At 40.4% G+C, this 144,179-nt stretch overlaps 3 protein-coding genes and 1 non-coding gene across 4 annotated transcripts; 2 read left to right on the top strand and 2 right to left on the bottom strand.

Annotated features, from left to right (window-relative positions):
* The first annotated feature begins 40,207 nt into the window (after positions 1 to 40,207).
* On the top strand, positions 40,208 to 57,663 carry LOC134532104 (cdc42 homolog). Its single transcript, XM_063368412.1, has 7 exons — positions 40,208 to 40,327; positions 46,988 to 47,116; positions 50,987 to 51,059; positions 51,638 to 51,747; positions 52,595 to 52,792; positions 53,616 to 53,736; positions 54,589 to 57,663. Exons 2-6 carry the CDS (start codon positions 47,012 to 47,014, stop codon positions 53,703 to 53,705), a joined length of 576 nt encoding a protein of 191 aa, XP_063224482.1. The 5' UTR covers positions 40,208 to 40,327; positions 46,988 to 47,011; the 3' UTR covers positions 53,706 to 53,736; positions 54,589 to 57,663.
* A 6,682-nt stretch (positions 57,664 to 64,345) lies between these two features.
* Positions 64,346 to 71,806, bottom strand: LOC134532103 (transmembrane emp24 domain-containing protein eca). Its single transcript, XM_063368411.1, has 3 exons — positions 71,546 to 71,806; positions 68,942 to 69,262; positions 64,346 to 65,213 (listed from the first exon to the last, which is right to left on the bottom strand). Exons 1-3 carry the CDS (start codon positions 71,690 to 71,692, stop codon positions 65,028 to 65,030), a joined length of 654 nt encoding a protein of 217 aa, XP_063224481.1. The 5' UTR covers positions 71,693 to 71,806; the 3' UTR covers positions 64,346 to 65,027.
* Positions 71,807 to 76,440: 4,634 nt separating this feature from the next.
* Positions 76,441 to 143,924, bottom strand: LOC134532102 (CD151 antigen-like). The gene is made up of 6 exons (XM_063368410.1): positions 143,544 to 143,924; positions 97,221 to 97,323; positions 96,288 to 96,479; positions 87,274 to 87,447; positions 82,511 to 82,666; positions 76,441 to 80,293 (listed from the first exon to the last, which is right to left on the bottom strand). The coding sequence occupies exons 2-6, from the start codon at positions 97,305 to 97,307 to the stop codon at positions 80,147 to 80,149; spliced, it is 756 nt and encodes a 251-aa protein (XP_063224480.1). The 5' UTR covers positions 97,308 to 97,323; positions 143,544 to 143,924; the 3' UTR covers positions 76,441 to 80,146.
* Positions 103,789 to 103,861, top strand: Trnav-cac (transfer RNA valine (anticodon CAC)). Its single transcript has one exon. It is a non-coding gene; the product is annotated as a tRNA-Val (tRNA).
* Positions 143,925 to 144,179: the final 255 nt, after the last annotated feature.

Raw genomic sequence — 144,179 nt, 5'->3', positions numbered from 1 at the left:
AACCACAAGAATGGACAAAAAAATTACTACACAAACTCATAGAAAAACATTTTTGTTTTGTCCGTAATGTCTGTGTTGTATCTCAGATGGGTTCTTCTGCTTGTTGTTAGTTGTCTATATTTTCTGTCCTGGTTACAACTGCCTCGTCATTATCAGCCCACTATATTTATCTGTGCTGTGATGTTTGTTTCCGACTGATTCCTACCATTGAATTCTCTTTGCTATCTATGCATTCATAGATTTTACATCGGATGATTTTGGATCGTTGTTATGTGTATTTATGTGCTTATTTTTCTAGTCCATTATTCTGGCTTAGACAAATGCCTAATTAGAAGCTTCCAACTTAGGTGCACTTTTCTTCTCTTTAGAATAGAGTCAAAATTTGTGTAGGTACATCGTTTTGCCTCTTGTCACTCATCATTGATTCTTCGACGCACCCTGAAGAATCTTCATTTGCCTGATAGTTCGAACACGGTTGGAATTTATTTATTTTGTAGGATTTTAGGCACCCGGAATATCAACAAACTTCAAGTTGTATTATGCGAAATTCACTTCTGTTGGGATATTGCCCGGGTTCTACTCTAACGAGGTTGTGAAAATTGTATGGTCTCGGGAAAGATACGTATGCAGAATAAAGACTTTTAAAAATGTCCTCAGACTTTCCTGGCGACTTCTGGAGACTGCGCTCTTCAGTGCTGGTATTAGCGAGAATCTGGGATGGAGATCAAGTATTTACTTATTTAATTTGTTTCGGGATTGTTTTTTTATAAAAATTATACGTATAATTTCATGCCGAATAACAAAGTTTGGTTTCCCTACAATAATTATTAATCAGAGAAATCTGTATTAGTTTGCGCATACGTGCGTAGTTATGTTAAATATGGTATAATTAGAGCCACGGAATTTTCGCGCATTCATTTAGTCGCAAGCTAGAACGAAAACCTCCACACTGTCGCACTGTGTTCATGATTGGACCGAAGTTATCTGGACACGCCCCTCTACGACCGTGAGCCAATGATGCCCAGCTAGGAGAGAAGTAAGCGAATCAGGTAGTGCCAAATAACAAGGATAAAAATGTTCTCGCTAAGAAATCAACCAATGGGAAAGTAAACATGGGTCGAGCACACCTATAACTTTGAATTCTATCCTGAGGCCAGAGGAATTCGCGAAATTTCCGGGACTCTAGATTATTTTTTTTAAAGTTCCATATCACACACTCAAGTACATCCCTTGATCCTTATCAATAAACCAATAATCAAACGCAACATCCCTGCTGTTTCTTTAAGGGTGAAGTAACCGAGTGATTACACAGACGAATATAACTTGTTTGGAAATTCTTGTTCTGAGGAAATAAAGAGCTTAAAAATAAGATCGATCCTTAGCTGGAGATTGAGCTCCTTCAAGGGAGTTTCTGCCGAGTCCGAGAGGACCCGGCTAGAGACGATGCCAGGATCTGGGGATTTGTTATTCAGCAGCAGACCCGAGTCCCGGGGTCCTGTTAACAAGGAGCAGTTTCCTGGCGGGACAAGAGTGCTGTTGGAGGGGGGAGAGGGGGGTGCGGTTGAAAGGGCTGAAAGAATAAATTGAGCAGTTTCGCAGCGAGCCAACACAAACAGCGCCTGCGAGGTTGCAGAATAGGCATGGCCGGAGGCAGAAGAAGGTGCAGAGTGCTGATACCACGGCCCCGGTGAGGCAGTACATCGGCTCGGTCCTACAAGAGAGGGGGAGAGGGGGTTCAGGTTTGGACAGGAACGGTTCCTTTACTTAATTGTCGACGGTAGTTTATTGTTCATTAAGAACAAGAGTTTCCGCAGGCAGCTCGGAGCGGTCCGGGAGTGCTTGCTTCGACTTGGCTTCCCGGGCTTCTTTTCCTTTAACCCCCCTACCCTCCCCCCCTAGGGACCCCCCACCACCCTTGTTGGCTCGTAATACGACCCCGGGGGGCCTCAGGGAAAATTCCGAACACCCCCACCCCCTTCCCGAAAAGTGGAGAATTCTTCGCAAAGTCCGCGGGAGTGAGACGTTTCAAGCGCAGTCAACTTTTCCCCGGGAGTTGTTAATTTGAAGTGGAGTAATTTTCTCGTCTAATAAATTCCTCTCTCTCCCTTGGAGTGAGACAGGGGGGTTGGTTAGGGGGGAGGAGGGAGGGGCGCGCGTCGGGGTGGTGCTGGGTTTCGCCCGCGGGCGCAATCACGGCTCACCCGTTCAGTCTTCCCTCGCCTTGTCTTCCCTCCCGTCAGCTGTGACTGGGACTCCGTCTTCGGCTGTCAGTGACCGGCGTGTATCCTGGCCCGCTGCTGTGTGGGCCGGTGTGACCGCTCTCGGAACAACATACATCTCATTTCACTCGCACTTTGAAAAGGGGGGGTTGTCTGTAAAGTCGGTTTACGGACGATCATTTTTACGTGATAACGTCATTAGTAGGGACCGGAAAAATTCTCGGGTTCAAGGACCTCCAGGATGAACTCCATAGTTCCGCGTACACTCGGTCAATTGTCACCCACTCATTTGGCTGCTGTCTTGTGAGACGTCCCAACGTAGCGGCCTGTGATTCGATAAAGCTCTTTGGTCGGGTGTTTCTCATTGGCCCAGCGTCATCCAGGTGAGTTGTGAGCCAATAGCAGAGGCAGCACTGTGGTATAACTATTTGTATTTTAGCCCATCGCGAAATGATTTCGCGAATTTATCCGGTCTCTAACCATCAGTAGGTAACTGCTCCCTGATGATGGCGACTGCAGTGTCGACCGAAACGTCGGTGAATTATTCACCAAGGACCCGGCTACAAATCAGAAGCCAAACAACTTTGCTAATTAAAATTTCGTGGGGCTAGGCTTTTTTTTCTTTCATTGATGATGGTTGATGGTGTTGCGGGTTTGTTTTTTTTTTATTTGTTTTTTTAGTCGGTCCTGGACGGTGAGATAAATCGACACTCGCAAACAACGCGGCTCCATCCAGCGCTGAGCTGCCCTCGACAGCCACCCCTGTGGTCGAGGGCTTGTCGGGGTTCACCGGCCCCGCTTTTTGTGCGTGACTTGTTGATCGCGCGGGGGTTTCCGAGAGCGATCTGTTGCTCTCTGGTCATCTCCGACTCGCGGCCGCTGTGTTTCGTGCAGATCATAGCCAGTTGACGGTGACTTTGCGGGTTTGCACACAGCTTGTCGCAGGTGACATGGGTAGAGACCGGAAAAAATTCGCGGATTCATTTCGTGACAGGCTAAACTTCAAACATGTGAGCAATTCTGCTGGTTCTGCTATTGGCTCGCAGTTTAACTGGAGCTCTCTGGGCCAATGGCAGACTATTGACCAAAGAAGCGTCGTATCACAAGCTACTCAGTGGAAACGCCTCACAATTTAACACCCAATGAACACGCGTGTTTGCTTAAGAAATGCAGAGGATAATGGAAGCTATACTAGAGGTCAATTAATCCGCGAATATTTCAGGTCTATAGACATGGGTAACCACATTGTAACATAAAGTGCATGCAAGCTGCGCAATGATAAAAATTTATGAGTGCAAAATTGTATGGATTATTGACCAAAAATAATGGTCGGTTGAACTGTTTAAAACCACACAGCAAACGCTTACGTAGCTGGTGCATTGCAAAGTGTGTGTCGAGAGAAGCGAAATCAAATCGCGGAATAGTGCAAACAGTGTGTAGTTAAAGCTATAAAAATCCAGGTAGATTTCCGATCTCTAAAGATGCAGAAGCAGGTGGTCCCGTAATGTTCAAATTTGATGGCTCTAATATGAAAAAATTTGGAAACGTAAAAAAAAATTGCCGACTGACTTGGTAAACTTCAAAGGCTTGCGCATTCATACAGCTTCTGTGATTGGACATGTGCGCTTTTGAAACTCACCGGTAGAGACCTGAAAAATTCGCGGGTTCATTTCGTGTTATGCTAAATTCAAATAATTATACCGTAGTGCTGCTTCCGACATTGGTTCACTGTTAATCTGGAGTAATGAGGGCCAATTAGAGACCCTCACTCATAGAAGTGTCGAATCACAGGCCACCCAGTCGAGACGACTCACAAGTCAGCAGCCAATGAACAGTTGGCATTTTCCCGAGTGTGTAGAGGATATTGAAGTCTATCCTGGAGGTCATTGAACCCGCGAATTTTTCCGGTCTCTACTCACCGGAAGTTTCTAATCCAACTTGGTAAATTGCTCAAAGATTTCAACTGACAGGCCTATCCAGTAGCGGATCCAGAGGGGGGCTAAGGGGCTGAAGCCCCCTCCAAAATCATCTGGGTCCACTATTGTTTTAGTGTTTGCCTTTATAAAGCCTAGCCTCAGCTGTGTCAAGCTCCTCCCAAAGTGGGCCGCCAATGAAGGGACGATGACAGGTGAAGCGTGCATAGGAATGTAAACTATCAGTAGAGACCTGAAAAATTCTCGGATTCATTTCGTGAAATGCTACAATTGAAATAATTATACCTTAGTGCTGCTTCTGCCGTTATTTCACTGTTAATCTGGAGTAATGAGGGCCAATTAGAGACCCTCACTCATAGAAGTGTCGAATCACAGGCCACCCAGTCGAGACGACTCACAAGTCAACAGCCAATGAACAGTTGGCATTTGCCCGAGTGTGTAGAGGATAGTGGAGTCTATCCTGTAGGTCATTGAACCCGCGAATTTTTCCGGTCTCTAACAATCAGTTACAGTCTAGTCTCTTGTGTTGAAACCTACTGGAGTGTGGAGATTCCGTGAACGGCGCGGGTCTCCAGTCCTGGTAGCAAGTTTGTTCGAGGTCGGAGAGGACAGCTCTCTGCACTGTGTTCTCTCGGGGTGTGTCTGCCCCGGCTGACTAGTGGGGGGGGCAGTAGCCCTGACGCGAACACAACACTCGGCGCAAATTAAACAACAATCACTTTAACGATTGGGTTGGCTCTCTTGTTTGCAAGCGCTGCAAATTCACGGCCCGCACTGTTTTATATATTTTTATTTCCCTCTCTCCCCCCCCCCCCTCCCCCCCCCCCCAAACTCGGCCAGCATTTGCGTTTTGCGTATTTCCACGTCATTTCTGCTGCTCCTTCGCGTTCGCGCGGAGAGAGGAGTTTCGGCCCCGACCATGCAGAGTTCTGCTTTATCGAAAACCACTTCGAGCAGAACTGTCAGGATGGTTCCTGACCACAGGCAACAGCTTGTTTCTACCCTGAGGTTTGTGTACGCCTGCCTCGTTCCTAGCAACATGCTGTTGCCTGGACGTGAATCCAAAAATCATTTGTTGCTAGTGGCCGGAAGAATTAAACTAGCGTATTCACAGAGACCGGAAAAATTCGCTGATTCAATGACCTCCACTATTCTCTACACACTCAGGCAAATGACAACTGTTCATTGGCTGTTGACTTGTGAGTCGTCTCGACTGGGTAGCCTGTGATTCGACACTTCTATGAGTGAGGGTCTCTAATTGGCCCTCAGTTCTCCAGATTAACAGTGAACCAATGTCGGAAGCAGCACTAAGGTATAATTATTTGAATTGTAGCGTTTCACGAAATGAATCAGTGAATTTTTCAGGTCTCTACGTATTCATCTATTACAGCTCCTGGCTCGCGCATCTGGAGTACTCGGGGTCGATGAGAAACTCTTAACCAAAGTGGTATTCAATCCCAAGTGAACTATTCGAAACTTTCAAAGAGTCAGCAGTCACTGAACACGTGATATTTACCCAGGCATGGCTGATGACTGTGGAGTCCATCCTAGAGCAAACACTGTATTATTTTATTTTTGTAAATGGAACAGAAATATTAATGTAAAATTAAAGATATTTGTAAATTTGTACTTTACCTGAAAACATCTGTCACACTACAAAATAGTGCTCGCAGTTATACTGGGTTCGGATTCCACCCGAGAATTTATGATTTGTGCACCTACCTACAATAGTTAAAGTAAGTTGTAAAACGTTCCCTGAATAGCTTTCGAGTATTAACTGCGCTCATAATAAGCAATTATTGAATATTCCATTATCTTTTCTATTGTTGAAAAATAAATATGCTTAAATGAAACATTAACTAAATTATAAAAATATGGGACAATTTTTGTAAGATATGCCCAGTATTTCATCGCAAAGTGGGCCATACCTCTGTGTTGTACAAAGTTACAACATATGTCTTGTAGGTTTACGAACCATTTCTTGGCGAGTGTTTTCCAAAGGAAACTTTTGTAAAAGAACAGAGCATTTTTTTTTCTGTCCGCTGACCACGAAGTTCTACGACTGTTGTGTGTGGCGCCACCGCCGCTGTAAGCGCTGTGTCCTCCGTGGGGTCGTTACCACAACGCCGAATTACCACAACGCCGAATGTCAAAATTGACCACAACGCCGACAGCTAGAAAACTGCTGTGTACCACAACGCCGAAATAACAACTGAATGAATTTGTGTGTGTTTCTTAAATGTACCTTAACGCCGAAATACCACAATCAAACTTAACATTACCTAACCTAACCTAACCTAGCGTAATATAACCTAACCTAACTTAACCTAGCCTATCCTAGCCTAGTCTAACCTAACCTAGCCTAACCTAACCTAGTCTAACCTAAATTATTCTAACCTAACCTAGTCTAACCTAACCTAGTCTAACCTAACCTAGCCTAACCTAACCTAGTCTAATCTAACCTAGTCTAACCTAACCTAGTCTAACCTAACCTAGTCTAACATAACTTAGTCTAACCTAACCTAGTCTAACCTAACCTTTGTGGCAGTCCTGAAATGACATTTTTCGGCGTTAGTGTATTTCGGCGTTGTGGTAATTCGGCGTTTTGGTACACAGCAGTTTTCTAGCTGTCGGCGTTGTGGTCAATTTGGCATTCGGCGTTATGGTTTTCGGCTGTTATTGTACGTTCGGCGTTGTGGTGCGTCCCCGCCAGAGGTCGCCCCGAGCTGCCCCCCCCCCCCCCCCCCCCCCCACTGACCAATCCTGCGCCGCTGACTAACCGCGACGGTCTCGCCACGACTGCTCGTCGCCCGGGAAGAAAGTATGAATAGATGATCGCGTCCAGGGCTCAGCCTTGCTCCGAGCTCCGGGCTTGTGAATACTGGAGCAAGGCCACTTCCCGGGCAGAATTAAATATACTTAATAAAGTCCGTTTGACGTGGCTTACCCAAAGGTTTTGGAAAAAAGAGGTGGGTTGGTTGCACGACGTGATGGGCGCGAGACGAGACGAGAGACGAAGGAAAAACTCCTGGGTAACTTTGGGCGCGGAGAAAAATGAGCGGTTGAAATATTAATGAAGAGTTGGGGGGGGGAGAGATATGAAGAGTGGCGATACAAACCCCTTCTTCCTCTTCTTTCCCCCTGCTTTCCCGAAGGGCTGGAGATCTTATTACTGTTTCATCAACCCTCCAGAGAGACACTTGGGGGAGGGGTGGAGGGAGCTGCAGACTGTGCCACCAACTGCAGGAAAATATAAATTTGAAGAGGGTTTGTTGGAAAGGGGTGGCAAGAGAATCGGTATCAACTTGGCACCATTAAAATGGAAATCAATTCAGAAGGAGGAGGACGCGAGGGTGGTAAAACCTCTCCGCCGCATCCCCTAGTTTCAGCCTCTCTTTTCTTTGTCTTTTCCTTCAGCCACGTAGTTCTGGCTGTCTGCAGCCCGCCGCCGCAATCCGAACTGTTGATTAAATTTTTACTCTCTGTTTGTCTGGCTGTCACCTATGTTTCCCCTACCCCGACCCACCGGTTATCTTTTGTTTTCCTCCTTCTTATTCCTTCGCCCCCTCGCCACGTAGCCAGAGCCATTTCAGATGCGAGAGCTGGGAGAGTTCTTTCTTTTTTTTCTTTTTAATACGCGATGAAAATGGAGCGAAAGAAAATAAAACGTTTAAATTTCGGAGTAACGAAATCTTCGAGCTGGAACTAACATTAGGATATAGATTAAAGCCCCGTTTTACTTCTAGACATTTATTTTCTTGTCGCCGCGTTTTTTTTTTTTTTTTTTTTTTTTTTTTAAGTGTGTGGGTGAATTTTCTTCCGTCACGTGTAAACAAATAAACCGTCATTTTTTCAGACTCTCGGACTCAGTGAAGTGATGCGAGACTTTTAGTAACCAACGTTTCAGGAATCGGAACGTGAAATCTGTGCTGTGATTATAATTCATTCGTTTATTTTTCAATGTTTTAGTATTTTTTAACTATTGAAATTGAGTTTTTTTTATATAATTTCACCACGATTTAAAAAAATGTTACTAAATTCTAACTTAAAATTTCGGGGGTAGTAGAGCATAACAAAACAAATGTGTTCTGTCAAATATCCTTGTGCGTGAAAAAAATACATTCCATGCTAATGCGGATAGATAAATGTCATTACTTAATCTGCGGTTTTTTTACATATCTTATTTCATTATTTAATTCGATTTTGTAGTCTTTGTTGGCATTTGTTTATATTCAATTTTTATGTATGTGGATTTTTTTATTATTAGATTCTTCACTACGTTTATAATTTACGTATATTACTTGTAGATTTTTAATTATTTTTATTTATAAAATTTAAATAAATTTTGCTTCATCATCTGTGCCTGCCATGAATATACCTTGATTTTGTTTTATTCTGATCAATTATACTTCTTTACCAGTGATGTTTGTCTTACATGCTCTCTATTACTTTATAGTTCTGTTTTTCATTACTTTCCCTGTAATTTTCGTTAGTTTTTATTGTCCTGTGTTTGTCTTATTTTTTTGTCTCATATTTAGAAGATAAAATGTTCATTCTCGATTCTCGTAATAATAAAAAAAAAGTCTGTACATAGAAAACTTGAAATATTCATTGTTGGAAAGTATGTGTTGAACCACAAGTGTAATAAACTTTTAAAGCATTATTTTTGTTTTAACTGAAAGTAACAAGGAATATAAATTTATTTTTATTCACTTTACCAACTTCTAGTACATTCTCCTTAGGCTTGTAGGAGTACAAAATTGAAATTTGGAAACAGTCTGTATAAAACTATGCATAAATGGTTGTGGATGCAGATTTTTTAAACATACTTGTTCCATTATCTACAGACGGGTCCGCGAGTCTTTGGGTGTGTTGACTACATAGCTATTTTTTTCAAAATACGTGCCTGAAAAATGTTTGAGACCCTTACTTTAGAAATTTGAAAAAAAAAATAGAGTTCTTTTCCAAGTTTTATTTTAGTTCTTTCAATTGATTCTTCCTTTTCTTTTTCTCGAACCGTACATGTTATTTGAAAAATAAATACAGTATTATTCTTATATTACGTTTTTTATAATTTTAGCAAAAGTACTGTTTGTCTAGTCTTTAATGTTTTGGTCTCAGAATATGTTCCAGTAAATACATTGTGTAATTAAACATTTTGTACTTAAAACGTTATTTTATACTCGTCTGAAAACATCCACTTTCCAGAATTGTAAATCAGAATTATTTTTTAACTGTATGAGTTCAAATACTATCTAACGTTGCACATATTGTCTTTGCCTTATCATGTGCTTAGACAAGTTAGTCATCAATGTCCTGTGTGAGTTAAAATCTTGAATTTAATCTAATTTTTGGATTGGCAAGTCATTACTTTCACTAGTGTTTACAGAATAAGACACGTGATACATTTACTTTGGCAATGATTTTTATAAATTCTGTATTTTTTAACACTTTTTTCTGACTCTTATTATTTATTTATATATTCGCTTCGTGTAATTGACACTTGCAGAAGAATGATATATGGTTAGAGACCGGAAAAATTCGTGGGTTCAATGACCTCTAGGATGGACTCCACTATCCTCTACACACTCGGGCAAATGCCAACTGTTCAATGGCTGCTGACTTGTGAGTCGTCTCAACTGGGTAGCCTGTGATTCGACACTTCTATGAGTGAGGGTCTCTAATTGGCCCTCATTACTCCAGATTAACAGTGAAACAATGTCGGAAGCAGCACTAAGGTATAATTATTTGAATTGTAGCATTTCACGGAATTAATCCGCGAATTTTTCAGGTCCCTACGTATGATCAGTTTGGGTCTGAGTCACTGCAGTCAGTGACTGGTAAAATCTGTTATCAAAGTAGCTCAGTTAAAACTGCAGACGTTCCCACAGTGCAGTGAAGTTAAGCCAAAGCTACATATTGTTCACGATGAATCCCCCTATTTTATCGCGACGCCAGAAACTTGTAAACAAAACGAATGACAGCTGGTAAGTGGCGGAACAGGACATTCATTGGCTGACAGCCACAGTAAATACCTCAGTAATTTCCGCCGTGTTGGGAGACGGAAGAGTGAATTGGCAGAAGATAAAATTTGCCAGAGAGAGAGCTTGGAAGTAGCGCGTAAGCAGGTTCGATGGAGATTTGCAGGCATTAAATCTCCTCGAGGAGATATTAAATGCGTCAGCGTGGAACAATCTGGCCAGGTAGACGTGTGTGGGGGGGAGGGGGGTGAAGCTGAAATGCTCGGGAGTTGGCGAGGGTTGCGATTGGCCGCCGTGAGAATGGAGAGAGGGGAGAAGGCAAACACGAAATGAATAGATGAGGGATGGATGAGGTGAAGTTTTCATTCTGGAGCGCAAAGAGAGGGTTGGAAATGAGGGTGGTTTTCAGAGGAGAGGGGAGGTAGGAATGCGTGAGCGATGACACAGTAAAAAAAAAGAACTTTTTCGTTTCATACATGGATGAAAATTACTTAAAGCTAGTTAGGAAACCACTGCAATTTTACAGACAAATTTCTGTGGCGGTGCGTTTATCGTTTCAAATGAAAATGGTAGGAGAAACCTTTGTAGGTTTCTTACGAAACTTTTAGTTAAAACATTCGTCATGACAACGCTAATTAACGATTGCAAAATTTTCTGGGGAAAAAAAATCAAAAAATTAGTTATGTCTTTTTATGTGAATGATAAGTTTGGTGGGTGTAGTGCTTTATAGTTGGTATGAAGTACGTGCTCCGCATATTTCACTTCAAGACACTGTAAGAAGTATGTATGCGAGCGCGCTGTGGAACAGGGAGGGGATGTGTCTGTCGGCGAGCCAAGTGGAGTCGTCCGCCACGCTTCCCACGGGAAGGCGGGTGTCTGACTGCGACAACCTTTCAGCCCTTTGTCCCGAAAAGAGTCCGAGTTAAGAAAAAAAATTGGTTGTCTGTAAAGTCGGTTTACGGACGATAGTTTAACGCGACAACGTCATAACAAAATATTGATGAAAAAATTGCATATTTTTATGAATAAAATTGAATCATTTTTATTGAATTATCACTATTTTGTATGGATACAAAGGAGTGAAATGAAATCTACAATTTAATTGATAAATTTACTTTTATTTGCACTCATTAGTTCAAATATGTTTATTACTTTAACTAAGAGATTATTTTAACTATAACTTTTATACATGTTTGCTATTTAACTTCTTCCAATCTGTGATATTCTGTTAAGGATAGGACGATGATATGAAAAGTAGAAAACGAATGGGAGTGTTTCAAGTTTAATGTGCCTCGAAAAAGTCAAATCGATGGTTGTTTTAATAGAGTGGAAGAGAGATAGATGCGGCGCAAGCGTACAATGAGCTTAACGGGACACAGCGTAACGGGACAATGTGCGTAACGGGACACTTTTTCGTGAGTTCATCCGGCGTTCATCGATTTATTAGACGTTGTCACGTCAAAAACGGATATGTTGTTTTGATAACTGTTAATGGTAACAACACAGCTCCGGTGCTAGCCTGGACAGCTGGCAGAGGTTGGATAGGCCTCCACCGGACCACGGGGTCCCGGTGTGATGTGGGAGATCGGGGAAGGCGCCAGCAGTGCTGATAGTCTCAGGGCTCAGGACACAGCCAACTGTCTGGTCAGCTGAGTGCGGTAGAAGGGCTGAGGCGGTGGCTATGCTGGGTTGGTGGCCCCAGCCGCTGGTCATTGCCGAAGCCCTAATACCTTCCCGATCAAAATATATAGCTCTGGAATTTATAAACGAACTGGAAATTTCTCATACCCCACCCTGATAGGGCGCACATTTGGGAAGCGACCGTGAGAATTGCCGGCCGTAGGTCGGAACAAATTTGTTGATGGTAATTTTTATTTCAATTGCCTTAAGAACCCAGCCTAACCTATATGCGATGTGCAGAGCTTTAGGAAAAAAAAATATACCACGCGATTTAAAAACTGCCCAAGACATCCGAGTGGTGTGTGTGTGTCTTTACGAAAATCAGTTAATAATACGGCAAGGACGAATGGGTTGATCTGCTTCCGTGTTTCGTTTTTTAACTATATTTTTTTTACATTCTTGAAAGCACTCAAGGGACTTGCGTTACACATTACACATTACTAGAGACCGGAAAAATTCGCGAATTCATTAAGCGATAGGCTTAAATACAAATAGTTATACCTCAGTGCTGCCTCTGCTATTGGCTTACAACTCACCTGAATGACCAATGAGAAACACCCGACCAAAGCTTTATCAAATCACAGGCTGTTACGTTGGGATGTCTCACAAGATAGCATCCAATGAGTGGGTGGCATTTGACCGAGTGTATGTAGAACTATGGAGTTCATCCTGCAGGTCATTGAACCCGCGAATTTTTCCTGTCCCTACACATTACCATCCTTTCTAATCCATTTAATTTTATAGTTACCGCTCGAATCTCATAATGTTCTCATGCACGACGTGGAAGAATGTACGCCTATACGCGATGGCGCGGTAGAAGCACATATCATCCTGCCTAGCTGACTCAGACACACCCCTGACGAGGCGGGTGTATGTGTGTGAGTGAGGCGGCCTGATAAGCGCGACGCTCGCTGGTGCTTCTAGCGCGGTGTCTCCTCTGGACTGGCGCGCAGTCTTCTCGTAGTCACAGGATAACTGTGAAATTTGACCGGAGACCGTAACATTATATGGTGGATAAATGAAGATACATGTGTAATGCAAGTCCCTTAAGTGCTTTCAAGAATCCGTACCGGTTTTTTACGCCTGAAATTACTCTGAAAACACGTGTTTTAGCCATTTTGACTCTTCTAAAAATACAGTTAAAAAACTTAATCGGAAGTCAAAAGTACTTTTCGGCCCTCAGCGAACTCTTAAATGCTTTTCGTAAGCAGACCCCACTCGGATATCTTGAGTGGTTTTGAAATCGCGTTGTTTTCCCTGAAGCTCTGCGCACCGCGTGTGTGCCCGGGTGGGCGGGGGCCTTAAAGGTCGAAGCAATAAGGGTTTTTTTTTTTTGCAGTGTGCGGTGGGGAAGGTTTCGGGTAGGAACGCCTTCTCCGGTTCACGTGCTCGCCGCCAGGGGCGCCTGTGCAAACAGAGATTTCATCCCGCCAAGGAGATGCAGCCCCTTCCCCGGGATAGACCCCCTGCGGCGATAAGGCCCACCCTCTAGCGGGCTCCTGCCGCGCCTTCGCCCTTACGACCGCCGCGCCTATCTACTCCCCGCCGGAGGCTGTCAGAAACAATCACTGCACTTGCAGCAGTCAAGTATTATAGGTAGAGACCCGGACATTTCGCGCATTCATTTAGTCGCACGCTAGAATGCAAACCAACACACTGTCGCACTGTGTTCTTGATTGGCCCGCATTTACTTGGACACGCCCCTCCGAGACCGTGAGCCATCGATGTCCAGCTAGGAGAGAAGTAAGCGAATCAGGTAGTGCCAAATAACAAGGATAAAAATGTTCTCGCTAAGAAATCAACCAATGGGAAAGTAAACATGGGTCGAGCACACCTATACCTTTGAATTCTATCCTGAGACCAGAAGTATCCGCGAAATTTCCGGGTCTCTAATTATAGGCGAGCTGAATGCTGCCTTTACACCAAATACTTTTTGCCTGACCGTTCAAGCTACATGTTAAAAACAATTAATTATATCCAGAGACCGGAAAAATTCGCGGGTTCAACGACCTTTACGATAAACTCCAATATCCTCTACACACTCGGGCAAATGCCAACTGTTCATTGGCTGCTGACTTGTGAGTCGTCTCGACTGGGTGGCCTGTGATTCGACACTTCTATGAGTGAGGGTCTATAATTGGCCCTCAGTCCTCCAGATTGACAGTGGACCAATGGCAGAAGCAGCACTAAGGTATAATTATTTGAATTTTAGCATTTCACGAAATGAACCCGCGAATTTTTCAGGTCTCTAATTATATCCATACGTACGTGAATCCGTCGATGGTGAATAGACCATTTGTTTTGACGTGAACACGTCTTTGAAATTGCTTCCACAGTGGGAGGCAATTAAAAAAAACGACAATAAAATCAGGGTATACAATTTGGTGTTGCAGCTACATATCTATCGTCTCCACCAAAAATTTAATTTAAACTTTACTGGATAGCTTAAAGATCAAAGAATTCGTTACGCTAAGTCAGGACTGTGACGCATCGCGCGCGGTGGAGGGGGGAAGCGCCGCCATTTTGAGGTCATTTTGCTGCGTTTCGAGGATGTCCATTTTGTGTAACTTTTGACTCGGAGAAGCTACGACGTTCGTCTGTGTTTCAATCGTCATCTCTCGTCAAAATATATCGATTGCATGTATAAAACATTCGTGTAAAATAGTTACAGTGAATATATATGGTGTTAAAATAAAAATATATAATGTCGGCCTATACGCGACTTCTTAGTGTTCAAACATGATTATAACATAGCTACATAAAATAGCGTATTTTATATTTTGTATAGAAAATATTACCTGTTACATACACGTATTCACGTAAAACACACGGTCGTGTCCATGACACAGCCATACCCCATTTTTATTTTTCAATAAAAGCTGGAAAGTGATCGGGTGTGAAAAGCAAACTTTTGTTTCTTGTTCGTCCGATTCCATTCATTCTCGACGACTGTGTTTGTACGTACCTACTTACTAAGTATGGACATTTTAATCCACGTCGTTTTGTTAGTGTTTCCTCTTCTGTTTTCTCTTTTTTGCCTGCTGTAAACTTCGACCATGTGAAATATACGGCAATAGATTTGCATTATTATTTTACTTCTTTTACAGAGCTTTCACACCGATGTGTAGGAAAATTTCCCTGACATTCAATGTTTTTCCAGGGCGATATATCACACGTCCCTTTCAAATTTTTTGACGTGACAACGTCTAATAAATCGATGAACGCCGGCTGCACGCACGAAAAAGTGTCACGTTACGCACATTGTTCCGTTACGCTGTTTCCCGTTACGCTCATTGTTCCGTTACGCTGTGTCTCGTTACGCTGTCGGCGAATGCAGTAATAATAGGTTATGTTACAATGGACTAAAAAATTATGGTGATTCATATAATTGATGATAGATATATGATAACAGTTTATTTATATGAAAACTTGTTCATAATTATATTTAAAATTTATAGCTAAACCACAGTTTTTAAAATTAATTACAAGTCATCTACACATGAACTGTTACGTCGACTGTTTTTAAAGTGAAGTGAAAAGTTAATGTGGTTTTCATTGTTTATTACAACAACAATTTCGGTAATAAAAGTTAATTATTCTTGCATTTTAAAAAACTGATTACTAGTATAATTTAAAGTATTTATTCTTTTATTATTAAAATAAAAATGATTCAATTTTATTCATAAAAGTATGCAATCATTTCATCAATGTTTTGTTATGACGTTGTCACGTTAAACTATCGTCCGTAAACCGACTTTACAGACAACCAATTTTTTTTTATTTCTATTATATATTCGACATTTGGTGCATTTAAGGCGTTTATGTACCAAACCATGAGACATAAACAACGTATAAGTTATATATAGAAATCAAACGTGAAATTACATTCTAACAAATCACAAATTACAGAAATTACTGATTTATCATTTACCAGTTTAACATCCAAATCTATTACTGACATCAAATACCATATAAAGTATTGAATCAAATATAAACATATTATATAGTAAAATACCAACTTAAATCTAAGTTTCTGAAAAAAATTACAGACAATCCAGCCTACGCGAACCCTATAGCTGTACTAGCACAGACAGAACCTTGAGTACGCCATTTCACAATATATATGACTATGCAACTGAAGCACCATCTGGGGAAAAATAATGTGTTCAAATATGTGCGATGGCATTCCGAAGCATTACATTTGCCATTAAATTGCTATCACTGAGGAATTTCCATGAATTTGCCCGGTTTTAAAGTAAATTCCCTGACTATGACTCTCTGTGACGCGGACATCCTGTTAAAGAGCGATAGATAGTCTCTCCCTGACTGGTCTCCCAGATGCCCGCAGATGCATGCCTGAGGCACGCCACAGCTGCAGATGTGTTCACCTGGAGGGGGCGCGAGTCAAAGGCGCCGCCAGAAGAAAGAGGGGGGAACAGCATCTGAAGTGTTTCTGGGTTTTTTTTCCGCTTGATTAATGTGGTCGGCCGTGTTTTTAATATTCACGGCATGTAAAATGGTTTCCCGCCGAGGCGACCCTGCTGGTAACTGAGTGGGTTCCGCCCGAAAAGGGAGAGCAAAGCGAACAGCCGAGAGCAGAAGGGGAAGGAAGGAAAGGAAAGGAGAAGAAGGAAGGAGAGAAGAGGAGAGAGGAAAATCGTTCGGTTTCCGAACGCTCGTCGAGCGGCGAGAAAGAAAAAAAAATCCTTGCCGGCCGCATGGGTTCTTTTCCATTTTCCACGGCGGATCCTGGCGGCTGAGGAGTTCTCCAATGAGTTTCTCCTTCTTTGTCGCATCCCCCTCCCCCCACCACCAAACCCCCGCAGGTAGACCTGTGTCGGACCCTTCAGGGCGTACAGACTCTATACGAGGTGTGAAAATACAGTAATTAAAATTTTTACTACGAACAAAGTAATAAGCTTACATCAAATCCAAACTACTCTCTCCTTGTCTAGCGATGCCCACTTATCCCAGTAATAAAATTAGAGTGAATTTTGACGATGCGCGCGCACCATGCAAAGAAAGTGTCACAGGATGAAAAAAAAAGCTACACAAAAAAAAGGCTACATACAAATTATATAGGTATGTGTTTTTAAATCTTATACATTAGTGACTGGTATTGAATACTCGTCCATATCAACAAAAACATTTTTTTTTATTCTGAATATTAGTGATAGAAATGGTGTTTATAAACTTTTTAAGTGTATCTATATAACAGGCATAGTTGTCTACTTGCTCACTCGCATACTTGTTCATTGGCATACTTTCTGATTGCCATACTTGCTGATTGGCATACTTGCTCACTGCATACTTGCACACAATTTTATACACGCTCATTAATGTACACTCTCCTGTACGATTGTATAATAGCGCACTTGTACATGAGTTTCTTATATTTTTGTCCCCTTTAAATTTCCTATCCCTCTATGTGTGAAGTTTCACTTGTAACAAGCGTAGCCACCACACATACATTTTTATTATTTATATAATTTTAATACACTACATTGACACGAAATATAGCTTCAATAAAGCTTACGTGTGTGTGTGTGAGTGCTACTATTGTACTTTTTTTTGCCTTTGTGTGTTTGGTTATGCTATTTTTTTTTTCGAGATGAGAAGAAAATATCACTCAAAATTTTAATATAATTATTATAATTTTTTTAAAATGAAAGTGTATAATATTAAATTAAATTGAAAAATCGAAAACAAAACACACATACGTGTTTCGCTCCTGAAGCTCTGGTGCCGCCCGGTGCGCATGGTGCAGGTAACGGAACACAGCTGGCGCGGGCTTTGACCAGCTCGCGAGAGTAATTCCAAGCTCGTTATTGGCCGCTGGCCCGGCGCCCTCCGCTAATTAAAACACAGCTTGGATCTCCAGGCACCCGGCATCGCCGCCGGATGAATCATATCTTCGTTAAAAAAAAAGCTGCCGCCACGTGGTTTTTTCTCTCTTACTCCTTGTTTTATTTCGACAAGAAAATATTACAAAATGAGTGTGCGCCTCGCCAGATTCTCAGCTCAGCCCACGACACAGACTCAGACACCTGATCTGGGGCCTAATTATCTCGCGGTTACGGACAGAGACAAGAAAACTATCACGTAACTATTATCTTTGAAAGATTTGTGCATTGGGAGTGCATGACTTGATGTAAGTTTTTGGACATACGACATTGCTAAGCACTTTTTCTGTATAAGAAAACTAAAAAATAATAATAAATAAATAAAAATACCCAAAAGACAAAAAAAACACAAATTAAGCAAAATAAATTGCTGTTGTCAATAGGATATAAACACCACAAAATATTCCGTAACAGGAATATGGTCAACAAACAAAGAAAAACAAAGAAAAATGTACTAAGAGAACGAAAAAAACCACAGATGATGACGACACAAAAATATTGAACCCAAAATAATTCAGCACAACGGTTGAAACGAGACAAAAACACGACAAAACGAAAGCACGTAACTGATTACCGTTTACAAATTACCGATAAGATGCGAACTTCGATGTTCCTAGAAATTATTTTTTTCTTTTCATGTTAACGAAGACAACATTTTGGCTCAAGTGTATTTTCAAACGCTGTGGAGTCCCTGCCAATGTTTTGCGAATATTCAGAACAAAGGTTGCAGGGCGTTTAACATGTTCCATAGACAATCAAGCTATGGTATTGTTAGAATTAGTTTTTTCTGCTAATTTATGTTTGTTTTTTAAGTATTCCGGAAAAACCAACAGCTGATTTATGTTCGTGTGAAAATGTAATGCAACTAACATATTTTCAAATTTAAAAATCTTACTCCCGCCTTCTAAGATATCGTACGAACAATCTCAGAATTCTTTTAAATAATCAAATGTAGATTTTTAAAACAGAATATGCATTAAATAGTTTGACTTAAAAGAGCATTTGAATAATTTTTTTGGGATCTTTTTAAGTCAGTGTTCGCATATTAGGGTAGTTATTATTATTTTTAACCAGCTTCACATCAAAATTAATTTCCTCTGTGATGAGCAGGGTAGTGACGTTAACGTCCCGGCTCCAAAATGCTTGACTGCGGTCGACGAGATATGAAATAATGTAACAGATGAAAGGAAAAGAGAGTTAGCTGCGGTAAGTCCTCAAGTGGCGACCACGTGACAGTGCTGGTTCGTGGCAAGGGGTGGGGGAGGGTAAGGTGAAGAGATAACATCCCAGGGAATCTTCATCCCATCACAAAGAGGGAGGATTAAATTAAAAGCTGGGTTTTGGGGAGAGGAGATGAGAGAGAGAGAAGGGGGGGGGTGTTTGACACGCCCGACACGGAGCGTTAGTCGGCCGTCCTGTGTCGTCGGCAGCGTAACGGTGGAGCGATAAAGGAGAGAGGATCAACCCCTTACCCCCCCCCCCCCCCCCCCCGTTTGACTGGGGCAGTTAAGGGGGTGATCTCTACCCCCACCACCCCTGCAGTCAAGAGGCGCGCGGCCCCTCCGGCCCGGGAATGGACAGTTAAGGCTGTTAGCCGCACGGGTGAAGGGCCGGACGTCAAATGGGCCGTCGCAGTCGTCTAACGGCGCGGCGAACCGCCATCGCCAGTGGAGATGAGCGCCTGGTCGTTATGCTAGCCCGCGTCGCGCACGAGCCGCGTGTGGCCGGCCTACCTCCCAGGGGCCGGAAGCACGCAATTGAAACTGTTGACTGCGGAATGCCGAGGATTGGAGTCCAGACAACTGAGCGCGGGTGTGTGTGTGTCTGCGCCGCTGGAAGCGTCCTCCGGGTTCACTGCGTTCTTTCGAAACATTTCTCAGCCCGTAATATCCTCGTCCCAGGGCACACGTGGCGACTAGGGAACCACAGGAGTGGCTCCGGCCTGTACGAACCACGACTTCGGCGCTTGCATCAGTGTCAAGTCCTGTTGGGCTTCGAGCAGAATTCAAACCAGTGACAAAACAAGGAAACAGTTACACATTACTAGTAGGGACCGGAAAAATTCGCGGGTTCAACGACCTCCAGGATGAAATCCATAGTTCTGCGTTCACTCGGTTAAATGCCACCCACTCATTGGCTGCTGTCTTGTGAGACGTCCCAACGTAGCAGCCTGTGATTCGATAAAGCTTTGGTTGGGTGTTTCTCATTGTCCCAGCGTCATCCAGGTGAGTTGTGAGCCAATAGCAGAGGCAGCACTGAGGTATAACTATTTGTATTTTAGCCTATCGCGAAATGAATTCGCAAAGGAATTTTTCGGGTCTCTAATTATTAGAGACCCGGAAATTTCGCCGAATTGGTTTTCCGTCAGGCTACAATTCAACGCCTTATACGTTTGCTCTGTCAGCAATGGTTAATTTCTAAGCGAGAACTTTTTTTTTCTTTTTATAAATTGGCACTAGCTGATTCGCTTACATCTCTCCTAGCTGGGCTCCGTTGTAGAGTCCAAATATCTGCGGTCCGATAATTAGCGCAGTGCAAAATTATGCACGTTTGCATTCCATCTTTCGACCAAATTAATCCACCAAATTTTCGCACCTCTACAAAAAAAATATCAAGACCATCACAGACAGCCGCCAACGAAACAAATGCCTGTTCTGGCTTGGACGTACAGGACTGTGGAGTCTAGCCTGAAGCTTTCCCTGGAGTCTGCTCGTGACGGCATGAGGTCAAGTCCCGCCCCCCAGCATGGACAGATGTTTCAAACCTATTGCAGGCGTTATTTCTTCAATTGTTCACCTCCTAGAACCATTCACAACACTAATGTTTAAATTTTATCTTATTAATTCATCTTAATTAATTCTTTACTGTCACTTTATACCTTTTTATTTTGTTTTCTATTGACGTTCAGTTTTATTTATCCTGCTATAATGCAAAAGTCATTGTAATAAAATTATATTATAATTTTATAAACGAAAAATTCTTGGAACCAATAAATATAAAAAAAATGGGTGCATATACTTATGTACGCTCGTTAAAAGTTTTACTTACTTGGCGTAATAAAATACTAACTTTCATTTTGCATCCAAATTATTAATAGAAAAAAATTAAAAAAGTACTGGAGTAATATTATAATTATTGTTTGTAAAATATTAATTGAATCAAATAAAAAAATTTTATGAACACTCAGTATTCAATATTTATAAAAAACACGTGTATAAAATTAATAGTTTAATTCAGTAAAATAATATAAATTCATTTTAATTAAAATGAAAATAAATAAATATGCTACAGGTATATTATATTTTTAATTTTAATTATTTATTAAATAAAAATATAATTATAATTTTAAAATTCTAATGCAAATAAATGATACAAGAACATAACATCACTTTTATAAATACACCTGAAAATACACTAAAAAAATGTTTAAAACACATTTTCTATCACTAATATTCACAATAAATAAATGTTTTTAATGGTATGGACCAGTATTCAATATCAATTACTAAAGTATGTCATTTATAATGAGCATATATACATATAAAATTTATTTGTATTTAGCATACATATATTTTTCTTCCTGTGAACATTTCGTTGCATTGTGCACGCGCGTCGTAATAAAATTCACTCTCATAATATTTTTCAAAGCGCGCCTAGACTTAAAAAATTGCTAGCTAAAATTTTTCTTCGTGTGAAATATTTGATACGTTATTTCCTAGTAAATTGGACATTGCGTTAGCGTAATCACGTCTCTGCCACTGTTTTCTCCTAACATTCAGTAGATCTCGGAAGGGCAGAGGGGGAGAGAGGGGGATACGGCTGCTCTTCAGTCTCGCTCATGAGAGTTGTGCTCCATTTACCCCCTTTCCCCCCTTCCACCCCCTGCGTGGCTTGTCCGGGGCCGTAAGAAGGTCCATATTCTCCATTCGTAAGTTCTCCTCAAGTGTAGTGTAATTTTTAAAAGAATATTTATTTTCACTCCAAAATCCTACGAGTATACTAACCTCCTAGAACTCCAAGGTTCACACATAGAAATGTAATTCGTTGATTTTGCCTAAGAGAAAAAAAATCTGAACATTTATCAGTTTAATAATTTTTTTTTTTTTAATACTTTACTTTTGATGATTTTCGTTTGAAAACGGTTATAAATGCATACGTGTGCAAACTGGCAAAAATAAAAAATTAAAACAACTCGTGCCGCTTCTGTTAATGATTCACGGCGGGCTGTGGTGGGGAGGAAATGCATGACTGTAGCCATTTAATCGATACAGGTATCGTTGTTAAGTCACGTGGTAGGATTGTTCGTTTGTGATCCTGGAAGGGAGGGGACCTGCCCTAGCGACCGACGACCTTTACCCAGAGCCAGCCGTCGCTACGACGCGAACACGATTCAGGCGCGGGGACACGTGCCACGGCGGAGCACTTTGCACCCGGCTGACTCCTGACGGCGCGGCGTCGCGAACAAACGCCTCGAGCTCTCCGAGCACCGGGGTCGCTCGCGTCCTCTGAACTCTCAATTAACGAGGGGGGAGCTTAGAGCATGGACCCCCCCCCTCCTGGTTCATTCTGGATCGCAAGTGGCGAGGGCCAGCTGGTTCCTACTTAAGAGGCCACTCCAGTGTTTCAGGGGCACTACGCAACCCGCGTTAACCTCATAAGATTCAATGCTATTTTCATTTTGCTTATAACTAATTAACTAATATAGATTTAGAAATGACGCTTGCTTGATATGTAAGACAACGATTCTCTTATCAAAGCCCCTTTCTTCGAAAACGTGCATAAATTATGGTTTTATACTAATATGCATAAGTGTATTGTCTAGGTTTGAACCACAATTTATGTACGTTTTTGAAGAAAGGGGCTTTGATAAGAGCATCGTTGTCTTACATATCAAGCAAGCATCATTTCTAAATCTATATTAGTTAATTAGTTATAAGAAAAATGAAAATAGCATTGAATCTTATGAGGTTAACGCGGGTTGCGTAGTGCCCCTGAAACACTGGAGTGGCCTCTTAAGTGCCGTGACAGTTGCTGTTCGCATCCATCCCTAAAGGCCCTGCCACACGATGGGAGGTCTTCCTTGCCAGCAGTTGTGGTTTGTTCTGTGTGAAGAGTTACAAAACCGCTGGCTGTTTTTGTGCAAGTTTCTACAACCGGTCGTGTTCGCATTTCTGTGGAAGGTTTCGTAGAAGGTGAAAAATTTTATCCAATCGGAATGAAGTAGTGGTAGAGGCAGGCATTTTTTGCGAATAAATCTGAACGCATATTAGACTGCAATAAAGTATACCCGCACATGGGGTTTCTTCCTCGTGATTGGTGGCCGTCTGCGAGATAAGTCGTTGCCTTGTTTGACCGAGCCACCCAGGACGCGTTTGCTTCCGTACTAAATTACTGTGATTGGTATTGTAACAATCAACATGCGCCTGAAAAAAATTCTCCCAATCACGAAACACAGACGATGCTACAGTGTTTTAAATCATAACTAATCTTGGAATCTTTTCGCGAAATATGCATGGCCCTAAGTAGTGGTGTTGGAAAAAGGTTATTTATTCTGGAAGAAATGAAATTTGAAACTGGGTGAACGTGTAGTCTGTTTGAAGCATTTACAACATTTATGTTTAAACAATACAAAAAAAATTAACTATTATAATAAAACCGTTTGCATAAGCTAGGCCCACGCCAGTCACGAATCTATGTGTGATATTTGCTTCCATAGAAACATCCACACCTGCTTCCATGGAGGCTTGGCTAGCGGTTTTGCTGGAAGCTTCTAGCGGAGCCTGTACGGAACCTTCCACCGTGTGACACGGGGTTAACTGTTGATGCCGTAACCGTGGACTAAATACCGTTAAAAAGAAAGTTATGAATCTGTAGAATTTCTTCCTTGTGCCATACCCCCACTGTGCCTTCCCGAAAAGGTGTTTTCAAAATAAATCCCTGAATTAAAATCAGGTCCGAATGTGGGTCACCCAGTGTTGGAGCGACCTCGGCTTCAGGAATTACGCCTGCAAGTTTACTCACAATGACAAGCTTTCACTGACAGAAATTTAAATGAAAGAAGAGAAAAAAAAGCTTTTGAAAGGGGCAGCTGAAGGAAACAACCTCGGACATTTGAGACATTCGTGTTAATTAATTTCTTTTAGAGGCGAGTTAAAAAGAGGATGACGATTAATGTTTAAGTAAAAAAAAATGTTTTTTTTTTTCAGTTAGAGTGTTGGTTAAAAACGTTTTACGCCAAGTTAAAGCACACCAAAAGCCTACTTGGCGGTTGTTAGTGCTGGAGGCAGTCGCTACAAGAGGAGGTGGGAAATGCTAAATGCTATGCAGAGTTTGGAGCGTGTTGAAATTTTTTTGACGTGACAACGTCTAACAAATCGATGAACGCCGGCTGCACGCACGAAAAAGTGTCTTGTAACGCACATTATCCAGTTACGCTGTGTCCCGTTACGCTCATTGTACGCTTGCGCCGCATATATCTCTCTTCCACTCGATTGGAACAACCATCGATTTTACTTTTTCGAGGCACATTAAACTTGAAACACTTCCATTCGTTTCCTGCTTTTCCTATCATCGTCCTATCCTTAAAAGAATAACACAGATTGGAAGAAGTTAAATAGCAAACATGTGTAAAAGTTACAGTTAAAATAATATCTTCGTTAAAGTAATAAACATATTTGAATTAACGAGTGCAAATAAAAGTAAAATTTATCAATTAAATTTTAGATTTCATTTCACTCCTTCTTTGTATCCATACAAAATAGTGATAATTCAATAAAAATGATTCAAATTTATTCATAAAAGTATGCAATCATTTCATCAATGTTTTGTCATGACGTTGTCACGTTGAACTATCGTCCGTAAACCGACTTTACAGACAACCATTTTTTTTTTTCCTTTCCCGCTCCTCGTTCGCCGAAAAAAAAAGGCGTCGTTTCATTGCTTCGCCCCGTGGAGCGGGGCGTGGCCTAAGACGCCGCCCGGGGACGGGACTCGGTGCGCCGCCTCCGGGGGCAGAGAGGCGGCGCTAGGCGGCGGTCATCTGCTCAGGCAGCGCGGAGTGCTGGGGGCGGTCGCGTCACACCTTCGTACCTGTACTTTACTTAAATACTCATTTTTATTTAATTATATTTCCATTTAGTCGTGTAACAATGTTATAATTTATAATAATTCATACGTTTTTTGTTTATACATAATATTGAATTTTATTAAATTTCTCTTTTTGATAACTTTCATCTTTATATAACTAATGTATAGTTTCTTAGGTTATATTTTATACATTTATTTCTCGGCTATTATACATTTACAAATGTTTGCAATCGTCAAAATACCGCATGTATTTTGAAGTGACTAGATGCACTCACGTGCAAGCTTGCTTTCGTGAGTGCTAAATTTCCTGGTTAATTAAGTGAATGTTGTTAACAAAGTGTAAAAAAATGGGAAATAAATTGTTATTATTATTATTATTATTATATTTATACCACGTGCCACGTCCAGCCTGGTTCCAACAGCTTGGCGGTGTGTGGCGAGTCGCAGCGTCGGGGCGTAACTGCTGTCTTCCTCGTCGGGCGACTGCGCTGAGGCCTTGTGTACTCCTCTGGTCCAGCCTGGAACATTCCTCCACGGTCTCCGACCAGCTGCCAGCGATGGCCGCGCTTTCAGTGACGTAACACGCGGTGTGGAGGCTTTTTTCTAAATATATATAGCACACTGCCAGTTGCCTACTCCACAGGGGTTGTCACCCGCAGTCAACTGCGGGCTGCGTGTTGCCTACTGCACAGGCGCCAAGCACCAAGGCGTCGGCTGATAGGAAAAGTACACGACAAAGAAAATTGTCGGGGTGGAAAGGAAGGGAAAGGCCACAACACCTGTACAAATACTATGGAGAGTTGCGCAGCGTTACCGCGTGATAGACTTTGTGCTGGATGAGGAAATTCATATTGTTAGGTGTGTTTGATTCCATTTTTCAATAGTCTATGGAAAAAAACGCTTTTCTTTTCCAACACAGGAAGACATTTCCAGGAACTAACTCTCAGTCGGAGCTACCAGTGGTTAGGACAAGCCTGCCTTCGCGAGCCACCGTGACTAGGGACCGGAAAAATTCGCGGGTTCAATGACCTCCAGGATGAACTCCATAGTTCTGCGTACACTCGGTAAAATGCCACCCACTCATTGGCTGCTGTCTTGTGAGACGTCCCAACGTAGCAGCCTGTGATTCGATAAAGCTTCGGTTGGGTGTTTCTCACTGGCCCAGCGTCATCTAGGTGAGTTGAGAGCCAATAGCTAGAGACCGGAAAAATTCTCGGATTCATTTCACGACAGCCTAAAATTCATGTAGTTACACCTCATAGCTGCCTCTGCTATTGGCTCACAACTCACCTGGATGACCCTGGGACAGTGAGAAACACTCAACCGAAGCTGTGTCGAATCACAGGCCGCTACATTGGGACACCTTCACAAGACAGCAGCCAATGAGAGGGTGACATTTGACCGAGTGTACGTAGAACTATAAAGTTCATCCCAGAGGTAATTTGAACCAGCGAATTTTTCCGGTCCCTACCAATGACAGAGGCAGCACTGAGGTATAACTATTTGTATTTTAGCCTGTCGCGAAATGATTTCGCGAATATGGTTCCTGTCTCTGACCGCGAGCCGCGGCGAGTGAAGGGCTGGGAGAACACTGTGGGCTGACTCGCGCTCTTCTGACGCTAGGCCCTGGAGTGCCACCCGGGTCACCTCGCCTTACCACTCGCCGACCACGGGGCTGTTCTTCGGCCGGGGGTCGATACTGATTAGCCCTCCCCTCCCCCAGGGGTGGGGGATGAATAATTAACACGGCAAGTTCGCGACAGTCCCCGAGCCGCCCCCAGGAGCCTCGCGGCGCTTATTGAAAATTGATGGTCATCTTGTGGTCGAGGGGGGGTGGGGTGTTGGAGGGGTGCAAGGGGTGTTTAGCGACCCCAGCTGCGGGCGGTCAGGTGAGCGGTCTCCCCCTCGGCCCTGAATTATTCACCCCCGCAAGTTGGCGGACCTGTGCTGCTTCGAGCCGCGTCACGGGACAGTTCGGCAACTGCTGATCCAGGGGGGGCAACTGCGCCGGTGGAACTGCGCCGCCAAGAAACGCCAACATCGAGATAATTAGTTCTTAAATGAAAGAAAATTATATAGGAATTATTTAAAAATAGTAACAAAAAAGGGGGGATTGTCTGTAAAGTCGGTTTACGGACGATAATTTTACATGATAACGTCATGAGAAAACATTGATGAAAAATTTTTAATTTTCTAATAGTATTTACATTTTTTGTAGAAATTAATATAAATAATTTGTTTAAATGTAATCACGAACAATTAGTTAAAAAGCCCCACTCAACCTGTTTGATGTTATAGAAGATTTTCTCGCACTGTGGTTGGCCGGTTCTTGCACGCTCGGCTCAGGTGGAAAGTGACAACGAGTCATGCTTTTTTGTGCGTGCAGCCGGCGTTCAACGATTTAAAAGACGTTATAACGTCAAAAAATTAACCTTAATTTCACAAAAATTCTTAGCTCATAATTTACGCGATGGAGTATTAACGGAGTTGCGTATTGAGTGTTTGGTAGCAATGAAATAAGCATGGCTGTGAAAACAAAATCTTTTGTGTGTTATTTTTAGACACGAAATACGCGTTAATGATGCTTCAAATTAAATATATGTGCAACCTTTTTTTTATTTTAATGTTGTTTCTTTTTTAAATATTAATTCTGTTTTAGGGTAAGGTTAGGAGACGTGTGTTGCAAAAAAAGTTTAGCAGACGTGTGTATTACTTTTGTAAAAGAAACTGAGGTTATTATCTAAGCACTTATATTTTGCGGTCGTGCAGTTGTTAATTTTTGAAACAGGATATTTTACATGGGGTTTTGACTGTTCCGTACTAACAAAATAAATAATATTAAACATAACGTGGTTAGAATTCCCAGCAAAGAACGAACACAGAAAAAAATTCGTGGTTACCAACATTTACTTTTGAAAAGTTAACAACTTTCGTGTTGTTAGGTTGCCTCTAAATCCCTCACAGTCCGCTTATTTCCAAAGAACATAATAGCGTTAGTCACAGCACCGAGTCGCCGCTCTTCATCGTCCTTGCTCTATGGGCGACTCGGCTGAGCCTGTCTCGGCCGGGCTGGAGAACCGGGAACTCGACGTGGTTTTCCTGTACCCACGTACAATCAACGGCCACAACGCCACATATTGATATACAAGTAAAACCATGTGATCAAAGAGTGCGTGACGTAACAAACGTATCGAAAAAATAATAATGGTCAAGGCGTTTCAAACTCGCACGGATAAAGTCGACCACGTGGTTCCGTGAGTCAGGAAGAATGTCATACAAAGCAGGTACAGTTATCGTCAAATAACTTCCTTTGAAGGAGTTCGGGTTTCGCCTAAAGTAAAGTCAACCATAGGGTCCCCTGGCTGAAAATTCAGGAACAGTAGAAACAATTTTTTCCTTATCTCAGATTTTCTGATAATATACTTAGCACTTCACCAATTACTATTTTCAGTATTTCAATGGACTCTTATATGTAATTCCGTAAGAGTTTTAGTTGGCTGGAATTATATCAAGTAATTTTGACTTACAAGGCGTCACTAGATTTTATGCTCACAGGTCAATACAGCATAAAAGATTGCCTACTCAGAACTATAGGCTGACGCAAAAAAGTTTAAACATTGAAATAAAATAGTTTGTATTTTCTCATATCATTGACTATTTCCACACTTTGTCAATTATATCTTAAATAATCATTGAGTTATGACTACTGTCGCCGATTACTCAGTTTTATTGAGATGAATGCCTTTCAAATGACCGCCTCGCATAGAAGTCGCTTTTCTTACAACTTTCTAATAGAACTTTATTTTAAATAATTATCCAATTCAATAGGTAATAAATCAAAAGTTTAAAAACTTCTAATTCGAAGCTTAGCTGAAAGTATGAATAACACAATTAAACTTTAGCATGATTAAAAACATTTGAATTATTAAATATATAAGTGAATAAAATCAATAATTGCTTGACATAAGCATAAACAGTATTTTGAAAACAAAACAATAATTATATCATAGCAAACGTTTGTAGCGAAATTCGATATTAAGGGTTTTTCACTTTGTCCATCATGCTTCGATATCTTTATGGCTATAGTGTGAGGTTGCCAAATATTTTTGGAGATACGTTTTTACGTAGTGTTTTATTCTTTTTTCATTAGTCTGTATTTTTATACTGTATTCCCTACCCTACTCTCTACCCTTAATATCTGTAAGCCTTTTTAGTAGATGGCAGGTGGTAGGAAAGTGATATAGAACGAAACAACTGTCGTGCCAATGTGACCTTTGTGCTTACGTCACGCAACGCCAGGCAGTCAGGCAAGCTTCCAGAAGACTGTGTGTTAGCGAGTCATATAGTGAACTTGTGGAACCCAGTTCTTATTTAGAAAGTCTTTTTAACACAATCTGGAACATTTTTAAATACTTCTTCATTTTTGGTCGCACAGCACACTGTGACGAACTTTCAAAAAAATCGTTATTGCCCACCTTTTATGACTACCAGTTCAAAATTATTGTACTTGTTATTTCGTCAAAATTAACATAAAACCTTTCATAAACTATATTAATAGCATATACTACTATTACTTTTGGCATACACAGGTAATGTGTGGTCTTGCTTTACTTGTGACACAGGTGCTAGTTATGTTCCTCTTTAAATATATGTTAAATGCAATTTGTTACTTAAGTATCAACAATATTTGTTTTTAGAATAACTTTTTGTTGTAATGCAGTATTAAAGTTACTGGTTACGTTTTACACCCAATTAACATTAAATAATTTTGCTATGAAAGTTTGAATGTGTTTGCGATTTTGGTGCTTACAAATCAAAAAATAATGATAGCACTTATGACTTTAGTTTACACCCTGATGCAGTGCTGGTTGTATTTAATCTCAAGCTATTTCTGTTCTTTTGCTCGACACCGCAGATCTGGGGTGGGTTGCGATAAGTTCCGGGTAGCATTTCGTTTGCATTAAATTCGTCTTTGATCTGGATCGAACCCGCCGCCGGGCGAGTTATCGGAGGGAAGCGGACCCTCGTTAAGCCTGCAAACTCCGTGAGTTGAATGCACGTGTAAAGGTTCGAGATCTGTGTTCCTCCTCCTCGTAGCGGCGGATAGGCCAGCCGTGAAACGGGCGATCCACACACGCCGCGTACCCCGTGTTCGCCGCAGCTGAGGACTTGCCCGCGGCTGTGGGGACTGCCCTCCCCCCACCATCCCCCCCCCCCCAAGGTCGGCGGCTGACCAATGGCGGCGCAGCCGGCCTTCTTTTATTTGTAGAGACCGGAAAATTCGCGAATTCATTTCGCGATAGGCTAAATTACAAATATTTATACCTCAGTGCTGCCTCTGCTATTGGCTCAAAAACTCACCTGGATGACGCTGGGCCAATGAGAAACAACGCGACCAAAGCTTTTATCGAATCACAGGCTGCTACGTTGGGACGCCTCACAAGACAGCAGCCAATTAGTGGGTGGCATTTGACCGAGTGTACGTAGAACTATGGAGTTCATCCTGGAGGTCATTGAACCCGCGAATTTTTCCGGTCCCTATTTATTTGCAATGCAGATGGAGCACCGACTCGCTGGCCCGCGGCTGTCATAGCTTAGAAACACACGACTGAGAAACACATAACTTAGACACACAAGGCTGAGAAACAAATAACTTAGACACACACGACTGAGAAACACATAACTTAGACACACACGACTGAGAAACACATAACTTAGACGCACACGACTGAGAAACACATAGCTTAGAAACACACGACTGAGAAACACATAACTTAGACACACACGGCTGAGAAACACATAACTTAGACACACACGACTGAGAAACACCTAACTTCGACATACACGGCTGAGAAACACAACTTAAAGACATACGACTGAGAAACACATAACTTAGCTACACACAATATAGTATTTCCTAAGTTATGGCCGTTCTATTTTTTGTGTTTCTAAGGTATAAGTTCTTGCTGTCTTGTGTTTCTAATTTGTGATATTTCTAAGTTATGACTTTATATGTTATGACAGTTCTAATTGTGATAATTACAAGTTATAACTTTCTAAGTTATGATGTTTTTTTAAGTTGTTTGTTTCAGCGTTGTGTTTTTTAAATTATGTGGTTTTTTTATGTTATGGCAGTTATAAGTAGTTATGTGGTTTTTTTCAATAATTCTAAGTAATGACTGTTCTAAGTTATGTCGGAGATCCCTCCCAGGAGGACGTCTCGGGCGCGCACCGGGGTGTGCCCCTCCAGTCCCCCTGCTCGGCGAGGGTGGGCCAGTGCTGGGCGCACCACGTCTGCACGACTGCATGGCCACCTGGGCGAGCAGTCTGCCCGGAGCCGCCCCTGGCCCTGGAGAAGATAGACCAGAGAATATGCTGCCCGCCTCCTCCTTGGATATCTGAGGCCGTTGTATATAACCTTTGAAAATAAGTAGTACCGTACTTATATTCATATATTTACATTCAATGGTCTAACTTAAACGTGTGCTCATCGATGTGCAGTTTAAGTTTTTAGTTAAGTTGGTCAATCGAAATCCATCTCTATCGGTATGTTCGTGACTGTGACATCATAAAATTCTCGGGGTTTTAATTCCATAAAAATCTAATACGATTTTAAGTATTGAATTTCCCTAGACAGACATTCCAGGTGACTATAAATCTATTTTTTTTTTTAATTCATTCGTGGGTTGGTTAGAAATATTGACAAAGAATAATAATACAAACCAAACGAAAAATGTTACAAAATATTCATCAAATTGTTAATAGGCCTACGCTGTGTGCCTATCCTGGAAAAACTTTAACAGTGTTTATTTTATGTGTGCATCAAATCTGTAGCACTTTTAACTGTATTTCATTCTTTAATAAATGCAAACAATGTCGCGTTAAAAATGGGGTAAAATAATTGGCTCTTGACGTAGGTTGATGTGTTGAAATATTAAACATAATGAAAGGGAGGTATTCTTTTTGGAACAGGATACAATTTAAAATGTAAGAAGACTCTAATAATTGGGCTCGTGGGACTTCTTTAGCCACTGATGTAAAAAACTGGCAGAAATAAAAGAAATGAAAGAAATGAAGTCTTTAAAATTGGCCTATTGTGTTACATTCGTGTGACGATGGGAGTTACTTAAAGTGTTCCATCGCAAACCGCGAACAAAAATCTAGGACAGCGTGGCTACAGTTAATGAAATAGTATTGTTGTTGGGACTTCATAAAGCTCATGTGCAAGGTCTAACTCCGCTCCTTATGAACAGTTCACAGTCAAGACACGAGAAGTGCGTTTGATCGCTTCAAAATGGTAATCTGGGTTCTTTCTGTTGTGATTCAGTCTCGCCCGAACGCTTCAATATGGCGTACTGTATTCATCAAAAGTCGCATAGGTACTTTATTCGTCCATGGTATCCCAACACGAAGTTTGTTTCTTGAATCATATTCTTCACTTGTACTGCTACTGTGCACAAAGTTAAGTATAACATGATCTGTATTATTTACCGAAGATTTTGTTAAATTCATTATTTTACAATAACGGCCATGTAATCTGCAGATTGCTTTCAACTACCATCTGACAAGCATTACTCAACATGATTTTATATTCACCTTTGTGGTTCTTTTTCCAAGAAATAATTTTACTACAGGTTTAGCAACTGAGGAATATATTTGTATGTATATTATTTTGTCAATATCTCGCAGCGATGCTTCGAAACCACACACAAACACACGTGTACTGCCATGAGAATCTTTGTAGCGCGCCATGCCATGGCTGGCTCACCACAAATCTGTAGGCTCCTTGTGGCAACCTTGCTGTAAGCTTGTCATTGTGTGAACTAGTTAGCTTGAATAAAGCTTGCTGCAAGCTAACATACTTGCTATGGCAAACTTTATTCCAGCTTATATCGAGCATATTTTGCTATTTCGGTTCTCGCTCAAAGTGTTTGGTAACCTTGCTCCAAGGTGTGTCCCCTGCCCGCATTAGAGCCCGTCTACAATAGTCCGAACCTGTGCGTGGTCCGTGTCCTTATCCGAATTTGAGTGACGTCACATTGTCTCGCCGAAAACTGCCCTGTCCACAATTGCGATGTCCAATGTCCGAATGTATTGATTTCAAAAGTTGTCACCAGAGCGCAGTAAATGTGCCAAACCAAATGTTTTTGTTTATTGTTTTAATGCTTTGTAGTTTGAGATTGAACTTATGAAAGTTATGTAAGTTATAAGTGACTTACAACACTTTCCATTTCCTTCAATAACAAAAACAAACACCACGTTTTCAAACGGGAACCGGAAATTCAAATATCGTGAGTGTTCTGTTCTTTTTCTGTGTCCGAAGTACACAGGTTGGGACAAAAAGTTCAAATTGACGAATGTCTTCGGACCAGGTAGGTTCGGACCTTCGCCCACTTGACGCATGACGTCAGAGGGTCACGTGGACCAATCAGCGACGAGTGTCCTTCGGACACAGTTTAGGACATTGCTATTGTAGACGGGCCATTATGGCAATATATTGAATTATTCATTGGAACCAGTGGGAACTGCCTTAGGAGATTGAGTGTCGTCGGAATGAAAAGTAGTGTCATCCGCTCTTAAATAAAGGGGAGAGATAAGACTTGAAAGACTCCATATTGATTTCATCAATTTGTTTATCTTAATGAGATAATAACCCAACAACCTTGGAAATAAACAAGGGTTCAAAGATATGAAGACACCTTCTCATTCAAACATTTTTATTCGTACCAAAATATGAATGAATATCACAGAATAACTCCTGTGCCGATTTATACTTTGATGAAGAGTGCTACCTATTTCCACAGCAGTCTGCAGCAATCTTACACATACCAATGTTTAACGACTGCAAACTGGAAGTAAAGAATTTTACATGATTTAACCGTGACATAAATAACTGAACAAAATCTGTATTACAATACTGAGCCCCGAGTGTATGAAACTCGCTCGACTTCAGGTCAGAAAACGTATTAAACTGCCTTTACACTTAATATTCTGCACACTTAATATTCTGCAGTTCAAAAGTAAACAGTGATCTTTAAAATTGTTACTACTCTCCATTATTTACTACCGCATGGAAAAGCTACGATTTTGCAAAATATTTGTTTCAAATCTCATAGACAACTATTTAAAACATTATTCTTGAAGAAAATCTCAACAATTGCTGGTACTTGCATCATTCCTTCCGTTTAAGCAACGAGTTTCGCACTCGCTGTCCAACCACCGTGATGGTACGAGTCTCCAACCCACTCAGCAACCGATGACTCTGCAGTACTCTATCTTGATGTAAGCTTTTGGACATACGCCATTGCTAAGCACACGTATGTCTGTAGAAGAAAACTACAAAAACACAAAAGACAAAAACACAAAATAAGCAAAAAAAATTGCTGTTGTCAACAGGATATAAACACCACATAATATCCCATAACCGGAATATGGTCAAAAAAAAAAACAAAAAAAAATGGACTAACAGAACGGAAAAAAAACATAAATGATGACAGCACAAAACTATATTGAACCAAAGAAGAGAACGAAAAAAATCCACACAAATGATGACACAAAAATATTGAACCCAAAAAAAATTCAGCACAACAGTTGAAACGAGACAAAAACACGACAAAACGAAAAGACGAAACAAACACAATAGTTTTCTAAAACAGAAACAAGCGACGTTTCGGGGACTGCTATCTGCTCCCGTCCTCAGGCAGAGACGCACAAGGTACGAAAACACAGGTGCGACTCTCTCTGCGACCGACGTTCTTCAGTATCGAGTTTTCACTCGTTCAGCGCCTCCCCCAGCTAAAAGCATAACGAACCCGGTACTCGCTCAGGCAGAGCTACCGCTCGCTCGTTCCTCGTCACCAGAAGCAGATGTTGTCGTCCTTATAGCCGCTTGTCTGTCTGCTGTGAGACTGCCAACTGCTCGGGTTTATATACCGGTCAGCTGCGATTACATCAGATGTTTGTCTTCTTCTCGTCGCTGCGCCCCTGCCTGCTGCTGATTCCTGGGATGACTTACACTGTGTGGCACTTACACTAGGTGAGCAATTTGCGCATTTCGCACGAACCATATCTTTTTCTGAGTAAGCAGAGTACAAGGATTGGAAAATAAATATTAATGCTGTATATACCGTAACAAAGTCATTACAATTATTTTATAATTTATTCCAATACTAAATGCCAATGATTTCGCAGGGAAGTATTTGTAGTAGTCTCTGTACTAACATTAGGATTTTCATTGTGGATAAAAAATTTCTCTGTGAGTGGGTGTGCATGTATAATATTCTGTGTTATAATTACAAAATAAAAATATAAAAAAATTACTTATAGGCTAATCCTCAATACTGGAATACAGATTATACACAATAAATAAAGATCGAACAATATGGCTAGCTTGAATACTTGATGGTATATGGAAAATTATAATTAAGTATGTAAAACTATGAACAAATAAACCATTTGTGTCAGCTCAAATGTTTGTTAAATGACTGGAAGTTAGGTTGGGCACATCATTTAAAAAAAAAAAAGTTATTGTCAATATTATAATTGGGTTCCAACATATAAATCCCGGCCAACTGTTGTCAATGGTAGAGAACAAAATTCATACCTTAGGACTTCTGAAATTCCGACGAGTACCTACTTAGTACCTATTAGTCAACAGACTCGATTGTATTTAATTAATTTCTTCACTCATAAAATATAACCTCATACGATTATCACTTCAAAAGGAAAAACACGGCCTTCGTATTTCTTTTTAATTATTTCCTTTTCGAGGATCTCAATTCTTCCATTCATTTTAAAACTCCTCCTTAAGCATAGAGTAATGTACATACAATATGACAATTCCAATACCATGGCACATACTTCAATATAGCAAACAAACATGGCACTGAAAACAAAATATATATCCGATTCACAAAACCAATACAAAAAGTTAATCTGTAACAATGTTTCGTTACAAGTCAATATTTTTTTATTAAGGAATTTCACGAAATTATAAAATAAGGTTTAAAAAAGCCAAAATTAGGAAATTCAAAAAATAAAAATGTTATGAGTAAATATTTGATGGAAACAAATTTGCATATTTCAGTTCCTACCTCCCTCCCTATTAAGATGATTCTTACCAGTGCACCCGAGTATTATTCGTATGCTAATAGCATATCGGGGGACTGACGACCCAGAGTCTCGTGTTTGTAGTGCATTACTGCCTCATGTGCCGAGTGATGGTGTCATTCCCTGAGTAACCTGAACCTCTATGCTCTGAGAGTTAGCAAATGAGTTATATAGCATTCCAACTGAAACTCTGGCTATTCCCACTCTTCTTCACCATCACCAGAAATACAGGAGGCGACAACATAATTAACCTTGACAAACTGGTTGACCATCAAAATAACACGCCATTGCCATTGGATTTAAGGTCGTGTAAAGCTGTAATTAGTAGTTAAACATTATTCATTCCAGAAAACATTATTCAAGCTGGAGACCTGTCTCTGCTATTTCTATGTGTGTAAATAATTGCACTTTTAATTAAATATTCGTAATGGCTATGATACATGTTGTGCTTACATACTACTGACGCCAACCATTAGTGCTCCTCGAATCCGCACAGACCACTATGGCGCATCGCCGCCTCGCCCCGAGCGTGTGCGACGTGAAGTACCTGGGTGCAGGATGGTGCAACGCCTCGAACATAAGCTGCCCTGCCTAATCGACTGTCGCCCGCGCGAAAGTCGACCATGGGGGTACTGTTAGGTGACCTGATTACCTGGACTTTGAAATTAACATTCAGCACTCTTAAAACCAATATTAATTGAGTAATGGCTATGTTTAAATATTATTTGTAATTCAGGACTTTTGCGCGATCAGGCGGCGTGCATGACCCGGGATTACTTTTGCACACGACACGTTTTCGCGGGAGCGAGGCTGGGGAGTCGTGCGGACGTCACAGCCATCGCCAGTTAATCACCGCCCTCCAAGGAGACTAGTCGCGAGTCGCCCGCGGAGCCTCTCGACCTCCGCCCTTGACATCTCTACCGGAATTGCGTGAGTTTTCAGCCCATCAGAAACGTGTCCTGTAGAGCGCGGCTCCCAGTAAACGGGTCATGCACGAGGCAGCGCATGTATAGCGTGCCTGACAATAAATCACTTTAAATTGAGCCTCCGCGTTGTAATTTATACTAATATTATAGGGTAACCTCTTATGTGTTTCGAAGCAAAATGAAACCCCTTGAGTTGTCACTCTATAATTGTATTTACTTATATGATATGAATTATAGTTACTATATTAAGTTTATATGGGCGCCACGTACGGTCGACAGTCTGTAATTTATACTAATATTATAGGGTAACCTCTTATGTGTTTCGAAGCAAAATGAAACCCCTTGAGTTGTCACTCTATAATTGTATTTACTTATATGATATGAATTATAGTTACTATATTAAGTTTATATGGGCGCCACACTTTAACATTACTATATTAATCATAAATGTTTACTATGCTATAAGTAATTTTCCATTGCGGCTTATGACCAAGGTTACCTATTTCGACACTGAGAAACTAGGTTGCTTACCCATAACTCATTAGAAATCACATAAAATATAATTTATCTATAAAGTTATGTTGGGCACAACCAAAATCAAAAGTTCATTTGTGATAAATAATAGTATTTAAAGTGAATTAAAAAATTAACTAACTCAGTTACTTCGGAGTACACAAGAATCTTTAAATCGGGACCACTAGGCGAAATTCAAAATAATTATGTTGTGCCATAATGAAAACCAGAGAAATAAATTACTATGCCGAAACAGTTAATAGGAGGGGCTCACCGAACACAAAACTTCAGTACTGAATACATTAGACTTTTGGTACCTACCTGATATTTCAGCAGATAAAAGTAGCCCCGGTAATTAAATATTACCATAGCATTCGCCCTGGCTCAGGGGCACAACAGTTCACTTATTCAGTGAACTATCAGCTGAGAATATAGCTGATACCAACCACTAAAACTTCCTTCTTCATTTTATTCTCTCAAACTTATATCGTTAACAATCCACACTCCTTTCCATTTTTTAAAAGATCCGCCGATCCATAGACAAAATCACCTTCTCTTAGTCACATATCTTTGCACAACATTAAACATAGAGAAATAAATAAACCCTAAAGATAATTACACTTAAAAGACATATAAATAAACACTGAAAAATAGTTAAACTAAAGTTTCAGTGTTCTGAGATAATTAGTATTATCACAGCGTATTTGTTACAACGCCCGTAGCATAGCATCCCTGGTGGCTAAAACAGCCAGGGGTAACTCTGATGGAACGACCCTTACTGCCTGCCGGCCACGTGGCGACGTCACGCCCTGAGTCAAGAGTCTCGGCTACGCACTAGCACATAGCTATTATTGCTAGTTGGCACCCAGAAGCAACTCCACACCCTCAACATCACCTCGGCAGAAGGCAGAAGGTGTTTTTACAGTGTGACCAAACAAATTATTAAATACAGGGGTGGGGGCCACACTTCACTTATTTTGATTGGTTAGCAGTTTCATTCTACAAACAGGGGCAGCTGCTGGTTGGGTTGGTATCAGGCTTCCAGTACTCATAGCAGGTACATCCTCAGATTAGTACCATCCTGGGGAGCTGTAACACAATGGGAAAACTTTGTATGGATCACATCCTAGAGTTAACGTAAGTGTCTCATTGATCTGTGATTTGGCACGTGAGCCAGCCCCACTAACTGGCGCCCGGCATTATCATCCTTATAACATCACCAATACAGTATGTGTCAGCCAATGTCTTGTCGACGTTAGGGCCGTTCCCGTGGTTCGGAGTCGCTGCCCAACTGCTCTGGCAGAGAAGGTTCGTGCCACGTGGCAAGGGAACTAGCCTAACTCAGGTGAAATAAAAGAGTTTATGACATTAAGTAGTGTTTACTGCACTCGACACACACTGCACTGTCACGGCCCCCATCTGTGACAGTCCATCAGGGCGAGGCCCGGCTCCACGCACTTTGAGCGCGACACGACACTAGCAGGGACCTGACTGGCGGTGACACGACAGTGATGCGACTGACAGTGGTGTGAATGACGGTGACATGACTAGCAGTAATGTGAATGATGATGACATGAAAGACTGTGACGTGACTGCCGATGCGAACGACGGTGACGTGACTGACGGTGACGTGACTGACAAAGACATGAATGACTGTGACGTGACAACGGTGACGCGACTGACAGTGTCCGTTCTGCTGTCACTCACAACACCGCGACCGCACTCTCTCATCCCACTCAGGCGACTGACTCGACCCACGCTCCGCGACGTCTCAGCGGCCTCCCCCCTTGCCGCACGCACATGAATCCACTCCTTCCCTTCGTGTGCGAGTGTGTGGAGCCCAACATGGTCACAGGCAGGGAGACGCGACTCGGTCGCCCGGGAAACACATCTACAGCTACACGACAACACAAATAGATATTTACACACTCACATAATTAAATATACAAAACCCTTATGAAAAGACACATCACTGTTATGGTGGCGTTTCTGCAGGGCGTTCCCCTCTCGGCCAAGGCCGTTTGTTACACTTTCGCGCACAGGCACATTTGGCGCACACGCAAGCCTGAAGCAGCAATGGGCAAAAATGGCCTCAGCCAGTCGGAGGAGCACTTGGGACGACGTCAGTCTATTTTAAAATTACTACAAATATTCACAAAACTATTAATAATATTTCACTAATATTTACATTACAATTTATAACACAAAATAATTCTCCCAATATAAAACTTGGTAAACCATTTAATAAAATCATATTGAAAATATAATTTTAGGCATATTAAAAATGAGACTATTTCTTTGTCAAATGATAATAATAAAGTAAAAAATATACATTAAAACTAAAGAATAACCATTATGATATTGCAAAGCAAAAGAAAATATGCTTGCAATGAAAAATAATTAGGATTCATACTAACAAAAAATGGGATTACAAAATAAGACTTTAAACAAATACAATCTTCTTAATGTATGAATAATTCTCCTCGCATTATTAATTAATTTTTAAAAATATGCCAAGGGATTGCTATACTCTCTTATTATTCATTATGACCCATTTGACCCCAGATTTAATCTTCTAAGTGTCTTTTTTCTTTTATTTTTTAGATGTGTTGCTACCAACGACCTAAAATATAATCATTTCCGCTTTAGTTATATAATCAATTTTATTTAGTAATGTTGAATGGATAGTCAAGTAATGCAATATGTCAAACCAACAAGACTACACTAGGGCCTTTTCAATGTCGTCATAGTTATTTAATTTATTTGACCAACTTAATTGGATAAGAGTTGGAAGGAAAAATTTGGCGGTATTTTGACTGAATCTTTAGCATTTCTATTGTTATGGTCGCATGATAGAATCGAAGCCAAGCAATGAGCAGTGCATTCATTAATTCAAAAAATTCTCTGTAGGTAGCGCTATAATACGTAGAAGAAGGCGAAAGAATCTGTTGGGTTCCCGTTGACGCCCAGTATTTTGTAAGTATTGAATTGTATTTGACAAATGATATTTATACCTTACTTTGTACGTATCAAGTAATGTTATGAAATCAGTGTCATTTATTTGCGTGAATAACTTGTCTGAATTAAGCAGCTTATTCGTGTTATTGTAATTGGTTAGTATCAAAATGGCTTCTTTTGTGAACTATTTATTAGTTATTTGCCATTAATTAATACTCATTACAAGTTTACAGTATTAAAGGGTGTTGTGAATTGCAGTTATTTGAATGAACCATAAAGTAATGGCAATTCTGTGCTATTTTTAGTATAATTATTACCTTGCCACTCACTATTCTGACGCATCAAAATATCCAGGTACAAGTGGTGTCAACGCATATTTTAACCTGAGTTGTCAACTTCTTTAGTAATCGATGTGTTCGACACACGATTCATTTCTACAATGAAGTCTCCACCCTTAATTACGAAAGTTGCAGCAATATTCATAAAGCATTAATAAAAACTGCCGGATGTAGTCTACTATACGATAAAAAAAATCTGAATGCGATGATGTTAGAAATCGTGTAAAAATTTGTGTGAACCAACCACGTTTGAAACAATTACTACAGAATGTCAATAGTATTACTTTTATTTTACTTGTGTGTGGCAAGCATTCCAGTTTCAGCTTTCAGTGAATATTAAACTGTTAACTTGTTCTTTTCATTCTCGGACTTAAACTAGCCTTGTAGTGTAGATCGGAACGTTATTTCCCATTTAATACTAGTATCGCAATATGTGTTAGACGGTATGTACTTTTGTCTACATTTCGATAGCCTACCCACAAACTATTATTTTGTAAAGTAAATTACATAAAAAATTTTTGCGTTTAATATTCTCTACCCAAAACGTTCCTATTACCCTTGCTTTACGCATATGAACATAAGTGTTGTAATGTTGTAACCAACTCTTAACACACAATATCACGTGTATCAAACGTAATGAGAATTCCTTTTTCACGTCAGGTTACCTGCTACTGCATATTACAAATTGGTGCTCCTTGCCTCAATACCGCAAAGAAAACATACCTGTCGATGATTGGTTCTTAGGTTTGGATGCACATTAGGGACTCGAGTACTCGTACAATCCACCCTTTTATTTAACACATAGCCTATGCTTATTTCTTTCATACACATTATTCTACATATTGACAATATGAACCAATTGTCAAACTCTTTTAACTGTCATCTTTACTTTTACGTCGCCCATAAAAATGTTACGTAGTTCATTTACAATTTCTACTTGTTCGTTGCCTAATTTTTCTTTTTATTACTTAAGTTTTCTTATTAACTCCACTTACGTTTAACATAATTAACTATCTTAACCTTTATACTTGCTACTTGCACCGCTGATATTAAACCAACTTGATTTCATTCACAATATTTACTATTGACAACTGCATTAAAACACTCTTCAGTACATATATATAGTTTTTCAGTGCAAAATATTACCAGGTTTCAAGGCCTGGCCACCATTATCAATTAAATCATAAAGCATTTTAAGATATATTGAAAAAAATAATAAAGAAAATATGTATAACAAAACATAAACACTTGTCTTGGCTCATACATTGAGAAAAACAATAACACTTGCAAACTCACTTATATAACAGTACTAGCAGATCCGGCCACGCGTTGCTGTGGCTGAGTGAGATTCGATTTTTTTGGTGGCATTTTACTGAAAATAATAATTAAGTTAGTTAGTAAAAATTCAAATAAAAGAAAATAGAAAGAAAAAAAGGAAAAAAAGCAGGTAAATATGTAGTTGGGCAGTATTTGCGGAAAAAAATGTTAGAAATCCGAAAATACTTTTATTATATGCTCTTTATCTTTCTCTTTTCATTAAACCCGGCGGAGATAAGAAATTATATATATATATATATATATATATATATATATATATAACAGTATTGAATTTTGTAGTAAATAAGCAAGAAAAAACAGTTTTTAAGTCTTTTCTAGTTTTATCCTGATAAAATAAGGTATTGGCTGAAAAAATGTCTATCTAGAGATGTCAATATGATGGCTGTGATTAGAGACTAAAGTCCATAGACTCATCAAAAATAATGGTTTTCACTTAAATAAAATGAACTTGACAAGTTCTGTTAAAAATGTTTACAAATTTAAGTTTACAGCAAGTTTATTTTGCGGTGGGCCAGTATAGCTAGACCATTGGAATGTAAACCTTAGTTGTGATTTTAGGATGGCAGTAAAATAAATATACTACATACAAATCTCATATAATAACACTGCCAATATATAGTTCATAGGCACACCTATTAACAAGTTTCGACTTCCAAAACACACAGGAAGTTTCTTAGAACGAGACAGCGTTTTTGTACCTAAGACACTTGTATGTACCGATATGGCCTACCTGGTTGATGCTTCTGTCTGGAACGTAGGTAAAAACGCTCTTAAAGCCATGGCATTTAATGCACACATCACACAAACCCGCACAACTATCACTCGGAAGTTTGTGTGTCGCACAAACACAAAAGTTTTTACTTTTCTGCAGACTTTTAGCGTGAAATGGTCCAGATGTTGGCCAGGTGATGCCAGTTACTTCTATCCTGGACTATCTGACTTTTTACAGTATTTGAATTCCCATGATCCAACGGGCCAGACGTTCAGAGGATTCATACAATCAAATCTTTGAACGTTGTGTTGCGGAAGTAGCGGCCTATCACATCATGCCAAATACAAAATGCTGTAAAAAAAAGTACCAGTCCAAAATAAAATAATGTGTGTTAAATAAACATGCAAATTGTTATAAAAATGTAAATAAAACAGTTTCATAACAGAACAAAACAAATACTCGAAATAATTAGGATCTAAATAACACACACATAATGCGGCAAAATGGTTATTAGGTAGCGGAAAAACAATAATAAAGTTTCTGTATACTGTACTGATGTTGTGTACAGTATTTAAGTTAATCCCTTGATCCTTTGTGGCATGATCCTGTGGTACATGATGCTTGCGGTTTTAATTTAGTACGTTGAAAAATCCTGGACAACAAAAACTTGTGATATAAAATGAACTATGATCCAAAAATTTATATGCAAGAAAATATTTCCACAATGCCTGTGACATATGTTTGTACGTCTATTGTGATATTCAAGTTTTTGTTATGTCCAGCATTCTTAATGCACCACAGGATCAATATATTTACAATCATGCCATTAGGATCAAAGGGATGAACTTGAATGTGTGATGTGGAATAGTTATAAAAAATATTTTTATTAGGTACATTGTAAAGTTGTATCTAAAACTGTGATGCTCAATGACACACATCTGGCAACAGAGTACACTGAAAACGGAACAGCGCTAATGGTAGGTATCGTGCATTGGAAATAGAGAGTAAATGCACACTGCAAACTTACGGATGAGACACGACCCTGAGCGCGACATATCTTTCCTCCCTCGGTGTCTCTGGACCTGCTCTCAGTCAACGAAATACAAGCAAAGGCATTTTGCCTCATCCGATTACACCCGAACCATTTACCTTCGGCCAACCTCGGTTTTATTTATTAATATTTATATTTCTCTGTTTATTTTAATGTAGCTATACTAACCTAACTAACTACCCATAGTGTTTTAAAGTTTTTTAATGTAGCTAACCTAACATAACATAACTATAATAAAAGTATTTTCAGATGTTAATAGATACTCCTAAACAAGCAACAATGTAGTCGTTCACCTACGTCGCGGAAAAAAAAATCATACTCATCTCGTAAACAAGAAACAATGGTGGTCGCCTGAATTCACAGGTATTGTGATGAAAATTTAAAAATTCGATATCTCCTAAAGTATTTGGAATTTCTTATCTCCGCCAGTTGATTTGAAAAGAGGAAGTGAAAGAGCACAGAATAAAAGTATTTTCAGATTTTTAGCATTTTTTTTGGCATCTACCGCGACTCTACATATGATGAAATTAAAAAATTCGATATCTCCTAAAGTATTTGGAATTTCTTACCTCCGCCGGTTGTTTTGAAAAGAGGAAGTGAAAGGGCACAGAATAAAAGTATTTTCAGATTTTTAGCATTTTTTTTGGCATCTACCGCGATTGTAAATATTTACCGTTTTAAGTACACTCGGTCAAATGTCACCCTCTCATTGGCTGCTGTCTTGTGAAGGTGCCCCAATGTATCGGCCTGTGGTTTGACACACCTTCGGTTGAGTGTTTCTCACTGGCCCAGAGTCGTCCAGGTGAGTTGTGAGCCAATAGCAGAGGCAGCACCGAGGTGTAACTAAATGAATTTTAGGCTGTCGTGAAATGAATCCGCGAATTTTTCCGGTCTCTACTCATCCGAAGTTACAGTAACACTCTAAAAGGGCTGTAGGGCCTACATAATGTAATGCCACAACAGTAGACTAGCACATCTCACATACAATTGCAAGAAACATTATCTTGCTATAATTTTATTATTGTCTGAAGTATAAATACTTGTCAGTTTTTTTAAACATTTTATATAATTTGCCACAAAATTCTTAATATGGAGCCTATGTTAAAATTATTCATATACAGCATCTTTGAGACAAATGTTGATGAATGCCAAAGTACCTCTTAAATTTTTTGCCTTATGCCCATTTGCATTATATCCTGGATTAAAAGTTTGGGTGCATTCCCTCATCACTATGATACATGGATATATAGATATTTGCTTGTGTACTATGGTTTGGCAATGATATACAATTTGTTCTGCAACTGACATAGAATAAGTTTTACTGTGCATGTCCAAATTTATACACACACACAACCACCCCACCCCTGGTATCATATCTTAATGGCTAATGGTTTACATTACCTGACAATGTAGTCCTAGTAGTTATTGGCAAATTTTCATAAACTATTCTTCCATTGATTTATCAAAGATTATTTGAAAAATTTGTGGCATGATTTGTGACGACATTATCAAAACGAGAAATGTCATGCTGTTTGTTTTTCAGAAATGTTTGTTGGGTAGTGGGGGAATGAGAAAATTTTTTAAATAGTAGTGCTTTTGGGTGTTTCCAGTGTTTGTTACTAATCCAGTGAAGTTGTGATCAATTGAAACCCAATTTTCTTATTTTTCCTATTTTTTATATCTTTCGTGCCACGCTGTTTCTTGGAGCGAGCGAAGGGCTGCCTACTCTATGTTTTTAACTGCTTGTTTTCAATACCTCGTGAATTGAATGCTGCACCATGTTTGTGCTCAAGCTTTGGGAAACACTGTTGTGTTGTTAAAAAGGGGTGGTGGGGGGATGTTTGTAAAGTCGGTTTACGGACGATAATTTTACGTGATAACATCATAAGAAAACATTGATGAAAAATTGCATACTTTATCATTTTCAAATATTATTTACAGTTTTTGCAAATTTAATTTAAATAATTTGTTTAAATATAATCACGAACAATGAGTTAAAAAGCCCGCCTTAATCTGTTTGATATTATAGAAGATTTTCTCGCACGGTGGTTGGCCGGTCCTTGCACGCTCAGCTCAGGCGGAACGTGACAATTTTTGTGCGTGCAGCCGGCGTTCATCGATTTATAAGACGTTATCACGTCAAAAAGAGCTTTTTTTTTTTTTTTTTTTTTTTAATATTTTTAATATTTTTGTGGGATAGTAAAGTAGCACAAACAAGTGCAAATGCTGAGCTGGATCCTTGCTGAAGGCTTTGGCCAGTTCCTTTGGTATTCCTGGTCTGACCGCAGTCTGTTGAAGTTGATAATGACTTAACTTTCAATGAGTTGTTCATAAGATTGACCAAACATGCTAATGAAATGGGCCAATGCTTGGTGTCAAAGAAAGCTAATTCATAATATTTTATTTTTATAAATAACCAACTACAAAATTACTCAGGTTGTGTAGCCTTGTGTGCAGGATATTAACTGGTAATTTTTCCGCATTGCATGTCCAAGTTTATCCCCTGATCCTGATGGCATGATTGTGTACATATTGATCCTGTGGTACATGATTCTTGCTATTTTAATTTGGTGTGTTGAAAGATCCTAGCCAAACAAAGACAGAAATATCACAATACAAATTTGTCTTTTTTTTTTTTTTTTTAATACATTTTACAATCATAATTCATTGGTGTGTTACATCCAAGAATATTTCGATGTACTAAATTAGTACAGCAAGCATCATGTACAAAAGAAGAAATGTATACAGGATCATGCAATGTATTAACTTTTACGTTTTGAAGGTATGAAATAAAAACAATGACATTTTTAAACTTCAAAAATAAATTTATATTTGTATAAAACTGTAAAATATTTAACTATTTACCATCAGTTATGATAGTTAAAAGTTACGAAAGTTGTAAGAGTAGTTCTCTCTCGATGCTACAAAAGTTGAGAGAGTAGTTCTCTCTTGATGCTACGAAAGTTGTGAGCATAGTTCTCTCTTGATGCTATGAAAGTTGTGAGCGTAGTAGATGCTACAAAAGTTGTGAGATTAGTTCTCTCTTGATGCTACGAAAGTTGTGAGCGTAGTTCTCTCTTGATGCTACGAAAGTTGTGAGCGTAATTCTCTCTTGATGCTATGAAAGTTGTGAGCGTAGTTGATGCTACGAAAGTTGTGAGAGTAGTTCTCTCTTGATGCTACGAAAGTTGTGAGGGTAGTTCTCTCTTAATGCTGAGTGCGCCTGGTTGTTGTTCCAGATACAAACCATAAACACGGATACGATGCAAACAATAAAGTGTGTGGTGGTCGGGGATGGGGCAGTTGGTAAAACGTGCCTCCTCATATCCTACACCACCAACAAGTTCCCGTCGGAGTACGTGCCCACGGTGAGTCTCCGAGCACAGTGTTGCCAGACGTCAGGCAGGAAGAACTCTGGGGTATCGTAAAGGTGTCTTCAACACATGGGAAACACAGGGGAATTGTCAATATTAAGGGGGTGCCTCCCATTTCAAGTCATGATTTTACATTTATATTAATCAAGGATCAACTTTTAGACTTTTTCAATTGTTTAACTTCCACAAAATGAAGAATATATACAGCGCATATGTTTTGCATAATTAGCTGCCAAAGTTACATTTTTAACTTTTTTGAGTTGTACAAATAAGGAGAATTTAATTTATTGCAGAACTGAAACTTTTTATGTTTAACTGCAATGCCACTGGCTACTTCATGATATGGTTTGCATTTCTATCACAAAACTCATTTAATGTTTCTTGGCTGTCAAAACTGTAACAAAAGTGAGAATTTTGAAATGCCAGGTAAAATTAATTAATATTTTTTGAAAGAAATTCAAACCATTTCTTGTAAGTAGCCAGTGACATTGCAGTTAAACCTAAAAAGTTTTATTTTTTCAATAAATTAAATTCCCCTTATTTGTACAACCCAAAAACGTTAAAAATGTAACTTTGGCAGCTAATTATGCAAAAAGTATGCGCTGTATATGTTTTTTTCATTTCGTGAAAGTTAAACAATTGAAAAGGTCTACAAGTTTATCTATAATTACTGTAAATATAAAATTTTGACCTGTAATGGGAGGCACCCCCTTAAGGACAAGACGTACCGTCAGTTGGGGTGAAGTTGACCAGTGGGGTGAAGTTGACCATTTTTTTGAAATTTGTTTTATTGGCCTGACACAATCCAGGCAATGAAGATAAAATATTATGTGGTTATGTTTAAAATCTAGAAGAGTTTCTCTTAAAAGAAGTAATTTTGGGACTGAATTTACAATTTTAGACAGAAATTTATAAACAAATAAAAACCAAGAACTATTTGTTATGATTAATAATGTTGCTAAAACTTTATTACTGCCAAGTGTAATAAAAAAATAATTGCAAATAAAATTGCTATGTTTGCTGATTTGAGAGGATAGAAGAATAAGTAAATAATAAAAAATGCCAAATAAATAAAAATTTCTAAGGTAAACTAATTTTATTGAAACTGTGCAGTTTCGTTAGCATTTTGGGGTGAAGATGACCACATAGTCATGTTCACCCCAATGTCTAGTAATTTATGTTGAGAAGAGTCTAATTCAGAAAACAGTTCAGCCTCCTTATAAACTAAACAAACGAGGCCATTATGTGTTCCAAGAAAAAGTGATAGCAGAATGAACTAGAATGGAAATGCAGTTCAATGTTTACTAACATATAGTTTCAATTGTTATTTCTAGTAGCTTACCTGTGGTTATTTGGTCTATTTTTTCTATTATTGTAAGTTTTACTTCATATATCAGTTAAATGGTTTATTATACCTATAAATATATATTTTTTGGTTATTGGCTGTTTTCATAACTTGAACTGTTCCTCTATTTTAGGAAATAACCATCAGTCATATTCTGGAATAGCCAAACTGATAATGTTTGTAAAATATCAATTTAATTATTTTCCAGTTTAGTGCACAAGTAGTTTAAATGAAGTTACCTTAACTATTGATAGGTAGGTAAATAAATCTGTTCACTTGAATTTTCATTATTGGCAGTCTAAATAAATAACACTTTATTTTGTTCTAAATTTATTGTTTATATATTTTTTATTACAGAGTAAAAATTCAAAATAAGATTTTTTTTTCTCAAAATAATTTTTTTGGTGTTTCTCTTACATATAATGTAGTCAACTTAACCCTAACACTAGCAAGGTGAATATTACAATGAAATTAAACTTAATGGTCACATTCACCCCACTGGGGGTGAACATGACCAATTACATAAAAAAATTTAAAAAATCATTAAAATATTAGTAATTTTTTCTTTCAATGACAGCATTTCAAAAAACAAGTATAGATCTATACACGTACATAGTTAGATAAATAAACATATTAAAATTTGTTAGCAAAAATTCATTATGAAGATGAAATCTGGTCACCTTCACCCCAACTGACGGTATCAGGATTTTTCCATACTGTGTAATTTCTTAATGTATTAAAACCAAATGTATTTTGGTGATAGTCGTGTACTGTTTGTAATCCAATTAAGATTTTTATTAATGTTAACTAAACATATAGGACACAAACAACTGTGCATTAATTTTGAGCTTGATTAAAATATCTATGGCTGTCAGCTTAATCATAATTGATAAAGTATTGTTTTAAAATAGAACTAAACAAATTTTTAACTTTTTTTTTTGTCAGGCTGGCAGTTTTGGTTACATAGTGTGGAACAAAAAAGCAGTGCAAATATTATATTGTGCAGGAAAACATTTTGTAGTCAATTTTGTATGTTTGTTGACTTATTGTTTTCATAGTTATCTGTATTGTGGTGTGTTTTTTATATCACTAGATAGACCAATGATGCTAGGAAAAATTGTTAGATGGGCATGGGCAATCAGCTAAAGTAAGAGTGTGTGGAACCCCTGGATCATGAAATTTACTTTTTAGTATCATCTTCATTTAGCTGCACGTAATGCAACTCGATCATTGCAATGATTACATCTGTCACCTTTTGTTAGTGTTTCTCACTTAAATGCCTTCTGTTATGGTTTGATTGTTCGTTGCTAGCCATCATACTCTCATAACCTTAGAGGTTAATAGTGGGTCGTTACCACAACGCAGAAATACCATAACGCCGAATGTCAAAATTGACCACAACGCCGACAGCTAGAAAACTGCTGTGTTCCACAACCCTCAAATACCAAACTGAATGAATTTGTGTGTGTTTCTTAAATGTACCTTAACGCCGAAATACCACAATCAAACCTAACCTTACCTAACCTAACCTAGCGTAATATAACCTAACTAACCTAGCCTATCCTAGCCTAACCTAACCTAGCATAATATAACCTAACCTAGCCTAACCTAACCTAGTCTAACCTAACCTTTTGGCAGTCCTGCAATGATATTTTTCGGCGTTGTGGTACACAGCAGTTTGCTAGCTGTCGGCGTTGTGGTAAATTTGGCATTCAGCGTTGTGGTGCGTCCCCGTTAGTAGTTATCAAATTCAGCTAAATAATTCTTAAAATCTGAAAAGGGTAGATATTATTTTTTCCATTCTTACTCCCAAACTTTCTGTGAAAGTGCATTGCAATAGTTGCATTAGTTAGTTGCTTGATGTAGATTTTATTTCCCAATAGTGTCTTATCAGATTTATAGTTGTGATAACCGAGTGTCGGTCAGTTATCTTGAGGAGCAGGGTTCAGTCCCTGATGCAGTGCTGCCAATTACTAAGGATTTCCTGCAATCATGGCTCATTTAGATGCCATTTATGGAATTACATATTACGGGAACAGAGAAAATTCATATGACGTCAAAAATGTTGTATCAGTTTTTTTCTAATAATAAATAAATGCTCTGCGGCATCATATATAGCACAATGATATTGGTGTATTGCAGTTTGGTTGCATCCATTTTAGCTTTAAGTGTGCTATTTATATTTTAATATATATATACATATATATAATCCCAAGGAGATTCAAGATACTCTGCATGCAATTCTGGCAGTATCAAATGACATAGGCATGCCTTTTGTAAACATTTAATATTAATATAAATTCTGATTAAGTTGTTTGTTTACACTTGTGTAGTGTTTTAAACTACTACTTGATGAATTTGCTCATTACCGTTTGTGTTATTTTTTTAGACTAGTATCTGACGTGAACTTAACCGTGCTTGATTTCTGTGTTTTTCATTCATGCATTAGTACGATTACTGACGGATGTGCCGGAAAGTTGGCAGTACTGCATGACAGGTCTGTGGTGTGTGTGCTGCAGGTGTTTGACAACTATGCTGTGACTGTGATGATCGGCGGAGAGCCCTACACGCTGGGCTTGTTCGACACGGCCGGTGAGTGCTGTCTGCTAGTCGTGCCGCGCGCCTGTGTGACAGTTGTCGTGTGGATACAGTCGTGCAGTTAAACCTGCTGGCGGTTAAATCTGTCAACTTTCACGACTTAGTTTAGAGATGCTGAGTTACGTATCGTAATTACTAGCGATTACTATCAACGATTCTAGAAAATATGGGTAGGGATTATTGATGATAATTTTGACAAGAGCAATGTAAAAATTTAGTTGTAAACTTTAAAAATAAAAAAAATATGCGGAGAAAGAGTACTTCCACACTGTCTGTCTTGTCTGGGAGGTCAGGGAAACGTGTTCTTTTGGTCTGAAAAAAACTGGAAAAAACGGAATTTTGTAATTCCAAGTTGTAGCAACCCTGAATGTGCTCAGCGTTAATAATATTGCTTTGCAGTGTGACATTTGTGTATTAATGATAACACTTTTTTTTTTCAGAACCATTTTAATTCAATCAATCTTTTTATCCTTTGTGCTTATAAACAGTGGAAACTATGTACATATTTTGAAACTGTCCTACAGTAAGATTCCTGTGAGCTTTGTACTGAGTGTAGTGTGTGTGTTCTGCAGGTCAGGAAGACTATGACCGGCTGCGTCCCCTCAGCTACCCGCAAACCGACGTTTTCTTAGTTTGTTTTTCCGTTGTCTCGCCGTCGTCTTTTGAAAATGTTAAGGAAAAGGTGAGCTCTCGTGGCCGTTCATGTGGTTAATCACAAGGTCACCTGTTTAACAGATGTATAGGTTAGGTAAATGAAGAATAGCATGTGTTATGTTGGGATGGATACATAAAGGAATACTGTGAAATATGAATTTAAAAGGTAGCGGTTTAAACCTCACCTATTACTATTTTGTAATATTTTAAATATAAGTAACCATTCTAAACAATTTTTTTTTAGTATTTTTAATGTAGCTATTTGCCAACCATTTTCACCAATTGTAGTGTAGGTTTATTTTTCCTGTTACCATTCGTCAAGATAGTGTACTTTAAACACACAGTTATATAAATAAAATTACAATATGTATAGATTCTGAAAACTTAGTGCGAAACAACCATCAAAGGTTTGAATGTTACCACACCGAAGTTATTTTTCATTTCTTGACCTTTGAGACGTAGATTCAGATTTGAGGCTTATATTTAAGATAATTGTTTGGGATTCGAATCAAGAGATTTGGATTTGAGAAAATTGGGATCTGACCCCACCACTATTTTTTGTAAAACAAATTCAAACACACTTATGTTGTTTATTTTACACTCCACAGGAGTCCAGAAATTAAAATTTATGCAAAATATATTAAAATGAAGATGAGAGAAATACACATAACATGTATGTTAACTATCGCTGATTATTTGGTTACTTGTTATAGACTGTTGTTTTCATTTGAATTTTCATAAGTCGAACCTACTGTATCTAAATATAACAAATAATTGAAATATTTGAATTGAGTATCGAACTATTGAGTTTGAGTCCCGGATGTTGCCCTTGTGTCGACGTCGGCCCGAACGGCGGAGTGTGTTGCCGGTTGCAGTGGGTGCCCGAGATCACGCACCACTGCCAGAAGACGCCCTTCCTGCTGGTGGGCACGCAGATAGACCTGCGAGACGACGCCGCCACCATAGAGAAGCTGGCGAAGAACAAGCAGAAGCCAATCACGTTCGAGCAGGGCGAGAAGCTGGCCAAGGAGCTGAAGGCCGTCAAGTACGTCGAGTGCTCCGCCCTCACGCAGGTCAGCACTCGGCCAAACTTGCATGTCAGCTGTCCTGGTGGAACAAAGGCTTTATCTTTGAAAGATTTGTGCAATGGGAGTGCATGACTTGATGTAAGCTTTTGGACATACGCCCTTGCTTATCACATGTGTGTCTGTAGAAGAAAACTACAAAAAAACACTGACGAAAAACACAAATTAAGCAAAAAATTGCTGTTGTCAGGATTTAACACCACACAATACTCCACAACAGGAATATGGTCAACAAACAAAGAAAAACAAAGAGAAATGGACTAACAGAACAAAAAATCTCCCACAAATGATGACAGCACAAAAATTATTTTTGGTTAATTTGTGTTTTTTGTCATTTATGTTTTTTTGTAGTTTTCTTCTACAGACACATGTGCTAAGCAATGGCGTATGTCCAAAAGCTTACATCAAGTGGAACAAAGGCTTGTCTGGGCCAACTCCTTTAAATGTTGTTTCAACGTCCTGCTTTCCCGACTACACGGGCTGCTGTGGATGGCGCCTACGTGAAGAACCAGTTACGCATGGCACAGCCGTGGTTGGTTCATTGTTTGCGCGTTGCTGCGATTTCATAACGAAACACAGTCCACTTTCGACACTCCGAGCCCAGACAAAGGCCTTTGCCATTTAAGATTTTAATCAAATAAAATTCTTGGATAATAAAAGCATGTTTTCAGAAATAAATAACGCAGAAATCGGCATATGTTTATTCGTGGCGACTTCAATAATGTGTGGATTCAACTTGCAATCTGCTGTTATGCTGAAATTCAGATTTGTTTATAGTGTTGTGTGCCATGTGCCGTGTGCTGTGTTGCAGAAAGGACTGAAGAACGTGTTCGACGAGGCAATACTGGCCGCGCTGGAGCCCCCGGAACCCGTCAAGAGGAGAAAGTGTGTCATCCTGTAAACTATGAGGTTCCCCACGCCTAACGGAGCAGGTTCGTCTTACCTGGCGCTGTGTTAGTTTTTAACGGTTTGCTAAATATGCACATTGTGTTGAGTTTATCCTTACATGCGCTTAACCATTCAATTACCCGAGTGTAATGTGTGCCTGTAGGTAATACTATAGTTATGTACAATATTCTCTATAAAATAGAATGTTAGTGCAGCTGTATGGATGATAATCATGAAGAACTGTACAGTTTTTGTTTTTACTTCGTTGTCAATTTCTTTGATAATTTTAGTTGTAACTTGCGATGTAAGATCGTTACATTTTGCAGTCATTTCTCAACACACACACTTAAAATTGAGGTGATGGCACACGTGCAAACAATAAAATATTGGAACTTATTCCCATAGATTATCTAAACTTCATATGTGCACTTCCAAAGACTTGTGTAATACTTTTGGTTTCAGATTACAAAATTGCATCTTTAATGGATTCGTTACTAACTTTGCCATTAATTACACTTTTCGTAGTGTTTTTTGCACTGTTGAAAACATACATAATTTTTTTTTTTTTAATTTTTATTTAATAGTTACAAAAATGTGATTATTTATTTGAATCTAGGCAGTGAAATTTGTATTAACCGTTTATTTATGCGTGTAAACAGCAACTTGAAGGATCAAAGCAACTTGATATTTCATGCTAACCCTATTTTGAAATTTTGAATTAAAAGTACCGAATAAAGTAGGAAAGCATACTTCATTTTCTGGGACTGCGAAAGTAATTTGCATAAACAGTAATTTCCTACTAAGTGGATTCATATTAATGAGGTTTGACTGTACTACCACCACATCACTCTACATGCTGTGAAGTCAGTGGAGATTCTTTTATTGCTCTGTTGCAGATGAAAACAAGAAGCAGTAATAATTTTTGGCATTGGCGCTCCACATACTAACTCGCAACATATAAAATAGCCTTTGAAGTGCCGAAGACTGGGTTGAGTAACGAACTGATGCAGTGTCTTGGCAACGGTTCATGGAACTCGGGGACGGATCTGGGACGCCCACGAACATTGGCCTCCAACTATCGGAGTGTCGGAGGCGTCTTGTAGCTTCGGAGCCGCAAGAAGTCTCAAAGGCTTGAGCAGAACTGAAATTTACAACTCTTTGTACCACAGTTCGTACGTAACCTTAGTAATCATTCAAACACATTGTAATATTTGCCATGGTTGTGTGTGAGTGTCCGTTTGGTTTTTGTACTTGCGTGTGCATATGTGGAGGAATGGTAGAATTGTATCTCCCCTTGGAATTCTTAGACTCTCGTCGTAGATATTCCTAGCAGCGCAATTTGTGCTGAGCTTTACTCGCTGTAATAATGCATATCTCTTGTGTCCGTGGTTTTCTCATCCTGTTACATTGTTTCTGGAGGGAGTATCGCAGGATTTGTGCACCAGTTGCAGATTGATTGGGTTGGTTGGCAGAAATGTGGAAGACTGCTCTGTATGCTGCATTGCCTAAAATCTTCAATAAGTCATGGGTTTGTATTCAATTCATTAGTAAGCTTGTTCGTGCTTGGAATGTTTTGCCTTTGTGCTTCAAGTTTGTTGATTTTATTTTCATGCAAATAGAGTAGCACACTCTTTAGAATTTTATGTAACATGTGTATATGTACATCATCGTGATACATCTTTATTCTCGTAAATGTTTCATTATCAATTTGTCATTGCATTGTAAATATACCGTGTGTTATTGCATAATTGTTGCACATTTCATCCTCAAATCAAGTTTGAAAAGTATGGGTGAAATTTTTATGCAAGAAAGTCAATTGTGTTGAGGTTTATTTTTTGCTTGGGAATTACGTTTGATGAAAAAGCAAATTTACTAAAGTACACCAAACATTTAAAATTAATTATTCAACATATTTTGCAGCTTAATTAATAACTAAAACTGTAACTTAAAACGTGAGGTGGAACTAACGTAGTACACCCATAACTCTCGTAGTACACACTAACCATTGAAGAGTGCTGGTCGGGCTATCAAATGTAGTTTACTCAGCACAAGACAGAGTGCGCGTGTAGCATGCAGTCAGCGAGCTATCCATGTTAGACTACGTACACACACTATACAGGTATCAATGTAACCAAACATGTATGATGCCCACAAGTGCTTGGCTATTTTTTCATCTGCATAAATGCTTCACAGTGGTTATGAAACAGATAAAGATTAGGAGGTTTGAAAAGGGTTTTTATAAGAGAATTTACACGTTAGAAACTTTTTATTTCTGTTAGTTAAATAAGTAAATGGTAATATCCTAACAGTGCTTAAATAAAAACATGGTTTCATACGGGAAACAAAAGTTTTTGGGCAACATCTTACATGGAAAAAAATTATGTATCTTATGGAAAAAATCGCGGACCGAAACATTTGGCTGTAATCACTGTATTTTTCCCTATCTGATTGCAACTAGGAAATTGTTCTGTGATCTTTGGTAAATTCGTATTTACCACCAACACAAAGCACTCTAAATCTAACGGATTTAAAAAAAAAATAATGAGAGTATTCTTCACCCAGCAAAAAAAGTTCTGATGCCTTAAAATAACAGTATGGCGATTATGCAATATAACACTGTAAAGAGCCTTTATGTTCGTGGCAATGCAGTAATACCAGTCATAGCAGTGTGTTAATTATTAGCTGTGATTGAAACGTGTGGTTAAATACCTTCTTTTGTTTCATTTCCCAAAACATTTATTATATGCATGACTGTTTTGAAGTACAATTATTTATGAGTTTTATCTTCAGTGTTTAAAAATTATAAAGAAACGTACAAGTTTTTTTTTTTTTTTCTCAAAATTTTTTTTAAAGAATATAAAGAAAGGTAGTTAAGAAAATTTTCAAATATATTTCACAAGATATTTATTAATTAAATTAGTATACTTATTTTTGCTCCATTCTACTGATGCTTGTTTTCTTCAAGTGTGGTACAGTATAATCTGGTTCTGTTTTGAGATAAATAAAGTAGTTTATTTACAGTGTAACCTTGTATAACCGCTTCCACTAGTGAGAGGAAAGGTTGAAGAAGTGATTCTCACATTGGCACATGTTGATTTCTGTGGTGATCAGACAGTTATGATCCATGCAGTGCCAATGTAAGAATTTTGTAGAAAATTGTACATGAATTAAAATTATTGAATACCTTTCTGGTGTAGTACATGAGGGAAGCCATTAGTTACAAGCAATGCCAATACCATGTCGGTGTTTCCAGTCAGCCTACACGCCATTGGCTGTAGGTTGGCATCATAACACACAAAACAAATTAGGAATCTGTAATGCCTTTTCGTATCTGAGCATCATTATTTTAATATATCATGAGTTTCACCAGTCCGGGAGATAAATTTTCTAAATTTCTGATTGTTTTTGTTAAGTTTGCTGGAAATTTTTGCAGATGCCATAAACAGTAAATAAAGTTCACCTTATAAAGCACATTTGAGTAATTGTGATAGCAAACTAGAGATTTTTACTAGAATATACGTGTGGCAACCAAACAGTGTGTGTAATGTCTTCGTAGTGAAGATGGATAAACGTATAAGGGGGATGCAAAGGTACACTCTGGGAGGAAACAAGGGTAATGTGATGCTAGAATGTGGCTTAACAAAGGCATGCAGACAATTCCCGTGGTATTGGCATCCATAGTTAATATTTTAACCTTTTTTTTTATTACTGGTTTAGAGTTCAGAGCTGTACAGTAGTTGTGTATCATAATGTAAAATGCATATTTTTATTAGCTATATTTTTTTTCCCCGTACATGATATTCGGCAGTGTGTTGTACAGAAACTGTTCTGAGTTGTGTTGGTGAGTGGCCAAGTCGTCAGATCTTCAAACCCTGCTTGGTTGTATTCTGCAGTGGAGCAATAAGGCTACTGTTTGTGCAATTTTGGTTGTAAAAGTTTTTTGTATATTAAAAAGTGTAATTTTTTTGCTATGTGTTAGCATTTTGGAAATGCTGTAGGGAACATTCCTTCTCTCTTGAGTGCATTTTGAGCCTCGCAACTCTCGGAGCGGGGACGCTGTGTTCTCCTGTGGAGGAGCTGCGACTACGGGCCGCGCCCTCGTGGGGTCGGCGGGAACCAATCGCATGCCTTACTGTGCATGTTTACTCCTGACTAAAAGAATGGCCGCACATCGCTACTGCGTAGGTGCTGCATTGACCTACGTAGTGTCCAGTCTGGGCTGTCAGCATCCCGGGAGGTCAGGGCTTTCACTTGAAATCCTGGAAAAGTTATGGAAATCTCCCAGTGGTAGTAATTTGATGGGGAAATGTCATGATTCGGTCTGCATTCACCCAGATTTTGAAAACAGGACAGTGTTTTTATTTCCTGCTTGTGTTTGCTTTACAAATTTCAATAAATGCCAAAAAAAAAAAAATTAAAAACCCAACTATTCCAACACTTCATTCCATCTGTGGAGTTTAACATGGTGAAAGATTTACTTATATTTTACATGTCTATCTACTATCACTTCTGTCATAGGTGTAGAAAATGTTCAGATAGGATTGTATAGAAAGACACCAGCGCTAATGCTGTGTGTTGTATATATCGAAGGTACATAATGTTTGCAGTTACGTGTGTTGGCAACCTTGTCCCTAAGGGAAAAAAAATTACAAATCCTTCCATTCCTTGCCATTCTACTAGATTTTCAAATGTACCTATGTAGTGCTACAATATTTTAGTTTGCCAACTATTCCACAGTGACAAGAATAAATAATGAAGTGTTTTATATTGCTGATAAAGATTTTAATTTATTTTGTCATCAATCGTGAATAATTTTACAGAAACGTGGCTGTCTTTCTTTAAAGATACCCTGTTTTATCGCATAATCGTCGCACCCATATTTAGAATTTTAAAAAAAATTGTGCAAATGTTGCATGATGTTTTTGCTCCCGCTATTAGATTCAGGGTGCTTTGTGTAGGTCACTTGTCTGTATAAAACGATGTATTTTAAAGTAGAAATCTAATATTTATTCGGACATTACCACTTATTTAATTAACGGAAATACGTATCAAGTTGTCTGATGTGTAAATTTTCTTTTAAAGACTTTTTAAAAGTTATAACCTTTATCTGTTCGTCTACGTCGCCGCGGTGTAGCCATCGCTAGTTGGCATCATTCATGTTTGGTTATGTTGCTTTGTCGAGTGCCGAGTTAACTACATCTGATGGCCCGCACTTTCGTGGTGTGTACGACGACGATAGTTACGCGTTAGTTCACGTCACAGATTTAAGTGGCTTGCGTTCGGGGCACAGATTTTGTTTTTCTATTTAAAGTTGAAGAAAGGTTTTTGTTGCATGAATTATTAATTTAAATTGTTTGGCATGCTCTTGTACACTCCACTTTATTTTTTTTTTTTAATAAATGTATGTTCCATTAATGGGTTTTGTTTTTATGAATAACGTTACCTAACAAAAAAGTTCCGCATAAACGTTGCACCCCTACTTTTTAAACTTGATTTTAGTATAAAATGTGCGACGATTATGCGATAAAACACGGTAATTGAAATAGAAGCCAGAAGAAGTTGTAAAATTGTTAGTAAGGTTAAGCAAATTGGAGTGTCTGTCGTAACCGTCGGTGGTTTTGAATGTAAATTTGCTTATATGTAAATGAGTCGATTGGTCTAAAGTTCAAACACTGAGAAATGCTGAGTTGAATATTTCCTGCTTATTTTTTTTTTTTTTTTTCCTTATGCCCTCTTGTTAACATAACAGGGTTGTAATGTGTTGCCTCATGCTAACTAATTAGGGGTGGCTCATTGCCTCAAAGCCCGGGGGCAGCTCCTCTACGAGCGAAGCTGGTGCAGACACGGTGACCCGCGAGAGAGGTCGTGGCCAGATGTATTTTCAGTAGAACCTCATTTTTACATATTTCAAGGGACCAGGAAAAAAATATGTAAAAACCGGGAAAATGCAAAATGAGGGAAATGTTCAAATTTTTTTTATAATCTCACTATATGGGAAACAATAAGAAAATATATACCACACTAAATAATGCCAGAGACGGTTACGTTTTTATATATTAACTAGAACTTCACTATCTCACATAATTAAAATTATAAATATATCCAATATCCCCGTTCTTCATTATTGCTGAAAGTTAAACATGAAATTTGCTGTTCTTGTGTAAGAGATGAGAATGTTGAAGCATCTTGATATAGCCACTTGGTGCTGAAATTTTGTAACACAAATGATTTTTGAACTTTGTATTTAATTACGTGTTAGTTTTATTAATTTCAGATTTTTTGAGAAATAATAAGTTTTATTAATATCAGATTTTTTGAGAAATAATACTATAAAACGATAGCTACCACCATCAATATAATTGTTTACGTTTAGGAATAGAAGTTGAATTGCCATTGCATTGTTTGGATATTCATTGCAGCCATTTGACTTTTCAGAATGTTTCTAATGTGTTAAAATGAACATCGCCGAATATGCACGAAGACGCCATATTTATAGGAAACTCGTACGTTGCTTAGAACGTATTTTAATAATGGAACAGTAATCCACTCTTTTGTGTATTTAATATGTGAGTTTTCACCATTATTTTCATGCATAATACATTTAAGATTAAAGGGAAACGCTAAGAAAAGTACTTATTAATTTTCATGTTTATGTCACCATACGTTTGGTTCATGTATAATAGCACGTGGCACAAAAAAAAAGTAAGTTGTTTACAGTTGCGAACGAAGCTGTGGTGACCATACACTCATGCAGTAACGCTTAATAATTAAACTTCACGCTATTCATTTTGAGAATTTATTGTTTTCTCTAAATTTTCGGATGGTTTGCCACGAAATACAGCACTAATTAATTCTACGTAAACAGTGGGCAAAAAAGCTTTTGCACAAGGCGGGAAAAGAATGCATTATTAGTATAAATTGACAGTGCATGTAAAAAAAAATACGTTAATCGCGGTAATTCGTATGTCACGGGTACGTAAAAATGAGGTTCTACTGTATTTACACGAAACACTAAAAAAAATTTAATTTTTGATTACCTGATTACCTTTACAGGGTTGTACAATGCTGTTGCATTTAGACTGTAATTTAGTATATATTTTAATAGTATTAAATTTTGAAAAGCAGTTTTTGTGTGATGTTATTGACTTTTAAAATTAATAAAGTATTAACAAAGATGATGTGTGTGAGGGTTTTTTACCCTTGGTGCTGGAGAAATTAGCAAAGCATTCTTTAAAGCGCAGGAAGAGTTAATGTGGTACTCAGCTTTAAAAAAAAAAGTTTAGGGGCACTGCATATCATAAAATTGGAAGGATGCAAAAAAAAAAAACACCTTACAGCATTGAAGTTAAGGGCTATCTTAATGCAGATAGTAAGATCTTTATACTGTAGAGGATTTTGGTTGCACTACCTGCTCAAATTTTGAATAGTTTTGAGTTTAATTTTTTAAACTAACAATAAAGTCTAATGTATCGTTTGACCGATAAACTCTTAGTTATCTTAACCTTCGTCACTTGTGGTATTTCTGAGCTACAGAAATTTAGTCACAATAAATTTAACTAACATTCAGGCTAAGTAGTTTAAAGTAATTTACCAGAAATATAGACATCTATTATCCAAATTTTAATATAGACTGGAAAATAATTTAAATGCTTACTTTTTTTATGATACCAATGATAAGTTAATATTGAACTATGTTTTCATTGAAATTACCACAATACAAGACCATTAGTAGTTTGAGACACAACTGTATAAACTCTCAAATATGATTGGTAGCAATCTGAATTTACGTGTATAAATGCACAAAATAATTGTTGGATAGTTTTCACAATTCATTACAAAAATAGAAAAAACTATTACGAGCTAAATCAGAGCAAACCTCCAGGTATGCGATATACATGTACACAAAGTAACAGATATTTACAAGAAAAATTACGACTTGAACTTGAAATTAACGTTCATCAACCAATTAACTACATACCATGTTGAAGAGTTCTTACATACCAGTACTATGCTTGCAGTAACAAAATTTACTATCACCTGATTGATAAGAGGTCCCAATGTTGTTTAGATGTCTTTGGTAGCGATGGTTACACTTCACTCGCAGTGGTCTAATCCTTGAAGAATTGACAATCGTTGCACTCCGGAACTTAGGAATCGAAGCTAGAATGACGTCTTCATTCAAATTCTCGTAGATATTCTTGAATTAATAGCCACAAATTCAGTCTTAAGTATATTAATTATTACTTGGAGAAAAATGTTTGCTAATCTTTATTTCTAGCACATACAAATTCCAACTGGCATGAAGACTTTTTGCAGATATTCCGTTCAATGTTATCTCCACTAGATTTGAAATAAATTAAATTTCAAGGATGTCTAATAACCATTTATTACTGAACAAATAATGTTCTCAGCATGCTTATGTTTGCTGAATGATGACTAAACATTCCAAATTTCAATCCTGTTGAATATTTTTCAGCAATAGGCGACTGTCAACAAATCAAAATAGTTTACCTAAATTGATGACTTACACTTCTTTGAATGTTCAAGAGGTGTTAAATATAATTTCACTATAATAAAATCAACCTCTGTGAGCTATTATTTTTACATTATATGATTAACAAATTATTAAATAAAATTTTATAAACTTTACATATCTTTCTATTGAAAACACAAAGCTAACACATCTTACTAAGAAATTGCAACATAATTATGAGAAGGAAATCACAGAGAAACAAATTTTGTATGCAAGGAATAATTGGTAACATGATTAAACACAAATACATAATAACTATACTACGGACACATGATTAAAGGAAAATTAATTCTTGCACTAAAATTAGTATTGATTTTACAATAAATTTCTACCTTTCAGCTACATGTAAGAAATTAAGTTTGTGAAAATTGTACAACACTTAACTTCATTATTTTTGACCAACAGATTGTCTATTAGTTACGAAAAAGTAATGTGAATGAACATAAGTTCTGTCCCAGAAGTTCCCACAATGTTCCAAGATTTTCTCTTGGTGAGATACGCTCTCCATTTTACCATCACTGATGGACATGAGACACTGTAACTTTGTTGTATAAAATATGACTCCGTGCATCACGTACTGGGATCACCACCTCACCCACTAGAAGATAATTAGGTAATCAACAAATAAATGCTTATGAATCCAAATTGAATGGGCTTTTATATAGTCAAATGTGTGATGTTTGGGTGAATGGAAAAAAATATGCTACAGTGATCACTTCCTCTTACACTGTGACTTGTATCATCAAGAGGAAGGGAGTACCATAATTTATGACATTGTTGTGAATAACTGTAAATTAAACTCCTGTTTTAATTCACAGTAAAGAAAAAAAAAACTTTGTTCATTATGGCTAGACAGTAAACATTTTAAAACTTTAAAAAAAGATTTCTTGAGATATATTGCCACTCTAATAGCAGCAAATAATTTTTACTTTTTCTTATGTTTCTGGTACACACATTATTTCTAAATAAACACTTTAAAATTCATGTAACAGATAATTTTTAAGGTCATGAAAAGGTTTTAAAATTAGATTTTTGGTGTAGGTTCCTAGAGTAAATGCCTTGTTTATACTTCAATTTTTTTTTTATTATTTAGAATTTCAAAGTACCTATTTAAAAATTAGTTTGTGTATGATGTCTTATTTGGTTTGAGCAAAATACAATATAATTTGATGCAAAAATTGATAAATTTAAAAAAGTATAAATTACATTTTCTTACTATTCACCAAAACAAACTTATATCACAGATAGTTGCAAGCTAAAACAACTCTCTGCAACATGCACATTAAGCAGCCTGGTCCAGGCACCTCACGAGTCTGGTTGAGTGGTGGGGATGGTTCAGCCAATTGAGAGACAGCATCCAGAAGTGAATTACAAAAATGTAAAAAAAAAAAACAGCTTTCCTCACTTTATTACACAGTAATAGCCATTCCACATCAATTGTTTGTTAAGTCACTACTTCACAAACTGTATTCATCCGACCAAACCAAAATTTTCAAAAAAAGTACTTGTAAGCATATTTGAAAGTTTTTTTCCTTGTGAATTTAATTACAGAAAAACTCAACTATAGATTTTCTATAAAACAAAAAGCATTCTTAGTGTAGATGCTGACATGTGAAGGGTTTTTTTTTTTTATTTTTTTTTTTTTTTTATTTTTAAAGTATTCCATATTCTTGTGTCAAGAGTACTTTTAAATGTACATATCAATATTTACAGCAACATACCTTAACGTAAATTCACATCCCTTGAGATATCAGGCGGTAAATATTTTATTTATTGATAAACTGTGAATGATAACATGTTTACCGTATTGCTAGGAAAAATGTCATGGATGTAAAACAGCTACTAACCGTGGACATTTTGTTTGCTGCACGAATGAAAGAACTCAATGCTACAATTACAAAAATTTTAAAGTAAATAAAATGAAGAAAAAAAACGTGCTGAAGAAGCGCATATCACAAATATCATCTTACATAAAACTTTTGAATGCAATACAACCATATGTCAAAACTTGAGGAAGAGAGTTCAGAAATTGGGGGGGGGGGGGGGGGGGGGACGACCTAATCGCAAGTGTATCAATCACTTACGCAACTTCGTAACATACTTCTTCCCACAAGGCAATCTCCCATTTCCAAAGTTCTTTAATCATTTGAAGTTTTCCAACTACAAACCTTTAGTAATTTCAACTTTCTCACAAATAAGCACTCGCGCACCAAAATGCAACATGTCCGTGGTCCAATCAACGACAGCAGGTTTTCCAACCTTCGAGAGGATTACTGAACTTGCCACACTGCGTTTTCAAGATCTGAATAAGCCATGCTTTTAACGCACAAATTTGAACAAACATTATGCTTGGTTTATTCGTGTAAATACAGTACCTTCCTCACCCACCTTCAAAAATAATTAATTACCTTTTTTTTTTTTATAAACTGGTGTGTTTGTTTGGAACCCAAACTGACTTACTATGAAAATTTAAATAACAGCTTCTTGTAACACACAGCAATGCCTAGAAGTTTAGTTCTGAACATGTAGACTGACATTTGTTATTTATGTACCTTCAAGGAACAATCAAGATAATTTTTAGTTATTCTCATTCATGAAAACCATTAACATATTAACAGCAACCACACAAGATGGATTTCAAAATTTAAAAATAAAAATTTAATGTTTTCTGCTGTGCCTTCAAGAGACATAGTTTTTATTAATAAAAGTGGGGAGTAAACTAAGATAAGGACAGCACTGTTACCTCAGGTTCCTTACACCTCCAGTGAAACACACACACACTCCGCCGACGTCAGGCGAGCCTCACACCAGTTTCTTGGCCTCGAAGAAGCTCTTGAGGTGGCGCATCTGCCAGGCGCCCATCCCCAGCAAGATGATAGTCTGCCCCACCGACCACCACACCACGCGCTGGTTGGTGCTCTCGCTGGTCTGGCGGAACCGCTCCTCGCGGTAGCGCTGGTAGTTCTGCTCCTTGGTGATCTGCTCCACCTGCCACGCACCGCCCTCGCCTTCATGCATGCATCAGCACCGTAGTGCGTAGTCCGACGACTTACATGCAGCTAACGTGTTTGGCCAAAAAATTCCGTTTGAAACCAAAATCAGTGTGAAATTTATTTCACCACACATGCAAATTATGCATTCCCCCTACTAATTATATACTTAAATTTTTTACTATAAATAAGGAAATCTATTTTGACTACTGAAAGGGCAAAATTTAATTTTTTTTTGGCATGTTTGGGACTACGCTTATGTTTCATTCTTGCCATCAGAGCTTTTTAAGGCTAGGTTCATACGCCATCTTAATTTTTATATTTTGCAGTTACTTTTTAAGGCTATTTTTTTTTTTAAATATTAACTCAATTTGTTAAGTTACAAATATTTTCAACAGAAATTAACTTACAGTGTTATACCATGGACGTAGCACTAAGTGAATATCTGTTGAAAATAGTTGTGGCAGAACAAGAAATGCAAGGAAGGTATAGAGTTAAAATGTTAGAAATAGCCCTTAAGACGGTGTTCACTAGCCCACAGTCCATTACAAATTAGCATGGACCTGTTACAACTACAGGTTGATAACACTTGCTACTGCTGCAGGAAAGACAGAAAACAAACCTATTTTTCGAGCATACTTATATATTTCCAATAATATTAATGTAAATATAACTTCGTTAACACACAGCACAAAAGGTAAGGAATTCTTGAAATCATGTGTTTGGGAACAGTTAATATTATTCCACATGAAGCCAATAGGGTTTAATAATGTATTCACTTTTGAGCATAGCTAACACTATAGTAATATTCTATTCATTTCCTCATTAAGTAATACACCAATCCCTCACTTAGCACGATTAATGAGTTCCTAAAAATGTTCATGTCATTCAAAATCACATATACTGAAACATAAGTCTCCACAAATAGCAATGCTAATTTTCTTAATGTATTCCAAAATGTGTAGAGAAATATTTGTTTCGTAATATAAATGCACAGAATAACACTCAACGATAAATACGTCACACCATTCATCTTTATATATCTCAATACATATTTGTATGACAAATATGACACCGCATAACAAGAGATAGTTATCGTCTAGTCGGCTGGTTGACTTGCCCACCCGGGCGTGACCTTCAACTCACATCGCGTACCTATCCACAAACTTTTCAAACCATCCTTTCCTGGCAGTGAAACCTGATAATTCTGTCCGGATATTTAGACTTTAATTTTTCAAAAATTAAAGTGATTATTCATGTTCACATCAATACTATCAAGCCCTTGATTTTTTTTCATTGCATCATTCATTTAACAACATTTTCAATGTGAATCATTCGTTCTGGTATTTAATGTCAAATATATTCCACCTAGTACAAACAACAGCATCAGACTTACATAAACGTTTGATAGAGTCCTTATTTCATACGATTGTGCGAACAGTTGACTTACATAAAACTAAAGTGCGACCAACATTAAGTGTGGTCTTCATGACATTCTGCACGCCGTAATACTTTTAGTTTTGTTTCATATACTTGAACACGATGCATTATGCTCTCACTTGGAAGCCATGATTCCAATATGATTCCAACTGCAGGTGATTGCGCACGTACAGTTACCGGCAGACGAATGGGCAGATGTTGCTTGTGTTTGTGTGAGTTCCTTGCCACTGGCTAGACTGAGTTCATCCCTTGTAATGGCTAACTGTATGCCACAGTACATCTGTTGTTCACCGAGAAGCAGACTTCTTGGCGTCATGCCCAATTTTTTTTTTGACGTGACGTCTAATAAATCGATGAACGCCGGCTGCACGCACGAAAAAGTGTCCCGTTACGCACATTGTCCCATTACGCTGTGTACCGTTACGCTCATTGTACGCTTGCGCCGCATCTATCTCTCTTCCACTCGATTGGAACAACCATTGATTTGACTTTTTCGAGGCACATTAAACTTGAAACACTCCCATTCGTTTCCTACTTTTCCTATCATTGTCCTATCCTTAACAGAATAACACAGATTGGAAGAAGTTAAATAGCAAACATGTATAAAGGTTATAGTTAAAATAATTTCTTCATTAAAGTAATAAACATATTTGAATTAATGAATGCAAATAAAAGTAAATTTATCAATTAAATTGTAGATTTAATTTCACTCCTTCATTGTACCCATACAAAATAGTGATAATTCAATAAAAATTATTCAATTTTATTCATAAAAGTATGCAATCATTTCATCAATGTTTTGTTATGACGTTTTCACAAACTATTGTCCGTAAACAGACTTTACAGTCAACCAATTTTTTTTGTGTGTGGCGATTTTGTGTTAGTTTAAATTTACAGACGTGCTATTCAACACTGGGGCAGTAAAATTAACATCGCACTAAACAAATTAGCGCAATCTGAAAAAGTGCTAAGTGAGGGGTTGGTGAACAGTTAATTCCGAAGGAATAACACTTTTCACTAAAAATTATAATAAAAATTCCAAAATGCTTTTTTTTTTTACTTCTTGGAATGCTTTCCAACTATAACCCACGAGGGCACTGTGATACTTCAAGTAGTCTTACTTGACCGTTTAAAAGAGCGGTTACGTTAGGTAAGGTACATTAAAAATACTTAATAATAGTGTGGGCGATTGGTTAGGTTGTCACCACTCACCACCTCCGGCTAGCTCAAAATTAGGTGATGAGTGAAACATACAGGTTAGTAGCAGGTCACGAAAAAATTTATACTCAATGTTCGATGTATTACCTGTTTATTTTTTATTCATGTAAAAATCACACTATATTCCGTCCAACAGAATAAATAAAAATATCCATTAAAAAAAATAAACACACGGAGCCATCTCCCGACCACGCCTGTTCGGCCCGGTGGCCGAACAACGACCGCTCGGCCCGGTGCTCGGACAATGACTCATATACAGCCTTCCTTCCCTTTGTGCGGGCTGTGTCCTGGGCTCGCTGACGTAATTCTCAGCCAATCATGGCGCATGGTAACAGAAACTTCCACGAAATGCTTACTTCTGTTCCCACGACGCAGCGATTTTCTCCCGTGACAGTGACTCACACGCCTAGCATGCGAAACAAAGCCTCGGTCGTGGAAAACGTAGCAGAATTACGTCAGCACGCCTTCCCACACAAAGAAACCAGCAAAAATTAAAAAATTACTAGAAAAATAAATTTATGAGTTTTAAAAATAAAAAACAATAAACCCGGTGAAATATTCGTCACAATAACTTCGGAAAAAAAAACTTTACATCGTTTGAAAACCTAACCTGAAATATGACAAAAAAATTTTAACAAATTATAATTACTGGATTGCAATGGGGAAAGCTTTAATCTGGGTTGTTACAAGGTTATCAAGAATTTGTTATATGTACCCTAACCCAGGGGCGTAGCCAGGGGGGGGGGGGTTAGGGGTTCAAACACCCCCCCACCCCTTAGCATCAAATCTTTAATTAAATTTCTTATCCATCACTCAAACAAATTTCATATTAAAAACTAATAAAAAAATTTTACCATTACAATATTTAAAATTAAGTACCAAAAAACTGCTAAAATAGCACTATTTTACACCTTAAAATCCAAATTTTCCCAGGGGACCCCCCACTTTGATACGGGGAAGGGGGGGGGGGTGCGGCATGCTTCTTAACACCCCCCATACACAAATCCTGGCTACGCCACTGCCCTAACCACTACTCGGAGAATGACGGTCGGCAGAGTGCCGCCTCACCTGGTCGAAGAGCTGGCGCACCCTGAGCTGCAGCTCCGACAGCTTCTCGCGCTGCGCCACCTGGGCGTAGTCCACGGCGTGCTCGCCCACCTGCATGTCCAGGTGCACGCGAAGCTGCGCCCCGCTGAACCAGCTGCTGCTGTTGGAGTAGAGGCACACCACGTGCTCCCCCGCCACATGCGAGGTGAAGGAGATGCGCCCCTCCGAGCTGTAGACGCGCGACAGCACGGGCTTGTCGTCGGGGTCCCGCACCTCCACGTGCATGCCGATGCCCGGCGTGGACGGCATGAAGCCCTGGCTGCGCGGGTCGTACAGCTCCACCTGGGGGCCGCGCATCTCGCGTCAACAACACTGTAGCTCTCCTCCCGCGGTTATCGGCCGAGGTCGGGGAGAGGTGTCGTCCCGCTCTCAGCGGGGCCACCGTGCTGCTGCACCCTCACCATTTGCCACGACTAGAGTCCCGGAAATTTTCGCGGATTCCTCTGGCCTCAGGATATAATTCAAAGTTATAGGTGTGCTCGACCCATGAGAACATTTTTATCCTTGTTATTTGGCACTACCTGATTCGCTTACTTCTCTCATAGCTGGGCATCGTTGGCTCACGGTCATAGAGGGGCGTGTCCAAACAACTGCGGTCCAATCATGAACACAGTGTGAGAGTGTGAAGGTTTGCATTCTAGCTTGCGACTAAATGAATGCGCGAAAATTCCGGCTCTCTAGCCATGACTCTTAGAAAAAAGCTACAGTGTTTTGTGAAATGCCTTGACACGAAATGAAATCGGGAAATACAGGCGTCCCTACGTATTGATATTTGTCATCCATCGCAAACAAGTGTAACACAGAAATTACGTACATCCGTGAACTGTTTTCAAACCGGTCTTCCCCGATAATTCAAAAGAACGCAGCGGTCTGTAAGGGTTCCACAGTTCGTCTCTCGGAAGACTTTCGACTCGTGTGCATTGCTGTGGTCTGTGCGGCAAACGGAACGAGGCCAATGCCGCATCGTGCGTGTTTAAGAGCGTGGCTCCCATTCCAGGTCATGATTTTATATTTATATTAATCACTGATCAACTTTTAGACTTTTTCAATTGTTTAGCTTTCACGAAATGAAAAATATACATACAGCACATACTTTTTGCATAATTATCTGCTAAAGTTACATTTTTAATGTTTTTGGGTTGTACAAATAAGGAGAATTTAATTTATTGCAGAACTGAAACTTTTTAGGTTTAACTGCAATGCCACTGGCTACTTCATGACATGGTACTAATGGCAAAGGAATTGTACCCGCCTCTAACTTAGGTGGGTTTTTAACGTTTCAAATTTTAATGTTTTATTTGTTATCTGGATATTGTTGCGCAAGTAATAAGTAAAAAAAAATTACGTGAGTTCCTACTGTTCATCCTTTGTCCCGGTTTGTTTGGTCAGGTCAGTTACAGTATAAATACTTTAAAACTAAATAACCATTAAAATTAATTCACATTACTTTTAATGTCCATTTAGTTTGAAAGTATTTATAATGTAACTGACCTGACCTAATCGACCATTTTAATTAATTAGGCATTCACGAACACACAGCAAAATAAAAAAATTGCAGCGGTCAAATGATAGTACAGGTCTTGTATTGCAAAATAAGAACGGCGATATCTCCTAAAGTATTTGGAATTTCTTATCTCCGCCGGGTTGAATGAAAAGAGGAAGTTAAAGAGCATATAATAAAAGTATTTTCGGATTTTTAACTTATTTTTCGCAAATACCGCTAAACGACATATTTACCATAAAAAAAGTGAAAGTTTTGGTGAGGGTATGGCAGCTCATAAAAATATATTTGCATAGGTATAAATGTATATTCGTTTACATCATGATTTGGTAGGGATATTGATAAAGTCAGCAATCAAGTTGTGCTGAAGTAATTACGACCTCTACGTTCTTATGGCATAAGTGTGGGATGGGCGTTTTTGAATGGGAAGATTCACATGCTTGTTTTGCAAAAGTAATTTTTGATGAGAAAAGTAAATGTGTATGGAATATATTTTCGGTACCTAATGTGTTCTATAATTAAATTATAAAACGAGGTATCGCAAAATATAATAAACTGGGCAGGTTTGTAGTGTATAATACGATACCGTAGGAAATGTAACTTCAGTATCAAGTTCTATACTTGAATAGGTAGGACTGAAGTATAGAACATTATACCGTGGGAAACATTAATTCGGTACTAGAATAGGTAGGGCTGAGGTATAGACTAGATACCCGAAAGTTGCTTTGATAGAGAAAAGTGGTTTATGCAAAACAAGCATTTGAATGATCCCCGCCCAAAACTTCCATGTTCCTGCGCTTGACCAGTAAGAATGTAGAGGTGGTAATGACATCAGCGCCGCCATGTTAGGGACGTTATATATATTTATATATCGGGATCTAGACTACTCCCACCAAACCGAACTTTCACTTTGGTTATTAATCCCATTCCCTAAAAGCCGCTATTCTAGAAAATTAATCTTCTAACAACCGTCCCACGGCTGATGGTCTCGATCTCAACTACCACAGCGGCAGGTGTTGACACTGGACCATCTGCTAGAGCTGGACGTGAGATAAAAGCTGCACCTTGTAGTTCACCATCACGGTGGTCTCCTCCGGCAGTTCCTCGATGAAGCACTTGCGCTCCGTCTCGCCGATGTGGAAGTACAGTCCCGAGCACACCTGAGCTAACGTCAGCACGCAGCACGCCACTACACTCTTCGTCGACCACATTTCGAGCGAATTTTCAGTTCTATTAAACAAATAAAGTCTTCACATTCAACAACAACCTGGGTGACATGACAACTGACAAATGCTTGCTGCGGACACGTCCGAACTTTACAGGTTGGCCATAAAAGCCAAACTTTAAATCCCTACAAATAGACGAATTACCTTCTTGAAATTTACCATTTTGTAATTTAAAAATTTATTTTTTATTAAATATTATAGAAAACGTTATTTGTTTAATCTTGTAGTAAACTATATTATTAACTGTACTTTATTAAGATTTTTTTTAGTTTCAAGTAAGCAAAAAATCTAAAAGGTTTCTGTTAAAATACTTTCTCTTGAATTTCTGCTTCATAAAATATACTTTTTTTTATCATTTGTAATAGCTAAGAATTGTTGTGCTTTTTAAGATATTTTGTTCATTATTTTAATTTATAACAACAAGATTTGTCACGTCCATAGTTAAATTTGATCATCTATATGAAATGTACAATTAATTTTTTTTTATTGTTGGCAACCGTATATTTTGAAGTCAGCTGGGGTGGATAGTAGTGCAGTATGAAACATAAATAAATATTGCAGGAGTAAAATTATCGTCGACTCTTAGTAAGTTTCTGCAATTAAAAAATATGATTAAGCGACGTACAGTGAACAAGATCTTTGATCGCTTACACAAGACTTTCGTAGTGTCGTGTATGTTTGTGACGGTCGTGGGCACTGGTATGCTAGGTTTGCACGCCTATCGGTACTTCACAGTCATCAGGCCGCAAAAGAAACTGCAAGAGGAACAGCAACGTAAAGAGTTGCTGATAGAAGGAAGAGCCCAAAGTGATACCACATTTGAATTTCAAGATACGGCACCTCAGTTAAAGTTATGAGGAAAATCTAGTGCAGTGCTGTGGTGTAGTGTACCAATGTAAAAATCACGTGCTTTTTGTGGCATTTTAAGCCAATAAAAAACTTTAATCTTTGTTGACTTTTTTTTTAGCTTTTTTGACTCGCTCTTTAGTACTTGTATGATTAATAAAGGCACATATTGCCAAGATACTGCGAAAGGGAAATATTTAACTAGAAGAACTCTAGAAAACTTAGAAGAGAGGAGAATAGAAAAGGCAACAAACTCGCAGGTCTTGAGCATGATTGGGGAATGGAGAACTTACTTTAAATGAGGAGAGTGTATTGGCAATAACTTTAAGAGTAATGTAGATCCAGATACTTTAACAATATTGATACAACAATAACTTGGCGGCACTGACATTACCACTCCAACAATCTTAAGAGACAAGTGCGGGAACATGAGGGTTTTGGGCGGAGAATATTCACATGCTTGTTTTGCACAAAATATATTTCTCTATTAACCTTACTTTCTGGTATAATCTACACCAGAGCCCTACCTATACTATACTAGGACACAATATGAAATATTTCCCATGGTATCGTGTTCTATATTTCAGTCCTACGTATCCTAGTATAGAACACGATACCGAAAGTATATTTCTTACTGTATTGTATACTATGATCTTGTCCGGTGGAGTATATTTTGCAATGCCAAGTTTATAATTCAATTATAGAACATATACTAATTAATTGTAAAACATGATACCAAAGATATATTCTGTAGGCCTACACTATTTTTCTCAACATCTTTTGCAGAACAAGCATGTGACTCTTCCTTATCCAAAATGCCCATGCCTGCGCTTACGCCATAATAATGTGCAGGTCATTACTTCAGCACAGCCTTGTTGATGACTTCATTAACATCTTTACCATATCATGACCTACCCTCACCGAAACATTCGCTTTGTTTTTATCACTTCACAGTTGCAAAAATAACCTATAGAAAAATGAGCCATTTTTAGATTACGTAATATATTTTGAGATTCACCTGACATCGCAAATGGAATACACACAACACACATCATACAGAGTGCATTTAAAAAATAACAAAAATCAGAAACATTAAAAGCCATAAAAAAAAACACCTTATTAAACTTTATGGCTTGGCAATAATCGTTTACTGTAAATATTTCCCTTGGAAATACTAAATTGATGCTGAAAAAAAAATTCCATTCTTCCATTTAATTTATTCTACATTGCAGAACCTGAACCATTGCTTTTCTGTTTGCTACTGCAATCTCACAACTACTCATTCTTTTTCTGAACTGTACCGTTATATTAATTAAATATCATTAATCACGACTTTGCTTTTCTCTTGTGATTACTACACTTAGGTATTTCCACACATAGGCCTAGGTATCCAATAAGTTTCTTAATACTTTCGTATTTTTGGAATCACTTTATAAAGATATTTAAATCTACTTATTAATTCACAACTCCTCACACCAAAACTCACTCTATCATTTGTCTTTTTTTTTCACTCTGCTTTTTTTTACTTTTTCTTTCCCCAATATTACCTACAAAGTATATTTTCCTTCATTCTGCAATTCAATTTATCATAGGCAAACTTCCATGACAACATACATTTTCCTTTATTTCCAATCAATGCTAAGTACAGTATCATTTTTTCAACTTCACCATTAACGTTTTCGTAGTTACACTTTATGACTATTCACTATCCTATATTTTAATTTAATGCTTCTACTAAATCTTTTTTGTTCATGAAAATTGTTCTGTAAAAGCACATAACATTTTAACAAGTGGTTCCCCCGTGATTAGAATTATAGGCACATGTGAAAAATATTTTCAGGTTAATGGTAATTTACCTTAAAAATATTATTTTCAGGTAAACGGTTATTAACTAATGTAACCATAGTGACAAATTTATGTTTTGTGTTAATAGCACAGCTTGATAGTCGAGATGGTTTTTCACGAGAGATTTCCTGGATTATGTTGCCACCACCATACGTACTGTTGATTCCTTGATACTAGTTGCAACTTGTCCTTTGATTCTCCAGAGATCCTCTGAAATATAGCATAGGTGAGACTGATTTCCACCATGATTTGTTTTCAGTTTCATTGAATGTTGAACATAATTGAATAGAATAAACTATAAAAATCAAAAAAGTTAAATAAACTTATAAAGTTTTTGTCCTAAAGTTAACGATGTTTGGAACTGCCACTGGTTCTGCAAGTTTAGCCCTCAGCTATTTCCACGCATAAAATCGAGTGAGGAAAAAAAATAAATTAGAATTGTGTTTTTTTTTTTGTTTTTTTTTTTTTACATCTTAAGAACATATTTCTCTGAAAATATTACTAGGCTAATTATATTTATGCAGGCATTTGACTAAGGAAACTTAATTTTCTTAATATGTATTCAGAGTATGTATACGTATGCTATTCATGCTGTTTCTCTGTTCATTCTTCATATGTTGATTCACCAAATAATATTCAGTGGCCAGGTTTTTGAGAAATATGGATCCTCTTCTCAACGCTATGCAAGCCTACTGTCATAAGACAATAGCAGTGTGTCACCCCGGCCGGCACAGGTGTTGAGCTCATAGACATGCAAGATTAAAGTTATAACGACCACACAACACCCAACTCAACAAGTTTTTTAATATTTTATTAGAATGTGGAGGCACTCCTTGCAGGTAGAAGGATATATATGGAGGGAAAAAATAGTTACGATGTGAGTGGGGTATTGTTAAGTGCTGAGTATTTAAAACTATTAAAGTGTACTATGCCAAATGTTTTTGGACCAATAATGTAAGACATATATTTTGGCAATTTAACATCTTTCTTGTTATGATTTAAGTGTAAAATGGCATTAATATAAAGTTCATAATGTAACACAACAGGTGCTAGCCCAAGATTCTTTTAGACTATTTGATAATGAACATAAGCTCAACTTAAGTTTGTTCAGTTTATTAATTTTTTAAAGTTTTTGTAGATCTCTATAACTGTTATACCTTTGTTAGCATACTTTAAGGGTAATTACACTATTTCAGCCATTAGGTTATGTTAATGAATCTAAAATCAAAGTTATATTTAATGTAAATATTATAAGTTACGTTTCCAGCAGGTTAAGGCTCTAGATGTAGCTGGCGACACATTGCCTTAAGCTCCGGGTCCAACGTGGCATGTCTACTGGCTTGTGAGGAGAATCATGTGAGTATCAGCAAGCTTTTGGTGTCGAAGCAAAGAGGTATAAGCCTCCAAAGAGAATCAATATTTTGATTAAGTAGTTTACAAAAACTTGCTATATGGCAGCACAAATATTAAGGGTAATGTAAAACGGGGTGAAAAGGATTAAAAGTTTGTAAAAGTATATTTTGCAACATAATACAGCAGAAAAGAACTATACATAAAACTATGTATTAACACTATCATTTGAAACTATTATAACAATGTATAATTTTTTTCTGTTGTATTATGTTTCAAAATATAATGTTACAAACTTTGGATCCTATTTACGTCGTTTTACGGTACGAATGTGAATCCCTTTGGGATCAAACAGTTTGTATGCATACAAACAATTTCATATTAACATTGAACTTAACATAATGTGTATCTGTATTCTGTTACTTACATCCCGTTGCTTGTAACCACCTCAGTTATCATTGCGTCAACCTACAACGCTGGCAGTGAGAGCTCTGGTGTGCTGCACTACTGGCAACTTCACACCTTCGTGGGTTCGCAGACGTGTCGCGATGGGAGTACTGCCGGTAGTCGGCAGTGCTGCCACCAGCAGTGGAAACACGACAAGCCCGTTGCGAGCCGTGTGGCTCCACTCCGGGGATATTCTCGTCAGAATCGTGACAACTCATTCAGCATGCCGTAATAAAACACAGGTATTAATTGTTAACACTTATTATTTTACATGAACAACAATATTTTACAAGTATGTAAATAACTTTGGTTTATTGGATATAACACAGTTAAGTACTCTAGATAAAATTTTTTGTTACTTGTAGTAATATTCACACAATGGTAGTAATTATAACAACAATCCCTTCCAAGTCACAAGTACAATACAATAGCTCTAAAAGTTAAGTGTTGAAGACAATAGGTTTTGTTTGCACATAGAAGAAAACATTTCATTATTACGGGTCTTTGCAATTCAACACGTGCTTTTATCATGTGCCCATAAACATACTTTATCAAGTCCAAGGCAACAGCTGAAATAAAAAAGTCCCGGTCAAAGACATTTAGCTGCTCGTCAGATCACTGTATGGTTGTTTAGTTAAGTTTAATTTATTGCATCCAGTATATATTTTGGTCTGTACACGTTGGCACAAAAGGACAACAATCAAGTTTTAAAAACAAGTACAGAAGAAATTAAAAATGAAACTATGCAACACTAAGGTTGAAATTTCACTGGATGGTTAACAGTTAAAAAGTCCCTTCTGTGTGGTTTTAAGGGAACCGGGGAGATGATGTGGCAAAATGCAGGGAATGTATACGTAAAGTTTCGACGGCCGTTTTGGTGCCGAATGCTCTAGTGTACCACGAGGTGCTCTGGGAGCTACGTCTGGTCACTGTTTCAGTTCGGAGGTAAAGAGTGCAGCACGTGAACCACTAACCAGGGGCACACAAAATGGTGTGTGCAGCAAGGGCCTAAGTGTCATCCCGTGTGTTTTGTCACACAAACACCGTGTTATCAGGTGCTTTATGGACGACATCCAAGGAGTAAGACTTGGTGCTGTTAACACAACTCTCATGATATTTCATGACAGCTGTTTTTTTTTTGCTCTTCACAAGACTAAACAAGGGTAGGGTATCCGACTCTTGGATAGTAACGGAAGTTGAAATTGGTTCGTGGAAAGTCACTGAATTTACTTTAAATCTTGGAAAAGTATTGAAAATTCCTCAATGGTAGCCATTTGAGGAAACATAACATAATCCAGTCTTCCATCACCCAGACTGTGACATAATTTCTTTATTTTTTTTATTTTAATTCAATGTCAGACACTATAGACACTATAAAAAGGTGTATGTATGATCCTGTTTATATATATATATCCCCCCAAACGTTTGCGAGTTACGAATGCGAGAGACAAGACCACGATGCGTGCCAGGTTCGGAGCGGGCTGGTGGCCACTGACGTCACACGCCGTCCATCGACGTAAGGTATACCACACGTGCCTGGCCGGATTACAAGGGTCCTCGCTAGCAATCCCCCTCCACTGCCCGCGCAATGTTCCGCCTCCTTTAGCAGCCTGGGAATCCCGGGCTTACAGAGGCCGCCTCAAGGAGTGACGTGAATAAGCTACGCCTTTCTGGACTTTTCGGGTGTCGAGTCGGCCCAGAATGACGCGACTCGTCACAGCCGCTCTCGTCAGTTCGAGAAGGGCGCCACAGGTATATAAGCAGCAACGCCGGCCCCTGCGGGAGTTCCGAGAGTTCTGAAAGTTCGGAGAGTTCCGCGAGTGAAGGGAAGTGCGACATCGGCGAAGAGGGTGAGAGACCCCCTCGAGAGTGGCGCGATGCAGTGACGGGACCGCGAGAGTGGGACTGAGTGGCGTGAGGCTGTGTGTGTGTGTGGACAGGCGCGAGGTAAGGGGCGAACCACTGTCTAGCCTTGCTACAGTGAGGAGTGCGAACTGTGGAACTTGACAGACATTGAGTGACTTGCGAATAAACATTTTTAAGTGCCAGTGATTGGTGTTCGGACGTAAGTACAATTATTTATTAGTAATTTAAATATTAATAACTAATATAACCCTTGATAAAACTTAATTCGGCTATCCCTTACGAACCCAGTTCTCCTCCACATTATGCTCATAACTATATATGTATACACAAATATATATTTAAGGCATATATTTTTATTATTTATTATAAGAAACTGCTAAATAATCAAATTTTTTTTTAAAAAAAATTAATTGGGGACATTTGAAATTTTGGTCATGAAAAGTCAGGGAAATTTTATTGCAGATTTGTATAAACAACCTGTTAATATACTTTTGTGATGTGGGGACTAACAGCGAGTTGTGTTGACAGCAGACATCTTGTGACGCGGACGGTGGTGGCTTCATAAGACTGGGTTTGTACACCACAGAGGCCGAATTCTGTGTTTGCCTTCTTACTTATTGTTAAAGAGTCGATTTATGGAGTACACTAAGCTTGCTATGCACAGTTTAAACTTAGTAAACTCACTTTGTGTGTATTGCCTTGTGTCTGCAATGAACACATGTGCAAATCACCCAGAAGTTGTCTTTATTTTTGGAGGGAAGTGTTCTCTGAGATTCTCTTCCACATGCATGCTGCAGTAGTTATAGGTTTAAAACTACTTTCCTTTGTACCTTTTAGCTTTTACCTATCACTATACAGACACAATATTTCTTAGGAACATACATATTTGCAAACACTGTACAATAAGGCACACATTAAATTATTTAACACTTATCACACTATTCTGTGAACTACACTGAAATAACATTTTCCAACAATGCTCATTAAAATGTTAAGTATGTTAGCTCATAAAAATTTAGTTACAATAGTTACACAGCTCAGATACACATAAACAATCTCCAAAGCAAACACACAGTGTTTCAAAAAATGTTTTTTCAAGCAAATTGCACTAGCTGAAACTATAAAATCAGAATAATAAACTGAATTTATTTCATCCAGCATCACTTTTTTTATTATTAAGGAAAGTTAACACCCATTTCATTTCGATAGAGATACGTTAAGTTATAAGTTAATTAGTTTCGTTTTGCCAGTTGGTTAATGTAATAGCATTTTAAAATAAAATAATATTCCTCTCCATTAACATTGTTTCCAACCGCAACAGCACAATTGCTTCAACATACAAATCTTCATAAAACTGATTTGGTAGCAGGATAAACCATCACGTATACTTTGGTGTGATTTACGATGGGACCACAGCTGTCGTGAGACGTTGTGGTCCAGCGACACTGAGGTAGTAGTGATGGTAGGCACACAAAGAGTCTTGCTAGGTAACCGGTAGGGCACACCTCGTGGGTTGCGATGGGACCACTAAACCTCAAGGCACAAGCGGCGATGCCTTGCTGACCGCAGCTACCAAGGTCCTGAGTTGAGGAAGCGAGGGAGTGTAACTGTCCACATGAACCCTGGTCCCTCACCAGCAACAGCTAACAAACAGATAACATCGGCTGCAGTATGTAAATACAAAGTTCAGTGAAGTGCTAGTGACTACGAACTCCACTGCGCTGCACTAGAGTGAGGATGTGCTCTCTCCCAATGATCACGACATGACATCCTTGATAAACAGTCTGTCCACACATTTCACGACACATTCAGATTGTTAGCACTCTCCTCAAAGCAATTACTTGTCGTTATTACTGAAACTTTGAAAACTTGGCAGCCTGAATAGTAACAGTTGGGCTTTGCATCTTTGTAAATGTGAAAAAATAATATACTGTCAGTAGAGATTTCTTGTTGGCTTGGACCGATCACAAGAATTGGTATAGAGGTTTAGGTGTTTCGAGTCCAGGCTAGAGTAACACTGGAGCGGGCAGGTGAGGACGTGAGGGTGTCCCGGGCAGTCGGTGTCTGGCGCATGGTCGCGGGAGGCTACCAGTCCACCACGTCCTTGAGCTTGATGTAGAGGCAGCAGGAGAACACCATGCCAAACACCTGCAGCACGCAGATGCCCAGCCCCACCGCACCCAGCACGATCAGCTGCCCTTCGATCTCCTCCGACAGACGGTAGATGCAGCCCTGCAACACCCCGCGTGACGCTCCTCTCCCCCATCCTCCATCCAGCACCACTGAAACTCAGGGGCGTAGGAACCGGGGCGGACAGGGAGGACGTGTCCCCCTGAACTTTTTGGGTGGAGGGGACTGTCCCCCCCCCCCCCCTCCCCCAACTTTCTAGACAGTGATATTTTTATTTTATAATATTATTCTGCCCAACTTTATTTGTAATTTCTTCACTCTCAAATTTTATCTTAAGGAAACAATAATAATTTTAACATATATGTATCCAATGGTTAGATACAAAAACTGCTTAAAAAGCGCTATTTTACACTTTTAAAATCAAAATTTTCCGGTGGAGGACCCCCGGACCCCCCGTCTTAGTAGGAGGGGAATTGGTTTACACAACATCAAAATCATTATTTGTCCCCCCCCCCCTCCCAACTTTATGAACACAGCTACGCCAATGCTGAAACTCACTGTTTCCTTCATGACTCGTATCCCACTCTGCCTGTCTGCCAGTAACTACTAACCTGCTCTTAGTTTATGCTGTATGCTAAAGGAAAACCCTTTCATCCTATACAAAATGGCAAACCATTGAATAACCTACCTGGTGATAGGTGTATTGCCAACCACAGAATAACTTTTTGCACTGGTTGGTGGTCAGTGTTACCACTGACATTCAGGCGGAACTGCAATTGTTACAAGTAAGTGTAGTGAGTAGAGCTGCCAGCCAGTAGCAAGACAGCAGTGAGCAGTTGATTACAAACCCTCCCTTCTTCCGGCAGCGTGTATATATATATGTATGTGTGTATGTATATATATATATATATATATATATATATATATATATATATATATATATATATATATATATATATATATAGAGAGAGAGAGAGAGAGAGAGAGAGAGAGAGATACTTCCATCACCCTTCCCCTGTAGCATTCTGTTTCAGGTTTCGGTGAAAATTTGTCTTCTCAAACACCATGGACTGTGTTTCTTTATCAACTATGGCCACATTTTACTAAACTATTATCAAACAATTTAAAAATTCACCATCAATTATGAGAGTACAGGCAGAATTACAATAACCCTTCACCACCATCTGTCTGTCACGTGACCTGTTGCCAATTGGAGGGCCCGAAAAATTTCATTCATCAGCCCGTCAAAAGTTTGACAAACTTTTACTTTTGACGGACGGATGGATTATACATATGGTTTTAGCTGTGGCAGTCAATTGTTTCTGGAATACAGGCCAAACATTCACAATCAGTAATCTTAATTTTTCCGAGTATTCGCTAATGCAATATGGACAGAAATACGACATAAATAGCAGAAAACATCGAAACAAGTCTCTGAGAGAAATACACTGGTTGTTGGTAATACTATTGGGAAAATATTTTGACAGACATGAAATGTAATCGCTTGATTAGCTGCGTGGCTGGCTAGCTGCATGGCATTGACGGGTGAAAAAGTGACGAATCGAAAGAGCCCATAGGCTACTGTAATTCTGCCTTATGATTACCAAACAATTAACATTTGACCAGAGATTAGGAAAGGATACAGATGGAGCATTAGCCGCCAGACGTGAAGCCATTTTTCCCCACTTTTTTTTTCCTGGTTTTCACATTCCAATATGGCGGACGTTTGTTTATATTTTTATCAGTTGTTCTAGACTGCTTTTATTAACAACTGAATATTAGATCAAAATATTTCTAGTTAATATGGTTATATAAATTCAAAGTCCAAAAAAGAATCATCATAAAACAAATGTAGTGAAATGAGTTGACCTTTTATCTCCAATTTACCTCCAATACAGGTACAGCTGATACATTTGTAAACAAACGGCCGCCATATTGGCTTCACCCCCTCGTTAAGGGGAAGCCTTCTTTTCACAGACGAGAGAGCCAAACGGACGATCGTGCATCTTCGGGTTTTTTTTTTTTGTTCATTGTAAATAAATATGGCGGTGTTGATAAAAGGATACTAATGGTCAATTAGGTTAGGTTAGCTACATTAAAAATACTTTAAAACATTGTGGACGGTTGATTTGGTAAGGATAGCTACATTAAAGATACGGACAAACAAAAAGCTAGCATGAACTTCGAGGAACTTCGGGTGTAGCTCTCTCGTACGTGAAATGAAGGCTTCCCCTCGTTAAGAATCGGATCTATTGCTCCATCTGTGTGCTTCCCTAATGTTGCCTGGACACACGAGAACGCAGCGCTGCGAGCACGCACGCTGTAGTGGATGTTGGAGGGGTGGCTGCTGCGGCCGCAGCCCTGGGACACGGTCTTGCAGCACGAGTCGGGCACCAGGTTGAGGCCCGCCGCTTCGCTGCGCCGCCACTCGCTGTACTGCCAGTCCTCGAAGCGCATCGCGCCGCAGCACCGGAACTGCAACACGCGGCCGTGCTGTCGCTCGCCTGCCGACGGGTCCTCCCCCTGCCTCTGTTCCCATTGCCCCTATGGGTGTATCGCATTTCTTCTTTTCCCCAAATCGCGAGAATGTTTATTGACGTGACAACGTCTAATAAATCGATGAACGCCGGCTGCACGCACGAAAAAGTGTCCCGTAACTCACATTGTCCCATTACGCTGTTTCCAGTTACGCTCATTGTACGCTTGCGCCGCATCTGTCTCTCTTCCACTCGATTGGAACAACCATATCGATTTGACATTTTCGAGGCACATTAAACTTGAAACACTCCCATTCGTTTCCTACTTTTCCTTTCATCGTCCTATCCTTAACAGAATAACACAGATTGGAAGAAGTTAAATAGCAAACATGTATAAAATTTATAGTTAAAATAATCTCTTCGTCAAAGTAATAAAAATATTTGAATTAATGAGTGCAGATAAAAGTAAATTTATCAATTAAATTGTAGATTTCATTTCACTCCTTCTTTGTATCCATACTAAATAGTGATAATTCAAGAAAAATGATTCAATTTTATTCATAAACGTATGCAATAATTTCATCAATGTTTTGTTATGACGTTGTCACGTTAAACTATCGTCCGTAAACCGACTTTACAGACAACCAATTTTTTTTTACGTATCTTTAACCGGCTTGCAGAGCCATAACTTGAGAAAAGATTTAAATAAAATATTATAAGGGTTCAAGATGGATCTTGTACTATAGAAGGGGAAGCAAAGTCGATAAGTATTTATAAATATGTGTAAGTATTTACAAAACTAAATCTATATGTCCATACATATCTATAGACGTTTAAGTGAAGCCCAAAAAAAAAAGTTTCCAAGCAACCAACAAAAACCTGTTCTTTACAATATTCATAATTTACACTCAAGGCTATTTAATTGGGGGGGGGGGGGGGGGGGGGGGGGGAGATTAAATACTGCGGAACAGCTGGTGTGGCCAATACCTCTTGGCTTCACCGCCTCGTGTGTAATCCGGCTTCATGCTCCTCTGTAGGAACAGAAAGTAGACCACCAGTATCGCTTACTCAATTCTTACAATAATCTAATTTAACAGGTTCGCCGAAACACAAAGCCATCTATGGCCAAATGTTACAAAGGTGTGAAACAGGACACAATTTTTTTTTCTCATAAAATGAAAACATTTTATAGTCTAAGAATAGTTTCTTTTCATCACTTAAACAGTAGCTTTTTGTGTTCTTTGAATTGAGTTAATTTAACAATATTACATGGCTGAGTGATTCCATAATTAACGTAGAGTAAGGAAAACCATTTTGCTTTGAGTTTAAAAAATTTCCCACCTCGGTACCTAATTTTATTTGCGAATTATATTTCCCACAGTAACTACCATATTTGGTTTTCACTAAAAAAAGATTCCTTATCAAAGCGCAAATTAACACCACACACTTGGCTGAATGAATAGTTAATAAAACACTTTGAAAGCCACAAAAATACTTATATCAATGAAATCAAAATTATTTTCAGGGGATGCGAGGATGGTGTTTTTAAATCAGCAAACCCTTGTCCCATTACAGATTACAGCCACGAGAGATAGACTGAACAAGGTGATTCCATAGTGGCTAGCCGATGCCTTCTGCGGCAAGAGGGTGAGGGCAGCACAGGAACGGAATTTTGAACAAATTACGAATGACATTATCAGCAGAGAAATGAATCCAAGTATATTTACAGGTCAGTCCATCAGAACGGCCACTAGGAGAACCTGTCGGGCAGGGACGTCGGAACGGGGAGGGGGGGGGGGGGGCAGCAGGGGCGAGTCGCCCCCGTGCTGTTATGCATGGGGGGGGGGGGGAAGCGAGAGTAGCATTTCGCCCTCCTCCTTTTCCCAGTATAAATGTTTGGTTCTATTAGTATTTTTTCTCAACCAGTAGTTACAAACGTTGCATTGGTGATCACATGGATTAGAAAATCAAATTTACGATTGTCAATATACTGTAAAATGATTGCAAATTCCTAGATGGTATTTTATTTAAATTGTACTACATCTACTGTCAGAGTAGTATTTAATACATACTACGTCATCAAATTCTTGGAATGGTATATTTAATATTTTGGTTCGGAAACTCATTAAATAGCAAAATTTTGCATCTAAAATTCCAAATTTTTCCAGGGGAGGGCCCCCGGACCCCCCGCTCTAGGACTGAGGTAAGTGTGATACATCTGTTCGGCCCCCCACTAATGAAAACGTTCCGACGTCCCTGCTGTCGGGTAAGGTAAACCTGCATCACACGATGGAAGGTTTCATACAGTAACCTCTGGCTCAATAGCCAGGACCTAAAACAGGGTTTCCACAAACATCCATAGAAAAATTCTCCTGACTTCTTCATGACTTTCCGTAACAAAAATTACAAATTTCCCTGACAAAATAATTAAAATAATTTACATATACTGCAATTTTCTGACAATCCTATCATCCTTATAGCTGTACTAGTCAAAAAGAACCTTGCCTAAGCCAGTTTTCAGTGTGTATAACTGTGCACTTACACACCATTAAAATAATAATAATAATCCACAGTCCTGGGATGGCATACCAAAATTAAATCTTTACACCTTAAATGACTATCACTGAGGAATTTCCATTACTTTTCCATGTTTTTAAGTGGATCTCTTGAATTTCCCTGACGTCCCTGACTTTCTCGAATGATGACATTCTGTGTATTTAGTGAGCTGACAGGCCAATGATAGTAAGGAAAATACTACTTATAATTAAGTGGGAACAGAACTTAATATTTGATTCTCTTTTTGTGGTTTATTGGGATATTAATTTAAAATGTCCCTAGAACTGAGTATGTACCGGTATGTCCTTAAAAGTTTCCGTTCTGTAATTCCCTTGGTTGCAATATGTACGTTACAAAACAAAAAAGGTTCAGAGTGTGACCTGGACCAGACAGACAGCTGATAGTCTGCTGCATGACGTCAGCACGAGGATCGCGCTCGGGAAGCGCGCAAGACGCCGGAAGTGGAATGAGGTCACCTTATCGCGGTTACGGAACAACCTTCACGACCCATGCGGGGCGACCACATGCAACACACACGCACGCCCGGCAAGACGCGCCTTCGAGCCGTACACAAGCGCTCTCGTCGCTTCAAGTAGTTCCACAAACCTCTCACAGAGCGCAGTGTCATACAGTGGCGGATCCAGAGGTTCACTCTAGGATTTCAGAATAGCCAGAGAAAAAAATGTCTTAAAATTACTAAATTTGTATCTAATCTACTCACACTACACATAACATCCATTCACCAGATTTTATAATTCTACAAGAAATTCATTAATTATATTAAAATATTTTATTATTTTCAGAAAAATCATTTTTGTCGGCAATATTAATGTAGCAGACAACTGGTTTTTCGGGGGGGGGGGGGGGGTCACGCCGCTGGTGCCCCCCCTTGGATCCGCCACTGGAGTCATATATCACCCGAAGGGGATTATTTCTTGTCACCGCGTTCAAAATGAATCTGGCAGACAAAAAAAATCAACATTCTGTGTACGACCTTTGAATATATATACTGTATAGAAGTCGCGAGTGGATAGGATTTACTCTACGTTTTTCAGAAGCGTATGATGAGCAGCTTGGGAACTTCACCGCTGCAGTGCGCTGCCGTAACGCCCTGTATCGTCTTAGTTGTTATTTACACGTTAGAGCGCAGCGCTGTCGCCCGCTGTCATTCCCCGCACCCCTCATCATTCATTCACTGCAGCTCAACGTCGTTCAACAGGAGGGGGAAGGGGTGTTTGAAGAGTTCGACACTTGTCCGCTAGGGACCACCACAAGTCGATGCCCTAGAGATGGTGGCGATTGCGGCGGTGAATTAACTAACTACCTCAAAACCGTATTAGAAATTTTAACCTGGGCTGGCGACTTCTATACAGTATATATATTCAAAGGTACGACTGAGCCGTAAGTCTTACAAAATAAGAACCATTTATAAAATTGGTGGCCGCTAAACTGGGTTACTTGAGTTTGTACGCGTTGTAATATGATATGTAGAATCGAGAGTGTGTTAGGAAGCTGTACCCAAACTTTTAAGTCTACCCAGTACCCGAAAAAAAATCCGTTTTGGGTACCGGTACCCTAATGTACCCGAATTTAGGAAAAGAAAAGAAATGAATACTCAAAAAATACTGAACAATATTTACTTGGAATGAAGACCGGCTGCACTCACGAAAAATTGTCACGTTCCGCCTGAGCCGAGCGTGCAAGAACCGGCCAACCACCGTGCGAGAAAAATCTTCTATAGATAATATCAAACAGGTTAAGGCAGAGCTTTTTAACAAATTATTCGTGATTATATTTAACAAATTATTAATTTGCAAAAAAACTGTAAATAATATTTGAAAATTAAAAAGTATGCAATTTGCCATCAATGTTTTCTCATGACGTTATCACGTTAAATTATCGTCCGTAAACCGACTTTACAGACAACCCCATTTTTTTTCCTTTTTTTTTTATGTGTATGTACCTGAATGTTGTGCCCGAAAGTGCCCGAAAGTACCCGAACGTGGAGGCGGGTGCGCCGCGTCTGGCAACAATGGAAGGCGGGAGTACCTGGTGCTGCACCAGGTCTATGGCGGCGCTGCGGCGCGGGTCGGCGCGGTACGCCCCCAGGAAGGTGCTGTTGAGGCTGGTCTCCAGCTCGCGATACACCTGCTCCTGGTACACGTACGACAGCACTCCGGCCATCGCCTCCAGCAGGAAGATCAGCAGCAGCACGAAGGTGAACTGCGCAGGTCACGAACACAGGCCGGTGCAGGGCCGGTGCAAGGTAAATTGGCGCCCAAGGCGAAAAACCTTAATGCTCCCCCCCCCCCCTCCCCCCCGGGCCAGACACCCCAAAAATATTTTCTTTGCCTCAAAATACATCACGTAAGCCTAATATTTTATCAACAATCAAACGTAAAAAAAGCTTGTTTGTTTTTTGTTTTTTTACTTTTTTACTTATTACAAATTATAACGTCTTATAAATCTATGAACGCCGGCTGCACGCGAGAAAAATTTGTCACGTTCCCCTGAGCCGAGCAAGCAAGAACCGGCCAACTGCCGTACGAGAAAAATCTTCTATAATATCAAATAGGTTAAGGCGGTGTTTTTTAACTAATTGTTCGTGATTATATTCAAACAAATTATTTAAATTAAAATTTGCAAAAAAACTGTAAATAATATTTGAAAATTAAAAAAGTATGCAATTTTTCATCGATGTTTTCTTATGGCGTTATCACGTAAAATTATCGTCCGTAAACCGACTTTACAGACAACCCTCTTTTTTTAGACTAGAAATGAGGCACTAAACAACTATCAGTCTCGCAAAGTAGATTACTAGTAATAATAAATACCTCAAGACTTGTTCGTTATCAGGATGATAGACACAATTTCAGAAAACTGAATGGTTTTTTTTTTGTTTGCATAATGGACTATATTATACACGATGATTTTATTTTCTTCAGTTATTAAGCAAGCAATAATATTAAATAATTATTTGCTATTAATAATTATTTACTATTTAATTCATACATTTAATTCCGTCACAAACATTTCAATTAGTATTTGATTATAATACTAGCGCTCTCTGTGAGTTTGCAAAAGAACTAGCTAACTATAGTAGCGCTCTCTATCGTGTCGATTTGAAACACTGCTTGGGTACATGTCGCCCGCTGACTGGTGGACCCTCAGCCAATCACGACGCAGGGCCGACAGGGTCGTAAGGAGGCTCCGGTTCAGCTTCCACATTTATGAATGCTTGGCTTCACCCTTATTATGTCTATTATTATTAGAATGTATAGGGAATCGTATAAGTAATACAATACGCACGTAAGCTACCACGTTTACAGTTATGGTAACAGTAAAGTTTACAGTCTTTAGAATTTTTTGACGTGACGTCTAATAAATCTATGAACGCCGGTTGCACGCACGAAAAAGGATGACTCATTGTCCCGTTACGCTGTGTCCCGTTACGCTCATTGTACGCTTGCGCCGCATCTGTCTCTCTTCCACTCGATTGGAACAACCATCGATTTGACTTTTTCGAGGCACATTAAACTTGAAACACTCCCATTCGTTTCCTACTTTTCCTATCATCGTCCTATCCTTAACAGAATAACACAGATTGAAAGAAGTTAAATAGCAAACATGTATAAAAGGTATAGTTAAAATAATCTCTTCGTTAAAGTAATAAACATATTTGAATTAATGAGTGCAAATAAAAGTAAAAATTATCAATTAAATTGTAGATTTCATTTCACTCCTTCTTTGTATCCATACAAAATAGTGATAATTCAATTAAAAATTATTCAATTTTATTCTTAAAAGTATGCAATAATTTTATCAATGTTTTTTTATGACGTCACGTTAAACTATCGTCCGTAAACCCACTTTACAGACAACCAATTGTTTTTTGTTTTTTTTTTAACTTTAGTGTTTAAAACGCATAACGTTCAATTATTTGGAGTCTCAAAAAAAATTTCCCCCTGGTCGGCGGCCTTGAATGTTGCACCATGCCCCTAGCATTGAATTTTGAGTCAGGTAGCAGATCTCCTTGCCATACACACACTGCCATTATCTGTCAGGAAATATCGATAGTTAAAGTTTTTGCCTTGTTAACTGCGTCGATATCACACATTTTAAATTATTTTTCTGGGTTTCGATAGCACGTGCAAAACTGCTTCCATAATTTGTATAAGAAATAGTTGTTTGTAAAGTCGGCGGAGAAGAAAATATCCAACATGGGTGAGGCCGATTCGCCGAGAGAGAGAGACTGTGCTCTCTCGCAGCCTCCCACTCTAGACGTCACAGATACGGCTATATCGCCATCCCAACTCGGCGTAGAGGAGGTGAGTGGAAGAATGAACTAAAGAGCTCGTTCACTGCACACACTGTTTTAAGATGAAATATGTAGAGACAGGAAAAATTCGCGAATTCATTTCGCGACAGGCTAAAATACAAATAGTTATACCTCAGTGCTGCCTCTGCTATTGGCTCACAACTCACCTGGATGACACTGGGCCAATGAGAAACACTCAACCAAAGCTTTATCGAATCACAGGCTGCTACGTTGGGACGTCTCACAAGACAGCAGCCAATGAGTGGGTGATATTTGACTGAGTGTACGTAGAACTATGGAGTTCATCCTGGAGGTCATTGAACTAGCGAATTTTTCCGGTCCCTAGAAATATGTAACCGCACGGCTTAAAATGACTTTTGGTTAATATGTTTTTTTATTACTCTGCGTAACGATATTGCAAAAAAAAAAATACATAGTGAAAAAATATTTTTCGAGAGCCGCAAGACGTTCTAAAGCCGGTCAGCCTGTATTTAAAAAAGTTGCGAAGAGATTGTACTTGCACGCGGAGAAAGTAAACGTGGGTGTTTGTGTGAACACTGAGCTGACACCCCGTGTCACTGGACTGTACCAGAGTGACTTGTGGGAACTGAAGCACAGTGTTTAGGTCACGTGCCTCCTGCCCTCTGACCCGACAGCTGACCCCGGCATCCCAGGGCCACGCACTTCTCCGCTGATCCGATTGAGGCAATCTTCTCGCCTGACTCCACGCGTCGCTAACATGTTCCCCCCCCCCCCCCCCCGGGATGGGCCAACTAACCTCTTCCAGGGCCCGCCGCGTCAGGGGTGTATGTGTGTTAGTGAGTCGGGATGATAAGCGCGACGCTCGCTGGTGCTTCTAGCGCGGTGTCTCCTCTGGACTGGCGCGCAGTCTTCTCGTCGTCACAGGACAACTGTGAAATTTGAGCGGTGACCGTTACATCATATGGCATAGAAATGAAGATACAGGTGTAATGCAAGTCCCTCAAGTGCTTTAAATAATCTGTACCGGTTGTTTTATGCCTCAATATTACTCTGAAAACATGCGTTTCAGCCGTTTCAACTCTCCTGAAAACACAGTTTAAAAACTTAATTCGAAATCAAAAGTACTTTTCGGCCCTCAGCGAAATCTTAAATGCTTTTCGTAAGCAGACCCCACTCGGATATCTTGAGTAGTTTTGAAATCGCGTTGTTTTTCCTGAATCTCTGCGCACCGCGTGTGTGTCCGGGTAGGCGGAGCCCTTAAGCAGTTTGATATGGAGTACCTGACCTTGCGGTCGTACCTCCTGCCTAAGTTCGACTAAGAGATTGAAGATGTAGCTGTAACCAGCAACGGACCAGCCCAAAAGCAACGGCTGAAAATAAAACGGAAGCAACTTCTCTTCTGAGAAATGTCAAGATGTTTGAATTCATTATTCTCTTTGGTAAATATGAGACTATGTCGCATTGACATCGTCAATCAACTATTCCAAAAAGAAGACATCACATTCCATCGATCAGCTAAATATATTAACCGTCTGCTCTCGGAGTTAGAATCAAAAAGGTCAAACAGTAGCAATCATATAAGCGAAAGAAATAGCCGAAAAGCACATTTTAAAGAAGTGCGGGGGAGGAATAAACGGATGTTTGATGAAAATGACGAAGATGAAAGGTATGAATTGTTATAAGGACAAAAGTTCCGAGTATTGATTGTACAAATATTAAATCGGATTCAGATTTAACTGAATCAAGGGTTAGAAGCCATCAAAAACTTTATTAGTTCACTTGGTTTCCTCAATGGAGCTCGGTTTGAAACAATGAATGGGGAAGAATTGAAGAACCAGGCACTTTATTTAGCCACCACGTAAATGGAAGACCTAAACAGGGACGAGATGGCGATATGAGTGGAAAGTTTTAAGTGTCATTCCTTGGATTTAAGTCCTAATACGAAAACAGCTACACTTCCGACATAAATATATAAGAGCAGACTTGAAGACGCGTAGGTACCCCAACATAAAGACAACATTGAGAATTTTCCTCACAAAACCAGTCTCAGTTGACTCAAATTAAAGGAGGTTTAGCAAAACTAAAGATTGCAAAAAATTACCCTAGAAACTTAAAAAGGACAGCAATGACTAACCAACCTGAGCGCAGGATAATTTAAAAAAATATTTATGTGTTGAAATTCATTTTTCTCACACTTTATCAATCGAGAGATTTTGTATAATGTCTAAGTAAAATACACAAAATAACAATTTGAGTAAAATCTGTTATTCCTGATATTAGCTCAATTGATCATAATTCTGTCTGTTGATTTAGCACACACATATTCCGATATCATTTGATAAACCTTTTCATTTCCTTCTCAGCATTTATGAAGTGTGAAAGAATATACCAAACATTCTTTTCTAAGATTATTTGTTAGTAAATATGCTAGAAATTATTTGGTATGTTGTATTTTACTAAAAATTAAATGGCAGAAAATAAATATTATTTATTTATTGTCTAAGTTGAATTTAAAAAAAATTTGTTATAGTGGAAGTAATATGTGGTGGTGATGTGAGATGTTGTCAGGAAGGGGTTTGGCTTGGTTGGTTGGTTGGTTTAGAAAGAAGTAGGGAAGATGGGGGGGGGGGGCAAAGATGAGTTCTTGGCCCGGGTATAGTTGATAGTCTAGTCTAGTTACGCCCCTGAGGGCTGGCGTGTGTTGTCGTGCGCTCTGGCGGTAAGGGGTGGCTGGAAGTAGAGATCCTACTGGTGCCAAGACAGCAGCTGAAACATCACTTCCGTTTCCTCGACGGAGTTATATCAATACCCACTTGACAGCACCGTATATAACAATAGCTAGAGACCTGAAAAATTCGCGAATTCATTTCGCGATAGGCTAAAATACAAATAGTTATACCCCAGTGCTGCCTCTGCTATTGGCTCACAACTCACCTGGATGACGCTGGGCCAATGAGAAACACCCGACCAAAGCTTTATCGAATCACGGGCTGCTACGTTGGGACGTCTCACAAGACAGCAGCCAATGAGTGGGTGGCATTTGACCGAGTGTACGCAGAACTATGGATTTCATCCTGGAGGTCATTGAACCCGCGAATTTTTCCGGTCCCTAACAATAGCATAAGTGGAGTAAGAGAGCAGAAGTTTAAAATCCAAGATGGGTTTGATAGCTATGTTCTAACGATGCGACGTCCGCAACGTTTAGGAGTGCTTGATGTGTTGGCTGCGGTTGTCGAGGTCATCTATGATTGCCGAGGTTAAGGTCAATGTCAAAAGTCACCCCCGGAGTCTCACTGGCGGCTGGCAGTTGGGGAGCCAAGCCGCAGTGGGGAGTAGTCATGACTTCCGAGATTTTTTGGGATTTTAATGGGAATATTTTCCCTCGAAATGGGAAATCTTCCATCGATACCGAGAAACTTTGGGACGCAATGAAAACTTTTAACGTGTTTTTAGGAAATTTTCAACGTCAGGGTCTTCCGAGATGGCGGCCGGCTCCCAAAAGCAACCAGTGCCCCCCCCTCCTTCCCAACAGTGTTTCAGCACGTTTACACTCATATCCCGTCCTGTTTTAATACATTCAAAATGCTATCGGAAAGCAAATATTTATTCTTTTAACAACGTTACCAAAGCTGTTCTGGGCCTTCTTTTTTTGAAAAGCAACATCCCAAAAAACATTTTTAGCTGTGAAATTAAACAAAAGTTAACTAAGAAATAAATTAAAAACTTGTTTGGTTCAATTGACTACTTGAAAAAAAATGGAAATATTAATCAGGTACAGATTTTACTGTTCCGGAACACATTAATTTAGCAAGCTATGATGAAAAAATGAATACATGCTTTTTTCCACGTAAATTAGAACCATGAGAAAGTGTAAATATAATATCAAATAATTAACGGCTTAATATATAATTATTTTAAATACCAAAACAATACATAACAAATCAATAAACGTGTCAAGGGTAATAAATACAGTTCTGACATTCGCAAATTGAGGCCTAAAAATCACAGACATTTACTACGCCAAGTAAATTTTTTTTGACGTGATAACGTCTTATAAATCAATGAATGCCGGCTGCACGCACGAAAAAGAGTCACGATACGCCTGAGCCGAGCGTGCAAGAACCGGCCAACCACCGTGCGAGAAAATCTTCTATAATATCAAAGAGGTTAAGGCGGGCTTTTCAACTAATTGTTCGTGATTATATTCAAACAAATTATTTAAATGAAATATGCACTAACTGTAAATAATAATTGAAAATTAAAAAGTATGCAATTTTTCATTAATGTTTTCTTATGACGTTATCACTAGAGACCTGCAAAATTCGCTATTTCGATGGCCTTCAGGATAGACTGCAAATTCCCCTGTACACTCGGGCAAATAACGCAAGTTCATTGGCTGCCGACTTGTAAGTCGTCTCAGCTGGTTTGTCTGTGATTCGATCCTTCTTGGTTGAGGGTTTACAACTGGTTGAGATTCGTCCAGATGAACAGTAAGCCAATAGTAAAATTATCTAAGAGGTATATGTGTTTGAATTCTAGCCTATCACCGATTGAATTCGCGAATTTTGCATGTCTCTAGTTATCACGTAAAATTATCGTCCGTAAACCGACTTTACAAACAACCCCCACTCCCCCCCTTTTTTTAGTATTTGTAGTTGCTTCCGTAATTTATATGAGAGTATCAACATGGAAAAAAAGTTAGTCTAAATGGTATGAAACAATAGAAAATAACAATCTAGTACTTTTTTTCAGATAAAGTACCTTTTTTTTTTGTCATAGAAAGTAGTAAGGAGTAGGGACCGGAAAAATTCGCGGGTTCAATGACCTCCAGAATGAACTCCATAGTTCTGCGTACACTCGGTCAAATGTCACCCACTCATTGGCTGCTGTCTTGTGAGACGTCCCAACGTAGCAGCCCGTGATTCGATAAAGCTTTGGTCGGGTGTTTCTCATTGGCCCAGCGTCATCCAGGTGAGTTGTGAGCCAATAGCAGAGGCAGCACTGGGGTATAACTATTTGTATTTTAGCCTATCGCGAAATTAATTCGCCAATTTTTCCGGTTTCTAGTAAGGAGATATGTAGAGACCGGAAAAATTCGCGAATTCATTTCGCGATAGGCTGAAATACAAATAGTTATACCTCTGTGCTGCCTCTGCTATTGGCTCACAACTCACCTGGATGACGCTGGGCCAGTGAGAAACACCCGACCAAAGCTTTATCGAATCACGGGCTGCTACGTTGGGACGTCTCACAAGACAGCAGCCAATGAGTGGGTGATATTTGACCGAGTGTACGTAGAACTATGGAGTTCATCCTGGAGGTCATTGAACCCGCGAATTTTTCTGGTCCCTAGAGACATGTCTTGCCCTGCACAGAGCCTGCAGAGCGCAGAGCACAGAGCCTGCAGAGCACAGAGCGCAGAGCGCGGAGCGGCGGGCCCACGTGTGCCGGGGTCAGCCACTCGCGTGGGCGCCCAAGGTCCGGCCACTCCTGCGGACACGTGTCTCCGGCGGCCAATCAGCGCGGGCGTCGCAGCGCGGACCTCGGGACATGCCCGCACGGGAAGCCTTCATTTCACAGACGAGAGAGCCACACACCCGAAGTTCCCCGAAGTTCATGCTCGCTTTTTTTTTTTTTTTTTCTTAGTTCTATCTCATTGACTTAGCGACCTGCATAATTCGCGGTTCGATGGCCTTCAGTATAGACTGCACATGCCCCTGTACACTCGGGCAAATAACGCAAGTTCATTGGCTGCCGACTTGTAAGTCGTCTCAGCTGGTTTGTCTGTGATTCGATCCTTCTTTGGTTGAGGGTTTATAACTGGTTGAGATTCGTCCAGATGAACAGTAAGCCAATAGCAAAATTATCTAAGAGGTATGTGTGTTTGAATTCTAGCCTATCACCGAATGAATCCGCGAATTTTGCAGGTATCTACGTCATTGTATAAACCGGTGTGGCATTATATTTTGCGGTCGAATAAGGATAGGTTAGATACATTATAAATACTTTAAAACATTGTGAATGGTTGGTTATATTAGGTAAGTATAGCTGCATTAAAGTACTGTAAAATCATTTTATGGTTGCTTAGCAAATAACTTTTTTAATGTGTAGCTATCCAGGGCTAGGAAACCGTTTACATGATTTCACAGTATCTTTAATGTAGCTATCCTAACCAAATCAACCGTCCACAATGTTTTAAAGTATTTATAATGTAGCTAACCTAACCTTTTACAATGAATAAAAAAAGCAGAAGAAGCACGTTCGGGCATTTGGCTCTCTCGTCTGTGAAAAAAAGTCTTCCCTGCCCGCACATGCGGCTTCCCGGCTGCGAGCGGCGGGGGAGGCAGCAGCCGGGGGCAGCAAGAGTCCAGACATGTATTCTTTTGACGTGAACACGTCTTTAAAATATTGCTTCCATTGTGGGAGGCAATTAAAAAAAAACGAATGATAGCTAGGGACACCTGTATTTCGCGATTTCATTTCATGTCATGGTATTTCACAAAACGCTGTAGCTTTTTCTAAGAGTCATGGAAAATTTTGAGGGTGCAGCAGTACGGTGACCACATTCTCATTGGCCCCGTCAAGAGCGGGACGACACCTCTCACCGACCTCAGCCAATAACCGCAGGAGAAAAGCTACAGTATTTTGTGAAATACCTTGACACGAAATGTATTCGCGAAACACAGGTGTCCCCACCCATCGCCACCTGACTGGCTGGGAATGTAGCAAAGGGGAGTGTTTGGGCAGAGGGCGACGCGCTCACCAGCAGCAGCAGGCAGCGGTGCTCGCGCCACACGCCCACGCAGCCCAGCGGCGCGCCTAGGAGCGCCAGCGCGCCCGCCGCCACCAGCGCCCCCGCCGCCACGGCGTAGCTGGCCGTCGACAGCAGCGCCAGCTGCCAGTGCCTGGTGGCCAGCGTCCACACGCCCACGCCCAGCACGGCGCCGCCCGCCATCTGGCCACACCGCGTCCCCGCCACGTACATTACCATGGGAGTGGCGCCTCTCCCTTCACTTACTCTATGGACCGAGAGCGGAGCGCACCCCGGGAAGCCTACAACCTTTGAATACATATACTGTATAGAAGTCGCGAGTGGATAGGATTTACTCTACGTTTTTCAGGAGCGTATGATGAGCAGCTTGGGAGCTTCACCGCTGCAGTGCGCTGCCGTAACGCCCTGTATCGTCTTGGTTGTTATTTACACGTTAGAGCGCAGCGCTGTCGCCCGCTGTCATTCCCCGCAACCCCCCCCCCCCCCCAACCTATCATTCACTGCAGCTCAAGGTCGTTCAACGAGAGGGGGAAGGGGTGTTTGAAGAGTTCGACACTTGTCCGCTAGGGACCACCACAAGTCGATGCCCTAGAGATGGTGGCGATTGCGGCGGTGAATTAACCAACTACCTCAAAACCGTATTAGAAATTTTAACCTGGGCTGGCGACTTCTATACAGTATATATATTCAAAGCTACCACGTTCGTGCAACTTCGGATTTCTCTCGAAAATTGAAATTAATAAAATCGATGGGTTAGGTTAGGTTAGGTCAGTCACAACATGCTTGTTTTAAATGGAAACTTCTGATTTAGCGGCTGAAGTGGCGTCAATGCCAAAAACGCAAGACTTCGGAAATGTTCGGAAATTCTTGCAGGGAACCGAAACTACGTGAGTTGTAGGCTTCCCGCGCACCCCGAGGACTCACCAGGAAGACCACGTTGAAGATCTGCAGCACGTACTTGAGGAAGTTGACGCTGCAGCAGTCGGCGTCTCGGCTCTTGCTGGGCGCCATCTTGCCGGCGCGCGCGCTGCAACAGCACGCAGCACGAGTCGAGTCACTCCGCCGTCACGTTACATGGCCGCCACACAAGGGTGGGCCCGGGCCTGTTTATTTTTAAATGTTTAACCATCATAATTTTTTACAAACTAAAAAAAGGGGGGGTTGTTAATTAAAGTCGGTTTACGGACGATAATTTTACGTGATAACGTCATAAGAAAACATTGACTAAAAATTGCATACTTTTTAATTTTCAAATATTATTTACAGTTTTTTCGAATTTCATTTAAAAAAATTGTTTAAATATAATCACGAACAATTAGTTATAGAAATAAACTGAAATCAAATCAATGTCAATAAATTGTTAATTTGAAATGACTAAATTAGACAAATAAATCTTTTTCTTTTAATTGCTGCTTTTAAAAAGCCCGCCTTAAACTATTTGATATTATAGAAGATTTTCTCGCACGGTGGTTGTCTCAGTCGCACCTGTGTTTCCGTACCATGTGCGTCTCTGCCTGAGGACGGGAGCAGATAGCAGTTCCCGAAACGTCGCTTGTTTCTGTTTTAGAAAACTGTTGTGTTTGTTTCGTCTTTTCGTTTTGGTCGTGTTTTTTGTTTCGTTTTGACTGTTGTACTGAATTTTTTGGGTTCAATATTTTTTGTGCTGTCATCATTTGTGGGGGTTTTTTCGTTTCTCTTTTGGAAAACTATTGTGTTTGTTTCGTCTTTTCGTTTTGCTGTGGTTTTTTGTCTCGTTTCAACTGTTGTGTTGAATTTTTTTGGGTTCGGAATTTTTGTGCTGTCATCATTTGTGTTTTTTTTTTTCGTTTTGTTAGTCCATTTTTCTTTGTTTTTTCCTTGTTTATTGACCATATTCCTGTTGTGGAATATTGTGTGGCGTTAAATCCTGACAACAGCAATTTTTGCTTAATTTGTGTTTTTTGTCATTTGTGTTTTTTGTCATTTGTGTTTTTTTTGTAGTTTTCTTCTGCAGACATACATGTGCTAAGCAATGGCGTATGTCCAAAAGCCCACATCAAGTCATGCACTCCCATTGCACAAATATTTCAAAGATAATAGTGTAAAATAGTACAGTGAACATATATGGTGTTAAAATTAAAAAAATAGCGTATTTTATATTTTGTATATAAAATATTAACCTGTTACGTACACGTATTCACGTACAACACACGGCCGTGTCCGTGACACAGCCACTCCCATTTTTTTTTATTTTTTTTTGTAAATACCAAAACACAAATTGTGTTGTTGTAAAAACATAGAGGGCCACGGCGCTGCTGAGGCTCAGTCAAGGTCACGCGTCGCCGTGCGTGCAGATCGCGGTGACGTCACCCGCCGAGCTCCTGAAGGCGAGACACGCACAGCCAAGACAGATGTGAGATGTGTGATGTTCCGCGGCGCATCGTGGTCCTAGTGCACACGTATAAACCCCGAGCGAGTGCACACCACATGTGCACACCACGCTACCTGTGCACACCACACCACCCGTGCGAAACCTGTTCACAATTGAAATCTTTCTGTTGATTTCAGCCAATGAAATTTCGCGATGTATCCGACACCTGTTCGCAGTTTTAACAAGCAACTGTATCAACTACCAGGGATTATCACGTGACATCTGACCAGCAATTTATGAGCACAGTTTTTCAACGTATAAATAAATAAAGATTATATAAAAAAAATTAGTTAACCATTCTAACGACAAAACATTTTTTTTTTTTTTTTTACAAAATTTACTAGTCACTTGTAAGTAGAGACCGGAAAAATTCGCGGTTTCAATGACCTCTAGGATAGACTCCATGATACTCTATGTACTGGGACAAATTGCACTTGCTCATTGGATACTGACTCGTGACACGCGACAACTGGGATGCTTGTGATTTGATACGTCTTTTGTTGAAGGTTTTTCATTGGCTTAGAGTCCTTCAAATAAACGGTGGTCCAATCGCTGATTCAGCATAAAGGTGTACGAGTTTGGAGTCTAGCCTATCGCGAAATGAACCCGCGAATTTTTCCGGTCTCTACTTGTAAGTAATAGCATTTATTAAATTTTTAAAGCAGGAATTACGCCTGATCATAGACATTTTCATGCCACTATATGTTTCATAAATATGAAACGTTTTCTGGTACCGCCAAAATGGTTTCATACTCTGCTCTCATTGGCTGTTGCGCCGTGCGTCCGTTACAGAAATAAAATACATAGATTCATGTCCCTTATATGCGCACGACCTGTCTCCTATGTACACGACCGTCCTATGCGCTATTGCGAATCAGCCAATGAGAGTATAGTAGGGACTAAAAAAATGTTTATATTTGTCAACCATACTGTAGCAAGAAATTGTACCGGGTGTTATTTTTCCTGCGTTAAAACCTAATAATGCTATTACTTATAAAAAGTCACTAGTAATTAATGCAAATAAAAAAAAATTAAAAAATGTTTCGTCGGAAGAATGGTAAACTAAAACTTTTGCATATCCCAGAAAATTTAAATGTTGAAAAACTGTGTTCTCAAATTGATTGTCACGTGTTGTGAGATAATAACTGGTAGTTAATATAGTTATTTACTAACGATACCAACAGGTGTCGGATACATTGCGAAATTACGTTGGCTGAAAGTAACAGTTAAGATTTGAATTGTGAACATATTTCACACAAGTCAACATATTTCACACAAGTCGTGTTGTTTCCTGTCTTGTCGTTGTTTCAAGTGTTGTCGTGTTTCTTGCAGGTGGAGATGCTGACTGTACCAAACATGTCTGCCAAGGCTGCACGCGTGCACGTCGTGTGTTCCAGACTGATGACGTCATGACGCGCGTCGCGGCGTGACACGTCCTTGATTTGCACGGCGCATTTTGATGAACATTCGCTCTCTCTTTCCAGTGGACGTGTTGTACCATTAGCTCTGGCATTGTTTCGATGTGCTCCGTTACCAGATGCACGCTATGGAGCATACAAGATTTAGACCCATCGTTGATGTTAAGTAAAAAAAAATTAAAATGTATACGAAACACTGTACTCTGTAAAGTAAAATTAAGAATGAGATATCTTTTTTTTTGACGTGATAACGTCTTATAAATCGATGAACGCCGGCTGCACGCACGAAAAAAGCATGGCTCATTGTCACGTTCCGCCTGAGCCGAGCGTGCAAGAACCGGCCAACCACTGTGCGCGAAAATCTTCTATAATATCAAACAGGTTAAGGCGGGCTTTTTAACTAATTATTCGTGATTATATTTAAACAAATTATTTAAATTAAATTTGAAAATAACTGTAAATAATATTTTGAAAATTAAAAAGTAGGTATGCAATTTTTCATCAATGTTTTATTAAGACGTTATCACGTAAAACTATCGTCCGTAAACCGACTTTACAGACAACCCCCTTTTTTTGTAAATATTATTTCTTGTTGTATTTCTACAAGAGCATCGTACGATTATGAATTTAACTTCTAAGGAGATGCAACCCAAAATACGCCATCTTGGTTTCAACAGTTTGTAAATGAATTTTTTTTTTTTTTTTAATAATTTAATATTGGTTGTCTTTGTTTGAACATAGCACCTAATTTAAGGAAAATGCCTTGTTAATAATAGTAACCCACTGGCACAAATAGTTTCTCCTGTGAAATATTATTCAGTTAGAATGACCACAGCAGTCAATAGACACTCTTTTATGATCTTAGAAACATCAATAAATAATAAAATAAAACAATATTTTTAATAACGATGATTTGCAATAAAAAAAATAGTTAATGCTAACAAGCCAAGTAGTAGCAACCTGGCAACAGTGGTCGCTATTTACTCTGTACTGCAATGTGGGAAGCCTTCATTTCACAGACGAGAGAGCCACACCCGAAGTTCCCCGAAATTCATGCTCGCTTTTTTTCCCGTTCTATCTCATTGTATGAACCGGTGTGGCATTAAATTTTGCGGTCGATTAGGATAGGTTAGCTACATTATAAATACTTTAAAACATTGTGGATGGTTGGTTACATTAGGTAAGTATAGCTACATTAAAAATACTGTAAAATCGTTTTATGGTTGCTTAGCAAATAACTTTTTTAATATGTAGCTATCCAGGGCTATGAAACCGTTTACATGATTTCACAGTATCTTTAATGTAGCTATGCTAACCAAATCAACCGTCCACAATGTTTGAAAGTATTTATAATGTAGCTAACCTAACCTAATTGACTATTAGTTATCATGAGTTACAATGAACCAAAAAAAAACACCGAAGATGCACGATCGGGCGTCTGGCTCTCTCGTCTGTGAAAAGAAGGCTTCCCCTGCAATGTAAAAATGAGACACGCTACAGAACTCGCGCTGAAGTCGGTGGCGTGGCCGGGCTTACTGGCTCTGTAAGTGCGTGGTCGCTACAATGACGCGGGAAAAGAGATCTACCACGTAAACGTAGACGGTGTCTTAACGGAGGTCTACAATAGCACGCAGACGGAGACGGACCCGTACGGATCAGATCGGCGATGCTGAGCTATTCCCTGCGACCAATAGAAGCCGTGTAGTTGGCTGCGATGGTCAGACCCCCCCCCCCCCCCTCCTACATCATTCTGTGGGCCCCGTTGCTAGAAGCTTTGAATATATATACTGTATAGAAGTCGCCAGCCCAGGTTAAAAATTCTAATACGGTTTTGAGGTAGTTGGTTAATTCACCGCCGCAATCGCCACCATCTCTAGGGCATCCACTTGTGGTGGTCCCTAGCGGACAAGTGTCCAACTCTTCAGACACCCCTTCCCCCTCCTGTTGAACGACGTTGAGCTGCAGTGAATGATGGATGAGGGGTGCGGGGAATGACAGTGGGCGACAGTGCTGCGCTCTAACGTATAAATAACAACTAAGACGATACAGGGCGTTACGGCAGCGCACTGCAGCGGTGAAGTTCCCAAGATGCTCATTATACGCTTCTGAAAAACGTAGAGTAAATCCTATCCACTCGCGACTTCTATACAGTATATATATTCAAAGCTAGAAGTCACGATGCCACCCCCCCCCCCCCCCCCAATCCCTTTTTTTTACAGAGATAAAAAAATGTTTTGTTTGTTTTCCTTTATGTATATTGTTTTAGTTATATATATATATATTTTAAATGTTCACAATTATTTTTAAAACACATTAAAACTAGTTTTAAGTCAGTGTTTCGATTGTCAACGTAAATTTATTTTGAATAATGGCCAATAAAATGAGTGTAAGTGTTCTGCACTGTCAACATAGGGTCACGTCAATTGGTGGTGGTTTTGTTACTCACAATTGTAGATTCAGACACGTTCTGTACGCACAGTATATTACGAATAATATTACTCTGGTGTAATATTTCATCGGTAACTAAATTTGGGCCTTACTGTTTAATTGTTTTCTATGATTTATTTAAAATTGACTTCTTTTTTTTTGTTTTAAGTTTTTTTTCTTTCCTTCGCTGGCCCCCTAGACCCATGGGCCCCGTTGCCATAGCAACGGTAGCACCGGCCATGTGGGGGCCCTGGCAATGGTAACCATGTTTGTTTATGTTGTTGGAAATATGTTTAAAAATTGTTTCAAGTACAAGAATATCTAGTAGGGCCTTTTTTTATTATTACTCTGTAGTTTATTTTTAATTATATATTATCTACAAGCAAATTATTTGCTTTAGTTAAATTAATATTTCGTAACCCTGAAATTCACTCTCATTGGTTGCCATTTGTTTAGTTCCCGTGACATTGTGGAACTAGCCTAAGGGCGACACTTGTTAAAAAAAGAAATTCATACGAACAATAGAGTGTGCGGATTAGTTACAAATTTTCTAACTACAGCTTCTTGAACCTTGTTTGCGAAAACCCACTGACGGTTTCTACTCTCTGGGAACAGCAGATTGCAGATACCCCCTCCACACACACACACACACACACACACACACACACAAAACAGATTGCTTCTGTCGTATGGATGTACTGCCTCAAAACAACTCCAGCCGCGGGTAGATGTCTATCAATGCTATCCATAACCGTGTTTTATTTTTCTATGAAGATCTACAGTATAATCTAAAACCGAGTCATTAAAACCAATATTAAAACTAAAAGGCTTCGGTTGATAAAAAAAAAAACATACCTTTTGTATCATTACACAATTACGGTGACTAATGTGAATAGGACTAGAAATAGATTGATCTAATGTTCAACAGACTCTGTTAATTAATACTTATTTTAATTGTTTAACATAAAATCCTTTATTAGAAAATTTTTAATATAACTTTTATACTGGCTAATGTAAGTATATATTGTACATACATTAGAAATAGTGTATGTAATCATATACATCTATTTCATAAAAATTGTAACCATGTCGACAAGCCCTATACTCAGAGAGCCACTGTTCATCAACTGAGTATATTGGGTGCTAAGAAAATAAATAAATAAAATAAACAATTTACAAAAAATATTTAATTATGTAACCGCTTATATCCTATTATTTAAGCGGTCAACTTCAACGGGTTTCCGTAGTGTAGTGGTTATCACGTGCGCCTCACACGCGCAAGGTCCCCGGTTCGATCCCGGGCGGAAACACTTTTATTTTTTTTTTTTGCAATTCGAGAGAACGTTTATTTCATAGCACGAATAATTTATTGAAAACAAGTTTCCTCGTGCGCACCCCTTGTAGTATGATTTTATATCGAACATACGTGAGGGTGAGGATATAAGCGAAGCTTTATATAGATTAAATTCGTCACGAGTTTCTTCCGCACAGCAATCATGCAGATAATTGACTGAGAAGAATGAAGCAGTTAGTTGTAGGTGACAGTGGTTACACCCATGAGCTAGGCTCAGTTACGAACTGCTAGGCTCTATCTAGCACGATACGCCCGCTCAGTTAGGAACAGAAGGAGGGGGGGGGGGGGGGGGGGGGAGGGAGATGGGGAAGATATATCCCCACCCACTTATTATTATTTTAAAAATTTCCGAGAAATTGTTTGAAAGCGGTATGTTGGGCTAGGATGATTTAATGTGAGCTGTTGCAAGACCCAGAAATACAGACTACGCAGGATGTGATTTGTTGATATTGGAATAAAAACCACTTTTTGACGAAAGTGTTTTGATGAGTAACAAATTCCAATTCTCCCTCCCCCCCTCCCCTTGAACAAATTCATGTTTACACCACTGCGGCGCTAATATATTAGATGCCTTTTATGTTATAGTCTCTAAGACATGCTCGGTAGGCGTGGCTTTGGTTTCGGTGATGCGTGGTCTGTTCCTAGGACCAAGTTTTAATCATCATCTTCGCCTTTTTTTTTTGTTTTTCTTTTTCGGCACGCATTCTTGGTACCGATTAGTCAGTGTACGGCTGAGTCACCCGTCTGCAAACACGGTGTGTCTTTGCCCACACTCTGCTCGTGTTCGCAGTGTGGGGTTAGCGAACTGCAGGGTGTATCCTGTCCAGGACTGGCTGCTTTCAACCAGAGCGGTTTAAAACACGGGTTAAACCGTGGAATCGATGAACGCCTGCTGCACGCAGGAACAATTGACACGTTCAGCCTGAGCCGAGCGTACAAGTACGCCCTTTTCACGAAGAGTTGTCGACAAGTGGTGCGAGTAAATTTTTGGATGGAGATGATAGATATGCAGCTGCAACACCATAAAATGTATCCCCCGATTTTTGTTATCATTATTTTTATTATTATTATTATTATTATTATTATTATTATTATTATTATTGCCTCCATGTGGAAGCAGTTTTACAGACGTGTTCACGTCAAAAAGGTTACCAAAGAGTAGAGACCAGAAAAATTCGCGGATTCATTTCACGACAGCCTAAAAATTCATATAGTTATACCTCAGTGCTGCCTCTGCTTATTGGCTCACAACTCACCTGGACGACTCCGGGCCAGTGAGAAACACTCAACCGAAGCTGTGTCGAATCACATGCCGCTACATTGGGACACCTTCACAAGACAGCAGCCAATGAGAGAGTGACATTTGACCGAGTGTACGCAGAACTATAAAGTTCATCCTAGAGGTCATTGAACCGGCGAATTTTTCCGGTCCCTACCAAAGAGCTGGAACGAGGTGAAGCGCTGTTCGCCGGGGAGCCGGGGACCGGCACGTGAAGATAGCGGTCGGCCACCAAATACGGGCAGACGGAAGGCGACGACCGCGCCCGGCCGATGTCCTGGCGAGCGCGCGTCCAAAATTCCTCCAGTCAGCAGGTGTCCATGGGCTGCAAGCTGTCCGTTACGTATAACCGCTGCGACACGACACGGTGCAGCCATGTTGGAGTACCCGCCATATCACCCATCCGTCACGGCGTGTCCGTATCAAAAAACTAATGTTTAGAGACCTGCAAAATTCGTGGTTTCGATGGCCTTCCGGATGATGGACTGCACATTCTCCTGCACACTCGGGCAAATAACGCAAGTTCATTGGTTGTTGATTTGTAAGTCGTCTCAGCTTGTTTGTATGTGATTCGATCCTTCTTTGCTTGAGGGTTTATAATTGGTTGTGATTCGTGAAGATGAACAGTAAGCCAATAGTAAAATTATCTAAGAGTTATATGTGTTTGAATTCTAGCCTATCACCAAATGAATCCGCGAATTTTGCAGGGCTCTACTAATGTTACGTCCGTAGACACGCCAGAAGGGCAGTTCATCAGTAGCCATGAGCGCAGATCAACTTGCAGCTGTCGTGATTCATTTTTATACACCTTATGGTTAGAGACAGGAAAAATTCGCGGATCCATTCGGCGAAAGGCCAAAAATTCAAACACATATACATTTTAAATGATTTTTTTTTTCTCTATCGGCTTACTGTAAAATCTGGACGAACCTCAACCAAAGAAAGATCGAATTACAGTCAAAAACCAGCTGAGACGACTTACAAGTCAGCAGCCAGTGAACGAACCTGCGTCATTTGCCCCGAGTGTACAGGGGAATGCTGGACTATCCTGAAGGCCCATCGAAACCGCAAATTTTTTCCGGTCCCTACTTATGGTTCATACATCAGTTTAGCTGAGTCGTCTATCAGGGCTGTCTGGGGCCTTGATTGAGTTTATAGGAATTTTCTTTTTTCCTTTCTTTTTAATGCTTGGGTTTGTCGTGGAAAGTCGAAAGTCTACGGTCAATTGAATTCACAAAAAACCTAACCTCGCGGCTTCATTTCACGACACGCTAAAATGCAAATAATTGTATTTTTATGCGATTTCTGCTATTGGTTCACTGTTAACCTGGGGGACTGTGGGCCAATTACAGACCCTCAGTCAAAGCAGTGTCGAATCACGAGTCTCCCAATTGAGACGCCTCACACGTAAGTAGCCAATGAACATGTGACGTTTGCCCGAGTATGCACAGGATCTTGGAGTCTATTCTGGAGGTCATTGAATACGCGAATTTTTCCAGTCCCTACTAACAAGATATGCGATGCGCACATATCACGTGGTGTTTGGATTTTATTTTGAAAATTGTTACATGGTTAAAAGACAGGGGCAGAGCCCCGGGTGGTGCTCAGAGGATGCGCGGGCCGCCCTGTTGGACACCCCTGGACCGCGGCTACAGGGTGTTCCTGGAAGAGGTCGCGTCAGGTGTCTCTCCCGCCGGGCGTGGGAACAGCGCGCCGTGCCGTAACTATCGCAACACGGCGCCGCAATTACCGCGCGCCCCGCACCGCATTGTCGCGCGGCTGGGGGAAGGCGGACAGACGTGAATCGAGGCGGTTACAAGTTATTACAAAGGCGACACTTACAATGAAAACTGAAACATTGTTTCGCGCGACATGTGACGCTATTTGTTGGGTGGGTCCATAACTACTAGCGAAACAAAACTGGGCGCGTGTACTTATTTACTTGGCGTAGTAAAACACTTTAATTTTGCGTGCAAATAATTAAAAATAATAATAATAAAAGGACGGGTTATATTATAAAAACCGTTGGTACAGTATAAATTAAAAAAAAAAAAAATTAGTTTAATATTAATATGAAGACGTGTATAAAATTATTTTATTTAGCAAAATGAAGGATTATTTTTAAATTAATAATCACTAGAGACCTGCAAAATTCGCGGATTCATTTCGTGATATGCTACAAATCAAATAATTATACCTTAGCGCTGCTTCTACCACCTTGTTCACTGTTAATCTGGAGTAATGAGGGCTAATTAGAGACCCTCACTCATAGAAGTGTCGAATCACAGACACTCAGTCGAGACGACTCACAAGTCAGCAGCCAATGAACAAGTGGCATTTGCCCGGGTGTGTAGAGGATAGTGGAGTCTATCCTGGAGGTCATTGAACCCGCGAAGTTTGCAGGTTTCTAATAATCACTATCATAAAATATGCTGAATTTTTATTCTAATTCATTAATTTATATTATATAAATATTAAATTTATGTAACAATTAATAATTCAAATAAATTATACATACGGAAGCATAACCTCACTCATAAATATGACATTTGAAAATACACCTCATTCAATAATTTTTCTCAATTAATAAATGTTTATTTGATGTGGACCAGTATTGACCACTAAAGTATGAGATTTAAAAGCACATATATAATTTTTATTTGTCTGTAGCTTTTTTTTATCCTGTGAAAATTTCGTTGCATAATGCGCCCGCAAGGTAAAAATTCACTCATTATTTTTTTTATAACGCACCTAAAGAAGCATAAAATAAAAAAAAGGGGCCAGAACGACCGCCAACAAACAAAACTTGGGCAACTAATATTGAACCACGTGGCTTGATATTTTGTTGATGGTTAAATCGTCTGCATTGCTTGAAAGAGGTCCAAATAATGTGCGTGATGTTAAAAAAACTATTTCCCATTAACATCTCTAAAGATCAGCGGTCCCCATTTTTTTTTTCGGCATGGGGACTCTATAATCGAGTTTTCTTTTGGCGGAACTCCAACTTCTTCAAAGGAAGTTATTTGACAATAATTTATTGTGCCTGCTTTTTATGACACACGTCCTGACTCATGGAACCCCTGTGACTGCCACGGAACACCAGGATTCCGCGGAACCCTTTTTGGGAACCGCTGCTCTAGATTATTTAGTTTTCAATTTTTACTTGCGTTGAGTTGTGTGTTCCACTATGGCGTCAACCAGGTGCATTACTAAAAGTAGTCCATCATCACCAGGGACGAAAACAGGAGACATATGGGGTGGGGGAAAGTGGGGGAAGGTGTAAGTGGCCTCATCCCCCCCCCCCTTCGGGCTCAACAGAAATAAGCATTCCCAACCCTCCACAAACCCGAAAGAGAATCTGAAAGCCAGTTCACTACTCCCCCCTTCCTTTTCCATCCCCAAACCCCCAGAAATGGATTGAGATAGACTTAGGGACCGGAGAAATTCGCGGGTTCAATGACCTCCAGGATGAACTCCATAGTTCTGCGTACACTCGGTCAAATGTCACCCACTCATTGGCTGCTGTCTTGTGAGACGTCCCAACGTAGCAGCCTGTGATTCGATAAAGCTTTGGTTGGGTGTTTCTCATTGGCCCAGCGTCATCCAGGTGAGTTGTGAGCCAATAGCAGAGGCAGCACTTAGGTATAACTATTTTTATTTTAGCCTATCGCGAGACGAATTCGCGAATTTTTCCGGTCTCTAGAGATAGCGCGTGACGCCACCCACCGGGAAGAGCACGATAACCACGGCACGGCGGGGGCGAGTATTGCGGCACGCGCGATAGCTCGGGCGGGGTTATCGCACAGATAACAGCCGCGCCTCCATGTCGGCGACCCGCGATCACACGGAGGAGGGGGGAAGGGGGTTAGCGGACCCGGAAGTCGATTGTGGCTGCCAAGGACGCGCTCTGCGCACACAATGCAGGCTTCCACCTCCGTCCACAGTCCGCGACGATACGCCCTGCGCTGGTCGCAGCGGGAATACATTAGGAGCGACCGGGAAAACTCGCGTTTTGACGTGATAACGTCTTACAAATCGATGAACGGCGGCTGCACGCACGAAAAAGCATGACTCATTGTCACGTTACTCATTGTCACGTTCCGCCTGAGCCGAGCGTGCAAGAACCGGCCAACCACCGTGCCAGAAAATTCACTGTTGTTTAAAAAAAAGTGCTTCATACATGCAAAAAAATAACCATAGTAATGTCTAATGTGTAGAGACCTGCAAAATTCGCGGTTTCGATGGCCTTCAGGATAGACTGCACATACCCCTGTACACTCGGGCAAATAACGCAAGTTCACTGGCTGCCGAATTGTAAGTCGTCTCAGCTGGTTTGTCTGTGATTCGATCCTTCTTTGGTTGAGGGTTTATAACTGGTTGAGATTCGTCCAGATGAACAGTAAGCCAATAGCAATATTATCTAAGAGGTATATGTGTTTGAATCTAGCCTATCACCGAATGAATCCGCGAATTTTGCAGGTCTCAACTAATGTGTTATACAAATTCAGAATATATATTTTTTTCTTGTAGTATTACCAAATATTTCTTGACAAATGGTTTACAAGCGAATCTGTCAGGGTGCCAGTAGAGCCAACCTATATTATACCGCTTGGTCTCTGAAATTATACAAAAAAGTATATCATTATACAAACCACCAAAACCGTTAGAAATATAACTTGCAACAAGTATAGTTATTAATTTTCCATTGCTGTGACTTACGATGAACAGGGAGAAGATTAAATATTCAATATATGTTTATTTCTATAAATTTTAAGTCTTCAGTCCTGCTTGACGGGAAAAATTTATTACTTTGGCGGTAAAATTTGAATCTAGAGAAGAAATGAAAATTTTATATTTGCTAAAAGCCATGTCATACACCCACATTTACACACACAGACAATATATCAGGTGTATCACGAGTTAAGAATGAAAATGAAAACTAAGAATTATTGTTACAATAATTATAGACATTATATGACCATTCTCATTGTATCCAATTGTACAGAGACATGGGTTATAAAAAAATTGGTTGTCTGTAAAGTCGGTTTACGGACGATAGTTAAAACGTGACGTCATAACAAAACATTGATGAAATTATTGCATATTTTTTTGAATAAAATTGAATAATTTTTATTGAATTATCACTTTTTGTATGGATACAAAGAAGGAGTGAAATAAAATTACTATTTAAATGATAAATTTACTTTTATTTGCACTCATTAATTCAATTATTTTTATTACTTTAACGAAGAGATTATTTTAACTATAACTTTTGCTATTTAACTTCTTCCAATCTGTGTTGACGATGAAAGGAAAAGTAGGAAACGATTGGGAGTGTTTCAAGTTTAATGTGCCTCGAAAAAGTCAAATCGATGGTTGTTCCAACCGAGTGGAAGAGAGATCGATGCGGCGCAAGCGTACAATGAGCGTAACGAGACACAGCGTAACGGGACAATGTGCGTGACGGGACACTTTCGAGCGTGCTGCCGGCGTTCATCGATTTATTAGACGTTGTTACGTCAAAATCAGGATACATGGGATCATGGGCGTAGATCCCGGGGGGGCAGGGGGGCCCGGGCCCCCCCTGGAATTAATGGGCCCCTCCTTGGGGGGGCCCACTTCGTGATTTTAAAGTTAATGGTGTACACAACATATATATCAGATTATTATTTACAACGACGACAGACACTTTGACATGCTTTGCATTCCTACCTTCGAGTTCCGTAGTTATTTTCCCCTACCCCTTCTGCGAAAGCCATGGTATGGAGTTTTATAGTGAGAACTTTGAAACCCTTAATTCCTAGAAACCGTTCATTCCAAAGGACGAAGCTAGGGTAGGGTTCCGTTAGCATTTCCTCCCCATTGTTACGCACACTACCTTGTCCTCTGAAACGACAGTATTATAGGTTTCAGGTAGTCTATTTTTAAAGTGGTTTTGCTCTCGTGTGCGCCAGTCTTCTGCTTTCTTGGCACACATCAACATGGATAAGTTCGTGACGCGGAAGAAACGTAAAACAGAATCTGATTCTCACCTGGTAAGCTTGATTGTTTTATAAGTAGTGATTATTATTTAAGTAATATATTTTATTTAAGTGATTATGTAACGTTATTTTTCCCAGGAAATAAACAACTTAATACTTTAACAGTAATTATAGCAGAATTTAGTTTATTTACGAACTGAAACTTATATACCATTTTCTGGAATTTTTTAGCTCATCTCCATTCTGTAAGGCTAGCTGCTCTGTACGTTACATGTGAATATACAGGGAATAATTTTTTTCCTCGTCAATATGGAATTTAAAATCACTCTCCTTTTATTATCAAACGATAATTTTCACAATTCATGGCCGATAATCACTTTATAACATTTGTTATTTGATAACTGCAACACTGCACGAGTAAACAGAAGTAAGAGTGAGAAAGAAGTATTTAAACGTTACATATCCGTATTTAAGTTAATAAGGAAGCAAACGCGTCTCTTTAATAACTAATCAAGCAGCATATTTTAACTAAATAATTCACTGCCAAAATACTGATTATACTAAATATAAGCCGAGAAATGTATGTGGTTTAATTTGCTGTAGTATAAATTTCATAGTTCTATCTCCGATATTTAACATTTGTGTCTTTAAGATTTTTTCTTTTTTACCTGGTTGATGGCTTTACTAAATAAAATAGTCTTTAGGGTTTTAATATGATTCGATCGTTAATTTTATGTTGATCCGTTTATTAGCTTTGGCGCTTTGGGTTTTTAGGGCGCATCAAACACTGTGAACAAAGAATTTTACGAACAGCATTTGAATCGCAGTAATTATGTGATGTGGCATAAAAAAACCCGACAAAGTGCGAATCGAACTCGCGCACGAAGGGTTCCGTACCATTATCTATAAAAACGGCAAAAAAAAATCTTGTCTGTTGTATGGGAGCCCCACTTAAATATTTATTTTATTCTGTTTTAGTATTTCTTGTTATAGCGGCAACATAAATACATCATTTGTGAAATTTTATTCTGTTTTCACTGGTGAAATTGCTTATTCCAGCTTCTTCATGCGAAGTTGAGCGCAGCTTCAGCGCTCTGAGGCGTCTGAAGACACGGTTAAGAAGTACCACGACTCAAACCCGTCTCAACTCAGTGACTGTGTGTCATGTTCACAAAAGTCGTTTGGATGAACTTAGTTTACATGAATTAGCTAAAGATTTTGTTTCAAGATCTGAAATTAGAATAAACACTTTTGGAAAATGGTAATGTATGGGTGTGGTGTTATCTATTTGCATTATAATCACGTATATTATTTTTATAGATTTTTTCATGGATATTTTATGTATTTAGGTTAGCAAATTAACCAAACATGTTTGGGAGATCACTTCTTATAGTCATTAATTAATAATTACTAAAACATATGTTGCTCTGCTTTATTGTTAATATCACTTACGTAAAAATAAAGTGTATAACATACGAGCTTATCATCCAGAGAAGACTTGTTTCGGTTGACCTCTAGCGCAAAATTCTTAAACCACAGAATTCACGGGCCCCCCCTGGAAATCCTACAGATTTGCGCCCATGCATGGGATACCCATATTATACACATTTTGTATCCAATTATACCATCTGGCAGTCTTGGAATCAGTTGTGAAAGTGCATATAAATGTTTCCCGCGGCAGCTGCCATCCCCTTGGGGCAGTCTTGCGTGACAGCGTAGCATATCTCCGGCGGTGACAGCTGTGTTTACGCCAGGCGTCGATCTGCCGCTCAGCGAATAACAACTCCACTGCTCTGCTCTGACGGCCAGTCGTATTTCTGGCTTCATCTCAGCTCCACCCTCCCCCCCCCCCCCTCTAACACCAACACACACACACACACACACAAATACACTAGGCACTCGTCAACAGTTGAATGCGGGTTTCGCGATAAAGGCTTCCCACGGAAAGGCTACTCGTGCCTGCGCGGGGAAGCCTTTTTTTCACAGACGAGAGAGCCAAACGCCCGGTCGTGCATCTTCGTTTTTTATTTGTTCATTGGAACTCATGATAGCTAATGGTCAACTAGGTTAGGTTAGCTACATTATAAATACTTTGAAACATTGTGGACGGTTGATTTGGTTAGGATAGCTACATTAAAGATACTGTGAAATCATGTAAACGTTTTCCTAGCCCTGGATAGCTACATATTAAAAAGTTATTTGCTAAGCAACCATAAAATTATTTTACGGTATTTTTAATGTAGCTATACTTACCTAATATAACCAACCATCCACAATGTTTTAAAGTATTTATAATGTAGATAACCTATCCTAATTGACCACAAAATTTAATGCCACACCGGTTTATACTATGAGAGAGAACGAAAAAAAAAGCGAGCATGAACTTGGGGGAACTTCGGGTGTGGCTCTCTCGTCTGTGAACAGAAGGCTTCCCGTGCCTGCGCGGTTGCGAATCATAGAACAAAGAGTAGTTGCAGGACGGGAACTCCCACACTAGACCGCCGGGCACTGTTATTTTTAGCGCCCCTGGCGGCTGGGTGACAAACTAACAACACGAGCGCGGACCTTTTGAATAATGTACGTGATTTGAAATTTAAGTGTTGTATTGATTTTTTTTTTTTAATCGACAATCTTAGGTATTATTCCCATTTCTGACATTTAGATAAAGGTATATTAAGCTTGTGACATTATGTTTCATACCAGCAACCATTTTAATATATTTAAAAAATAAAAATTTACTAACGAATTTAAACTGCACTATTCACAAAAATTTAAATTTTTTGGAGATTAAAATTTTTTTATGCTGGTATTAGACACGCAATAATTAATAGTACTTAATTTTATTATAAATAAAATATTTAACCTTAAAAAATTTAACTTTGTGAAGTACGGCAAGACGCCTATATAGGTTGTGTACACATCTAACAATTAATTGCAGGCCATTTATTCTGTTTCAATTATATTTACGTGCGTGAAATTTGTAAAATTCTCAAGCCAGATTTTACGGCTTAAATAGTACATTATAAATTAAATCGGGGAAAGAATTCTCACGGATGGGGTTCATTGCCTGCTGTGCATTCAGTTTGGTATTTTTGACGTGATAACGTCTTATGAATCGATGAACGCCGGCTGCACGCACGAAAAAGCATGACTGTTTGTCACGTTCCACCTAAGCCGAGCGTGCTAGAACCTGCCAACCACCGTGCGAGAAAAATCTTCTATAATATCAAACAGATTAAGGCGGTCTTTTTTAACTAATTGTTCGTTATTATATTTAAACAAATTATTTAAATTAAATTTTGAAAAAAAAACCTGTAAATAATATTTTGAAATTTAAAAAGTATGCAATTTTTCATCAATGTTTTCTTATGACGTTATCACGTAAAATTATCGTCCGTAAACCGACTTTACAGACAACCCCCTCTTTTTTTTTCTGAACCCAGAGCAGCAAACAGCAGCCAACAACAATACGGTAATGCATAAGTAGAGACCCGGAAATTTCGCAGATTCGTCTGGCTTCAGAGTAGAATTTAAGGTAGTAGGTGTGTTCAACCCATCTTTTCTTTCCCATTGGTTGATTTCTTAGCGAGGGCATGTTTATCCTCGTTAATCGGCACTACCCGATTCGCCTACTTCTCTCCTAGCTGGGTTGTCGTTGGCTCACGGTCTCGGAGGGGCGTGTCCAAGTAACTGCGGGCCAATCATGAACACGGTGCGACAGTGTGACGGTTTGCATTCTAACTTGCGACTAAATGAATGCGCGATATTTCCGTCTCTATGCACAAGCATCTCAAATCTGACGATGAAGTTGCCGTATCTCGGCGGCTCAGCGCGGGAACGCGATAAATCCGACGCAATGACTCCTCCCATCCAGCGCGGGCCCCACAGGAGGTTGCACGCTGCTGCCAACCTCGTTGGCGTGGCCTCGCCAGATCCGGCAGTTAGCCATGAGTTACACCGCGCCTGGCGCACGAGTGCCTCTCCAGACCACCGCGCGCGCCACTATTCATAGCAAAGCGGTTAGCTTCTGGCACGGCGTCTGGCTCAGGATTATCACAGCACTTTTAAAAACAAACCTCCTTCGGATACCCCACCATTTAGTATTATATATAGGCCCCATAGGTGCGTACTCGAGAACTTCACTCATTTGTGGCCAGAGAAGACTCCAAAATGTTACACGTTAAGTATCAGAATCGCATTGGGCCGAAAATAAACAGACACGCCCACTACGATCGTGAACCAATAGCAAACGAGCAGGTACAGAAACGACGAATAGTGCACCATGTTTTTTTTGACTTGATAACGTCTTATAAATCGATGAACGCCGGCTGCACGCACGGAAAATTGTCACGTTCCGCCTGAACCGAGCGTGCAAGAACCGGCCAACCACCGTGCGAGAAAATCTATAATATCAAACAGGTTAGGCAGGGCTTTTTAAGTAATTGTTCGTGATTATATTTAAACAGATATGTTAAATTAAATTCGCAAAAACTGTAAATAATATTTCAAATTAAAACAGTATGCAATTTTTCATTAATGTTATCTTATGACGTTATCACATAAAACTATCGTTCTTAAACCGACTTTACAGACAACTCCCTTTTTTTTTTAGAAGGCAACTTACAATGTACAGAGAGAGGGCCACCAGGACTTTGAATCCGCGGAGTTCCCCAAAACCTGAATGGATGACCGCAGCTTGAGCTGAAAACACTCGTGTGCTGCTGGAACATCGCCCACGAAGCTCCACAGACGAACTTGAGCCGGTGACCTGGCGACTAGGAGCAGTCATGTTGGCTGAGACCTGTAGGCGGGGAATGGATGGGGCCCCCCTGTGTCTGAACCGCGACTGAGATACAACCGGAATAGCAGCACGCGGCGTGTCCACGTCTACCCGGGCACACACGCGGTGCGCAGAGCTTCAGGAAAAACAACGCGATTTCAAAACTACTCAAGATATCCGAGTGGGGTCCGCTTACGAAAAGCATGTAAGAGTTCGCTGATGCCCGAAAAGTACTTTTGATTTTGGGTAAAGACTTTAAACTGTATTTTTAAGAAGAGTCAAAATGGCTAAAACGCATGTTTTCAGAGTAAACAACTGGTATAGATTCTTGAAAGCACTTAAGGGCCTTGCATTACACCTGTGTCTTCATTTATCCGCCATATAATGTTAACGGTCACCGCTCAAATTTCACAGTTGTCCTGTGACGACGAGAAGACTGCGCGCCAGTTCAGAGCCTTGCGCTTAGAGGCGACACATAGCTAGAAGCACCGGCGAGTGTCGCTCTTTATCATCCCGCCTCACGTTGGCGAGATACGTCACATCTGGACAGTCGTAACTCGTTCACCCATTCCAGCATTCATTACGTCTGGGCGGCTGGTCGTGTCGCCTGGCTGGTTATCAACGATTTGGTCGGCTAGGATGGCTGAAATTCCAGATGTTTAGCTGTATACTGTTACAAAAAAAATGTGCGTGAACACATTTCACGTGCTGTCACATATATGTTTACCAAACAAAACCTAGACAAAAATGTTCCCATGCTTTCACTGCCATTGTCTGAGGTAGCTTGGCTTCTGGGTTGTAGCCGTGTCCTTGGCAAATAATTCACTGACGTTTCGGTCGGTCGACATTGCAATCATCATCATCAGGGAGCAGTTACCGACTCCCTGATGGCGACTGCAGTTTCGACAGAAAAGTCGGTGAATTATTCGCCAAGGACGCGGCTACAACCCAGAAGCCAAGCTACTATTTTAAAACCTAGACAATCATGAATAATAATCGTAAAACGAGTCTTGTTCAGTCGCCAACCCTTACTCCAAACACCTTTTCATGTTGCCCTATTTCTTTGATTAGTTACCGTTTGCTCGCATACACGACGTCATGATTCATTTTACGAACGAATCACTTCTCCCGTTCCAACGTCTCCTTATCTCCGTTTTATATTCTCCGGAATCGAGTAATCGACTCTCAAAGAACCGAATCTTTACATAGCGCGAAAAAAAAAATTGCCAGTCATGGAGACTGTCAACAGAAGTGAAAACTTAAAACTTTGTTTTTAAATGTGTAATATGACATCATTTCTACGTCAAATGTACGTAAGAAAATGATTTTGGTATTATATCAGTACGATGTCAGCATATCATTTATCCTTGCATCATTTTTTAGTCACAACAGATGTCAGTGGTATGTCTAAATTACGTTAAAATTCATCACCTAGCTATGACTTACCAGTGATGTCAGACCTAGGTCATGTATTCACGTGGTCAAATTAACTTCACTTACTGCTACTACAGCATGTCGGTGATGCGCATTTCGGTGATGCGAACTCACAAGATTTTACCCATCCAAAAAAGAGTCCAACACGCACATGATACAGTCGAGTATATAAAATGTATTAGTGTATATATGCGTATGCATGTACACAGGCCGCTGCAATTCGCCAGTCTGGCGCAACACGTCACTAGCACGTCGGTGACGCGAACCCATAAGTAGAGACCGGAAAAATTTCTCGAATTCAATGACCTCCAGGATGAACTCCATAGTTCTGCGTACACTCGGTAAAATGCCACCCACTCATTGGCTGCTGTCTTGTGAGACGTCCCAGCGTAGCAGCCTGTGATTCGATAAAGCTCTGGTTGGGTGTTTCTCATTGGCCCAGCGTCATCCAGGTGAGTAGTGAGCCAATAGCAGAGACAGCACTGAGGTATAACTAGAGACCCGGAAAATTCGCGGGTTCATTTCGTGATATGCTACAAATCAAATAATTATACCTTAGCGCTGCTTCTACCATTGGTTCACTGTTAATCTGGAGTAATGAGGGCTAATTAGAGACCCTCGCTCAAAGAAGTGTCGAATCACAGACACTCGGTCGAGACGACTCACAAGTCAACAGCCAATGAACAGTTGGCATTTGCCCGAGTGTGTAGAGGATATTGGAGTCTATCCTGGAGGTCATTGAACCCGCGAATTTTCCGGGTCTCTAGCCGTATAACTATTTGTATTTTAGCCTATCGCGAAATGAATTCGCGAATTTTTCCGGTCTCTACCCATAAGTTTTGCCCCTACCAAAAATCGCTCAATGCGGCTAAATAAGTTTTCACTTCAAAAAATGATCTGCTTCCGTTCGCTCAAATATTCGTTCGTCCTGAGCGAAGAGAGGCTGAGGGAACCCATCACTGCATCGAAGCCGTCCACTGCGGCCCAGCCCGTGTGACCGAGCGCGACCAAAGCATCCTCCGGGTGTGCTCGGAGCTAGGGCCATCCTCGGTCATCCACGCCGACCCTGCCGCCGACTGCAATTACGACCAATTATCGACCGCCGATGCAGACCTTGCTCATCCCGCCTGCGGACAGGACTTGCTCTCGTGAACAAAAAACACTTTATTTGATGTCTCTCGCTACACGACATTCAGTAGGAGCAATTGCGTGAAAGTGGAAAGGAAGCCGATGAACGGAAATGTGTAACCAAGTCGGCGGACGCACGTGTATAACATTAACACGTATATAGTCACTTTCGTAAACATTAGGGGAAATACCATTAGCAACATTAACTCGTATATAGTCACTTTCGTAAACATTGGGGGAAATACCAATAGCAACATTAACTCGTATATAGTCACTTTCGTAAACATTGGGGGAAATACAAATATCAACATTAACTCGTATATAGTCACTTTCATAAACAATGGGGAAATACCAATAGCAACATTAACTCGTATATAGTCACTTTCGTAAACATTGGGGGAAATAAAATATCAACATTAACTCGTATATAGTCACTTTCATAAACAATGGGGGAAATACCAAATGTGCCAAATGAAACATTACGATACTGAAAATACCCCGGGATAACTTTGGTGAAATAAGATAGTCATAATTAGAGACCCGGAAATTTCGCGGATTCTCCTGGCCTCAGGATAGAATACAAAGTTATAGGTGTGCTCGACCCATGTTTACTTTCCCATTGGTTGATTTCTTAGAGAGAAAAATTTTATCCTTGTTATTTGGCACTACCTGATTTGCTTACTTCTCTCCTAGCTGGACATCGTTGGCTCACGGTCGTAGAAGGGCGTGTCCAGATAACTGCGGTCCAATCATGAACACAGTGCGACAGTGTGGAGGTTTGCATTCTAGCTTGCGACTAAGTGAATCCGCGAAATTTCCGCGTCTCTAGTCATAATAAAAACTAAAAATAGTATGTTTCAAAATACTTACTAAAACTGGCCTCACAATAATATCTAATTTTCTTTCATGTTTAGTAGCACAGCAGTAGAGCGCGCGATTGGAAACCTCAAGGAACGTGGTTCATATCTCGTCCCTGGGAATTTTTTTTAGACTTTTAACAATACAACATAATAAAACTACACAATAATTTTTAATCAGCTCAATAAGGTTAAAGTTTGTTTGTAGGAAGTATTGAAAGACTGATTTCACTCGTTTAAGCAACAAAAAAAATTATACAAATATATTATTAGTGTTAAAATATGTGTTTTAAAATGTTTCATGTCAATAACGTTTACGGAAACTTTGTAGTATTAACTGTTTAGTACTTTTTAACATTAGAGACAGTATTTCAATAAAATTCTTCGTCGAAAATCAGGTTTAAAGCCGGGGTTTAGGATTATTTTCAAGTATGCATTATTATTCTAAATAATTCTACGTTAAATTTCTTGTCCGAATTTCGTATTGTAAGATTATTTGCGACATGGACAACATGAGAATACATTAATTCACCCGTTACAAGGTTAGATGTTTACACATTATTGGCGAGTACTGAAAGACTCTCTTTTTTTTTTAAATATATATAAGCTTATATTAAAACTGTTAACATAAATATAAAAATATGTATATCAACAGGCCCATTGATTATTTTGAAAGAAAAAAAAGTAATGTGACCAGGTGTTTGTTGAAACACAGGAGTATTGCATACGTTTCGTGATTGGGTGAGTTTCCAAAGTAGTTCAGAATGGCCTCGCCAGGTGAGGCTACAGGCAGGACATTCCAGGCTAAGGCCGGACATTCCAGGATACAGGCCTGACATTCCAGGCTACCGGCAGTACATTCCAGGCTACAGGCCAGACATTCCAGACTGCAGGCCAGACATTCCAGGATACAGGCAGGACATTCCAGGCTACAGGCCGGACATTCCAGGCTACAGGCAGGACATTCCAGGCTACAGGCAGGACATTCCAGGCTACAGGCCTGACATTCTAGGATACAGGTCGGACATTCCGGACTACGTGCCGGACATTCCAGGCTACAGGCCGGGCATTCCATGCTACAGGCCAGACATTCCGGGCTACATGCCGGACATTGCAGGCTACAGCCCGGACATTCCAGTGCAGCTTCACGAGAGAAAACCGCCACTGGTCAGGCTAGAATCCACGGCTCTGCACAGACTTCAGAAGGGACTGAAGCGTGTTCAAGGCTTCAAGACGCCGTCTTACTCTTCGTCTGTAACCACACGCGAGAACCGAGAGCTGTCCATTGGCCAGAGATCCTCTGGGGGCGTGTCCAATGAACGGAGGTCCAATCGCTCAAGGGGAAAGGCGCAGTGAAATGGCATGGTATCAACAAACACAAGGTTACAGAAACTGAAATTTCGCGGATACTTTTCGTCAAAAAGTAGACTGCAAAGAAGCATACCTTTGCATTATTGGACTACAATTATTTCGCCACTTAACTCCACGACTGTAGGCCAGTTATCTCCCAACTAACATGAGAGAGCCCAAATCAAGCTCAACTATCTAAAGAACAGGTTTCGCGGTGAGAAATCAGCAAATAGATAAGGGACTGGAAAAACTCACGGATTCACTGACCTCCAGGATAATCTCCACCGTCCTCTGTACACTCGGGCAAATGACTCCAATTCATTGGCTGCCGACTGGTGAGACGTCTCAGCTTGTGATTCAATACTTCTTTAGATGAAGATTTCTCATTGGCAAATAATAATTCCTAGGGCCATGTGATTTTCGCGAAAAGATTTTCCGACCAGCTGTGTGCTAAAACTCTGTAGCATTTTCTGTGTCTCGTGGTTGGCTGGGTTTATTCCAGGTGCATGTCTACTGTCGGCGCACCAATCACAGCCATCCAGTGCGGAAGCAAACTCGTCCTGAATGGCCCGGCCAGACAGGGCGATGGCTTCTCTCGCAGACGGCCACCAATCACAAGGGAACAATGGCATACCTTGTTGCAGTTTAACGAGCGAGCAGATTATTTCGCGAAAAACGCATGCCCCTAATAATTCCCTATACGTAAGGCCCTGTACATTTAGCGAAAAGATTTACAGACCAGCTGTATGTCAAAACTTTGTAGCATTGTCTGTGTTTTGTGATTGGCTGGATTTATTTCACGTGCATGTCTACTGTCAGCAGACCAATCATAGTCAACCAATGCGGAAGCATACTCGTTCTGAATGGCCCGTTAAAATAAGACAATGGCTTATCTTGCAGACGGCCGCCAATTACAAGGGAACAATCGCTAGAGCATGCATACCTTATTGCAGTATAACGAGCGAACAGATTATATAGCAGAAGAAACTTACAGGTGTGTATGGGTGTGTGTGTGTATGTTACTCAATAACGCCCAAACCGCTGAATGGATCTGGATGAGATTTGGCACACAGCTATCTCATAACCTGGATTAACACATGTGCTACATATTGCTATGAAATTCCATCCCTAATGGAATGAAAAAGAGGTAAATTCATTTTTATAACAGAAAAATTATAGGTAAAAGGCATACAAACAGTGAGTGTGTGTAATTTCTCTATGTCCGCCACACGGTCATATAGTAAGTGAGGTCTGGCAACTTCATATCCATCTCCTTGGCGAGAACCACCTGCTTAGTGGAGCTCGAGGCGGCTAACGAACTGACGGCGCTAATGACAGTTCAGTTCTGAACTTCGTCAGAAGATGGTGTTGTCTTGAATTTTAAACGCGCTATCGTTTGGTGCGTCCGTCACGTCTTGCCTGGGGCTTGCGTAAGTTTGAGTGTGTGTGTGTTTGTTACTTCTTCTCCCTGTATTAACACATTGGCGACTTTTTATCCCGAAAAAATTGGCTCTTCCTGTGTGTTGATCAAAGTCACATTTGATGTAGAGGTCCTCTCTAACCCGTTTTACAAACTAAATACCTTAATCCAGGGGGGAGGGGGGGTTGTCTGCTGGATATTATTATCACTAGAGCCAAATATCTCTACATATACATATAAAACAATACGTCTCGAAACAGTGTTTACAGAGATGTTCTGAAGTGAATATTTGGCACCCAAAAACACCCCGAGACTATAAGTCTTTACACCCGGTGTTGGGGGCTCCTGTCTTATACAGTAACATAAGTATCTCTTGAAAATGTGTGAATAAAGGTCTTCCAGTAAAGCGGTTTTGATAACTAAATTAAAAAAAAAATAGTTGTAGCGCATTAGTCAATCTTAGTGAGATTATAGTCCAAACTCTGAAGTGTAACTACAAATAATAAAAGTTGGCCAAGTGCGAGTCGGACTCGAGCTAAGCGTTGCGTGGTGTGGCGTCACGGCTCCCTGGGTGCGTAGTCCGACTGGCTATTGACCGCTTTTGCAGTTACATTTAACTGTTAAACCACGGGTGAAACAGCGGGGCGCAGCTAGTGTGTGTGTATATGTATATGTATATATATACATATGTACGTATATATATGAATTTTATCCTATCGCAAAAATAATCCGCGATGTTTGCGGATACCTGACAGCAGGAGAGCAATAGTGTCACAGTACACACGGGACTGACGCCAACTGAACGCACGAAATGCCTGGTGGCCTACACACGGTGGTCGCCCCAGGCGGACACAGGGGGCGCGCCGGCGGCGAGGATTCGGGGCTAAAAAAGCTGCCCGGTTGTCAAGACGAGTTTGCGAGATGCAGAGAGAGAGAGAGAGAGAGAGGGAGAGAGAGAGAGACAGGGAGAGAGAGAGAGACAGGGAGAGAGAGACAGAGAGAGAGAGGGAGAGAGAGATAAGGAGAGAGAGAGAGAGGGAGAGAGAGAGGGAGAGAGAGAGGGAGAGAGACAGGGAGAGAGAGACAGAGAGAGAGAGGGAGAGAGAGAGAGACAGGGAGAGAGAGAGAGACAGGGAGAGAGAGAGAGAGAGACAGAGAGAGAGGGAGAGAGAGAGAGAGAGATACGCGGGGTGATGTGAGGGCGCTGGCGTGTTTCCAGAGACGGTCCGCGCAGTCACGTCCCGCGCTGTCAACACTGGCTTGACGGGGCTCGCGGCCGTAACACCAGCCCGCTCCAGCAGCGAGCCGCGCGCTGCTGGAGCCACTAGCGCCTCTACACTAGGGTGACCAAATCATAAACTTGACAAAACGGGACACATCCAAGGAGGTTTGGGGGCGATACCCTCCAGCTAAAGGGGGGTCCGGGGGGCCTCCATCGAGACGTAATCATTGAAACACGCTCTTTTTTTTGCTAATTTGATACCTATAATTCTTTTTCAATTTACCTATGAATATGTAATTTAATTTAAATTGTGAGGCGTATAATAAATAAAAACAATAATTTTACAGTGAATACTTATTTATTATAAGTATGTCTGACACTTAAAAACATAATTAAACAAGGTAACTAAAATGGGTGAGTTCAACTGTCCAGGAGAGGGGAAGACGGCCCGAGGAGAGGCGCGACACAAGTGTATCATCAACCCAACGTAAATACGGGACATTTAGGCGTCCCGGGAGACCTTTTCGGGACCCCGTGTACGATCGTTAAAAAACGGGACAATCCCGTTTTTACGGGACGTTTGGTCACCCTACTCTACACGAGTCTCTACGGGCCAGGCGGTGCTGGGGCTACACGCGCCTCTACGCCACTCCGCCCCCCCCCCCCCCCCCCCCCCCACGCCCGGGGTCCGCTCTGCCAGCGAGCCGCGCGCTGTTGGATTTACACGCACCCTTTTTTTTTTTTTGACGTGATAACGTCTTATAAATCGATGAACGCCGGCTGCACGCACGAAAAAGCATGGCTCATTGTCACGTTCCGCCTGAGCCGAGCGTGCAAGAACCGGCCAGCCACCGTGCGAGAAAATCTTCTATAATGTCGAACAGGTTTAAGGCGGGTTTTTTTTAACTAATTTTTTCGTGATTATATTTAAACAAATTATTTAAATTATTTTTTTTTGCAAAAAAAAACTATAAATAATATTTGAAAATTAAAAAAAAAAGTATGCAATTTTTCACCGATGTTTTATTATGACCTCATCACGTAAAATTATCGTCCGTATACCGACTTTACAGACCAACCCCCTTTTTTTAAAATATATTTCTGCGTATTAAACCATGGACGCCTAACAGTGTCTGCTGCCCACAGACGCCCCGTGCGCGCACTCAGAGAAGGAAGGCCACAGACAGGACACGCCTGAGGTGCCCGGGCGACCACGTCAGCGGGCGGCTATTCCTGGAAGGATCGCCCCAGCCTCCAGCCCCGCTCTGCGCGCGCCCCTGCATCCCTGCTGCCCCGAGGCCACTCCCTGGACGACTCCCCACACGACACAAGGTCGAACACCGGCTTAGTTCCCCTTACTCTTACTGACGATGCGGCGTGATTCCGTCCTTGATGGCGCCGCTGTCAAACAGTCGTAAAAAAAAAAAAAAAAAAAAAAAAGGAAGTGATCAATTGAAAATTAATACATTATGCTGGTATTTGAAAAGTCTACTGTATAAATAAAAAAGAAAAATGTTCGTTCGTTCAAAATCTTAAATCTCCGAAAGTTCTTCACCAATTGTTTTGAAATTTTGACACAACGTTACGACCGGGTTCGTAAAGGATAGCCCAGTTAAAGATTTTACTAAACAGTTTTATTTATAGCCAATATTTACGTCACTAATATATAATCTTCTAAAATTGCCAAATAATTAATTACACTTAAAAATGTTGCATCACCAGTCACTCGCTTTAACACACCGCACACCTCAATGGGCCGCACCTCTGGCGCAACTCTCGCTGCAGCGCCCCTCGTGGTCCTCCGTCGCAATACTCCGTCGCCGCCGTCGCACTTCCCCTTCGCCGAGGATCCACTCGACACCTCGCTCGGATCCACTCGACGCCTCGCTCGGATCCACTCGACGCCTCGCTCGGATCCACTCGACGCCTCGCTCGGGACTCTCTCGCCCCGAGACTCCGCCGCGCCCTCGACACTATCGCCCGGAACTGAACTCTCCGCCCTGGAACCTTCGTCCAGGGACTTCGCAGCTCCGCCGCACGCGAGACACTATCGCCCTGGAAACTCCGCCGCGGGAAAATCCCAGCTCCCAGCTAACACTGACTCTGAGGCCGGCATATTCGGCTTGTATATAACAGGCGCCACTTCTAGAATTCACGAGCGCGGCTGGGGCCTGTCGCGTCATTCCGCGCCGACCCGACGCGAGAAATCTCTAGACACGCGTCGGCAGCTGCCAGGTGGCGCGCGAAACTCCCCAGCTGTCAGGTGTCAAGTGTCAGGCTATCGGCGCAGCGCCTTCGGTGGCTGGAGCAGGCTACCCTGCGGGGACTGTGCAAGTGGCTGGGGCAGGCTACCCTGCGGGGACAGTGCAGGCAGCGGCCTGAATGGCCTGCTCTGTGTTCCCAGGAAGACCTCGCCAACAGAACTGCCGCAGCTCTAGCCAGCTCCGGGGGGCGTTCCTTATATATAATATACATATATAAAAATATCTATCATAGCCACAACAATTTGAAATAATTTGAAAACAAACAGCTGGCAAATGGTTTTACCTCCTCCCTCCCTAATTACATTCTGTACGCACGTGTCTCATAGGGCTCGCCGAGACCACGTTTGTTTATCACAGCCCGACCAATGTCAGAGAACACGTGGTCTGCGGTAAGGATCCACAACAATATTTTGTGGAGTTATTTCGAAGGAATAAAACCCTCACCTAACCAAATCGAACACTGTATCGTTTCGTCTGGATTGCCTGTGCTCGTCTAGCAAGCTTGGCCGCGATTAGTGGCCAATAAAACTCTATACAATCAGTTGATGTACACAACGACACGTTCTTTCGCTGCAAATAATGGCACTGCAACAAAAAAAAAACGATATTTTTTACTACACGTGAAGCTCTTATTTGACTTCATATTTTAAAGAACTGGCGATGAAATATCAGCCAATTATTAATCGAAGTTTAACATAACATCCTAAACATGTTTTACGCGCTCACTAACACGTGTTGCACATGCTGGTACTTCGCAACTTGTGAGCTGTCTGTCTAGTTGCTATTAGTATAGGCTCGAGACCGACTTATCTTTCTATGTTTGCGACTTAAAGCTGGGTCTGCGATGAAGGTTGTTCATCGATATGTCCTGCGTCCAATGACGTCGAAGAGCCACAACTGAAGTCTGAGATCCAACAGTAAAGCTAATCTAATCCTTAGTTTGCATGTCCATTTTAATGGACATTGTCCCTCTCTTTCCAATGCGCGATTTCTGACCCTGTTTCGATGCGTTCAGTTGCCAGTTATTTAAATCCCATAAAGCACAAAAGTTTTAGTCAAAGCCATATAAGAGAAATTTGGAATGAGAATTTTTGAAATATGTTTTCTGGATGTATTTTATCAAGAGCATCATATGGTAGTATTCAATTACTTACTTCTAAGGAGACGTAACAAAAATAGGCTTTCATCGTTTTAACAGTTTTTTGCCAACAAAATCTATTACATATGACTTTTAAACATCAAAAATTTTTGGTGTGTTTCAGTAAAGAACATAATTTAATTGAATGCCTTTTTTTTTCTGTAGTGGCAGACTGCTACAAGTTATTTCTCCAATGAAATAATATTTTTTTTAGTAATGTCTACAACTGTAATAATTCAGACAATGGACACTTTTTTATGGTCTTAGAAAAATAAAAAAATAGCAAACTTAAAAAAAAATTATAGCTTATTGAAATAAATGATGGTTAGAGATAGGGACCGGAAAAATTCGCGGTTTCGATGGCCTCCAGGATAGTCCACGCATTCCCCTGTACACTCGGGCAAGTGACGCAAGTTCGTCGGCTGCTGACTCGTGAGTCGTCTCAGCAGGTTTTGACTGCGATTCGATCTTTCTTTGGTTGAGGGTTTATAATTGGTTGAGATTCGTCCAGATTAACAGTAAGCCAATAGAAAAAATTATCTAAAAGGTATATGTATTTGAATTTTAGCCTATCGCCGAATGAATCCGCTAATTTTTCCGGTCTCTAGCGATGGGCTAAAATTCGAATACATATACCTTTTAGATGTTATTTTTTTTCTATTGGCTTACTGTTAATCTGGACGAATCTCAACCAATTGTAAACCCTCGACCAAAGAAAGGTCGAATCGCAGTCAAAACCAGCTGAGACGACTCACAAGTCAGCAGCCGACGAACTTGCGTCACTTGCCCGAGTTTACAGGGGAATGCGTGGACTATCCTAAAGGCCCCTGGTCGTGGATCGCTGCAGTCGGCGCTGAAGGTCGCCCCCGGGCAAACATCCGGCCGCGAGTCACAATGTTTGACCAGCGCCGTCGCCTGCCGCACAATGGCCACTCTCCAAATATTTGTTCCGTCGCGGCTGGGTTGTGGTGCGAGGCGGAGTTACCCCCTGCCCTTCACAACCCTCCTCCAACGTACACCGACGTGCCGGCTGGGATGCGACCGCGCGACATGTTCGTGCACTTCGCGTCTAGTTCAGTTGTCTTAGACCAGCGGTTCCCAAAAGGTGTTACACAGAACCCTGGGGTTCCGTGAGTCAAGACGAATGTCTAGGGACCGGAAAGATTCGCGGGTTCAATGACCTCCAGGATGAACTCCATAGTTCTGCGTACACTCGGTCAAATGCCACCCACTCATTGGCTGCTGACTTGTGAGACTTCCCAACGTAGCAGCCTGTGATTCGATAAAGCTTTGGTTGGGTGTTTATCATTGGCCCAGCGTCATCCAGGTGAGTTGTGAGCCAATAGCAGAGGCAGCACTGAGGTATAACGATTTGTATTTCAGCCTATCGCGAAATGAATTCGAGAATTCTTCCGGTCTTTACGTATGTGTGTCCGGGTAGGCGAAGCACTTAAGCAAGATTTTCGTTAGTTAGAAGAGTTTTAAAAAAAAATGTAGTTTTGACAAGAACGACAGTGCGTTTGCAACGAAATATATATACCCATAAGCCAAGGAAAGGGCGAGGCGAAGAGAAACCCGGACGATCTGGAGCGCCTGTCAGCTGGCGCCGCGCGCAGGGGAGACCTAGACCTCAGTCCGCGCCGCTGTTGACGCGGGAGCATCCGGCGGCGGATCTCAGCGCCGAGGGGCCGGTGGCCGCCAGACCCGCGCTCAGAACAAGGAGGGAAACAAAGAAGTGCGACTCTTACAGTGGAAACTGAAACCATGTGTCGCTATCTGTTCGGCGGGCCCATAACTACCATTGGAATAGTGGTTCTCATACAAAGTTTTTTTTTTTTTAGTTAATACGTTTTCATGGTTATATTAAGTTATCTCCTTGGCGGCGCAAAACTAATTTAATCGATGCGAAAATACATACTTAATGCTGTTTTGTATTAAACCGTCATGTAATAAATAAAGGAGTAGGAGGTGCAAAAACTAATTGCACTACACACCACCACAAAATTAGTGGCTACCTAAATAGAGTGAATTTTCACTGGTTTGTTTGCCTGATGATAGCTTATACATTACTTCTCCTAATAAATCAATGTAGTTTGGTCAGCAATATATTATGAAAACTGCTATCTAGCGGACCGGCCCATAACTACTTCAAGAATCTAGGTCTCAGCCTCGGTAATTAGAGTTTCTCCCCCGTGGACTTGCGAGCGCGGACACGAGATGGGGTCGCGCATGCGCGCCAGTCTTCACCGGGTCTTCAGCCGCGCGGGCACAGAGTGCGACAGACTCTGGTCCCGGCGCGACCTCAGTCCCTCAGTGGAAGACCGCCGCGTTCCCACGCTAACCCGCTGCGGCCAGAGCCGTCCAGGGAAACCAACGAGCTCGACGCCCCCTTTCTCCTGTTTTTTAAGCTAGAGACCGGACAAATTCGCGAATTCATTTCGCGATAGGCTAAAATAGAAATACATAGTTATACCTCAGTGCTGCCTCTGCTATTGGCTCACAACTCACCTGGATGACGCTGGGCCAGTGAGAAACACCCAACCGAAGCTGTGTCAAATCACAGGCCGCTACGTTGGGACACCTTCACAAGACAGCAGCCAATGAGAGGGTGACATTTGACCGAGTGTACGTAGAACTATAAAGTTCATCCTAGAGGTCATTGAACCAGCGAATTGTTCCGGTCCCTAGTTATTGTTTAAGATGAGAGTATTTAATTGGGGTTTGAGTTCAGACACTTGTGCTGGGGTGCTGTCACAAATTTGAAACACATAACTTAGAAACACACAAGATAGAATCTTCTAAGTTATGCCTGTTCTAAGTTGTGTTTCTAAGTTACTTTTTTCTAAATTATGACAGTTCTAAGTTATGATTTTCTACGTCACGACGTTTCTAAGTTGTGTGGTTCTGCGTCGCGTGTTTCTAAGTTATGATCGTTCTAACTTATGACAGTTCTAAGTTACGTGGATTTTTTTAGGTTTCTAAGTTATGAGTGTTATGACTGTTCTAAGTCGTGTGTTCCTAAGTTATGTGTGGTTCCCACTCGTGCTCGGTGCGCGCTCTGCAGCTCGCAGCTCGACCCAGGACGTCTCCTGCGGGTGGGAGGTCCGGCCCGACCCTACCTGGCGCGGAATGCGCACACAATGGGGCCTCGCCCCCGCCTGTGTCAATACCTGCGCCCCTCGCCGACTCCAGCCTGCAGTTCCTGTCGCCGGGGTCGGCTCTGCTCGCGTCCACGCTGCCTTGCCCGTGCCTGTACATGTCCGTACACGTCTGTACCTGGGGTCGGCTCTGCTCGCGTCCACGCTGCCTTGCCCGTGCCTCTACATGTCTGTACACGTCTGTACCTGGGGTCGGCTCTGCTCGCGTCCACGCTGCCTTGCCCGTGCCTCTACATGTCTGTACACGTCTGTACCTGGGGTCGGCTCTGCTCGCGTCCACGCTGCCTTGCCCGTGCCTGTACATGTCCGTACACGTCTGTACCTGGGGTCGGCTCTGCTCGCGTCCACGCTGCCTTGCCCGTGCCTCTACATGTCCGTACACGTCTGTACCTGGGGTCGGCTCTGCTCGCGTCCACGCTGCCTTGCCCGTGCCTCTACATGTCTGTACACGTCTGTACCTGGGGTCGGCTCTGCTCGCGTCCACGCTGCCTTGCCCGTGCCTGTACATGTCTGTACACGTCTGTACCTGGGGTCGGCTCTGCTCGCGTCCACGCTGCCTTGCCCGTGCCTCTACATGTCCGTACACGTCTGTACCTGGGGTCGGCTCTGCTCGCGTCCACGCTGCCTTGCCCGTGCCTCTACATGTCTGTACACGTCTGTACCTGGGGTCGGCTCTGCTCGCGTCCACGCTGCCTTGCCCGTGCCTGTACATGTCTGTACACGTCTGTACCTGGGGTCGGCTCTGCTCGCGTCCACGCTGCCTTGCCCGTGCCTCTACATGTCCGTACACGTCTGTACCTGGGGTCGGCTCTGCTCGCGTCCACGCTGCCTTGCCCGTGCCTCTACATGTCTGTACACGTCTGTACCTGGGGTCGGCTCTGCTCGCGTCCACGCTGCCTTGCCCGTGCCTGTACATGTCCGTACACGTCTGTACCTGGGGTCGGCTCTGCTCGCGTCCACGCTGCCTTGCCCGTGCCTCTACATGTCCGTACACGTCTGTACCTGGGGTCGGCTCTGCTCGCGTCCACGCTGCCTTGCCCGTGCCTCTACATGTCTGTACACGTCTGTACCTGGGGTCGGCTCTGCTCGCGTCCACGCTGCCTTGCCCGTGCCTGTACATGTCTGTACACGTCTGTACCTGGGGTCGGACCTGCTCGCGTCCACGCTGCCTTGCCCGTGCCTCTACATGTCCGTACACGTCTGTACCTGGGGTCGGCTCTGCTCGCGTCCACGCTGCCTTGCCCGTGCCTGTACATGTCCGTACACGTCTGTACCTGGGGTCGGCTCTGCTCGCGTCCACGCTGCCTTGCCCGTGCCTCTACATGTCCGTACACGTCTGTACCTGGGGTCGGCTCTGCTCGCGTCCACGCTGCCTTGCCCGTGCCTCTACATGTCTGTACACGTCTGTACCTGGGGTCGGCTCTGCTCGCGTCCACGCTGCCTTGCCCGTGCCTGTACATGTCCGTACACGTCTGTACCTGGGGTCGGCTCTGCTCGCGTCCACGCTGCCTTGCCCGTGCCTCTACATGTCCGTACACGTCTGTACCTGGGGTCGGCTCTGCTCGCGTCCACGCTGCCTTGCCCGTGCCTCTACATGTCTGTACACGTCTGTACCTGGGGTCGGCTCTGCTCGCGTCCACGCTGCCTTGCCCGTGCCTGTACATGTCTGTACACGTCTGTACCTGGGGTCGGCTCTGCTCGCGTCCACGCTGCCTTGCCCGTGCCTCTACATGTCCGTACACGTCTGTACCTGGGGTCGGCTCTGCTCGCGTCCACGCTGCCTTGCCCGTGCCTCTACATGTCTGTACACGTCTGTACCTGGGGTCGGCTCTGCTCGCGTCCACGCTGCCTTGCCCGTGCCTGTACATGTCTGTACACGTCTGTACCTGGGGTCGGCTCTGCTCGCGTCCACGCTGCCTTGCCCGTGCCTCTACATGTCCGTACACGTCTGTACCTGGGGTCGGCTCTGCTCGCGTCCACGCTGCCTTGCCCGTGCCTCTACATGTCTGTACACGTCTGTACCTGGGGTCGGCTCTGCTCGCGTCCACGCTGCCTTGCCCGTGCCTCTACATGTCCGTACACGTCTGTACCTGGGGTCGGCTCTGCTCGCGTCCACGCTGCCTTGCCCGTGCCTCTACATGTCTGTACACGTCTGTACCTGGGGTCGGCTCTGCTCGCGTCCACGCTGCCTTGCCCGTGCCTCTACATGTCTGTACACGTCTGTACCTGGGGTCGGCTCTGCACGCGTCCACGCTGACTTGCCCGTGCCTCTACATGTCTGTACACGTCTGTACCTGGGGTCGGCTCTGCTCGCGTCCACGCTGCCTTGCCCGTGCCTGTACATGTCTGTACACGTCTGTACCTGGGGTCGGCTCTGCTCGCGTCCACGCTGCCTTGCCCCTGCCTCTACATGTCTGTACACGTCTGTACCTGGGTACGCGGACACGCGTTTTGAATGATTATTGTTGTAAGTATTTTTAATTCAATAATTATATATATATTTTTTAACTTTCTGCTCTCCCCCTCTTTTTCCTTATCAAGACGCCACAATCCCCCCCCCTTCCCCGAAAAAATTCATGCACGTAAGTAAAGGCAGTGATTCTTTGGAAAAAAAAGTTTAAGACCATTTTTGTAGATAATTATATATTTTTGATAAAACTTACCGTTTTTGAGAAAATTAAAAAAAAAAAACAGAAATTTTTGACCTTTGACCTTGAATAACTTTTTTTTAGCACAGGTGGGATCTATTAGGACTTTTGGCACTTTATTTCTACTGGTGTACCCAAGGTCTCTACCAAAATTCAGCTCTGTCGGAATTTTTGTTATTTGATCACTATTTTTATGTCTATTTTGACCGGACTATAAGTTGAAAAGTTGGGAGTAGAATCTGAGACTGAGCAGACTCCAATAAAATAGAGACCTGCAAAATTCGCTGATTCATTGACCTCTAGGATAGACTCCACAGTTCTTTAAATACTCGCGGAAATGACACCTGTTCATTGACTACTGACGCGTGAGACGTCTCAACTAGGCTGTCCGTAATTCGGCACTTTCTTGGTTTAGTGTTTCCCATTGGCTCACAGTTCCCCGGATAAAAGGTGGGCCAATCGCAGAAGCGGTACGAAGGTATAGTTGTTTTGATGCTAGCCTATCACGAAATGAATCCGCGAATTTTGCATGTCTGTACGGCAATGACTCGCATGACTAGACACGGGCCACTCCTGCCAGTGCCGGAGGTCGGCAGCCAATGAGGCGCGGCGCACGCAATTAGCACGCGCGCGTCGCGGCTGTTACGGCAGGTGGCCCCGCCCCCCGGGCTTACGTCACTTCTCAGCGCGTCACTGCCGCCGCGACGACAGTCTGTGTGTCTCGTTCTTGGTTTGCAGCGTGCTGCGTTGTGATGGGCATTTACAAACACACACACTCACACACACTCACTCTCTCTCTTCCCACTGCACTATTCCTGCCATTAGCTGTCTTTGTTTCCACGCGCGCTGTTGCCAGATGCACGTCGCAGAGCACACACACATCAGACACAACTTTGGTATGTACGACACAATTTTTGTAATTTATCCGAAACATTGTATTTTGTAAAGATTAAAAAAGATAATTTTGAAACAAAATAAAAAAAAACCTGATGTATTTCATCAAGAGCACAATCTGATAACATTGAATTTTTATTTCCAAAGAGACGTAATTGAAAGTCGCCATATTGGTTCAACCGTTTTTTACAATAAATTTATTAATCATTATACTAATTTTTTTATCTCGTTTGATTTTTATGCATAGTGCATTATTTTATGGAATTCGTTATTAATAGTGATACGAATGCTAAAAATAACTTCTACTGTGAAATAATAATTGGTGTTTAGGATTCAATATTTTTTCTGTCAAAATGATAAATGTAATAATACTGTCAGTGGCACTATTTTATGGTCTTAGAAAAATCAACAAGAGTAAAATTTAAAAATATTTATATAACTTTCATCTATTATAACAAGTACAATAATACTTTCAATATACACTATTTTATGGAATAAGAAAAATATTGTTTGTCTGTAAAGTCGGTTTACGGACGATAGTTTAACGTGACATTGATTGATGTGACATTGATGAAATGATTGCATACTTTTATGAATAAAATTGAATCATTTTTATTGAATTATCACTATTTCGTATGGATACATAGAAGGAGTGAAATGAAATCTACAATTTAATTGATAAATTTACTTTTATTTGCACTCATTACTTCAAATATGTTTATCACTTTAACGAAGAGATTATTTTAACTATAACTTTTATACATGTTTGCTATTTAACTTCTTCCAATCTGTGTTATTCTGTTAAGGATAGGACGATGATAGGAAAAGTAGGAAACGAATGGGAGTGTTTCAAGTTGAATGTGCCTCGAAAAAGTCAAATCGATGGTTGTTCCAATCGAGTGGAAGAGAGATAGATGCGGCGCAAGCGTACAATGTGCATAACGGGACAATGTGCGTAACGGGACACTTTTTCGTGCGTGCAGACGGCGTTCATCGATATATTAGACGTTGTCACGTCAATAACAAGTAATATTTTTAAAAAAATGTTTAAACATTTTACAATTAACGATAGATAGTGTACTAAATATTTTGTAATACAGGCTACTCGGCTAGCATCGATCTGGCAACAGTGTAATGTAAACTGGGAGCGAGACGCTCTACGGACTCCAGACTCTAGGCAAGAAGTGGGCGGGCGGCGAAGTGGGGGCGATACTCACAGAGGAGTGTGTTGTTTCCCCTCCTCCGGCGACCCGACCCCCTCCCCAAACAACCAGCACTGCTCCTAGCGGCACAGACCGGCGTGCAGGCACGCGGCTCTGCGCTACCGTCCGCCCGCGCTAGCTCTGCCCAGCCCGAACCTCAACCACCTGCACGGAGTGAACTTTCACCTCTGCATGTCATACTGCTCCATCAACAGTGGCGCGGCCGGGCAACTGCCTTTCACTTTTTTTATTTTAATTTTCGATGTGTAAAAATGGTACATCTCCGTGTACGGCATTTGTAAGGAATAATTACGTGAATGGAACGGAAGTCGAATGAACAAAAATGGTGGAGCCACGTTTAGCAACATAAACCAGTATATGGTCACTTCCGTAAACATTACATACCAAACGTTAGGGACCGGAAAAATTCGCGGGTTCAATGAACAGTAGGATGAACTCCATAGTTCTGCGTACACTCGGTCAAATGCCACCCACTCATTGGCTGATGTCTTGTGAGACGTCCCAACGTAGCAGCCTGTGATTCTTTAAAGTTTTGGTTGGGTGTTTCTCATTGGCCCAGATTCATCCAGGTGAGTTGTGAGCCAATAGCAGAGGCAGCATTGAGGTATAACTATTTGAATTTTAGCTTATCGCGAAATGAATTCGCGAGATTTTCCGGTCTTTACCAAAAGTATTGGTGTGCCAAATTGAACTTTATGATAGTGAAACTATCCTGGAATATATTTGGTAAACTAAAATAGTCGTAGTAAGATTTACTCTAGCGTTTTAAAATACGTAAGAATAATGACAATTCAATGATTATAATACATATTCTCATTGTTAAATTGCAATAGGCTCGGTAGCATAGTGGTATGGCGTGCGCTTGTAAAGTTCAAGGGCGAATTTTTGATGCGGTTCAAACCTCGTCACAGGAAAAAAATACTTTCTTCATAACATAGTAATACAAAATTATCTTATAATAATGTTGAATTAGCTCAATATTATGAAGGTTTGATTGCAGGAAGTATTTTCAGGCTGATTTCAGTCGTTAAAGCTATATATATATATATATATATATATATATATATATATATATATATAAGCGTAAACGTAGTATTATAATAGGTCTTTTTAAATTAAGTAGATACCGGGATAATTCGCGATAGACAAGAACCCAAACTCCTTCATCTCATGCTGTCTCACTGATTGGACAACAGTTTACCTGAGCAAATCTGAGCAAGTGGAAAAGCCTAAAAAAATGTGGTCTCGAATCACAAGCACCTCAGTTAACAGGTGTCATAAGTCAGTAGCCAACGAGCGGATGATACTAACCTGAGTGCATAGAGGATCCTAGGGCTCATTGAAACAGCGAAGTTTTCGAATCCCTAACCGTAACTTCTATTTTTAAAACCAGAAATTCATAAGTAAAAATTGCCACTTATGAAAGGCAGATCCTACAAAATACCATTGTTTATAGTTACTTTCTAATATGAGATCAAATAAAAGACTGATTTCTAAACGTGCATACTCAATGGTCATAGACTACGTCCTTGATTTAAAACTATTGCTTTTAAAAGCACACTGTGTTCTAACCACTGTCAATAATGTTCGCGCGGCCGTGGTAGTGAATGGGCTTTTTTCTGTTATGGTCTTTTCGGAGACCATAATGAAGTCAGTCTGGGCTTGTTTTGGATACACCGATACTCACATGTGCGATCAAGTACAACCTGGAGCGTCAGATGAATACTAAACTACTGCATAACAGCTACTGTTTAGCACAAGGAAAATATTAATGAAATAAAGGTTTTTAAGTTTTAAGACATTTGATATGGCGATATACAAAATTCTAATACATATTAACGTGAGTAAAGTATTTCTAGTTAAAAATAAATAAACTACTGTAATGAGTCTAAATTGCCGCGAGCCGTGTTTATATAAACAGAAAACAATAGGCACGCAAAACCTTTATTTAACCTGTATGATGTTTTAAGTTGAAGATCAGCCGTTTCGAACTGTATACGGAAGGATTGTTGCCCAGGCTCTGGCTATAGCTATCGCATCCAGACTGTAGCACCCCCCTCCACCAAACCTAGCATGTGTGGGCCCGCACTCGTCTATTACATCAGCCGCTAGCTGCAATCACGTCTTTTTTTTTTACAATTTTTTTTCTAACCTACGGATTTACCCACCGACGCATCTTCCACCTTAAGGCTGTTCAAGTTTACAGAACCATCTTCTATATTACGAACCTCAGATTCGCAGTGATGAGTCCTTTCAAGGCCTCTCTGAACGTAAAACGCTTATTTTTTTTTAAATTATAATTTAATTATTAAGTATTAAATTGAGTCCAATACCGTTTCATCAACTATAAAACATGAGGTCAGGGAAACTGATGACTCCCCCTCCCCTCAAAAAAAAGTTAAATACTAATAAAAGACGCATGTGTACTTATTAACAACTTGATCTGGATAATTTTTCTTTTATATAAGATTTATAAAGCCGGCCCAATGGTTTAACAGAGGAGGGGGTATACCTGACTTCTGTCCCTCCCTTGCCCTCTTCCCAGAAGGCAGTCCTGTGTCAGCCCCACTCCCACATGAAACTGCCTCATTGCAGTCAGCTACATGCTGGCTGTCATTCCAGCGACATAGGTGCGCTGACTTATCAGCGGTTTGCAATGCTATTATGGTACTTTTGTGCTGATTTTAGCCGTGGGATTAACTGCATCCCAGTTGGAAACATCTCCACTGACTGCTGTCGGTCCTTCTCCTCCAGTGAGTGGCCAAGAGCGACACGTGGTGATCGAGTCACGAGGGTGGTCGATCCAACCAATGAGAGCTTCCGCAGCTGGCAGCGGCCAATCAGACGCGAGCCTTGAGGGAGTTCCGACCACGCCTGTGTTTGTCCACAGATTAGGACAGGATACGGATGGAGCGTTAACCGTCAGACGTGAAGCCGTTTACCCCTCCCCCCTCCCCTGAAATTTTGTTCTGATATTCACATACCAATATGGCGGGCGTTTGTTTATATTTGTATCAGCTGTTCTAGCCTGTTTTTATTAACGACAGTAGTTAAGCTGTTCGGAAGAAAATTAGATCAAAAAATTATTGGTTAATATGTTTATATATTTTACGTAAAAGTCCAAAACGAAACTTCCTAATACAACTGTAATGATATAAGTTAACATTTTTCTCCAATTTAACCTCCAATACAAGTATAGCTGAAATCCCCCTCCCCTTTTGGCTTCACCCCCTCGTTTAGAATAGGACTTACCTGTATACTTTACTAATCTCTGTGTTTATTCCGGTCACCCTGCACCTTACAGGATGTCCACACTGGCAAACATGAAATTTTCCTCATTTTCTTCAGACATGTATTAATGCTCTGATAAAAACGAGATGAAATGAGTCTCACTGCACCCCATATCTTACTATTTATCTTCACACGTTGTAAATTAAATTTATATTTATCATTGAAAAATGTATAACTAAACAATACATACCTACAACTGAAAGTTAATTTCACATTAAATTAAAAATGACAAGGTAGGAACTAAAATGTATTCTTCTACAAGTCCCGGGCGCTATTTCTTCTACACGTCCCGAGCGCTAGGTCACCATGACGCCTAACGTTTCCTAGCTGGCGACTAACTTCTGCCGTATACCAAGATATGACCATTGAGCAGTGACTTTTAAAAAACCAGCCAAATTTTTTTGTCAAAAAATCTCATTGAACAGCAATGACCGGTTCCAAGAAACCGGAACGGTATTTAAATTGTAATAAGTTGACCCGCCTCGTCAGGGGTGTATGTGTGTCAGTGAGGCGGGATGATAAGCGCGACGCCCACTGGTGCTTCTAGCGCGGTATCGCCTCTAAGCGCAAGGCTCTGAACTGGCGCGCAAACTTCTCGTCGTCACAGGATAACTGTGAAATTTGAGCGGTGACCGTAACATTATATATGGCGGAGAAATGATGATAAAGGTGTAACACAAGTCCCTCAAGTGCTTCCAAGAATCTGTACCGGTTTTTTTATGCCTACAAATTATTCTGAAAACATGCGTTTTAGCCATTTTGACTCTTCTAAAAATACAGTTAAAAAACTTAATCGGAAATCAAAAGTACTTTTCGGCCCTCGGCGAACTCTTAAATGCTTTTCGTGACCGAACCCCACTCGGATATCTTGAGTAGTTTTCAAAATCGCGTTTTTTTTTTTTTCTGGAGCTCTGCGCCAGGGCAGGCGGGGGGCTTAACTGTGGACCCAGCCTTGCGGGTCTGCAGAGTGCAGACGGGACCCGCCGGCTCCGTGAAGACAGATGGCCACGCGACAAACAGCGACATACTGCTGATAAATACGTCGCGGAGGATGCGGGCTAGCCCTGACCATAAATCCTCGCTAATTGGCTCGCCGACCGAACAGATACACACACACACACACACATACACAAAAGAATTGGTCCCACGGTCATTAACGAAGGGCGAGTTTGACAGTGTGTCTCTGTCAGCGGGCGCACACCATGTACCCAGACCTCGCTGCTAGAGCTGTAGCAAACCGCATGTACTCGGTACTGAGTAACGGGTGCGCCGTCTAGTAACGAGTAACGAAACGTTACACACGGCTGCATTTCGTTACTCGCATTTTTCGTAGTATGGAACAGTTCACTTGTAGTTCTACACTTTACCTATTAAATCAAATTAAATTTAGAATGACTTAAACACAAGTCTGGTTCAATATACGGAAAAGTGAAAAAAAATGCACCTTACGCAGTTTGGCATGTAGGCCTAATGTATAAGCATGTTTTCTACAAATTACGAATGTTGCGACGCGACGCCGCGACGTCATACTGTACGCGTACGCAATACGACTCGATTCGTCGCTCTAACATAACATAGCATGCTATGTAGTATCAGAAGTAACGAGTAATGTAACGATACGATAGTAACGAGTACTAATTGTTATAGTAACGAATACATACGGGCAGGGGCGTAGCCAGGGGGGGGGGGGGGTTAGGGGTTCAAACCCCCCTTAGCACCAAATCTTTAATTAATTTCTTATTTATCACTCAAACAAATTGCATATTAAAAATAATAAAATTTTTACCATTACAATATTTAAATTTAAGTACCGAAAACTGCTAAAATAGCACTATTTTACACCTTAAAATCCAAATTTTCCCGGGGGAGGACCCCAGGACCCCCCGCTTTAATACGGAGGGGGGGGGCATGCTTCTTAACACCCCCCATACACAAATCCTGGCTACGTCACTGCATACGGGTACGCTTTTTTTCGTTACTTTTGCACCTCTACTCGCTGCCGCTCGCGGAAGCACACGACAATTATCGTGCTTGTGCTAGTATTTCGGGGGTGACATATAATCTCTACAAAACCTACAGAATCAGTCTGAATTCGTCCGAAGATCTTCGGCAAGAGGTTCAAGAGGTTCAAGAGCTTCCCATCGGTGGTGCACGTCTCTGAAGTTGGAGCTGAACTGTTATTTGACTCAGTGGCGGATCCAGAGGTTCACCTCGGAGGGGGCACTCTAGGATTCCAGAATAGCCAGAGAAAAAAATATGTCTTAAAATTACTAAATTTGTATTTAATCGACTCACACTACACATAACATCCAACCACCAGATTAGGTATATGAATCTACAAGAAATTCATTAATTATATTAAAATAATTTATTGGTTTCAGAAACAATAATTTTTGTTGGCAATATTAATGTAGCAGACAACTGGTTTTTTTTTTGGGGGGGGGGAGGGGGCACTTGCCCTTGGTGCCCCCCCCCCCCCCCTTGGATCCGCCACTGATTTGACTGAAAATAATATAGGTATAACGCTAAGGGCATAGATAAAGTTATTTAAAAAAAATTCTACAAGCACCGCAATAAAAAAAATTGTCGCTAACGTAAAATTATTTGGTTGAAATAATTGGGGGAAGCACCATTATTTTACATACATTTTATTCTGTCATGTTGCTAGACCAATTATGTCACATAAATTATTTTCCGGCAGCGACAAAATGTTTCGGTGATTGTAGGGCTATACTTAATTAAACATTATCTAGACGTCCCAGGGCCGGATTCAGAGGTCTGGAGGCCTCGGGGCAACAGAGGAGCGGAGGCCCCCTGGCCCCAAATTATTTTCCAAATAAAATGAACAATTTTTTTCAGTCGAGTTTTCCAATAAATAATTTATTGTGAAATCAAGCAGATTCTCTTAGTATTTAAAAAAAACATATATAAATATAATCGGAGACAAGAATTATGTGGAATTAAATGTTAGTGTTAATGAACGGAACCTTCCGAGCTTTTTTCGCCGAAAAATCGTTGATGATTTCGCTGAAATCCAATTCCCGGAGTAAATCGCTTTCAATGTTCAGGAGAGAAAACTTCGATAAACGGTTTTGTCCCATCGTGGTTCGGAGCCTATTTTTTATAATTTTCATTTTTGAAAATGAGCGCTCTCCAGTGCAATTTGAAACCATCAAAACCAAATACATTCTCAATGCAATTTCTAGGTTTGGAAATGTAGCTCTGAAATTTTGGTCTGCGAGAATTTGGTAGTAAAATAGTTCCGGAGATCGGTCTTTTCCATAGTCCTTTTTGTATGAGTCCGTTTGTGGGGGCCCTCCGTTTGTGGAGGCCCCGGGGCTTTCGCAATCCCCGTGCATTCATCCACATGTTTGTCAGGATATGTTTGCAGTCACGAGGCATTCAGCCTCTGGAACTGGACTAGGCGACAAGGTCATCTAATAACCTAGCAACCTTCTAACACAAGCTGAAGAAGCATCTACGGAACACCAACTCAGCATGATCGCTTTGTGGCTTACATGCTGTAAGAATATGTGTGTGAATGTGTGAGTGAAAGGTATAAATGAAATACTATCTCATATTATCCTACATGTCAACTAATAACTTTTAATCTTTAATTACATTTCAGCAGGTGTGTACGCCAATTTCAGAAGTCGAGTAATACTACCTCTATGACTTTCATAGTCGTGTGAACGTGTCTTATTATGTCGCGTACAAGGAATTAGGCTCGCCCTCATCCGCCATGTTATTTATTTGATTTTATTCACATTACTCTCAATTAAAAGATTTTTCTGTAAATTTATTCCGATATCTCTCTTGCATTTTTTTGTTAAGTCGCACAATTTTTTTTCGCCAGATTTTTACTAAACGTTATTTTCGAGCCGTACAAGATCCCGCGAGAGATCACAACCATGAACTATTTCGTAAATGTTTACAGCTGTTACATAATATTATGTAAATATAAAATGTAAGAGCTATCGTAATGAATTTACAGGAAATAACCTAAAAAAGTAGAAAATAAAAATTAACAGAATGACATGTGAGACTGGGCCTTAAGCGCGTAAGTAAAAAATAACATAAACTTACAAGGCCCGTGAAGTTGATTTATTGCAATCTTTTTAGCACTATTTGTTTACGTGACGTGTTTATTTTCAAGCGAATCACAGCACGCAACTGCATGTGTACGCCGATTTATAAACAACGCAAGATGCAAATGTTCAGAAATCACATTTTAGAGGACGGGGAAATGAACTACGGAATGCGTAACAGCGCAATGCAAGTTTTGTAGAACCCTTTTAAGACGTAGGCTTTATGCGCATGAACATCCCACGAAGTTCTTTATAGTATACAGATCATGTTTACGCTTGTTAAACTTTCACACAGTGGTATAAAATAACATTTAAAAATCAAGTTATCTTTTTTTTTGTTTTCGTGATAAATATGAATTATCAAAATAAGCCGGCAATAGCTGGATTAGGATTCCAAACAGCATGCAACTGAATAACGGGCTAATGTAATGGCATTGTAATACATCGCATAAACCCTGACTCAGATTTTGTCGTGTCCTGTCTAATAACCACGTTGTCGACAAAACATTAAATACAAATTTAAAAAAAAAAAAGCCAACTGAACAATTTTTTTGGGACATACTCCATTGCTAGTTACACTGTATGTCATCAATAACGGACAAAAAATATTAATAAAAATATGTACGCAAACACACATCCGCTGAATTTGGCTTATTTTCTATGTGTTTTGAGTATTTATCTTTATTGTCCGTTATTGTGTTTTATATATGACATACAGTGTAACAAGCAATAATGTATGTTTAATATAATAATATATTTTAATTATATAATAATATAGGCCCATATTAATATTATAATACAATGTTTTAATTTTAGAATTCAGTTTATACAATTTCTTATGTACCCATGTTTTTTTAATCTCTTTCTTACTTTTGAAATGTAAAAGTACTCTGTAATATTTAGTTTTTGTGGTTGTACAGTTCGTTTGTATATATGTATATATTTGTATTAATTGACTTGTTCTGTATCTCGGAGTCCTTACCTCCATATGGGATCTACAGAACAAAAATTGAATAAATAAATAAGTAAATAAAATTAAATGTAATAACGTATTTTTAGAAATATCAATATTTTCCATTACAAGAATCATTCGAAGCAACATAAACTAAAGTGACGTGGCATATATGACATATCAACCGTCAACAGTCACGCGCGTGAAGAATTTGCATTCTTGTATACGGAATTACCTTGCACCAGGAAGTCTTTGAGTGAACGTGATGCAACAGTTGACGGGTAAGGAGCGGTTTCAGTGAAGGAGGGGAAGGGGTGAGATTTACCGCGACCTTGCAAACAACATCTGGCGCGGTTCCGCGCACTTTACCGATCACAACAACCGCGAGCTCCCCCACTTATACAGTCACCATGTTCTCGGCGCGAGAGCGAACCATCTAACCTCGCACCAAATATCCCAGGCAGCTCATAACCTCATCTCTACAACTCGCATGTTCTATATTTAAAAAATTTAAAAGCCAGATTGACTCACCTGTTAGTCACTTCGGCCGAATTTTCCTCTCACAGGGCAGTGTATTCGATTCTCGACGCTGAGCTGTTCAAATCAGTCCTTCCGCCAGTGACGCTTTAACAATGTACGTGAACGCACAACAATGCGAAGCGCAGGTTTCGCCTGCATTACAGAAAGCACTTAATAAGTAAATAAATTAAAAAAACACGTGACTGAAGTGTTATTAAATTAAGAAAGTGAGATACGGTTATGAGAATAACGTCTAAATTCTGCCAACGCAGACAGTTGTCTAGTCGGTTGTAAAGCTCAAAGCGAGCTGAAACACACGCACTCTGACTGTGCGACGAACATCAGCACAAAAACAATTCAACGCCCGCGCTCCGGAACGTTGGTCGTGTCGAACTACCAATCAACGTTCTCTTGCGCTCCGTACGTTGCGTGCCGCGTAAAGAAAAATGGCGTTCGTGCTGCCATCTAGCAGCGGAGAAAGTAACCTTCGTCGATGACAGCGCTTCGTAGCGGCTCAATCTGACACTACATTCTATGTGCAGTAAGTTTTTTTCACCCGACTGGTTCTGAACAGTTACGTAAGACTTTATAGAATGCGCTTTACATTTTAGGTTTATACCTGAACCAATTAAAATATTACAAGTTAAA

The sequence above is a fragment of the Bacillus rossius genome, chromosome 5, assembly GCF_032445375.1.
Source record: "Bacillus rossius redtenbacheri isolate Brsri chromosome 5, Brsri_v3, whole genome shotgun sequence".
Taxonomy (NCBI): Eukaryota; Metazoa; Arthropoda; class Insecta; order Phasmatodea; family Bacillidae; genus Bacillus; species Bacillus rossius.
This window is presented reverse-complemented; position numbering and strand designations above follow the sequence as displayed.

Excerpts from the sequence above, each read along its gene's own strand:
- LOC134532103 (XM_063368411.1), bottom strand. The coding sequence starts at position 71,692 with ATGTGGTCGACGAAGAGTGTAGTGGCGTGCTGCGTGCTGACGTTAGCT. Across the intron at positions 69,263-71,545 it reads CCGTGATGGTGAACTACAAG|GTGGAGCTGTACGACCCGCG; the intron begins GTGCAGCTTTTA and ends CGCGGCCCCCAG. Across the intron at positions 65,214-68,941 it reads TGCGCCAGCTCTTCGACCAG|GTGGAGCAGATCACCAAGGA; the intron begins GTGAGGCGGCAC and ends GGTGCGTGGCAG.
- LOC134532102 (XM_063368410.1), bottom strand. The coding sequence starts at position 97,307 with ATGGCGCCCAGCAAGAGCCGAGACGCCGACTGCTGCAGCGTCAACTTC. Across the intron at positions 96,480-97,220 it reads TCTTCAACGTGGTCTTCCTG|ATGGCGGGCGGCGCCGTGCT; the intron begins GTGAGTCCTCGG and ends CGGTGTGGCCAG. Across the intron at positions 80,294-82,510 it reads CCTCCAACATCCACTACAGC|GGCTGCATCTACCGTCTGTC; the intron begins GTGCGTGCTCGC and ends GGGGTGTTGCAG.
- LOC134532104 (XM_063368412.1), top strand. The coding sequence starts at position 47,012 with ATGCAAACAATAAAGTGTGTGGTGGTCGGGGATGGGGCAGTTGGTAAA. Across the intron at positions 47,117-50,986 it reads CGTCGGAGTACGTGCCCACG|GTGTTTGACAACTATGCTGT; the intron begins GTGAGTCTCCGA and ends TGTGTGCTGCAG. Across the intron at positions 51,060-51,637 it reads GGGCTTGTTCGACACGGCCG|GTCAGGAAGACTATGACCGG; the intron begins GTGAGTGCTGTC and ends TGTGTTCTGCAG.